This window comes from Macaca nemestrina, chromosome 15, assembly GCF_043159975.1.
Source record: "Macaca nemestrina isolate mMacNem1 chromosome 15, mMacNem.hap1, whole genome shotgun sequence".
In the NCBI taxonomy this organism is placed as follows: domain Eukaryota; kingdom Metazoa; phylum Chordata; class Mammalia; order Primates; family Cercopithecidae; genus Macaca; species Macaca nemestrina.
The window spans coordinates 105,323,041-105,444,936 of NC_092139.1; the positions used below are offsets into that span (position 1 = coordinate 105,323,041).

General features: G+C 53.5%; 4 protein-coding genes and 1 non-coding gene across 26 annotated transcripts in view; 4 read left to right on the top strand and 1 right to left on the bottom strand.

Moving 5' to 3' along the window:
• LOC105464476 (galectin 1) overlaps nt 1–2,144 on the top strand; it is a 3,804-nt gene extending 1,660 nt beyond the window's left edge. Inside the window, exons 3-4 of the mRNA XM_011712424.3 lie at nt 1,227–1,398; nt 1,945–2,144. Coding sequence (XP_011710726.1) covers nt 1,227–1,398; nt 1,945–2,091 — 319 coding nt within the window. The 3' untranslated portion in view covers nt 2,092–2,144. The remainder of the gene's footprint in view (nt 1–1,226; nt 1,399–1,944) is intronic.
• A 7,756-nt stretch (nt 2,145–9,900) lies between these two features.
• LOC105464475 (nucleolar protein 12) lies at nt 9,901–15,814 on the top strand. The gene is made up of 6 exons (XM_011712423.3): nt 9,901–10,062; nt 12,074–12,179; nt 12,478–12,526; nt 13,003–13,145; nt 14,743–14,840; nt 15,225–15,814. Exons 1-6 carry the CDS (start codon nt 9,980–9,982, stop codon nt 15,385–15,387), a joined length of 642 nt encoding a protein of 213 aa, XP_011710725.1. The 5' UTR covers nt 9,901–9,979; the 3' UTR covers nt 15,388–15,814.
• Nucleotides 15,815–22,069: 6,255 nt separating this feature from the next.
• Nucleotides 22,070–98,911, top strand: TRIOB (TRIO and F-actin binding protein). Of its 5 annotated transcripts, XM_071080551.1 has the most exons (23): nt 22,070–22,202; nt 24,641–24,814; nt 36,023–36,162; nt 37,720–37,921; nt 40,267–40,435; nt 47,334–49,965; nt 57,033–57,147; nt 58,142–59,146; nt 63,119–63,196; nt 65,369–65,506; nt 76,365–76,421; nt 79,404–79,511; nt 79,628–79,717; nt 80,081–80,190; nt 82,119–82,644; nt 83,649–83,759; nt 90,780–90,927; nt 93,114–93,216; nt 94,090–94,249; nt 94,324–94,437; nt 96,122–96,208; nt 97,072–97,235; nt 98,211–98,911. In XM_071080551.1, exons 2-22 carry the CDS (start codon nt 24,701–24,703, stop codon nt 97,231–97,233), a joined length of 6,369 nt encoding a protein of 2,122 aa, XP_070936652.1. In that variant the 5' UTR covers nt 22,070–22,202; nt 24,641–24,700; the 3' UTR covers nt 97,234–97,235; nt 98,211–98,911. The 5 variants fall into 5 exon arrangements, with proteins under 5 accessions (XP_070936652.1, XP_070936649.1, XP_070936650.1 ...); XM_071080548.1 differs by lacking the exon at nt 65,369–65,506 and having other exon boundaries at nt 79,443–79,511; XM_071080549.1 differs by lacking the exons at nt 22,070–22,202; nt 65,369–65,506 and having other exon boundaries at nt 24,627–24,814; nt 79,443–79,511.
• On the bottom strand, nt 25,671–71,438 carry LOC105464472 (uncharacterized). Of its 18 annotated transcripts, XM_071080552.1 has the most exons (5): nt 70,200–70,607; nt 69,338–69,423; nt 36,602–36,791; nt 35,789–35,956; nt 25,671–27,206 (listed from the first exon to the last, which is right to left on the bottom strand). In XM_071080552.1, the coding sequence occupies exons 3-5, from the start codon at nt 36,735–36,737 to the stop codon at nt 26,929–26,931; spliced, it is 582 nt and encodes a 193-aa protein (XP_070936653.1). In that variant the 5' UTR covers nt 36,738–36,791; nt 69,338–69,423; nt 70,200–70,607; the 3' UTR covers nt 25,671–26,928. The 18 variants fall into 18 exon arrangements, 1 of the variants encoding a protein (XP_070936653.1); XR_011614144.1 differs by lacking the exons at nt 25,671–27,206; nt 35,789–35,956; nt 36,602–36,791 and adding exons at nt 46,133–47,214; nt 47,308–47,489 and having other exon boundaries at nt 70,200–70,606; XR_011614146.1 differs by lacking the exons at nt 25,671–27,206; nt 35,789–35,956; nt 36,602–36,791 and adding exons at nt 49,960–51,690; nt 51,901–52,003 and having other exon boundaries at nt 70,200–70,609.
• Nucleotides 98,912–110,873: 11,962 nt separating the features above from the next.
• On the top strand, nt 110,874–110,981 carry LOC112423604 (small nucleolar RNA U13). The gene has a single exon (XR_003014092.1). It is a non-coding gene; the product is annotated as a small nucleolar RNA U13 (small nucleolar RNA).
• The last annotated feature ends 10,915 nt before the right edge of the window (nt 110,982–121,896 follow it).

The window sequence follows — 121,896 nt, forward strand, 5'->3', positions numbered from 1 at the left end:
CCCTCCCCCGCTCCCTCCCTGCTGTAGCCTCTTAAACTACAACAGCTGCAGCCTCGTCATCTATAATACCTTGGTTCCCCCGCCCCCACCCCTTTCCGGTCTGGGCGGGGCCTGCATCTGGGGAGGGCGGGGAGAAGAGTGAGGCGGGAGTCACTGCCGCCTTCCCTCTGAGTCCCTCCCTCCTGCGTCAGGTCATTCATTCACTGGCTCAGTCCTGTCCTTCTTCCTTCACTCCTCGTTCACTCAGCCGGCTGCCTTATTTTCTCAGCAGCTATGTGACCTTGGACCAGTCAACCAACCTCACCTAGCCTCATTTTGTTAGAAAAACAAGGGGGGGAGGTGGTTGTGTGGAGGAAGTGAGATGCCGATGGTGTAGTGATGAGGAGGAGGGTGAGGATCGGCTGATATTGTTAGGAGCTGATATTGTTAAGAGCCGTACACTTCTCATGCACTAATTTCATTGCAACCAAACCCTCAGAGGCAGGTATAGCTATTATCACCACTAAACAAATGCATTTATTATTTTATTTTTTGAGACGGAGTCTCACCCTGTCCTCCAGGCTGGAGTGCAATGGCTTGATCTCGGCTCACCACAACCTCCATCTCCTGGGTTCAAACGATTCTCCTGCCTCAGCCTCCCGAGTAGCTGGGACTACAGGTGCCTACCACCACGCCCAGCTAATTTTTGTACTTTTAGTAGAGATGGGGGTTCACCATGTTGGCCAGGCTGGTCTCGAACCCCTGACCTCATGATCTGCCCACCTCGGCCTCCCAAAGTGCTGGGGTTACAGGAGTGAGCCACCGTGCCCAGGAGTATTATTATTTGTTAATTCACCCCATAATTACTAAGCATCTCCTTCTGGTGTGCCCCACTTGTGCTGGGCACCAGGAACACAGAGATGTACAAGACAGGACGTGAAGCTGCCATCTGGAGGAAGTCTCTGACCTTGACCAAAAGGGCTAGGACGCTAGTGACTTCAAGAATCTAGCAAGTCCTCCTGTGCAGCCCCCATTGTACAGATGAGCAAACAGGCAAGGAGGGGCAGGGACTAGCTCACGTTCACACCGTAAGCAGCTGTCAGGGCCAGAGCTAGAATCCAGGTTTCTTGTCTCTGTTAGTGAGTTCTTCAAGCAAAGTGTGTTCATGGAGTACTGAGTGACAGATTAGTCAGTCGGTGGGGCTGGAGCTGGCCGAGGTGGCCTCACACCCACCCATTACCCCCCAGCTTCGTGCTGAACCTGGGCAAAGATAGCAACAACCTGTGCCTGCACTTCAACCCTCGCTTCAACGCCCACGGCGACGCCAACACCATCGTGTGCAACAGCAAGGACGGCGGGGCCTGGGGGACCGAGCAGCGGGAGGCTGCCTTTCCTTTCCAGCCTGGAAGTGTCGCAGAGGTGGGCTGCGGACCGGAACCGGGACCAGGGACAGGGGCTGGGTGGGCTGGGGCGGAGCTGGGTTAGTGACTAGAGATCTTGGCCTTGCCTGCTCTCTTTCCCCTCCTCTTCCCTCCCTTCCTGTGTGATGACCAGTGTCTGCCCCTCTTGGAACCTCAGTGGTTAATTAGAATAAAACAAAAGAAAAAAAAGCCTGGGCTCGGTGGCTAATGCCTATAATCCCAGCACTTTGGAAGGCCTAGGCGGGCGGATCACCTGAGGTCGGGAGTTCGAGATGAGCCTGACCAACATGGAGAAAAATACAAAAATTAGCCAGGCGTGGTGGCGCCACTGCGCTCCAGCCTGGGTGACAGAGGAGACTCCGTCTCAAAAAAAAAAAAAAAAAAAATCTGTCATAGGATTAGAGTAGAAAGAAAGAAAAAATATTATAAATGCACCTCCGTAGGCTCAGCCACAAACTGGGGCTGTGTCAGGGCCACATGAGGAACGGGTTCTGGAAGGGCCCATGGCCTGTGGGCCTGGCTCACTGCTCTCCTGTACCCCCAGGTGTGCATCACCTTTGACCAGGCCGACCTGACCATCAAGCTGCCAGATGGATACGAATTCAAGTTCCCCAACCGCCTCAACCTGGAGGCCATCAACTACATGGCAGCTGACGGTGACTTCAAGATCAAGTGTGTGGCCTTTGACTGAAATCAGTCAGCCCATGGCCCCCAATAAAGGCAGCTGCTTCTGCCCCCTCTGAACCAGCCTCATGTGTGTGTATGTGTTTGTGTGTGCGCACGCATGTGTGTGTGTGTGTGTGTGTGTGAGAGAGAGAGAGAGAGAGAGAGGGGTCCCCCACCTCCAGGCCTGCCCCCTTCCTTCACTTCCATTTGCTTTGTCCACGGGTACCTCCTCAGTTCCAATGATGTCTTCCGCTGGGTCCCCCAGAGCAAGCACAGAGAGTCTGACACACAGTAGGAGGGTCAGTGACCACTGAATAAAAATCAGTCCCTGCCCTGAAACTGCTTTTAGCCTAGTGGGCCCTAGAACACAGCAGATGCTCAAAGGATGTTGTGTAAATGACATCAAGGGGGAAACAGGCAAGGACAGACCACTTCATGTGTGGTGACGGGACAGAAGACAGAGAGGTGGAGGGAAGAATACGAGACCCCTCATTTGCCTTCATGAGGTAGAGATGTGGAGTCAAGACAACATGGGGCTGCCAGCTGTGTGGCCTTGTGCATGTTAACTGACCTCTGTGAGCCTCAGCTTACTCCTTTATAACAAGGGGGATAATGCAAACAGCCTATCAAAGAGTTGTTCCAAAGATCAGTCGCTTCTTGGCCTTCTGGCTGAGATCGAGTGGAGATTAAATGAGGTGTTGCATGAAAGAAGCCAAGTTCAACACCTGCATATGGCAAATACTCAGTGGTTGGTGGTTTCCCATACCTCGTGCACAGCCTTTTTTTTTTTTTTTTAAAAGAGATGGGGGCCGGGCGCGGTGGCTCAAGCCTGTAATCCCAGCACTTTGGGAGGCCGAGACGGGCGGATCACGAGGTCAGGAGATCGAGACCATCCTGGCGAACACGGTGAAACCCCGTCTCTACTAAAAAAAATACAAAAAAATAGCCGGACGAGGTGGCGGGCGCCTGTAGTCCCAGCTACACAGGAGGCTGAGGCAGGAGAATGGCGTAAACCCGGGAGGCGGAGCTTGCAGTGAGCTGAGATCCGGCCACTGCGCTCCAGCCCCGGCGACAGAGCGAGAGTCCGTCTCAAAAAAAAAAAAAAAAAAAAAAAAAAGAGATGGGGTCTTGCTATGTTAACCAGGCTGGAGTGCAGTGGTTGCATACTGCAGCCTCAAAGTCCTGGGGTCAGGCAATCCTGCCTCAGCCTTCTGAATAGCTGGGACCACAGGTGTGCGTCACTGCACCCAGCTCCCTGCACCACTTTTGAAGTGCTATTACTCCAATCTGAAGGTGAAGAAATGGGCTCTGATAGATGAAATGACTCCCAGGTCTGTACCAGGCCCAGCTGAGCCTGCGGAGCTCCCCAGGGATCCTGTCTGTGGGCTTGGGCCATGCACCCCACTTAGCTAGAGTGTATGGGCAACCAAAGGACTAGTCTGGAAGCTGCCGGCTCTCATTCCTGGGCAGATGCCCCCACCCCAACAATGGGAAAGTAGGTGATGACCCTGGCACCCCATTGCCAGCCCCTGTTTCTGTGGTAGGAGGAGCTGGGGTTGGGGGCTCCATCAGCCCCTGCAGAGAACCAAGAGGTAAAAGCCAGCCAATATGAGGCCCAGCCTCCAGACTCCCGCAGCCTCCTCCTCAGGGGACAGAGTAGGGGTGACTCACCCAACCTGAGATGAGGTCTCCATGAACCTGTTCTCCTGGTTTCCAAAGATGATGTCTCCTCTAAGACCAGCCCAGGCTGTTACCTTGGAGGGTAATGCTTAACCCAATCCCATGCACCCACCCATCACAACTGATGGGGCCTGAGTGGACAGCTGGGGTGCCCTGCACACTGAACACTTCCCTGCACCTTTTCCTTCCTGCCTGCTGCTGCAGTCACATCTTCCCAGGGCCCCTACCTCCCTGGGAAACAGCTGCAGGAACTGAGCCAAGGTACAGAAGGTTAGAATCATCACTGGGCTCCCCCATAGCCCCAAGGCACAGTCTCCTGAGGCATGGTGTGTGGGTTGGGGGGTGGGGAGCTTGGCAAATCTCCCTTTCTAGGGCAACTGGCACCAGCTGTGACTAGGTCTCTTATACACCCAGCCTCAGTTTCCTCATCCATAAAATGAGACCCATCTTGGGTGGATGATTCCCATCTCAGTGGGTACCCTGGGACCTAGGTGGGAGCTGGGGACACGCACCTCTCTATGAGAGGTCAAAGAGGATGGAACACACAGGCTGAGAACTCCCATGAGCCACACCCAATCTCCAGGCTCTCCTGGGGCTCCCAGGTGGCCACCCAGAAACAGCTTCGGAAGCCTGGCTGCAGATGGAGCGCCCTCTGCTGGACATTGGAGAACACGTCCCCTAGGCTGCCCTGCCTGGTCCTCAGTTCACCCACACTGATTCTCCCCTACACTGGCTGACACTCACAAGACACTAGGACTGGGGCCACAACTGGGCAGAGGAAAGTCCTGGGACAGGTAAGAGAGGCCACTGGGTGTGGAGGAAGGAAACCCAGCTTGGCGTCAGACAGACCTGTGTTTAAACCCCAGCTCTGTGGCTGTGTGCCCTTGAACCAGTTATTCAACGTCTCTGAACCTCAGTTTCCTCATCTGGCAAACTTTGTTAAGACTGCACTAGTTGGCCAGGCATGCTGGCTCACACCAGCACTTTGGGAGGCTGAGGTGGGTGGATCACAAGGTCAGGAGTTCGAGACCAGCCTGGCTAATATGGCAAAACCCCATCTCTACTAAAAAATACAAAAATTAGCTGGGCGTGGTGGGGGGCGCCTGTAGTCCCAGCTATTCAGGAGGTTGAGGCAGGAGAATCACTTGAACCCGGGAAGTGGAGGTTGCAGTGAGCCGAGATCGTGCCACTGCTCTCAGGCCACAGAGCAAGACTCCGTCTCAAAAAAAGAAAAAAGAAAAAGAAAAAGAAAAAAAAACAGGTGTGGTGGCTCACGCCTGTAATCCCAACACTTTGGGAGGCCGAGGTGGGTGGATGACCTGAGATCAGGAGTTTGAGACCAGCCTGGGCAACATGACAAAACCCCGTCTCTACTAAAAATACAAGAATTAGGCCAGGCACAGTGGCTCACGTCTGTAATCCCAGCACTTTGGGAGGCCGAGGTGTGTGAATCACCTGAGGTCGGGAGTTCGAGACCAGCCTGACCAACATGGAGAAACCCCGTCTCCACCAAAAATACAAAAAATTAGCCGGGCATGGTGGTACATGCCTGTAAATCCTACCTACTTGGGAGGCTGAGGCAGGAGAATTGCTTGAGCCCAGGAGGCAGAGGTTGCGGTGAGCTGATATTGTGCCGTTGCACTCCAGCCTGGGTGACAGAGCGAGACTCCGTCTCAAAAAAAAAAAAAAAGAAAAAGACTGCACTAGTGTTGACTGGGTGCGGTGGCCGACACCTGTAATCCCAGCACTTTGGGAGGCCAAGGCAGGAGGTTCATTTGAGGTCGGGCGTTCGAGACCAGCCTGGCCAACAAGTGAAACCCTGTGTTTACTAAAAATACAAAAATTAGCCGGGCATGGTGGTGCATGCCTGTGGTCCCAGCTACCGGGGAGGCTGAGGCAGGAAAATCACTTGATCCTGGGAAGAGGAGGTTGCAGTGAACCGAGATCACGCCACTGCATTCCAGCCTGGGCGACAGAGCGAGACTCTCTAAAAAAAAAAAAAGAAAAAAGATTAGCTGAGGTGATGTATAGAAATGCATGGTGCCTGGCATGCAATACGAGTTTGGTGAGTGTCGGCTGTCTTCACCCCTTTTAAAGTTCTGTGTGTCCCGAGGGCCTAGGAAACTGGGTCCAGATAAGTTAAGTCAACCTCTGCCCTTAGGCCACCTGCTCCCCACCCTCAGAACCTGTTCTTGCCTGTGTGACCTCGGACAAGTGACTGCACCTCTCTGAGCCTCAGTTTCCTCCTCAGTAAAATGTGGATTGTACCTCAAAAGAGATCATCATAAGCCAGGCACAGTGGTGGGCACCTGTGGTTCTAGCTACTCATGAAGCTGAATAGGGAGGATCACTTGATCCCAGGAGTTTGAGACCAGCTTGGGCAACATAGTGAGACCCTCATCTCTATAAGTAAATAAATAATAAAATAAACAATCTAAAGAGAGTAAAGAGCTAAATAAATGTCAGCTGCTCTTGTTACTCTTTTTCCTCATTAAGTTTATCATCACTTCTTGTTTTTGTTTTTCATTTTGAGACGGAATTTTGCTCTTTTGACCAGGCTGTTGTGAAGTGGCAGGATCTCGGCTCACTGCAACCCCTGTCTCCTGGGTTCAAGTGATTCTCCTGCCTCAGCCTCTCGAGTCGCTGGGATTATAGGCATGCACCACCACGTACGGCTAATTGTCATATTTTTAGTAGAGATGGGGTTTCATCATGTTGGTCAGGCTGGTCTCGAACTCCGAACCTCAACTGATCCGCCCGCCTTGGCCTCCCAAAATGCTAAGATTACAGGCAGGAGCCACTACACCTGGCCTGTTTTTTGTTTTTTGTTTTTTCCAGAGATGGGGTCTCACTGCATTGTCCAGGCTGGAATGCAATGGCATGATCACAGCTCAATGCAGCCTCAAACTTCTGGGCTTGAGTGATCCTCCTACCTTAGCCTCCCAAGTCACTGGACTATAGGAGTGTGTCACTAGGCCTGGCTAATTTTTAATTTTTTGTAGAGACAGGGTTTTACTATGTTGCCCTACTGTCTGTCGCTAGGCTGGAGTGCAGTGGCACAATCTCAGCTCACTGCAACCTCCACCTCCTGGGTTCAAGTGATTCTCCTGCCTCAGCCTCCCAAGTAGCTGGGACTACAGGCGCGTGCCACCACGCCCAGCTAATTTTTGTATTTTTGGTAGACATGGGGTTTTACCATGTTGGCCAGGATGGTCTCCATCTCTTCACCTCGTGATCTGCCTGCCTCAGCCTCCCAAAGTGCCAGGATTACAGGTGTGAGCCACCACGCCCAGCCTGAGCCTTCACTTTTCATCTCCAACCACTGTGGGTGGGAGTGGAGCCCTGGTAAACCAAGCAGGTCGAAGCCTGGGACTGGGAGGAGACAGAGCAGCTGCAGAAGGTGACTCTCTGGGCACCTTCAGCCAGGGTTATGCCTCTACCCAGGAGGGTGCCAAGGGTAGCCTTAAGGCACTGCCACTAAGGGGCAGAAGCAGCTGGTCAGAGGTGCAGTCCAGCACCCTAAGGGAGCCCCCTGCGGTGCTCTGGGCCACAGGAACTGAAAGGCCAGGCCTGCAGTTTAAGGGTAACTTCCTCGCAGGATCCCACATAGATTTCCCCCAAGCAGAGGAGCTGTATGGAATGAATTCAGCATTCTAGAGTGCTGTACTTATTGCCTGCCTCCTTCCAAAACTCAGTCAGGATACAAAGATTAGCTGGCCGTGATGGCAGGTGCCAGTAATCCTAGCTACTCAGAAGGCTGAGGCAGGAGAGTCGCTTGAACCTGGGGGGTGGAGATTGCAGTGAGCCGAAGTCACGACACTGCACTCCAGCCTGGGTGACAAGAGCGAAACTCTGTCTCAAAAAAAAAAAAAAAAAAAAGGCCGGGCGCGGTGGCTCAAGCCTGTAATCCCAGCACTTTGGGAGGCCGAGATGGGCGGATCACAAGGTCAGGAGATCGAGACCATCCTGGCTAACACGGTGAAACCCCGTCTCTACTAAAAATACAAAAAAACTAGCCGGGCGAGGTGGCGGGCGCCTGTAGTCCCAGCTACTCGGGAGGCTGAGGCAGGAGAATGGCGTAAACCCGGGAAGCGGAGCTTGCAGTGAGCTGAGATCCAGCCACTGCACTCCAGCCTGGGCGACAGAGCGAGACTCCGTCTCAAAAAAAAAAAAAAAAAAAAAAAAAAAAAAAAAAAAAAAAGGCCGGGCGTGGTGGCTCAAGCCTGTAATCCCAGCACTTTGGGAGGCCGAGACGGGCGGATCACGAGGTCAGGAGATCGAGACCATCCTGGCTAACATGGTGAAACCCCGTCTCTACTAAGAAATACAAAAAAAAAAAACTAGCCGGGCGAGGTGGCGGGCGCCTGTAGTCCCAGCTACCTGGGAGGCTGAGGCCGGAGAATGGCGTGAACCCGGGAGGCGGAGCTTGCAGTGAGCTGAGATCCGGCCACTGCACTCCAGCCTGGGCTACAGAGTGAGACTCCGTCTCAAAAAAAAAAAAAAAAAAAAAGTGAAAAAAGTGGATGAAGGATTCTGGCACACAATCCAAGTGATTAAAAATCCCCTTCAGGTGTTGTTTCACTACAATCTTTCACACCCATGCCCTCCATTATCAGTTGAGGATGTTATTACACACTCATTCCACCTTTGGGCAAAGTGAGGCACAAAGAGGGAAGATGGCTTGTGCAGAAAACACGTGTATGCATGCCTTATGTTATACAAACTTGACATAACTCACTTCCTCATAATCACAGCTGTCAAAGTTTGGTCCACGGATTAGCAGCATTAGCATCACCTGAGAACTTGCTAGAACTGGAAATCCACTCAGAAACTTCTACTGGATCAGAAACTCCTGAGTGAGGCCCAGCGATCCAGGTTTTAGCAAGCCCTCTAGGGGATTCTGATGTATGCCAAAGCTTGAGAACCACTGTCTACAACAACCCTATGAAGCTACTATCCCTCATTTTACAAATACGGTGAGGCACTGTGAAGGCCATTGGTCTTAGACCACACAGCTGTAGGTGGGGTGCCAGTATACAAATCCAGGCAGTTTGGCTCCCTCTTGGAGACTACCAACGAGTTGACATCAGAATCTAAAGTAGGGGCCGGCACCGTGGCTCACACGTTACACCCGGGAGGATGAGTACGCACTTTGGGAGACTGAGATGGGAGGATTACTTGCGGTCAGGAGTTCAAGCAGCCTGGTCAACATGGTGAAAACTTATCTTTACTAAAAATGCAAAAATTAGCAGGGTATGGTGGCGCACGCCTGTAATCCCAGTTACTCAGGAGGCTGAGGCGGAGAATTGCTTGAACCTGGGAGGCAGGGGTTGCAATGAACCAACATCGCGCCACTGCACTCCAGCCTGGATGACAGAGCAAGACTTCACCTCAAAAGTAATAATAATAAATTAAAGAAAAAAAAATCCAAAGTAGGGTTAGTGTCATGCGCGTCAGTGTGAAGAGACCACCAAACAGGCTTTGTGTGAGCAACATGGCTGCTTATTTCACCTGGGTGCAGGCAGGCTGAGTCCGAAAAGAGAGTCAGCGAAGGGAGATAAGGGCGGGACCGTTTTATAGGATTTGGGTAGGTAAAGGAAAATTACAGTCAAAAGGGGGTTCTTCTCTGGCCGGCAGGAGTGGGGGTCACAAGGTGCTCAGTGGGGGAGCTTTTTGAGCCAGGATGAGCCAGGAAAAGGAACTTCACAAGATAATATCATCGCTTAAGGCTAGAGCCAGCGGTTTTCACTTCTTTTGTGGTGGAATGTCATCAGATAAGGCGAGGCAGGGCATTTGCACTTCTTTTGTGATTCTTCAGTTACTTCAGGCCATCTGGGCGTATATGTGCAAGTCACGGGGGATGCGATGGCTTGGCTTGGGCTCAGAGGCCTGACAGTACAGAAATTTTTGGCCATTCACGAGTAACTCCATATTGAGTGTGTGCCAGGCACAGTCCTAGGCAATCGGGTCCAGGGGACCTCGCTCTCACTGAAGCGACTCTGGGGAGGGGCTGGAACTGGGAGTCATGGAGAGGTCAGAGAGCAGCGCTTCATGCGTGAGAAGAGGGAAGAAAACGAGCTGGGAAGTCCCTTTAAAAGGCGGGGCCTGGCGGACGGAACTGCGGAGGGACGCTGAGGTGTGCGCCTGGAAGGAAGAGTACGCTACACCCGGGAGGATGAGTACGCTACACCCGGAAGTGTCTCCAGGGAGAGGAAGTCGTGCGCCTCACCGGTATGGGCCGCAACAAGAAGAAGAGGAGAGATGGTGACGACCGGCGGCCCAGGCTCGTTCTCAGCTTCGACGAGGAGAAGAGGCGGTGAGTGGCAAAGCCGGACCGGACTCCCCTCGAGCTGTTTTTCGCGGCCAAGGCCAGGTCTGGGGCCGAGCACGCTCCCGCGGAGGGCTCTTCCGGCCCCGCCCCCTGGCGTGGCTAGAGAACCCCTCTCGGCCTCCCAGCTCCCGTTCCCGCTTCTCCCTTCTCGGTCTCCCCACCTCGCCTAGTGTTTTCTGCGCCGCCAGACAGCCGGCAGCTCGGGTCTCAGAGGAGTGGCTTCGACCACCCTAGCCCAGCCCAGTCCATCGGCCCGGCACACAGTAGGCGCCCAGCTGTGGCTGGCGAATGATGAGTCAATGAAATGAGAGTGGCCTAAGTTCATTCATTCGCTCTCCAGACATTTATTGGGCTCCTTTGGTGTGCTAGGTCCCGTATCAGGAAAGTGAACCCTTGAGCCTCAGCGTCCGGCCAGACAAATAAATGGCACATGGTAGCGGGTCAGCGAAAAGCCCAGTGCTGGACTGTGGGACAAAATGGGAAGAGAGCAGCTGGCACTGCGGAGATGAGAAGGGGCTGAGATCAGACCGAGGGAGAGAGGGTGGGAAATGCTGGGCATCGTCAGGAAACTCCTAGCGTGCATCAACAGGCCCTACAGGCGAGTTCAGGGTCAGGTGTCTTGGAGACATGGTGTTGGTCCAGTGCAGGGTTTCTAAAGGTCTGGATGAGGGTGGCCTGAAAGCCCTGTTGAGAGAGTAATGAGGTTTGCCGGTGTGGAAGGGGTTACCCCATGTACTGTGTGTGCCCCCGCACCTGGCCCTGTTCCCTGAACCTGAGATCCCTGGAGAGTATTGAGTGGAAAGGGGCAGTATCTCCTTTATTTTCCTAAATGTATCTTTTCTTTTTCTTTTTTTTTTTTTTTGAGACGGAGTCTCGCTCTGTCGCCCAGGCTGGAGTGCAGTGGCCGGATCTCAGCTCACTGCAAGCTCCGCCTCCCGGGTTTACGCCATTCTCCTGCCTCAGCCTCCCCAGTAGCTGGGACTACAGGCGCCCGCCACCTCGCCCGGCTAGTTTTTTGTATTTTTTAGTAGAGATGGGGTTTCACCGGGTTAGCCAGGATGGTCTCGATCTCCTGACCTTGTGATCCGCCCGTCTCGGCCTCCCAAAGTGCTGGGATTACAGGCTTGAGCCACCGCGCCCGGCCTAAATGTATCTTTTCTTTAAACTTGGGCAAGTAACCTAGACTCTGTGCCTCAGCGTCCCCATCTGTAAAATGGAGATTGCTACCCACTGCACAGGTTGTTGTGAGGGATTTTTGTTTGTTTGTTTTTGTTTTTGTTTTTTTGAGACGGAGTTTCGCTCTGTCGCCCAGCCTGGAGTGCAGTGGCCAGATCTCAGCTCACTGCAAGCTCCGCCTCCCAGGTTCACGCCATTCTCCTGCCTCAGCCTCCTGAGTAGCTGGGACTACAGGCGCCCGCCACCTCGCCCGGCTAGTTTTTTATATTTTTTTTAGTAGAGACGGGGTTTCATCGTGTTAGCCAGGATGGTCTCGATCTCCTGACCTCGTGATCCACCCGTCTCGGCCTCCCAAAGTGTTGGCATTACAGGCTTGAGCCACCGCTCCCGGCTGTTTGTTTTTGAGACAAAGTCTAGCTGTGTCATCTAGGCTGGAGTGTAGTGGCCTGATCTCCACTCACTGCAACCTCTGCCTCCCAGGCTCAAGCAATTCTCCCCACTCAGCCTCCCGAGTAGCTGGGACTACAGGCATGCGCCACCACACCAACTAATTTTTGTGTTTTTAGTAGACATGGGGTTTCACCATGTTTGCCAGGATGGTCTTGAACTCCTGGCCTCAAGTGATCCGCCCACCTCGACCTTCCAAAGTGCTGGGATTACAGGCATGAGCCACCATGCCTGGCCATTGTTGCGAAGGTTAAATGAGCTAATACTTGTACATTTTTGGAATGGTGCCTAGCACGTAGCGAGCGCGGCATTAGCCGTTTTTCTCCTAGAGTGAGCCCTTCTCTCCTTGTCTCTTCCGGCTTCCTTCCTGTAGGGAGTACCTGACAGGCTTCCACAAGCGGAAGGTCGAGCGGAAGAAGGCAGCCATTGAGGAGATTAAGCAGCGGCTAAAAGAGGAGCAGAGGAAGCTTCGGGAGGAGGTGTGCAGGGGGAAGGTGGGAGGGGGTCTTTGATTCTTAGGGCACTTGTAGCCCTGGATTTCCCTAATAGAGGCAGCTGCAGGCATGGGGCGGCGTGTGCGTGGGCAGGACTGGGGAACAGCTTATACAGGTGGAGACTCCGTGGGCCTGGGTCTGGGAACGATGGAAGATGGAGTCTCCTCCTGATCTTGCAGTAGGGATCATGGTCTCACTCACCTTGGGGGTGATTAATAATACCCTGGCCTGAGGTTGGACTAAGAGGCCATACTCACTGTGTTCCCTGCCCACGTGGTTTCAGCGCCACCAGGAATACTTGAAGATGCTGGCAGAGAGAGAAGAGGCGCTGGGTAAGTGACTTGCTTGGCCTGACCTGGAGAACAGCTGACGGGCCTGGTGGGTGGAAGGGATAGAAGCTGACCTCCTTGGCCCTAGGGATCTTGGGGGGTACCCTGGGGCCAGGGGTTGTCCTAAGCACCTCTAAGTGCAAATGGAACAGAGACCAGGAGAAGGAGGCCCAAACCCCATGGTTAACCAAGCATGAGCAGAGAACCCAGTTTTTGAGGATGGAAAGGACTAGGGGCGGAGGGGAGGGACAGCTGTAGCTGTCATAGAGGGTTTGTCTGACATGGGAACCAGCTAGAGCACGAAGGAAACAGGATCATTCACAACATGCATCCGCAGACTAGGCTCTACAGCCAGTGACCTTGTGGATGCGCTCCACATCCACAGAGTAGAGGAGGCATTGCACTCCCGGGAGGGAGGGAGGCTGGAGCCTGGTCTCTCGTTCCCCTGGCTGACGCCAGGTCTGTGTCCACCCCCACAGAGGAGGCAGATGAGCTGGACCGGTTGGTGACAGCAAAGACGGAGTCGGTGCAGTATGACCACCCCAACCACACAGTCACCGTGACCACCATCAGTGACCTGGACCTCTCAGGGGCCCGGCTGCTCGGGCTGACCCCACCTGAGGTAGGTCCCAGTCTCAGCGCTGGGAAGAAGCAGTGTGGGGGCAGACTGGCTTCTCAGGGTTGCTCAGTGCTGGCCCATGTTGTGGGTACCCCACTGCAGGGGCTCCTTCCCTTTGGACCCTTCATTCCCTGCTTCTGGGGTGCTGCAGAGGCCAGCCCCACTGCTGAGCAGCTCAGGAACTTGGGCAGGCTCCTTCACCTTGCCTGCTTCCCTTTCTCCATCAGTGAACTGGGGGTTGCTGATGGTGGCACCTGCCTTGTGGGATTGGTGTGAGGATAAAAGTTGTTAATCTGTGTGAGTCACTTGGCGCAGCGCCCAGCCCTGTTGTAAGCTTCACAAAAGGTAGCTGTTTGTTGTGATCGTTCCCATTGTGCGATTTGCAGCCCTGGCACGTCTGTGTGCACTAAGTGGGTTTTCAACCTGTAGGTGGTGAATCATGAGTAGGTTGCAACCAGCATAAAAAAAAAATAATGTAATTGAAAATATCTGAAAGTATCATGTTAAATATTATTTCATGAGACAGCTGTTTCCATTGCAGTTGTATCTGGGTTTGCCTAAGAATTTATGGACATATATGCACACAGTTATGATATAAAACATATTTCCTTGAATGGGTTATCGTGTCCTTAAGTCCTGGAGCCACTCCCCATCACATCCATACTGATCTTGGGGCTGGGCACGGTGGCTCACGCCTGTAATCCCAGCATTTTGGGAGGCCAAGGTGGGTGTATCACCTGAGGTCAGGAGTTTGAGACCAGCCTGGCCAACATAGTGAAATCCCATCTCTACTAAAAGTATACAAATTAGCCAGGGGGCCAGGTGCAGTGGCTCATGCCTGTAATCTCAGCACTTTGAGAGGCCAATGCAGGCGGATCACCTGAGGTCAGGAGTTCGAGACCAGCCTGACCAACATGGAGAAACCCCGTTTCTCCTAAAAATACAAAATTAGCTGGATGTGGTGGCACATGCCTGTAATCCTAGCTACTCGGGAGGCTGAGGCAGGAGAATAGCTTGAACCCGGGAGGCAGAGGTTGTGGTGAGCCAAGATTGCGCCATTACACTCCAGCCTGGGCAAAAAGAGCGAAACTCCGTCTCAAAAAAAAAATTAGCCAGGCGTGGTGGCGTGCGCCTGTAATCCCAGCTATTTGGGAGGCTGAGGCAGGAGAATCGCTTGAACTTAGGAGGTGGAGGTTGCAGTGAGCCAAGATCGCACCACTGCACTCCAGCCTGGGTGACAGAGCGAGACTCCATCTCAAAAAACAAAACAAAACCAAACCATACTGATCTCACACCAGTCTTTCATTTTACGCTCATTCTTCTGCAAGGTCTGATACAAAGACAAGTCTTGTCCCCATTTTGCTAGGATTTTCATTCCTGAATGTTTAAGTACGTACTGGAAGCTTCTAGGGGCAGGAGAGGGTTTGGAAACAGGCCTTCCCCTGTGTAATCCTTGCTTTAGGACAGATAGACTGTTCTTCCATCCGAGGCCTTCTTTAGTCCCCTTCCAGGCCTATGATGCACTTGCCAGAGCCATGGTGGCTCGGGGTGTCCAGCCCAGGCCCCCCGAGCTACTGCTACCTGTCTTGTGCTTCTTTAGGGAGGGTCTGGAGACGGGTCTGAGGAGGCGGCGTCATCCATGGAGAAGCCAACCAAAGCCTTGCCCAGGAAGTCCAGAGACCCCCTGCTCTCTCAGCGGTGAGTCTTGGCCTGCTGCCTTCCCGGTCCCACCCCTCCTGGCTGGCAGTAGTGACCTGGCTCTTAGGGGTGGTGTGGAGCAGGTGTAGGGCCCGGAGCAGCCCTTTGCTTTGCCTGTCCAGTGATCCTCAGCCTCTCCTCATTGCCCCATCCTGTCCCACCCACCCCTGAGAGTGTCTGACCTCCGATGCCTTTCTGCCTGGGTGAAGGGCCTGTCTCTCTGAGTTGAGTTGCTGGCAAGCACTCTGGAGGTAGAGCAGGCCAACTCTGGCATGAACTTGGTGGTCCTGGCATTTGCAACCTGTCCTGACATCCCCTCCATGAGCCAGGTGGTGAGTCACTCCACAACGCAGTCTTAAACTGAGGCTTTCTGCCCATCCCCAGGATCTCCTCTCTCACAGCCTCACTGCATGCACACAGCCGCAAAAAGGTCAAGAGGAAACATCCCCAACGGACCCAGGACTCCAAGAAGCCCCCAAGGGCCACTCGTACCAGCAAGGCCCAGCGCCGCCGTCTGACAGGCAAAGCACGGCACAGCGGGGAGTGAGACCAAGAACCAAGCAGTGCCCCAGCCTAGGCTTCGAGGACCTGTCCTTTCTCAGCTTGGCTGTCCCTGTAGCCCAGCCTGCACCTAGGTAATGACTGCACAGCTCAAGGTTGGGAAGCCAGGACCTATCTGGCCTGGGGCCAGCTGCCTTTGCCTGGGGTTTGAATTCCAGAAGGAGCAGGCAGCGGAGAGCAGGCCTCCCCCAGGAAGAGCCTTCAGAGCCACGCTGGGGCATCTTCCCAAATGTGCACCCCACCTGGCACTCATCAGATTTCTGGAACTCATCAGAGAGTTGTGTGCTTGTGATTTGTTTGTCCGTGATACCACGCACACGGCAGGTTTCTGGGGTGGTGGAAATGGTCGGGGCCCATGGGTCTGTCTCCAGCAGTTTGCCCTGTGGCTACAATAAAGTCCAGTTCTCCCTGTGTTTTATTTATTTATTTATTTATTTATTTATTTATTTATTTATTGAAACGGAGTGTCGCTCTGTGGCCCAGGCTGGAGTACAGTGGCTTGATCTCAGCTCACTGCAAGATCCACCTACCGGGTTCCACCATTCTCCTGCCTCAGCCTCCTGAGTAGGTGGGACTACAGGTGCCCACCACCACGCCCGGCTAGTTTTTTGTATAGCTCTCCCTGTGTTAAGATACTAACCAGGGTTAAGGATCCGTGTGTCCATTGCTAGAATCCAGAGCCCACCTGCTGCTCTGAAAAGCAGGCTTCTGAGGCCAGTGGGGGAGCAGTGCCCCCCATGCCCTTCACCGAAGAGCCTCTGTGCCTGTGCCTTGTCCTGGGCCCCAGGAGTCTCCTCAGCTGACACTGAAGTGGTAGAAGCAGTCGAGTCCCAGGTCATTCCCCATCACCACACTGGGGCAGCGTCCCCAGACTTCCAGTATCTCCCAGGCGGGGCCTAACATGGAAGGATTAATTAATTCTTTTTAAAGCAATTGCAGCCCGGCTCAGTGGCTCACGCCTGTACTCTCAGCACTTTGCGAGGCCGAGGCGGGCAAATCACTTAAGGTCAGGAGATCGAGACCAGCCTGGCCAACATGGTGAAACCCTGTCTCTACTAAAAATACAAAAATTAGCCGGGTGTGGTGGCACACGTGTGTAATCCCAGCTACTCGGGAGGCTGAGGTTGGAGAATCGCTTGAACCCTGGAGGTGGGGGCTGCAGTGAGCTGAGATCATGCCATTGCACTCCAGCCTGGGCGACAGAGTTTGACCCTGTCTCAAAAAAAATGAAAAAATAAAGCAGTTACATCTTGACTTGCACACAAGTGGCCCCTCTAGAGAAGACCCTGTGGGTGCCAGCTAGAACTCAACAAGGGGCCATGTCTTCACACTCCTTCCGGATGGGTGAGTGGATGGAAACCTTGTCCCTTGTTTGTCCCGGCTTGTCAGTCCTGGGCAGGAGGGAAAGAATTTCAGGTTGTGCCTTGGTTAGAGGAGCTATGTTGGGTCCTAAACACTAGGACCACAAAGGGGAGTGAGCTGTGTTCCCAGGGCTTGCCAACGACCATGGACTATGGAGTCAGGATGACAGGACAGTGTGGTGAGGGGCACCTGCGACAGGACTGCGGGCTCTACGCACCGTGATGCGGGAGCTCCTGGAGCGGGGGGAGCAGTGAGGCAGGGTCTGCAGGGCTGTCCTCTCTCCACAGCCAGCAGCCAGGGCTTGCAGTGGGGCAGGCTAAGTGACTGTGGCTCAGTTATGCTGTACCTGGGAGTGGGCAGGCCCTCTCCCATGTCACCATCAAAACCCACTCATGAAGGCTGGTGGGAGTCTGAGGGCTGCACCGGCTATGGCGAAGGCACCTCAGGGACTGTGCTGAGCACCTTGGCCTGGCCTTCTGGCTCCGCCCACCTGCTCTCCCTGCCACCTTTTCGTTGTCCTCCCTGGGTGGCATGTGCTACTTGGCTGCCTCGTGCCTGGGCAGAGTGGTGCCTATTATGGGCCCTCCAGGTGGCCCTGGTGCTCAGCCTGCTGTGAGCAGGAACAGCCTAGTCCCAGGGGTTCTTGCACACAGCAGGGCTCAGGTTTGAATCCAGGCTCTGCTGCTTGGTCGCTGCATGAGCTTCTTGCGGTGCTGACCTCTCTGGTGTGTTTCCTCATGTGTAAGATGACATAAGGTACCTACCTCTTAGGGCTGCCCTGAGACTAAAATAAGACCACGTGCATGAACCACTTCCCAAAGCGCCTGTTGCTCTCTGGCTGTGTCTACTGCATGTCACCGCTGCTGCTGCTGCTGCTGCTGGGACGTCTGACTCCAGTTCATTCTCCCCTCTCCAGTGACAAGGTCATTTACAACTTACATTTACAATTTATAGTGTTTACCAGTATTAAATTCTTAGCCACTCCTTTCCGTGTGTGTCTTCAGTTCTTCCAGCAGACCAGGAAAGTTGAGTCACAGTGATTTGACCAATTCTAGGATCGGGGTGGTGGATTCAGAGCCCTCTGGAGAACTTGTCTTTTCTCCAGGAGCCCCTCACCGTGCTGTGGCGGCATCTGAGCTCCTGCCTCCTATTGCTCTCCAGAGTTGGGCCTCTGGGAGATTTACGAAGAAGAGTTAGGTTTAGCTGCATATGCTCTAAAACAAAATTGAAAAACAACTGGCTTGTGTAAGAGTTCCCAGGTTAACAAAGATGGGAGGTTCCCAGCCTGGAGCTGCGAAGGTTGGAGGTTGGGATGCTGGGTTTCTAACTCTATGCTGTGTGCCATTTTCAACATATGGCCCTTGCCTCACAGCACAAGGTGGCTGCTTGAGCTGCGGCCAACATGTCTGCATTTCAGCCAGCAGGAAGAAAAGGGGATGAAAAAGAACATGCCCCTCCTTTTGAAAACATCTAGGGCCAGGTGCGGTGGTTCACGCCTGTAATCCCAGCACTTTGGGAGGCTGAGGCCAGTGGATCACCTGAGGTTGGGGGTTCGAGACCAGCCTGACCAACATGGAGAAACCCCTGTCTCTACTAAAAAAACCACATTAGCTGGGCGTGGTGGCGCATACCTGTGATTCCAGCTACTCGGGAGGCTGAGGCAGGAGAATTGCTTGAACCTGGGAGGTGGAGGTTGCAGTGAGCCGAGAATCGTGCCATTGCACCCTAGCCTTGGCAACAAGAGTGAAACTCCATCTCAAAAAAAAAAAATTGGCACTTGGCGTGTCCTGTTGACCAGGCAGGAGGCAAAGGCATGAGGCAGAGGCAAGGGACCTCCTAGCTGCAAGACAGGCTGGGAACTCTTCTATTTATTTATTTTTCGAGATGGAGTTTTGCTCATCGTCTAGGCTGGAGTGCAATGATGCGATCTTGGCTCACTGCAACCTCTGCTTCCTGGATTCAAGCAACTCTCCTGCCTCAGCCTCCCAAGTAGCTGGGACTATAGGCACCCGCCACCACGCCTGACCAATTTTTGTGTTTTTAGTAGAGACGGGTATTTGCCATGTTGGCCAGGCTGGTCTCGAACTCTTGACCTCAGGTAATCCACCTGCTGTGGCCTCTCAAAGTGCTGGGATTACAGGCATGAGCCACCCCTTCCAGCCAGGAACTCTTCTATTCTGGGAAACCAAGTGCCCAGATGATAATTGGGGATTGTGTTAGAAAGGGGAGAATGGGGCAGGGCGTGGTGGTTTATACCTGTAATCCCAGCACTTTGGGAGGCCGAGGCGGGTGGATCACAAGGTCAAGAGATCGAGGCCATCCTGGCCAACATGGTGAAACCCTGTCTCCATTAAAAACACAAAAATTAGCCGGGCATGGTGGCACGCGCCTGTAATCTCAGCTATTCGGGAGGCTGAGGCAAGAGAATTGCTTGAACCCAGGAGGTGGAGGTTGCAGTGAGCCGAGATCATGCCACTGCACTCTAGCCTGGCGACAGAGCGGGACTCTGTCTCAAAAAAAAAAAAAAAAAAAAAAAAAAAAAAAAAATATATGTATATATATATATATATATATATATATATATATATATATATTACCCAGGTGTGGTGGCGGGTGCCTGTAATCCCAGCTACTTGGGAGGCTGAGACAAGAGAATCGCTTGAACCCGAGGGGCGGAGGTTGCAGTGGGCCAAGATCACGCCACTGCACTCCAGCTTGGGTGACAAGAGCAAGACTCCATCTCAAAAATAAAAGGAGAGAATGGGTGTTGGGGTACAATCAGCAGATTATTTCACAGAAGCCAAATATATAAAGGGCTGTCATGAGGGGATCCATCTGTGTGGGGCTTAAGTCACAGCAGACATTTATCCATCCTCGGTTTCCACACTGAGGTCAGGCCGTGTGCTGGTAAACGATGAGCTGTGGCCATAGTTACCTGAAGCTGGGCTCAGCCTGCTAAAAGAAAACTTCTTTTGGTAGGATCTGTTTCGGGGTGGCCTGAGCTCTCCCCAGGGGGGTGAGGTGAGGTGAGGAACTGTGGGGGCAGGTGTTCCAGGATCATATAACCCTCAGCTTCCATCCTTTCCAAGGTCCCAGTGGCGTTGACGACCTTGACATCCCCAGGTTTGAGCCATTGACCTTCCTTTGGCTTGCAGGTGGCTCTGGTGAAGAGCTTCGGTTCCTCCTGAGCTCGGACAGCTCACTGCCTGCTCCCTTGTGAGCACTGCTGGAAATGCCTGCCTTGTTCTGAGCTAGCATCGGCCTCCACCACACACCTTCAGAGGTTTGCAGGCTGTTCTCAGCCTTTCTCGCTCTCCTCACCTTTGAGCCACCTCCTAGGAGAAGCCTTCTCTGCTTCCTCCTTTCTCCACCTGGCCTCCCATGATAGTAGGTGTTTCCTTCTTGTAAACACTGAACACAGTGGATCCTGGTTTGTCCCTCGAACCAGATCACGAGCTTTCTGAGTGAGAAGTTGTATCTTAGTCATTTCTGTTTCTGCTCTGGGCACAAGCCTTTGTCAATGTAGGTTCTCAGCCAATTCTGTCTGAATCCAATCCCCAGGTGATCCCCAACAACTCTCTTTTTTTTTTTTTTTTTTTTTGAGACGGAGTCTCGCTCTGCCGCCCAGGCTGGAGTGCAGTGGCCGGATCTCAGCTCACTGCAAGCTCCGCCTCCCGGGTTCACGCCATTCTCCTGCCTCAGCCTCCTGAGTAGCTGGGACTACAGGCGCCGCCACCTCGCCCGGCTAGTTTTTTGTATTTTTTAAAGTAGAGACGGGGTTTCACCGTGTCAGCCAGGATGGTCTCGATCTCCTGACCTCGTGATCCGCCCGTCTTGGCCTCCCAAAGTGCTGGGATTACAGGCTTGAGCCACCGCGCCCGGCCAATCCCCAACAACTCTCGAAATAAAATAAGATTTCCATGACCCTAGTGCCAAGCTCACCTGCCTGCAAGTGTCTGAATCTAGTCTACCTTCCCCATCTCATCACTGCATCCATCTCTCCTGGACTCCTGCTGCAACCTTCCTCCCTGTCCAGTGAATTTCACCCTCTTCCTCCCCTCCCAGTCACCGCAGTTGCCAAATATCAACCAAAAGGAAAAAAGATGGGAAACAACCTTTTTTTTTTTTTTTAAAGGCAGAGTCTCACTCTGTTGCCCAGGCTGGAGTGCAATAGTGTGATCTCGGCTCACTGCAACCTCCGCCTCCCGGGTTCAAGCGATGCTCCTGCCTCAGCCTTCTGAGTAGCTGAGACTACAGGCGCACACCACCACGCCCGGCTATTTTTTTTTTTTTTTTTTTTCTTTTTTAGACAGAGTTTTGCTCTGCCGCCCAGGCTGGAGTGCAATAGCGCTATCTCGGCTCACTGCAACCTCCGCCCCCGCGGTAAGAAAACTGTCATGACGGAGAGGTTAAGACTCTAGTCCAAGGTCTGTGGCTAAAGCCAGCCCAGCGGACTGTCGCCAGAATGAACCAACGGGAAAGAGGTCAGAAGGAGCCAGATCCGCCAGTGACAGCCCTCTCTAGGGCTCCCTGGGGACCCCCAGTGGGCGAGTGCTGCAGGCTGCCCAGGCTAAACGTGCAGCGAGTCCCGCTCTCAGAGGTATCCGTGCCCCGCCCGCCTCCGCCCCGCCCCTTGTTCTGGCTTGTCCAGTCCCACAGAGTCCCACAGTCTTCATGTAAATGAGGCACCCAGAGAGAGCCTATGCGAGCGTGTCAGGGGCGTGGCCTGCCTTCCACTTCCCGAGCATCGCTCTGATTCATTGTTAAAATAAAGAGGCCATGACCCTGGCACTCCCACCCCGGCAGCCCCTGTGCGTGGAAATCCAGCCAAGGTTAGCACTGGGCCGCAGAAAAGAGGAGCTGGTAGGGGGAGGCCTACGGGAGGGGTAGGGGTCGAGGGATCCGGGGAAGAACTGGCTGAATGCCTGGATGGAGAGGGTCTCGGGTCCATTCTCTGGGTGGGGCATGTGTAACTGCTTAAGGTTTTGATTATTATATCCACATCTCAAGTGCATTTTAGAGAAGGATTCTGCCTATTGGGTGTGGGTAGGGGAGGAAACGGGAGCAGAGAGGGGCACGTGGAGTAGAGCCACCTACCCACCCCCAGGAAAATTCAGCGGCGTTCTCCTGCTAGGCGACGCTCCTTTATGTGGCCAGACCAGGAGAGAAACGCCCAGGACGGGCGGGGCCGATGCGCCCCTCTTCCACCACCAGGAGCCGGGAGGACGACCGCCCGGGGAGGATCAGAGACCCTGGGGCCACGGAAGGGCCAGTGGGTGGTCCTCTCCCCACCGTGCCCTGCTGTTGCCCCCACCCCATTCCCTTCTCCAGGTCTGATGATGGAGGAGCCTTGGCCCTGGCTGTCCCAGGGGAGGAGGTGAAATTCCTCAGCTCTCCACCAAGATCGGCAACAAAAGCCTGATCCCTGGAACACACCAGGTGAGGATGAATGAATGTGGGCAGGTGACCTGGGGGCACCAAAAGTTGCTTGTGTTTTGGGATGTTGGGTTCCTCCCACCCCCCACCGTCCCCTTGGGGCTCTGTGTGGGTGGGGAGGGCATCTTTAAGTGACTCTCCTGACCCAGCTTCATTCTAGGGCATGAATGTTGGCGGCCCAAGAGGCACCCAGAAAGGAGAACCCTTGTACAAGTTAAGACACCAGGGTTTCAGAAGGGTGTGATGCTTCACACCTGTAATCCCAGCACTTTGAGGGGCTGAAGGAGGAGGATTACTTGAGGTCAGGAGTTCAGGAGTTCAAAACCAGCCTGGGTAACACAGCAAGAGCCTTTTTGTTTGTTTGTTTGTTTGTTTTTTGAGACACACTGTTGCCCAGGCTGGAGGGCAGCAGGGCGATCTTAGCTCCACCGCAACCTCTACCTCCCGGATTCAAGCAATTCTCTTGCCCCAGCTTCTCGAGTAGCTGGGATTACAGGCGTGCGCCACCACGCCCAGCTAATTTTTGTAGTTTTAGTAGAGACAGGGTTTCACTATGTTGGCCAGGCTGGTCTTGAATTCCTGGCCTCAAGTGATCGACCTGCCTCAGCCTCCCAAAGTGCTGGGATTATAAGCGTCAGCCACCGCACCTGGCCAAGAGCCCATTTTTACAAAAGAAAAAGTTAAAAAATTAGCTGGGCATGGTGGCGTGCACCTGTATTCCCAGTTACTGGGGAGACTGAAGCTAGAGAATCATTTGAGCCCAGGAGTTTGAGGCTGCAGTGAGCTGTGATCGAGCCACTGCACTCCAGCCTGGGTGACAGAGCAAGACCCTGCCCCCACCACCTCCTCAAAAAAGAAACTAGGGGCCAGGTGCAGTGGCTCACACCTGTAATCCCAGCATTTTGGAAGGCTGAAGGGGGTGGATCACCTGAGGTCAGGAGTTCGCCTGGCCAACATGGCAAAACCCCGTCGCTACTAAAAATACAAAAATTAGCCAGGCATGATGGCACATGCCTGTGATCCCAGAAACTACTTGGGAGGCTGAGGAAGGAGAATTGCTTGAACCCAGGAGATGGAGGTTGCAGTGAGCCGAGTGAGCTGAGATCACACCACGGCACTCCAGCCTAGGCGACAGAGAGAAACTTTGTCTTAAAAAAACAAAACAAAACAAAAAAACACATTAGGGTTTCTTTTTGGCTAAGCTCTGCCACAAACTTGCTGTGTGACTTCAGGCTGTTCATGTTTGTCAAAGACGTCATCCTCAACTCTGAAAATATCTGGTCAGCCTTTTGCCTCCCTCGCTGTGCTTCCCAAGGGAGCTGTGCGAGTTGGCAGTATGATCCAGTGCTCCTCACTTCCACCTCCAAGAGAGCAGGGACACACACAGCCCTGGATTTGAATCAGCCACTGTGACCTTGAGTGAGCAAAGGAACCTCTCTGAGCCTTAGTTGCCTGATCTAAAATGGGCATTAATTTGATCTACAATGCAGAGTAGCTATAATACAAGGACACTCAAACTTTGGGGCGCACTAGAATCACCGGGGAAATCACTTTTTTTTTTCTTTTTTAAAGACAGAGTCTCGCTCTTGTCACCCAGGCTGGAGTGCGGTGATACGATCTCAGCTCACTGCAACCTCCACCTCCTGGGTTCAAGCGATTCTCCTGCCTCAGCCTTCTGAGTAATTGGGACTACAGGCGCGCACCACCATGCCCAGCTAATTTTTGTATTTTTTGTAGAGACGGGGTTTCGCCAGTTGCCCAGGCTGGTCTTGAACTCTTGGGCTCAAATGATCCGTCCGCACTGGGCACAGCTGGAATGTGCATTTTTTTGTTTTTTGTTTTGAGATGGAGTCTCACTCTGTCGCCCAGGCTGGAGTGCAATGGCGCGATCTTGGCTCACTGCAACCTCCGCCTTCCGGGTTCAAGCCATCTTCCTGCCTCAGGCTCCCAAGTAGCTGGGATTACAGGCACGCCCCATCACACCCGGCTGATTTTTGTATTTTTAGTAGAGACGGGGTTTCACCATATTGGCTAGGCTGGTCTCGAACTCCTGACCTCAAGTGATCGGCCCGCCTCGGCCTCCCAAAGTGCTGGGATTACAGGCATCAGCCACTGTGCCCGGCCTGGTATCTGCATTTTTATGAACAGCTCAGGAGGGTGTAATGCAGAGTCCTTGGCATGCACTTTCAGCAACACTGCAGTAAGGACTAGAAATCGCACATCAAATGCTGGCAGAGTGCTTGGGTGCTTAGTAGGTGCTTAGTGAGTGTTTGTTGAGTGAATAAATGAACAGGAATGGATGGAGAATAGGAACATCCAAAGGAATGGATGAGTAACCTTATTTCCTTGGTCCTTGTCTGGAAACTGGGGCAACTGGGGCTGAGGTTCAGGTGAGTGGCCAGCCAGTCATCTGGTCTTTGCCTCTCCCTCATTTTCGCCAGGCCTCACCTAGAGGTTCAGCCATTGGATTATAGGAACTGCCCTGCCCTGACTCACCCAATATGGAGGAGGTGCCTGGGGATGCCCCCTGTGAACACTTTGAGGCCAACATGCTTACCCAGAACCGCCGTCAAAACTGCTTCCACCCTGAGGAGGCCCACAGAGCAAGATACCAGGTGAGCCAGTTCTCCACGTGGTTGAGGTGGTTTGGGATGGGGGCATGGGTGAAGGACTGGGCCTGTAGTGTCCGCTAACTCACAGTTGAACCCAGATGCTGACCTTCCTCCTGGCCAGAGCCTCGGTTTTCCCACATTGCAATGAAGTGGTTGAACCATGTGAATGTTTCACAATCTTCAGTCACTTTCCTCCTGCTTATATGATACGATTGTTACCATAGCCTCATCTAATCTATTACTTACTTTGTTAGTCTTTAAATCAACATCTTTTTCCCCTCCTATTGTAAAAAAACTTCACATCATCAACACAAGTAGAAAACTATAATTATTTCCTGTGTATATAAAGTTAAGGAGAAAGGTAGAGCCTGGGCACAGAGGCTCACACCTGTAATCCCAGCAGTTTGGGAGGCCAAGCAGGTGGATCACCTGAGGTCGGGAGTTTGAAACCAGCCTGGCCAACATGGTGAAACTCCATCTCTACTAAAAATACAAAAATTAGCTGGGCACGGTGGTGCATGCCTGTAATCCCAGCTACTCGGGAGGCTGAGGCAGGAGAATCACCTAAACCCGGGAGGCGGAGGTTGTGGTGAGCTGAGAACATGCCACTGCACTCCAGCCTGTCTCAAAAAAACCAAAACACAGAAGAAAGGTAGAAAAAGAAAAAAACAAAACAGAAATGTCATTAAACCCTAACTCGAGAGTATTTTCTTTTTCTTTCTTTCTTTTTTCTTTTTTTTTTGTAAGACAGAGTCTTGCTCTGTTGCCAGGGCTGGAGTACAGTGGCGTGATCTCAGCTCACCACAACCTCCACCTCCTGGGTTCAAGCGATCCTCCCACCTCAGCCTCCCAAGTAGCTGGGATTACAGGTGCCTGCCACCATGCCCAGCTAATTTTTGTATTTTCAGTAGAGACAGGGTTTCGCCATGTTGGCCAGGCTGGTGTTAAACTCCTGACCTCAGGTGATCCACCTGCCTCGGCCTCCCAGAGTGCTGGGATTACAGGCATGAGCCACTACACCTGGCCTCGAGAGTGTTTTCTTTTCTTTTTTTTTTTTTTACGAAGATTGAATCTGCTTTATTTATATACACAATGGGGCAGCCTAATGCACATCATAACATTAACTTTTCCAAACAAGTTTGCTAAGAAACTGCTCCTATATTTAGTGTTAAAAATAAAACAATCTTCCCATTTAGAAAAATCAAGACATCAGTCAATTAGTAAAGCCTATTCTTCCTCCCAGCAATTTGTACTTTCTTTTTTTTTTTTTTTTTTTTTTTGAGACGGAGTCTCGCTTTGCGCCCAGGCTGGAGTGCAGTGGCCGGATCTCAGCTCACTGCAAGCTCCGCCTCCCGGGTTTACGCCATTCTCCGGCCTCAGCCTCCCGAGTAGCTGGGACTACAGGCGCCCGCCACCTCGCCCGGCTAGTTTTTTGTATTTTAGTAGAGATGGGGTTTCACCGTGTTAGCCAGGATGGTCTCGATCTCCTGACCTCATGATCCGCCCGTCTCGGCCTCCCAAAGTGCTGGGATTACAGGCTTGAGCCACCGCGCCCGGCCAATTTGTACTTTCTTGTATTCATTTAGGAATTGTGAATTCATGAGAAAAGAACACTTTTTTTTTTTTTTTTGAGACAGAGTCTCGCTCTGTCACCCAGGCTGGAGTGCAGTGGCCGGATCTCAGCTCACTGCAAGCTCCGCCTCCCGGTTTACGCCATTCTCCTGCTTCAGCCTCCTGAGTAGCTGGGACTACAGGCGCCCGCCACCTCGCCTGGCTAGTTTTTTTGTGTGTTTTTTAGTAGAGACGGGGTTTCACCTTGTTAGCCAGGATGGTCTCGATCTCCTGACCTCGTGATCCGCCCGTCTCGGCCTCCCAAAGTGCTGGGATTACAGGCTTGAGCCACCGCGCCCGGCCAAAACTCTATTCCTTCACCCAGTTTCCTCACTCAAGTAGAAACTCATGAATTTCTGTGATTTTCGCTATAGGACCAGGCCACAGGAAAGGGCTAAAATATCTCTAATTAGAGGTAGGGAAAAGTGTTTTCTTGAGACTTGAAGGCAGTCATTCGTCACTTTGTGCTCGAAGGCATTCCTCAGTGAACTTCTCTCCTAGAGCCTTCAGAGTAAAGCACAGGATCTGGGCTCCCGGAAGGGGTTACTTCCAGCTGGAACACCCACCAGCAGGGCATCCTTGCAGGCATTCTGCATACAGTATTGTTGAAGCTCTGCAGCTGCCTGAGGGACCTTGATCCTCTCCATGCCAGCCTCCAACTTGAGCTGCTCCACCAGGCGCTGCAGGGCGCTCGCGCTAGCGCTGGAGGACATGGCGGCGGCACTGGGCTCTGAGGGCTCAGAGTGTTTTCTGTGGAAGGCTCTGAGCTTGAGTCCTGCTGTCTCTTTGTCAAAAAGGGAGATTAGCAGATGTTAGAGAGATGTTAAGAATACACCAGCATCATCTGGAGATTTTCTTTCTCTCTCTCTCTTTTTTTTTTTTTCCTTTTGGAGATAGGGTCTTGCTCTGTAGCCCAGGCTGGAGTGCAGTGGTCCAACCATGGCTTACTGTAGACTCAACCTCCCAGGCTCAAATGATCTTCCCACCTCAGCCTCCTGAGTAGCTGGGACTACAGGCACATGCCACCACGCCCGGCTAATTTTCTTGTAGAGACGGGATCTCACTATGTTGCCAGGGCTAGTCTCAAGTTCCTGGGCTCAAGCGATCCCCCCACCTCAACCTCCGTAACTTCAGGGATAACAGGTATGAGACACCGCACCTGGTCTGGAGATCTGGAGATTTTCTTCTTCAATTTATTAACGGAGTGAAGAAGAGTCCTTTTCTTTTTTTTTTTTTTTTATTTGAGACGTAGTCTCTCTCTGTCGCCAGGCTGGAGTTCAGTGGCTCAGTCTCGGCTCATGGCAACCTCCATCTCCCAGGTTCAAGTGACTCTCCTGCCTCAGCCTCCTGAGTACCTGGGATTACAGGAGTGCACCACCACGCCTGGATAATTTTTGTATTTTTAGTAGAGTCAGGGTTTCACCATGTTGGTTAGGCTGGTCTCGAACTCCTGACCTTCTGATCTGCCCGCCTCGGCCTCCCAAAGCGCTGGGATTACAGGCATGAGCCACTGCGCCCAGCCGAGATTTTCTTCTTCAAGTTATTGAAGGAGTGAAGAAGAGTCCTTTTCTCACCTTGTGATTGATGTAATCTGCTGCCAAGCCCCCATGCATGTAAACACAGAGGACCTGATACACACGATGAGAAACCTCAGACCCATGAACCTCCGAGGGTCCTTCCAACCTTGACCCCCATGGCTTCGTCATTCCCACTGGGGTCTGAAGCTCCTCTTTTTTTTTTTTTTTTTTTTTTTTTTTTTTTTTGAGACAGAGTCTCGCTCTGTTGCCCAGGCTGGAGTGCAGTGGCACCATCTCGACTCACAGCAAGCTCCGCCTCCCAGGTTCACACCATTCTTTTGCCTCAGCCTCCCGAGTAGCTGGGAGACTACAAGCGCCTGCCACCTCGCCCGGCTAATTTTTTGTATATTTAGTAGAGATGGGGCTTCACCGTGTTAACCAGGATGGTCTCAATCTTCCTGACCTCGTTATTTGCCCACCTCGGCCTCCCAAAGTGCTGGGATTACAGGTGTAAGCCACCACGCCCAGCCTGAAGCTCCCCTTGAGCCTGGCAGCCAGTTTCATGCAGGGGTTAGTTTCCTAGAGGTGCCATTGGGAAGGGGTTACTGCTGTTGGGCTTGGGAGCCAGGCAGGCCCGAGCTCCAATCCTAGGTTTGCCGTGACCTGCTGTGTCCCCTGGGGTTAACTTCTCTGGCTTCACTGTCCTCATGGCTGAAGTTGGGGCAATAGGCTTCTCATTCAGGACATCTGGCACTGCTTAGCCCAAGCCCCATGTGGCTAATTCAGTTCATGTTAGTTTCCTGTCTTCCCCCTTCCTGACCAGAAAAGTAAACCTTGGAGGACTCTTTTCTACTAGTATTTTTTTTTTTTTTTTTTTTTGAGACGGAGTCTCGCTCTGTCACCCAGGCTGGAGTGCAGTGGCCGGATCTCAGCTCACTGCAAGCTCCGCCTCCCGGGTTCACGCCATTCTCCTGCCTCAGCCTCCCGAGTAGCTGGGACTACAGGCTCCTGCCACCTCGCCCGGCTAAGTTTTTGTATTTTTAGTAGAGACGGGGTTTCACTGTGTTAGCCAGGATGGTCTCGATCTCCTGACCTCGTGATCCGCCCGTCTCGGCCTCCCAAAGTGCTGGGATTACAGGCTTGAGCCACCGCGCCCGGCCTTTTTTTTTTTTTTTTTTTGAGACAGAGTCTCCCTCTGTTACCCAGGCCGGACTGCAGTGGCGCAGTCTCGACTCACTGCAACCTCTGCCTCCCAGGTTCAAGCAATTCTTGTGCCTCAGCCTCCCAAGTAGCTGGTAGCTGGGATTACAGGCGCCCGCCACCATGTCTGTCTAATTTTTGTATTTTTAGTAGAGGCGGGGTTTCGCCATGTTGGCCAGGCTGTTCTCGAACTCCTGACCTCAGGTGATCCACCCACCTCAGCCTCCCAAAGTGCTGGGATTACAGGAGTGAGCTACCGCGCCTGGCTTCTATCGGTCTTGATACCTCCAATAATAGCTTTCCTGTGCTCGCCTGCAAGTTCAGGTTCAGGGAACAGATGCCTGGGAGTCCATCTTTCATGCAAATGACCTTCTCCCAGTGGTTGGGAAGATGGCAAGCATGGAACAGGAGAGCTCTGGATTCAGGCTGGTCTGAGTTCTAGTCTCAATCCCACCATTTCCCACCTGAGACTGTGGGTCAGCTCATGAATTCATATATACTGAATAGGTGCTTAAAATGTGCCAGGAATTATGCTAGATGTTGGGGAAATCATGATAAATCAGAAAGGCACAGTCGGGCGCAGTGGCTCACTCCTGTAATCACAGCACTTTGGGAGGCCAAGGCGGACGGATCACTTGGAGTTCGAGACCAGCCTGGCAACATGGCAAAACCCCATCTCTACAAAAAATTTAAAAAATTAGCTGGGCGTTGTGGCATGCAGCTATAGTCTCAGTTACTTGGGAGGCTGAAGTGGGAGGATCACCTGAGACTGGGAGGTGGAGGCTGCAGTGAGTCGTGATCGCATTACTGTATTTCAGCCTAGGTGACAGAGTTAGACTATGTCTCAGAACAGAATAGAAAAGAAAAGAAATCAGGGAGGGGGAGGGGGAGAGGGAAGGGGAGACGGAGAGGGAGGAGGAGATGAGGAGAGGGGGACATATCCCTGGCTTGACTTCATAGGGCTTGTAGTCTAGCAAGAGAAATGGACAGTAAGAAAGTAATCATGCACATGATTATTTAATCTTGGTTGTGATAAATGTATAAAGGAATAGTAAGTGGCATGAAGGTAAAGGATAGGGCATTGGGGAAACTGTCTCCAAAAAAATGACATTTCAGCTGCTTGGTAAAGGCTGTGCAGGCATTAGCATTAGTCAGTGAAATTGCAGGAAGAGGAGAGGAAGGGAGTAGAATGTGCAAAGGCCAGCCTGGCACGGCAGTTCACACCTGTAATGCCAGCACTTTGGGAGGCTGAGGCAGGAAGATCACTTGAACTCAGGAGTTTGAGACCAGCCTGCGCAGCACAGTGAGACCCCATTTCTACCAAAAAAAAAATTAGCCAGGCAGGATGGTGCACACCTATAGTCCCAGCTAGTCAGAAGGCTGATGTGGGAAGATCACTGGAGCCCAGGAGTTCAAAGTTGCAGTGAGCTGTGAGTGTGCCAATGCACTCCAGCCTGGGCAACAGAGTGAGACCTTGTCTCAAAAACAAAACAAACAAAGAGGCCGGGTGCAGTGGTTCATGCCTGTAATCTCAGCACTTTGGGAGACTGAGATGGGTGGGCACCTGAGGTCAGGAGTTCAAGACCACCCTAGCCAACATGGTGAAACCCCATCTCTATTAAAAATACACAAATTAGCCAGGTGTGGTGGCAGGTGCCTGTATTCCCAGGTACTCGGGAGGCTGAGGCAGGAGAATCTCTTGAACCCAGGAGGCGGAGGTTGCAGTGAGCCAAGATTATACTACTGTACTCCAGCCTGGGCAACAGAGCGAGAATCCTCTCAAAACAAAACAAACAAACAAAGAATATGCAAAGGCCCTGAGGCAGAAAGGAGGCTGCACATTGGGCTGGAGAGGACAGCAAGAGGGGGCACAGAGGAGCTATAGAACAAGGATGGAGAATGGGGGGGGGCCTGGTCTCACTGGCCTTGTGCGGCTTTGTGGACATGTTGAGGACTTAGGATTCTGAGTTTTGTTTTGTTTTGTTTTTGTTTTTTTTTGAGATGGAGTCTCACTCTGTCGCCCAGGCTCCAGTGCAGAGGCATGATCTCGGCTCACTGCAACCTCCGTCTCCCAGGTTCAAGCGATTCTCCTGCCTCTGCCTCCCAAGTAGCTAAGACTACAGGCATGCGCCACCAAGCCCAGTTAATTTTTGTATTTTTAGTAGAGATGGGGCTTCACCATGCTACTCAGGCTGGTCTTGAAATCCTGGCCTCAAGCAATCCACCCTCCTTGGCTTCCCAAAGTGCTGAGATTACAGGTGTGAGCCACCAATAAGGGAGTGACATGTTCTGATTTTCTTTTCTCTTTCTTTTTTTTTTTTTTTGAGATGGTGTCTTGCTCCGTCGCCCAGGCTGGAGCGCAGTGGCGCGATCTCGGCTCACTGCAAGCTCCGCCTCCCGGGTTTACGCCATTCTCCTGCCTCAGCCTCCCGAGTAGCTGGGACTACAGGCGCCCGCTACCACACCACGCCCAGCTAATTTTTTGTATTTTTAGTAGAGACAGGGTTTCACCATGTAAGCCAGGACGGTCTCAATCTCCTGACCTCGTGATCTGCCCACCTCAGCCTCCCAAAGTGCTGGGATTACAGGTGTGAGCCACTGCGCTTGGCCCTGATTTGCTTTTTTCAGTCACTCTGATTGCTGGGCAGAGAGAATGGAGTGTGCAGGGTAGTGAGAGTGAATCAGATGACCCGCCAGGAAAAGGTGCACGTACTCATCAGTGCCAGAGATGATCAGGGCTTTGAGATGGAGGCAAATTGACACATTTTCGAACTAATTGAACAGGCACATCTACAGGATTTGGGGGTGAGGGAGGGGAGAAACCCATGGCTGACTCCTGTTATTTCTCCAGGCAGGGTACTTGGGTTGGGAGGTCTGTTTGGAGTTGTCTGGGGCATGGTGTGGGGTGCCGGCAGGACACAGTGGAGATGAGGGGGAGGTTAGTGAATTGGGGGAGCTGGAGCTCAGGGCCAGACCACCACAGGAGATGGAGGCCTGCGAGTCTTCAGGATCTGTCACTGACCAAAGTCTTGCTCATGGATGAGGCTATCGTCTGCAGAGGAAAGTGTGGAATGAGATGAGAATAGGCCTGGGTGGAGGCCAGGGAATCAGCAAAGACAGCCAAGAAGGCCAGAGGCTTGGAGGCAAACCCCACAATGTGCCCCTCCTCTCCAGTAGCCAAGACCAGAGATGGTTTCAAGGTAAGAGAGGGGACTGGGCACAGTGGCTCCTGCCTGTGATCACAGCACTTTAGGGGGCTGAGGCTGAAGGAAGTGCTTGAAACCAGGAGTTCAAGATCAGCCTAGGTAACAAAGTGAGATCCCATCTCTATAAAACAAAAAATTAACGGATGTAGTGGTACACGCCTGCAGTCCCAGCTACTTGGAAGGCTGAGGCAGGAGGATCATTTAAGCCCAGGAGATCGAGGCTGCAGTGCACTGTGATCATGCCATTGCCAGAGCGAGACTCTATCTGGAAAAAAAAAAAAAAAGAGATCAGAGAGGGGCACAACATCAAATCCTCCACTTTCTTGAGCCTCCAGTTGCTCTGATGATGATCTGAGGCTGTGAAACTTTCCTTTGGCAAATGCATGAGGGGTGACTGTTGTGTCTCTGAGCCAGGCCCTGGGACCCAACTCTGGGCAGGAAACAGCTCCCTGTGTACCAGATGTGATAGTAAAAAACTGACACTGGGTTGGGCATGGTGGCTCACGCCTGTAACCCCAGCATTTTGGGAGGCCGAGGCGGGTGGATCGTTTGAGACTAGCCTAACTAGCATGGTGAAATCCTGACTGTACTAAAAATACAAAAATTAGCAGGGCATGGTGGCGGGTACCTGTAATCCCAGCTACTCGGGAGGCTGAGGCAGGAGAATGGCGTGAACCCAGGAGGCAGAGCTTGCAGTGAGCCGAGATCGCGCCACTGTACTCCAGCCTGGGCGACAGAGCAAGATTCCGTCTCACCAAAAAAAAAAAAAAAAAAAAAAATTGAGGCCAGGCACGGTGGCTGACACCTGTAATCCCAGCACTTTGAGAGGCTGAGGCAGGCGGATCAACTTGAGCGCAGGAGTTCGAGACCAGCCTGGGCAACACGGTGAAACCCCATCTCTACTAAAAATATAAAAATTGGCCGAGCACAGTGGCTCACACCTGCAATCCCAGCACTTTGGGAGGCCGAGGTGGGCAGATCACAAGGTCAGGAAGATTGAGACCATCCTGGCTAACAGTGAAACCCCATCTCTACTACAAATACAAAAAATTAGCTGGGCATGGTGGCGGGCACCTGTAGTCCCAGCTGCTCAGGAGGCTGAGGCAGAATGGCGTGAACCCGGGAGGCAGAGCTTGCAGTGAGCCGAGAAGGTGTCCCTGCACTCCAGCCTGGGAGACAGAGCGAGACTCTGTCTCAAAAAAAAAAAAAAAAAAACTATCTATATATCTATATATATAACCCAGGCATGGTGGTGTGCACCTATAGTCCCAGCTACTCAGAAGGCGGAGGCATGAGAATCACTTGAACCCAGGAGGTGGAGGTTACAGTGAGCTGAGATCATGCCACTGCACTCCAGCCTGGGCAACAGAGTAAGACTCTGTCTAAAAAAAAAAAAAAAAAATTGGCTGGGCACAGTGGCTCACACCTATAATCCAAGCACTTTGGGCGTCCAAGGTGGAGGATTCATTGAGCCCAGGAGTTTGTGACCAGCCTGGGCAACATGGCAAAACCCTGTCTATTTAATGAAAATTTTTTAGGGGCTGGGCACGGTGGCTCACGCCTGTAATCCCAGCACTTTGGGAGGCTGAGGCAGACAGATCACCTGCCATCAGGGGTTTGAGACCAGCCTGGCCAACATGGCAAACCCCTGTCTCTACTAAAAATAGAAAAATTAGCTGGGCGTGACGTCACTTGTAATCACAGCTACTGGGGAGGCTGAGGCAGGAGAATTGCTTGAACCCAGGAGGTGAAGGTTGCAGTGAATCGAGACTGCGCCATTGCACTCTAACCTGGGCTACAAGAGCGAGACTCTGTCTCAAAAAAAAAAAAAAAAAAATCCCTCTACAAATATTAACTCATTTAATTCTCAGAACACCCCTAGGAGGTGGGTCCTGCTATCCTGCTGGTTTTGTAGATGAGATAACTGAGGCACAGAGAGGATACACGTGGCCCAGGTCTTGGTCGCATCTCAGCCTCCATTTCCTAGAGGAGAAAACAAGGCTCCAAAAGGGGAAGTCATCGGCCTGAGGTCACGAGCCGGGAAGTGGAGGAGCCAGGATGGGGCCCGAGGTCTATCTGAGGCCAGAGCCAGTGCTGACCCGCCAGACAGGAAATCAGAGCTGGGGACTGACTGTGGGGCTCACTCAAGTGGGTGGTGGGGTGGTGACGGGAGCTGGGATGAAAGCCAGGATGAGGTGTCACATCAGGCTGAGGCTCCTGCTGGGCCTGGCGGGGCAGAGACCCCTGGATGATGCCTGGCGAGCGTCTCCTGATTTCTGCTGTGCTGTCCCCTGGGTGGCCAAGGCGCCAGGCCCGGCTGTGGATCTGACACCTCCTGCTGCCGAGCTCTGATCAGAATCTGGCTGCAGGGCAGGGGGCGAAACTGAATCCTGCCAAGCTCCCCTGGCCTGGATGTCACGGCAGATACCCCAACCCCACTTCTTGGCACCGCCTGACCCCCAGCGGTGGCCTTCTTGGAACCTGGAGAGCCTGTGCCCACCCCATGTTGCCGACCAGGCTGCTGCCTTGGCCCTGGGCTCTGGGCTCCAGGGTCCCCAGGGATCCCATGCCCAGGCTCCTGCCCCTCCCGGCTCTCAGGTGAGCTGCTGGGATCGGGTTCCTGTGGTTTCAAGTCCTGCATTGTTCTTGGCTGGGCCCCGGCTTATGAAACAGTAATGAGGGGCCCCTGCTCCCGAAGCCGGCCCCTCTAAGGTTTCCACTGCCTCGGCTGCTGCTGCCACCACAGCCCGGAGTCAGGGCCTGGGAGGGCGGCAGCGTGGGGGCCTGAGCCGGAGCCCCCCGGGGATGAGGGTGCTGACAGCCGACAGCCGCCACCACCGCCAGAGCCCGCAGCCCAGGTAATCCGAGAGGAGGCGGGGCGCAGGGTGCCATGGCCGCTGTCTCCCACCACCAGGGGAGGGACCTACTGCTCTCCAGAGGTGGGGAGGAATTGGGGGGGGCCTTGGAGGTGAGCAACCGTTCTCCCCTGGTGAGCCCAGCACCAGACCAGCCTTCACAGGTGTGGCCTTGCCAAGGGTGGAGGGAGAGAGGAGCGGGCAGCTGGCTCCAGGCCTTGACCCTCCAGCCCTGGAGCCCCTGCCTCTCCTTTAGTGGGGCAAATCTCTTCTGTCCTCCAAGACCTTGTTTTCCCATCTCCTCTACCATCAAACTGCCTCTTCCTCCCTCAGACCTCTTCCTTCTCTCAGCCAGCCTAATCCTTCCTCCTCACCCTTGTCTTTTGGCCGCAAAAGACCCTGGTGGATCCTTCTTTCCACCTCGTTCTGGGGCGCACAACATACATGCATATATACATAAACTTGCACTGATGCAAACGTACGAATCCGTGTACCCGCGGGACCTGCGCAGGCATGCATGCGCAAGAGCTCACTCCACCTATGTGCACACACGTGCCCCCAATACCAGGTCTTTATCCACACACATACCTGCTCCAAGGCCCGTATGTGTACAACACGTGTGCATGCACACACCGGGTACCTCAGCCAGCCCTCGGCTTGAGTCCCAAGGGGCGCTTCCAGCCTGATGGGCAGCTCCTTGAGAAGTGCGAGATCCCCGGAGGAGATGCCTGGAGACTCCCACACCGCTGGGAGGGGCTGTGCAGGGGGAGGGGAGACCCCACGTGGGCACTGAGTTGTCTCCTCTCTCCAACCCTGGCCCAGGAGCTCAGGAGCCCTTCAGGTGCTGAGGTGCCCTACTGCGACCTGCCTCGATGCCCACCTGCCCCTGAGGACCCACTCAGCGCCTCAACCTCCGGCTGCCGGTCTGTGGTGGACCCGGGCCTCTGGCCAGGGTCCAGGAGGTGGGTAAGAGTCCCAGGGCCCGGGGAAAGGCTTCATGGGGTGGAATGCCCTTGCCCTTCCCATTTGCACTCCTTCCCCAAGGCAACACCTGTCTGTAATGGCTGCTGGCATGGGTCACGTGGTCAGTCCTCCAAATCTAGGCACAGGTAGGCGGTGGGCATGCTCCTTGGGCAGACAGGAAAAGCTCAGAGCACACCACCCTGCTTGCACTTGGGTGGCTGAGCCTCCCCTCCCCAACCCTGGCTGTCTCTCCCGGGGCCCCTGCCCCCCCATAACCTCCTAAGACCGAGCTCAGCTTTGCCCCAGGGCATGTGCTGCTGTGCACCCACCTTGCAGTGGGTATGGCCACAGCCTACTCACATTTCCTGGTTCCCTTTGCACAGCTTTAAAAGATTAAACAGTCCCTGCACCCAGGGGCACCTGCTGTCACCCACCTACCTGGGTGTGCACTGCTCCGGGCTCTGGCATTCCTTCCACCCTTAGGCCTGAGTGGCAGTTCCCCCTTTAAGGTCATGATACCTTGGGAGGCCATGGCCTGAGAGTCTAGAAACCTGGGTTCCAGCTTCAGATCCATCCCTGATGGGTCTTGAGCAAGTTACTCTATCTTCCTGTGTCTCAGTTTCCCTGTCTGTAAAATAAGAGGAACTGAATCAAATCAGCATTGTGCTAGGATCACTCATGTGCTCCTCACAGGTAGACATATTTAAAAAAACAGAAGGCCGGGCGCGGTGGCTCACGCCTGTAATCCCAGCACTTTGGGAGGCCGAGACGGGTGGATCACGAGGTCAGGAGATCGAGACCATCCTGGCTAACATGGTGAAACCCTGTCTCTACGAAAAAATACAAAAAATTGGCCGGGCGCGGTGGCTCACGCCTGTAATCCCAGCACTTTGGGAGGCCAAGGCGGGCGGATCACAAGGTCAGGAAATCGAGACCACGGTGAAACCCCGTCTCTACTAAAAATACAAAAAAATTAGCCGGGCGCGGTTGTGGGCGCCTGTAGTCCCAGCTACTCGGGAGGCTGAGGCAGGAGAATGGCGTGAACCCGGGAGGCGGAGCTTGCAGTGAGCCGAGATCGCGCCACTGCACTCCAGCCTGGGCGACAGAGCGAGACTCCGTCTCAAAAAAAAAAAAAAAAAAAAAAAAAAAGAAAAAATACAAAAAATTAGCTGGGTGAGGTGGCGGGCGCCTGTAGTCCCAGCTACTCGGGAGGCTGAGGCAGGAGAATGGCATGAACCCGGGAGGCGGAGCTTGCAGTGAGTCAAGATCGAGCCACTGCACTCCAGCCTGGGCGACAGAGCAAGACTCCGTCTCAACAACAACAACAACACAATTAAAAATAAAAAAATAAAGAGATGCTGTTTTAGCTCAACGAGGCAACCCATATAAAAAGCCTGACACAGAGGCAGCCCTCAGCATTGGCTCCCTCTCCCACACCAGCGTGTGGGCCCCAGGCTCCCCGTGTGAGTGAGTGTGAATGCCTGGGTGGGGTGGGGAGTACCCCTAACTCCCCATTACTTTTTGGGAAAAAGTCATGGGTCGGTCTCCTCTCCCAGGGGCCCATCCCCCTCAGCAGGGCTCCCAGAAGAGGGTCCCACAGCCGCCCCCAGGAGCGGGAGCCATGATCTTGAGGCAGTGCCCTATCTGGAGGGCCTGACCACTTCCCTGCGTGGCAGCTGCAACGAGGACCCCGGCTCTGACCCCGGCTCCGGCGCTGACTCCGCCACCCCTGATGATACCAGCAACTCGTCCTCTGTGGTGAGCCAGGAGCGGGAGATGGGGGGACAAGAGTGGCTCACACCTCCATCTGCAGCCCTGGGTCCCGCCTGAATCTCCAGGCCAGGGCTAAGACTCATACCAGAGAATTCGGCGAGGTCCTCTGGACCATTAGCTGGCACCTCGGGCCACCCCGGTGAACCCCCAGAGGGTGGGGGTTTCTACACAGGCTGGCCCAGGGCGGCTGGGGTCTGGCTGTGAAAAGACGGGAAAGGAGTTTCAGCTGACAGGAGCTCCGGGTGAATCACCAGCGGGCTTGGGCTGCCAGGTCCCAGAGGGCTGGGATGTTGGGTGTGGTGTCTAGAGCGAGAGTGGCACAGAACCCCAGGGCCCTGCCCTCACCACACGGTGCTGAGCCCCATGGCCAGCCCTGGCATAGATTTCCAAGGGACAGAGGGAAGGGAGCAGGCTGCGGGGGTCATTTAGCCACGAAAAGAGAAGACCCAGCAGTCTTTCCTCTAGCATTGGCACTTTGAGGGGCTGCCACGGAGCCGGAGAGACAGGCTTGTCCCAGGAGACCCCTTCAAAAGGAAAATGATGGGGGGTGGTGATAAGACTCAGAATAAAACAACCCAGCCTCGCACGCTTCATGACCAGCTCCACGCTAAGCGCTTGGTGGGTGTGGGCTCGAGGGAGACTCACCACACCCTTGGAGGCGGAGACTTCAGTCGTCCCATATGGGGCTGAGGCTCAGAGGGGGAGCAATTTAGTGGAGGCCACACATCTGGGAAGCAGTGGGGCTAGGATTTGAACCCACTTCTCTCTGGCCCCTGGGGGTATCTCACACCAGTCCCAGATGCGGAACTGGGGGAGTCTGGGCAAAGTTCTTGGCTTCAATGGACGTGCATGCCTCCCAGGTTCATTGAAGATAAGCGACTTAGCACTTAGCACCTGCTAGAGCCCAGCACAGTGCCAGGCAAACAGCAAGTGCTTTTTATTTAATTGACTGATTGAAGACCAGGTGCGGTGGCTCACACCTATAATCCCAGCACTTTGGGAGGCCAAGGTGGGCGATCACCTGAGGTCAGGAGTTCAAGACCAGCCTGGCCAACATGGTGAAACTCCATCTCTACCAAAAATACAAAAATTAACAGGGTGTGGTGGTGGGCACCTGTAATCCCAGCTACTTGGGAGACTGAGACAGGAGAAACACTTGAACCCGGGAGGCGGAGGTTGTGGTGAGCTTAGATTGTGCCATTGCACTCCAGCCTGGGCAACAAGAGCAAAACTCCATCTCAAAAAGAAAAAAAAAAAAAGTTGATTGTTGAGACAGGGTCTTGCTCTGTTGCCCAGGCTGGAGTGCAATGACTTGAACATGGTTCACTATGGCCTTGACTTCCTGGGCTCAAGTGATCCCCTGACCTCAGCCTCCTGAGTAGCTGGGACTACAGGCATGCACCATCATGCCTAGCTAATTTTTTTTTTTTAAATTTTGTAGAGACAGGGTCTCACTACGTTGCCCAGGCTGGAAGTGCTTTTTACTGAGTCCATGGAGCAGAGTCTACACCACAGAAAGTGTGGTACCACTCACTGTCACCTCTCCGGGGCAGAATGCAGAACCTGATGGTTTAGGAAGTACTTTTTATTTTTTATTTAATTTTATTTATTTATTTTTGAGATGGAGTCTTGCTCTGTCACTTGGGCAGGAGTGCAGTGGCATGATCTCAGCTCACTGCAACCTCCGTCTCCCAGGTTCAAGCGATTCGCCTGCCTCAGCCTCTGGAGTATCTGGGATTACAGGCGCCCACCACCATGCCTGGCTAGTTTTTGTATTTTTAGTAGAGACACAGTTTCACATGTTGGCCAGGCTGGTTTCGAACTCCTGACCTCAGGTGATCCACCTGCCTCGGCCTCCCAAAGTGTTGGGATTACAGGTGTGAGCCACTGCGCCCGGCAGGGAAGTGCTTTTTTTTTTTTTTTTTTTTGACATAGAGTCTCGTTCTGTCGCCCAGGCTGGAGTGCAGTGGCGCGATCTCCACTCACTGCAAGCTCTGCCTCCCGGGTTCACACCATTCTCCTGCCTCAGCCTCCCGAGTAGCTGGGACTACAGGCACCCGCCACCATGCCTGGCTAATTTTTTGTATTTTTAAGTAGAGACGGGGTTTCACCGTGTTAGCCAGGATGGTCTCAATCTCCTGACCTTGTGATCCGCCCGCCTCAGCCTCCCAAAGTGCTGGGATTACAGGCGTGAGCCACCGCACCCGACCAGGGAAGTGCTTTTTAATGTCAATTCTCTTCCCTTCCTTCTACCCCTCTCATTTGGGGAGTATATGTCCTGCAGCCTTTCTTCTCCCACAAACATACTTTCTCCTCCCCTTCTCTGGCAGGATTGGGACACTGTTGAGAGGCAGGAGGAGGCCCCCAACTGGGACAAGCTCACAGTGATGATCCCTAGGAGACCTCAGGAGGGGCCGAAAGCTGACAGCTCCCAAAAGGCTCCGTCTCTCCTCACCAGGTCCCCTGTGGGAGGAGACACTGCAGGCCAGAAAAAGGAGGGTGAGTCCTTCTGCCAGGTTGGTTCCCATGGTGATGGCCTGGGGCCCCCCCAGATAGCCATCTCACTGGCCATTTGGGACCTTGGGTATGGCTTACTTTGGTGGCCTGAGTGTTAATAATAGTAACAGTTCCCATGTCATGGTGGAGCAGCCACAATGAACCATGCTACCTACTGTATTATTATTATTATTTTTGGGGGGGGACGGAGTCTCACTCTGTTGCCCAGGCTAGAGTGCAGTGGCGCGATCTCAGCTCACTGAAACCTTCGCCTCCCCAGTTCAAGCGATTCTCCCGCCCCAGCCTCCCAAGTAATTGAGGTTGCAGGCTCCCGCCACCATGCCCAGCTAATTTTTGTATTTTTAGTAGAGATGGGATTTCACCATGTTGGCCCAACTGGTCTCAAAACTCCTGACCTTCAGTGGTCTGTCCATCTCAGCCTCCTAATGTGCTGGGATTACAGGCGTGAGCCACTGCGCCTGGCCTATTATTATTATTTTTATTTTTTTGAGATAGAGTCTCACGCTGTTGCCCAGGCTGGAATGCAGTAGTGCCATCTCAGCTCACTGCAACCTCCGCCTCCTGGGTTCAAGTGATTCTCCTGCCTCAGCCTCCCTAGTAGCTGGGATTACAGGCTTGCAACACCACGCCTGGCTAATTTTTGTATTTTTAGTACAGACGGGGTTTCACCATGTTGGCCAGGCTTGTCTCAAATTCCTGGCTGGGGATTACAGGAGTGAGCCACTGTGCCTGGCCTTAGTCAAGGAGTTTGGACTTTCTTCTCTAAGCAGTAGGGAGCCACTGAAGGTTTTTTTGAGGAGGAAAGTCATGTAATTGAACCTGTGCCTTAGGAAGTTCCCTAGGTCAAAGGTGCAAAGGAGGAGTTGGAGCAGGGAGGGGCTGAAGGATGAGAAACCAGTTAAGAGACTGTTGCAGCTACCATAGCAATAACTGGTTCGGGCACGAATCACCGGCGGATGCGAAATACCTAGGGTGGTAAGTTGTCAGGAAACAGGGGTTTCACCATGGTCTCAAAGCATCAGTCCTCAGATTCTGCATCGATTACTGAGCGAAAAGATGCCGTTAGGTTGGGGAGAGCAGGAAGATACCACCTTCACCAAGCAGCTGTTCAGCATCCCCAGAGTGGAACAAACTAACATCAGATGCCCCTGATGTGATGCATGGGGTCGGGGGAGGGGATGCTGGGGTGCGCACAGAATCCTTCCCTTCTAAATTGTCCTTCTGCAAATGCATTGCCTACACCTAACCCCGGTGAAACATCACACAAACCCGAATTGAAAGACATTCTGCGGCCGGGCGCGGTGGCTCAAGCCTGTAATCCCAGCACTTTGGGAGGCGGAGACGGGCGGATCACGAGGTCAGGAGATCGAGACCATCCTGGCTAACCCGGTGAAACCCCGTCTCTACTAAAAAATACAAAAAAACTAGCCGGGCAAGGTGGCGGGCGCCTGTAGTCTCAGCTACTCGGGAGGCTGAGGCAGGAGAATGGCGTAAACCCGGGAGGCGGAGCTTGCAGTGAGCCAAGATCTGGCCACTGCACTCCAGCTTGGGCAACAGAGCGAGACTCCGTCTCAAAAAAAAAAAAAAAAAAAAAGAAAGATATTCTGCAAAATGACTGGACTCCTCATAGGACAAAAAGGGGCTTGGGGACTGTTCTTGATTAAAAGAGACTAACGGGACGAGGACGTGGAATGCCATGTGTGAGCCCATTGGGATCTGGGACAGGAGGAGACAGAGCTGTGACAGGCATTACTGGGACAACTGGGGCATTTTTTTTTTTTTTTTTTGAGATGGAGTCTTGCTCTGTCTCCCAGGCTGGAGTGCAATGGCATGATCTCAGCTCATTGGAACCTCCGCCTCCTGGGTTCAAGCGATTCTACTGCCTCAGCCTCCTGAGTAGCTGGGATTACAGGTGCCTGCCACCACGCCCAGCTAACTTTTTGTATTTTTAGTAGACACAGGGTTTCACCATATTGAGCCTGATGGGATCTGGGACACGGCTGTAGTCCCAGTTACTCGGGATGCTGAGGCAGGAGAATCGCTTGAATTTGGGAGGCGGAGGTTTCAGTGAGCCGAGATCACCCCACTGCACTCCGGCCTGGGCAACAGAATAAGACTCCATCTCAAATTAATTAATTAATTAAAGGTCATGGTTGCAGGGTGAGGAGGGGACAGAGAAGGAGAGAGGTTTAGGAAGGAGACTTGATGGTACTCAGGACAGGAGGATACACGGTCACAGCTCCTGGCCTGGGTGTCTGCATGGATGGTGTGCCCTTTGCTGAGAGCAGATGGCTGGGGAGCCGGTGTGCCCAGCGCTGGCTGTGCTGTGTGGGATTTGCAAGCCCCAAGGAAGAGGTTTTGAGGCTTCAGATGCTCAGGGAAGCAGGGGATGGAGATGTGGCATCTTCAACTGAGGGGCAATTCTCACTCAGGCGCTCAGTGGACGTTTACTTACAGCCCATAAGTCAATCACGGCTGAATAGATGTGGCAGCAATGAGAACAGCAGCAGCATTACAGCAGTGACCTGCTTTTCTGATGTTCCAGGCCTTGTGCTAAATCAATGTCTTGCACAGAATCACTCTGGGCTCCCCGACCCCTCACTCCTGGCCTGCCTCCTTCCTCACTGGCCACTCCACCTCTCTCTCCTTTGCTGAGGCCGCCTCCTCTGCTTCACTTTTAAATATCGGATGCCCCAGATCCCAGTCCTGGTCCCCTTCTGTCCTCTCCCTGCACACTTAGCTGCTTGGCTTTCAGTACTGTCTGGGAAAAACCATGACTCTGAAGTCTACATCTCTGGCCTTGATTTCTCCCTTGAACCTACCATTTTATACAGCCCAGCCCTCCACTGCGTTGATCACACCTCAGGCCCCACACTGCGCTCATTATTTCGCTCATTTCTTTCTTTCTTTCTTTCTTTCTTTTTTTTTTCTTTTTGAGACAGAGTTTCACTCTCGTTGCCCAGGCTGGAGTGCAGTGGCGCAATCTCAGCTCACTGCAACCTCCACCTCCCGGGTTCAAGCCATTCTCTGCCTCAGGCTCCCAAGTAGCTGGGATTACAGGCATGAGCCACCACGCCCAGCTAGTTTTGTATTTTTATTAGAGACGGGGTTTCTCCATGTTGGTCAGGCTGGTCTCCAACTCCCGACCTCAGGTGATCCGCCTGCCTCGGCTTCCCAAAGTGCTGGGATTACAGGTGTGAGCGACCGTACCTGGCCGACTGCTCCAATACTATTAACTAAGCTACAGACTTGATGGGATTCACCAGTTTTTCTACTAATATCCTTTTTCTGTTCCTGGATCCATTCCAGGATCCCACATTGCCTTTAGTCCCCCTCCTCATTTCCTCTGTCTCCTCCAGTCTGTGACAGCTTTCCCATCTCTCCCAGTTTTCCCCTGAAGGCTGTGAGCACAGCGATCTGCTCACCTTTGACTTTAGAAAAAGTCTGCCTGGATGAACGATGACATTGGCCCCAGAGTGCACAGGCCTGGGGGCTACTGCAACCATCCAGGAGAGAAATAGTGGTGGCTTGGAGTAGGAAGTGGGTGTAGATGAGAGAAAATTTGGAATGTATTTATTTTATTTTTATTTTTCGTAGAGATGGGGGCTCACTATGTTGCCCAGGCTGGTCTCCAACTCCTGGGCTCAAGCAATCCTCCTGCCTCAGCCTCCCAAAATGTTGGAATTACAGGTGTGAGCCACTACCAGGCATGAAATGTATTTTAGAATAGCCATGGGACATCAGCCACCAGCAAATTTTTTGTTTTTTTGTTTTCTGGGACAGAGTCTTGCTCTGTCACCCAGGCTGGAGTACAGTGGCCAGATCTCAGCTCACTGCAACTACCACCTCCAGGTTCAAGCAATTCTCCAGCCTCAGCCTCCCAAGTAGCTGGGATTACAGGCATGCACCACTGCATCCGGCTAATTTTTTTTTTTTTTTTTTTTTGAGATGGAGTCTTGCTCGGTCGCCCAGGCTGGAGTGCAGTGGTGCGATCTCGGCTCACTGCAAGTTTTGCCCCCTGGGTTCACACCATTCTCCTGCCTCAGCCTCCCGAGTAGCTGGGACTACAGGCCCCCACCACCACGCCTGGCTAATTTTTTTTTTTTTTTGTAATTTTAGTAGAGATGGGGTTTCACCATGTTAGCCAGACTGCTATCGATCTCCTGACCTCGTGATCCGCCCGCCTCGGCCTCCTAAAGTTCTGGGATTACAGGCATGAGCCACCGCGCCCGGCCGCATCCAGCTAATTTTTGTATTTTTAGTAGAGACTGGTTTCACCATGTTGGCCAGGCTAGTCTCGAACTCCTGACCTCAGATGATCCACCCACCTTGGCCTCCCAAAGTGTTGGTATTACAGGTGTGAGCCACTGTGCCTAGAGACCATGCAAATTTTGAATTCTCTGCTAGGTGCTGGGAACTCAGACTTCACCAACAACAGCCCAGGGAGGCTGGACGGGGCAGTGGTTGCAAAGGGAGAGCAGAGGGGATCTTAAGAAGGCATGAGGACGCAGTGGCTCAAGCCTGTAATCCCAGCACTTTGGGAGGCCGAGATGGGCGGATCACGAGGTCAGGAGATCGAGACCATCCTGGCTAACACAGTGAAACCCCATCTCTACTAAAAAAAATACAAAAAACTAGCCGGGCGACGTGGCGGGCGCCTGTAGTCCCAGTTACTCGGGAGGCTGAGGCAGGAGAATGGCGGGAACCCGGGAGGCGGAGCTTGCAGTGAGCTGAGATCCGGCCACTGCACTCCAGCCTGGGCGACAAAGCCAGACTCCGTCTCAAAAAAAAAAAAAAAAAAAAAAGAAGGCATGAGGAGAGGGGATCTGCGTGAAGGCAATTGTGGCTACTTTTTTGTTTCATTTGTTGTTTTAAGACAATATCTTGCTCTGTTGCCCACCCTAGAGGGCAGTGGCACAATCTTGGCTCACTGCAACCTCTGCCTCCTGGACTCAGGCAATCCTCTGGCCTCAGCCTCCTAGGTGGCTGTGACTACAGGCACGTACCACTGGGCCCTGCTAAGTTTTAAAAAACTCGTAGTAGAGACAGGGTCTCACCATGTTGCATAGGCTGGTCTAGAACTCCTGAGCTCAAGTGATCCTCCCACCTTGGCCTCCCAAAGTGCTGGGATTACAGGTGTGAGCCACCACACCCACAGCTGTGGCTCCTTTAAGATGAGGCCACAGGCCGGGCGCGGTGGCTCAAGCCTGTAATCCCAGCACTTTGGGAGGCCGAGACGGGCGGATCACTAGGTCAGGAGATCGAGACCATCCTGGCAAACACGGTGAAACCCCGTCTCTACTAAAAAATACAAAAAACTAGCCGGGCGAGGCGGTGGGTGCCTGTAGTCCCAGCTACTCGGGAGGCTGAGGCAGGAGAATGGCGTAAACCCGGGGGGCGGAGCTTGCAGTGAGCTGAGATCCGGCCACTGCACTCCAGCCCGGGCGACAGAGCCAGACTCCGTCTCAAAAAAAAAAAAAAAAAGATGAGGCCACAATACCCTTTACTCTTCATCTAAAGCAGTAGCCAAGGGACATGTACATAGCTGGTGCTCAACACCTGCTCGGTGACTGAGGGATTGAGCGGGATGGAGGGTGACACACCAAGGTCATGGCCACTCAGTCATGAGGCTAGGAGTTGCGAAGAGGTCACTATTGAGGACGGTTATGTTAATCCTTCAGGCCAGTGCTTCTGAAACTCTAAGTTGTACAAATCACCAGACAGTTTTGTTAAATGCAGATTCAGAAGCAGTGCATCTGGGCTGGGACCTGAGATTCTGCATTTCTGGCAAACTCCCAGCTATCAGTTTATAAAAGTTTGTCCATCCCTGCACCTTTCCCATCCTCATGGCAGCCCTGGGAGAAGCCTCAGGGTAGGAACATTTGAATACAAAAAAACGGGGCTTTCTAGAGCTGTCACACATGAAACAGACTCATTAGAACCTATCTCTACTAAAAATACAAAAATGAGCTGGGCATGGTGGCACATGCCTGTAATCCCAGCTACTTGGGAGGCTGAGGCAGGAGAATCATTTGAACCCAGGAGGCATAGCTTACAGTGAGCCAAGTCTGTCACTCTAGTCTGGGTGACAGAATGAGACTCTGTCTCAAAAAAAAAAAAAAAAAAAAAAAAAAAAAAGCCCAGGCAAGGTGGCTCACACCTGTAATCCCAGCACTTTGGGAGGCCATGACGAGCGGATCACCTGAGGTCAGGAGTGTGAGACCAGTCTGGCCAACATGGTGAAACCCCGTCTCTACTAAAAACACAAAAATTAGCCAGGCATGGTGGCACATGCCTGTAATCCCAGCTACTCCAGAGGCTGAGGCAGGAGAATGGCTTGAACCCAGAAGGTGGAGGTTGCAATGAGCCAAGATGGTGCCACTGTACTCCAGCCTGGGCGACAGAGCGAGGCTGTCTCAAAAACAAAACAGAAAAACCAGAAATGGGGGGAATTCCTCAGATTCTGATTGAAGGAAGTAAAACTGGGAAGGGCAGACTATCAGGTGGCTGCTGCTGGGCCCACCTCTCCCTCCCTGGGTTACACAGGCTATTGCCAACACTTCTGTCCACGAGTCTGCCTCTTCTCTGTTTTGTCCATGGATCCCCAGACCCTGTGGCCTCTTCCAGTTGTTGAGTCCATCTCTTGACTGAGTCAAGGTCTCAATTTCAAATTCTTGACCTCGGCTTGAGAGAAGCATCCAAGCCCTTGTCTCATCAGTCTTGGTCAGAGAGGTGGAGTCACTTGGTACGGACAGTGAGACCTGTAAGAGGAGGGTGTGGGGTCTGCCCTAATCACTGGTCCAAAGAGACAAAGAAAGGTAGAATATGAGAGGTGCCTGGACCCCTCCCCTTACCTTGAGCCCCTCTGTTTTCTCTCCAGACACGGGCGGTGGGAGCCGGAGCGCAGGACAGCACTGGGCAAAGCTCCGGGGAGAAAGTGGGTTCTTCTCCCTAGAGCGGCACCGGTCAACACTGACCCAGGCTGCCTCCATGACACCACACAGCGGACCTCGAAGCACCACGCCTCGGGCTTCCCCTGCCCAAAAGGACACTGCTCAGGCTGCGTCTACACGTGAAACCCCCCGAGCCTCCTCTCCCCACCGAATCACCCAAAGGGACACCTCCAGGGCCTCATCCACCCAACAGGACACCTCCAGGGCCTCATTGACACAGCGGAACACCCCCAGAGCTTCCTCTCCCTCACGAAGTACCCAACAGGATAACCCCAAAACCTCGTCCAACCAACAAAATAATCCTCAATATCCCTCTCCCCAAAGAGCCACCCAACAAGATAACCCTAGAACGTCTTCTACCCAGCAGGACAACCTCCAAACTTCTTTTCCTACTTGTACTCCCCAGTGGGACAACCCCAGGACACCCTGTGCCCGACGGGGTGATCCCAGAGCCTCCTCTCCCAACAGAGCCACCCAACGAGACAACCCCAGAACATCCTGCACCCAGCGGGACGATCCCAGAGCCTCCTCTCCCAATAGAGCCACAAGAGACAACCCCAGAACATCCTGCGCCCAACGGGACAATCCCAGAGCCTCCTCTCCCGACAGAACCACCCAGCGAGACAACCCCAGAACATCCTGCGCCCAACGGGACAATCCCAGAGCCTCCTCTCCCGACAGAACCACCCAACGAGACAACCCCAGAACATCCTGCGCCCAACGGGACAATCCCAGAGCCTCCTCTCCCAATAGAGCCACAAGAGACAACCCCAGAACATCCTGCGCCCAGCGGGACAATCCCAGAGCCTCCTCTCCCGACAGAACCACCCAGCGAGACAACCCCAGAACATCCTGTGCCCAACGGGACAATCCCAGAGCCTTCTCTCCCAATAGAGCCACAAGAGACAACCCCAGAATATCCTGTGTCCAGCGGGACAATCCCAGAACCTCCTCTCCCAATAGAACCACCCAACGAGACAACCCCAGAACATCCTGTGCCCAGCGGGACAATCCCAGAGCCTCCTCTCCCAACAGAGCTTCCCAACAGGACAACCCCAGAACTTCTATTCAACAGAACATCCCCAGATCATCTTCTACCCAACAAGACAACCCTAAAACCTCTTGTACCAAACGGGCTAACCTCAGACCCACTCGTACACAGCGGGACCGCACACAGTCCTTTTCCTTTCAACGAGACAACCCTGGAACCTCCTCATCTCAATGCTGCACCCAAAAGGAGAATCTGAGACCATCATCTCCCCACCGCTCCACTCAATGGAACAATCCCAGGAATTCGTCTCCACATCGTACTAACAAAGACATCCCCTGGGCCTCCTTTCCCCTCCGGCCAACTCAGAGTGATGGTCCCCGAACCTCTTCCCCATCTCGCTCCAAGCAAAATGAGGTTCCCTGGGCATCCATCGCCCTCCGGCCAACCCAAGGTGACAGGCCTCAGACATCCTCTCCCAGCAGGCCAGCCCAGCATGACCCACCCCAGTCCTCCTTTGGCCCCACCCAGTACAACTTGCCATCCCGGGTCACCTCTTCCTCCCCTAACCCAGGCCACCAGAGCACCTCCCGGACTTCCTCACCTGTGTACCCTGCTGCCTGTGGGGTTCCCTTGACCTATCCTGAGCCCTCCCAGCCTCCATGTGCTGTGTGCATTGGGCACCGGGATGCCCCTCGAGCCTCTTCGCCCCCTCGCTATTTGCAGCATGACCCCTTCCCCTTCTTCCCAGAGCCCCACGCCCCAGAGAGTGAACTGCCCCACCACGAGCCTCCCTATATACCACCTGCTGTGTGCATTGGACACCGAGATGCCCCCCAGGCGTCCTCGCCCCCCCGCCACACCCAATTTGACCCCTTCCCCTTCCTCCCAGACACATCAGACGCCGAACATCGGTGTCAGTCCCCCCAACACGAGCCCCTTCAGCTCCCCACACCTGTATGTATTGGGTACCGAGACGCACCCCGGGCCTCCTCCCCACCACGCCAGGCCCCAGAGCCTTCCCTCTTGTTCCAGGACCTCCCCAGGGCCAGCACAGAGAGCCTTGTCCCTTCCATGGACTCTCTGCACGAGGGCCCCCAAATCCCCACCCCTGTGTGCATTGGGCACCGGGATGCACCCTCCTTCTCATCCCCACCACGCCAGGCTCCTGAGCCATCCCTCTTCTTCCAGGACCCCCCTGGAACTAGTATGGAGAGCCTGGCCCCCTCCACTGACTCTCTGCATGGCTCCCTAGTGCTGATCCCCCAAGTGTGCATCGGGCACCGGGATGCACCCCGAGCCTCCTCCCCACCCCGCCACCCACCCAGTGATCTAGCGTTCCTGGCACCCTCACCTTCGCCGGGCAGCTCCAGGGGTTCCCGGGGCTCAGCACCTCCCGGGGAGACCAGGCACAACTTGGAGCGGGAGGAGTACACTGTGCTGGCTGACCTGCCCCCACCCAGGAGGCTGGCCCAGAGACAGCCAGGGACCCAAGTGCAGCACAGCAGTGGGGGCCGCACCCGCAGCCCTGGCCGCACGGAGGTGGAGCGCCTCTTCGGGCAAGAGCGCAGGTGAGCCCAGGGGTGGGGTCAGCCAAGTGGGCTGGGGAGGAGGCTCAGCAGCAGGACAGGTGTAAGTTTCTCAGGGTTAGGGTGCCAGGAGAGTGTTCAAATCCCCCTGGCTTGCCATTTACTGGCTGTGTGACCTTGGGCAAATCACTCCATTTCTCTGTTTCTGCATATTAGGAGTTTTCTGCTTGTGTGTGTGTGTGTGGTTAAGTGATGTCATGCATAGCCCAGTGGTTAACAGCAAAGACTGCAGTCATGAGGGCTGAGTCCAAATCCTGGGTCAAAGTCACATTTCAACTCATGTGACCTGATATAGTGAGTTAACCTACCTGAGCCTCAATTTCCTCATCTGTAATGGAGGGGAACATGAGCCCATTCATTCAAATGAGGGTGAACTCTTTTTCTTTTTTCTTTTTTTTTTTTTTTGAGGCGGAGTTTTGCTCTTGTTGCCCAGGCTGGAGTGCAATGGTGCAATCTTGGCTCACTGCAACCTCCACCTCCCGGGTTCAAGCGAATCTCCTGCCTCAGCCTCCCGAGTAGCTGGGATTACAGGGGCCCGCTACCACACCTGGCTAATTTTTAAAATATTTTTAGTAGAGATGGGGTTTTGCCATATTGGCCAGGCTGGTCTCAAACTCCTGACCTCAAGTGATCCGCCTGCCTCGGCCTCACAAAGTGCTGGGATTACAGGAGTGACCCACCGCACCTGGCCATAATGAGAGTGAACTCTCAAACCCTTTGATTCAGACTCACGGGTTTTTTTTTCTTCCGTGCATGAGGGAGAGGAAGAAAGTGCCCATTCTTTTTTTCCTGCCTTGGCAAAGAAAATTCATGGGTCCCTATGCATTTCAGAAAACTGTTATGTCAATTTAAAAATGTATGGCCAGGGCCAGGCATGGTGGCTCACGCCTGTAATCCCAGCACTTTGGGAGGCCAAGGCGGGCGGATCATGAGGTCAGGAGATTGAGACCGTCCTGGCTAACACGGTGAAACCTTGTCTCTACTAAAAATACAAAAAACACGCTGCAGTCCCAGTGACTCAGGCGGCTGAGGCAGGAGAATGGCTTGAACCCGGGAGGTGGAGCTTGCAGGGAGCCAAGGTCACATCACTGCACTCCAGTCTGGGCGACAGAGCGAGACTCCGTCTAAAAAAAAAAAAAGTATGGCCAGAGTCACCCTATTTTAAGAAAGAAAGCTCACAGAATTACAGATTTTTAGCAGTCAAACATCCTGAAACAACTAAAGTCCAGGTGTCTTTTGAGTCTCCTTGGTCAGCAGCACTGGTCCCCGCGGAAGGGGAGCATTTCCTCCTGATCCGGCTGAGATTTCTCACCCTAGAAGTTCCAGCCCTCGAGTTTTCAAGGATCAGAGCTAGAATTCCATTAGTTAGGGTCAAGAGAACAACAGCAACAAAAAGCAGTCTGGAAGTCTCAAAACTTTCCGTGTATCTAATTCAGTGAATTTTTAGTATATTTACCAAGTTGTCCAACCACTGCCACAATCTAACTTTTAGAACATTTTCATCACCCTAAAGGGTATGGAATCTTTTGTATCTAAAATTCCTCTTTGCTGCTCCTTGGGCAAGTTTTCTCCTGGATTTGAATCTGCACGAGAAACCTGATCAATCTTGGCTGGGTGCGGTGGCTCCCTCCTGTAATCCCAGCACCGGAGCTTGCAGTGAGCTGAGATCATGCCACTGCACTCCAACCTGGGCAACACAGTGAGACTCTGTCTCAAAAAAAAAAAAAAAAAAAAAAAAATTAGCTGAATGTAGTGGCACACGCCTGTAGTCCCATCTACTCAGGAAGCTGAGACAGCAGTATCGCTTGAATTTGGGAGGTGGAGTTTGCAGTGAGCTGAGATTGTGCCATTGCACTCCAGCCTGGCAACAAGAGTGAAACTCCATCTCAAAAAAAAAAAAAGAAAGAAAAGAGAAACCTTATCTCTTGTTCTTCAAATTTCCTTTTCCAGTAAGCTTGATCATGTAATATCCAGATGACAACCATGTGGTCTCCAGTATTAGTATAATTCTTTCTTTGGCCTTAAAAACAAAAACAAAAACCCAGAGCAGTTTTAGGTTCACAGCAAAATTGAACAGAAAGCGGAGAGTTCCACGCACAGCTTCTCCCACTACCAGTATCCTGTACTAGACACGTATGCTTGTTTCCAGCTCCTGGCCTCAAGGGATCCTCCTTTCTTGGCCTCTCAAAGGGCTGGTGAGCCACTGCACTGGGCAGTAGGGGATACATTTGTTATAATCCATGAACCTACACTGACAAATCACCCAAAGTTCACTGTTCACTCAAGTCTGTACAGCCTACAGACTTGAATGAATGTATAATGACAAGTATCCACCATCGTAACATCATGGAGTAGTTTCACCCTAAAAGTCTTCACTGTCTTTGACTTTTTTTTTTTTCTTTGGAGATGGATTCTTACTCTGTCACCCAGGCTGGAGTGCAGTGGCACAATCTTGGCTCATTGCAACCTCTGCCTCCCAGGTTCAAGCAATTCTCCTGCCTCAGCCTCCCGAGTAGCTGGGACTACAGGTACCCGCCACCATGCCCGGCTAATTTATTTGTATTTTTAGTAGCGACAGGGTTTCTTTCACCCTGTTGCCCAGGCTGGTCTTGAACTCCTGAGCTCAGGCAATCCGCCCACCTCGGCCTCCCAAAGTGCTGGGATTACAGGTGTGAGCCACCGCTCATGGCCTGACCTTTTGTTTTTGAGACGGGGTCTTGCTCTGTCACCCCGCAGGAGTGCAGTGGCATGATCATGGCTCACTGCGGCCTCAAACTGCCAGGCTCAAGGGATTCTCTCACCTCAGCCTCCCCAGTAGCTGGGACTACAGGTGTGCGCCACTGTGCCCAGCTAATTTTTCTATTTTTTGTAGAGATGGAGTCTCACTTTATTGGCCAGGTTGGTCTCAAACTCCTGGCCTTGAGCAATGCTCCCACCTTGGCCTCCCAAAGTGTCTTTGACCTTTTTATGATTACTATTTCTGGTCTAATGTCAATTTTCCTAACTTTGTTTTAACTATTAACTCAGTAGGGACATTAAGGTCTTTAAGCCAAAGTTAATTAATTTTCTTTCCTTTTTTCCAGGATAATTTTAGAGAGATAAGGTGTTTATATTACTAATATAAATGAGAAATATGTTTACACTTTTATTAACCATTTGTTTTTACATGATCACTCCTGTACATTTAATTCTACTCTCTTTGAAATAGATTATTTACCTTTTAGGGAAGTTTTTATAATTTTACTGAGTAATTAAATTTTTTCCTCTTATCTGGCACCTTTTCCAAGTAGAAAACCATTCATCCTCTGAAGATGGAAATTTTTAAAACTATGTAGTGTGTGTGTAAGGGACAGACTGGAGTTTATGGGTGGGTGGCTGTAAGACTGAGCTTTTATTTTCTCTCATTTCCTCATCGATATGTATTTATTGAGCATCTACTCTGTCCAAGCATTGTCCCAAGTCTGGAAATTTTTTCTTAAAAGATTATCACATCAAAGCATTGGGAGTTTTGGCTTGATCTTATTTTTTTTTTCCTTAGATGCCTTTGGAATCTCTTAAAGTCATGTAAGCATTCTGTGGTCATTTGAATTTAAAACACAGACTTCATTGGATTTACTAGACTTGATGGCTTTGCGCCTTTAATTCTCTCTGGAGGTCGAAGAGCCCATCTAAGCTTCCAAAGGAAACATGTTTCCTTTGTCATGCTTGGTGTGGTCACATCAACTCTCGGGAACAGGTGGCCCCGGGGACACGCTGTTGCTTCAGCATCAGACAAACCGGGTCTCTGTTGGGGTCTCAGAATCTTCTTGAGTCCCTCGCTCTTTTCTCTCAATTCCACATGGGGGAAAAAAGGAAGGCGGGTTCTCAGGAGGAATGCTCATCAAGCAAGCTGGAGTTCGTATGGAAAATGCATCCATCCAGAAGAGAACACACAAGTGCCTTGCTTCCCTTCACCAGGTGTTTCCACTATTGTCCTCCCCCTCCTCCCCATTAGGGAGGAACGGCCCACGGGGTCATGTTTGGGCTCTTGCTTCATCGAGGCTCCTATACCCCAGTTCAGGGGAAAATTCAGTCTAAGGCCTTCAGCTCTCACAGAGTAAGGAAACGCACTCACCTCAAATTAGATTACAAATTGGCTGGGTGCAGTAGCTCACACCCGTAATGCCAACACTTTGGGAGGTCGAGGCAAGCGGATCACCTGAGGTCAGGAGTTTGAAATGAGACCAGCCTGGCTAACATGGTGAAACCCCGTCTCTACTAAAAATACAAAAATTAGCCGGGCATGGTGGTAGACACCTGTAATTCCAGCTGCTCGGGAGGCTGAGGCAGGAGAATCGCTTGAAACCGGAAGGCAGAGGTTGCAGTGAGCTGAGATTGCACCATGGCACTCCGGCCTGGGCCACAGAGCGAGACTCCATCTCAAAAAAAAAAAAAAAGATTACAAACAGCCTGCTCAGGGAGCCCTCAAGCTCAGAAACACTTCTTCCAGGGAACTTTGGCTCCTGTCTGAACCAGCTGCCAATAACTGCTAACAACTCAAATTACTGTGCTTTATGGCTCTGATTCTAATGACATTGGCAAAAGACATGAAACAACAAAAAACTTGAACCCCATACTTTTTTCTTTTTGAGACAGGATCTTGCTCTTTCGCCCAGTCTGGAAAGCAGTGGCGTGATCATGGCTCACTGCAGCCTCAACCTCCCAGGCTGAAGCGATCCTCCCACTTCAGCCTCCCAAGTAGCTGGGACTATAGCCACGTATCACCATGCCTGGCTCATTTAAAAAATTTTTTTTCCTAGAACAAGGTCTCATTCTGTTGCCAGGGCTTTCTTAAACTCCTTGGCTCAAGTGATCCTCTGACCTCAGCCTCCCCAAGTGCTGGAATTACAGGTATAAAGACATTGTGCCTGGCCTCCCAACCCCATACTTTTTTTTTTTTTGAGACAGGGTCTCACTATGCGGCTCAGGCTGGAGTGCAGTGGTGCGATCTCGGCTCACTGCTCCTGGGGTCAAGCAATCCTCCTGCCTCAGACTCCTGAGTAGCTGGGATTACAGGCACGTGCCACCATGCCCGGCTAAGTTTTGTATTTTTAGTAGAGACTGGGTTTCACTATATTGACCAGGCTGGTCTCGAACTCCTGACCTCAAGTGATCCACCCACCTCAGTCTCCCAAAGTGCTGGGATTAGAGGCATGAGCCACTGTGCCTGGGCTAATTTTTGTATTTTCAGAAACTGGGTTTCACTATGTTGTCCAGCCTGGTCTCAGCCTCCCAAAGTTCTGGGATTACAGGCATGACCCACTGCGCTCTGTCCAATCCCATACTTTTGAAGGTGGTGTTCCAGCATGGTTCCTCAGGCACAGGCCCACCGCAGAGAGCAGGTCCTACGGAGGCCTGAGCAGAGGTTCCTCTTACTTCCCTTTTTGCTGCCTTACTCTGGGCCCACCACAGGGTGGCCTTTTTCAGGCTTCTCTTCCTGGTTCAGTTCATCCACCAAAGACACAGCTCCATTTGCTAACTGAGACCCAACCAAAATAAACAGTCACTGAGCACTTGGGTCTTTTGTTGTGACCCCTTAGGTAGAGGAAGAGAGAGATAAGCCTAGGTTGTTTGGTGTTTCTACTTGTCGATAGAGATACCACGTTAAACATTAACAGCCATGCCTCCCAGTTAGTAAGCAAGACAACTAATTGGAACTAGACTTTTTACTAACAAGTTAGAGATGATCTTCATCGGATGCGGCAACAACGCCTGAAGTCCAGTGTCTTAGAAATGACATTTGCCCAGGGCCAGGCGTGGTGGCTCATGCCTGTAATCCCAGCTACTTGGGAGGTTAAGACAGAGAATCCCTTGAGACCGGGAGACGGAAGTTGCAGTGAGCTGAGACTGCGCCACTGCACTCTAGCAGCTTGGATGACAGAGGGAGACTCCATCTCAAAAAAAAAAAAAAAAAAATGACATTTGCTTGGACAGTTCATGTTGGCCTCTCTGGAGTAGTCGGAAAGGATGTTTCTTTCTTCTGATCTTGCTCAGAGCTCTTGCCAACAGCTAGGATGGCCTGGCGTTTTCAAGGCTAAGTGCTGGGATTCTGTTGGTTAACGGTGATGGGAGGGAAAAAGGAAAAGAAATCCAACTTTTTTTGTTTTTTTTGAGATGGAGTCTTGCTCTGTCACCCAGGCTGGAGTGCAGTGGCACGATCTTGGCTCACTGCAAGCTCTGCCTCCCGAGTTCACACCATTCTCCTGCTGAATTCAGCCTCCCGAGTAGCTGGGACTACAAGTGCCCGCCACCATGCCTGGCTAATGTTTTTGTATTTTTAGTAGAGATGGGGTTTCACTGTGTTAGCCAGGATGGTCTCGATCTCCTGACCTTGTGATCCGCCTGCCTCGGCCTCCAAAGTGCTGGGATTACAGGCTTGAGCCACCGCGCCCAGCCTCAAGAAATCCAAAATTTACAATATGGACAGGAAAAGGGCAGAAAGAATGGAACACGGGGGCACACAGCAGTCTGGCTCTGTCGTCCCACCTCGTGGGCTGTGTGAGATGGAACAAGATCATGATACAAGCGCTTGGCCCCTGGAATGTAAGAAGCGCTCAATAAATGCTTTGCCATTATGATTATGTGTGCCGGGTGCCTGGTACACAGTAGGTGCTCAATAAATCTTAATTCCTGCAAAGACCAGTCTAACCTGTGTCTGGGGGTGGCTAGTGGGCTGCTGGTGGGGTGGTGGTTAGTCACAGGTAGTACTGGATGAGACAGAAGATAGCCATGGTCAGGGCCAGATCCCCCTCCCCACCCAAACACCTCTACTCCCCATTTTTCTTGTCATTTTCTCAAGAGCCTCATGAGGCAGAATAGAGCAGTGTTAACTACCCCCATTTTTCAGAAGGGGAAACTGAGGCCCTGAGAGTCACCCTTACTTAGGGCCCTTCAACCAGTTTGCAGTGGGTCCCTGGCTCTCCCACATCTTCTGTTGGAGGTGGGAGCAGAGGGACTGGGGTGCTGGGAGTGGGACAGTCCCTCAGAGGAGTGGCTGCATTTGCTCATAGGAAGTCCGAGGCAGCGGGGGCCTTCCAGGCCCAGGACGAGGGACGGTCACAGCGGCCCAGCCAAGGCCAGAGCCAACTTCTCCGAAGACAGTCCAGCCCTGCCCCCAGCAGGCAGGTGAGCACTGCCAGCTGTCTGGGGCCCCACACCCCAAGGGGCGGCCACTGCCTCTTCCCTCCTGCTAGAAGCCAGGCAGGGAGCTTGGACAGGAAGGTCCTCTATGAAAGGGTCGGAGTCCAATCATGGGTCTCCAGCTCTCCCCTCTCCCCAAGGGCCAGAAGCTCTTGGCAAATTGCACAAGACCTCATATTAGTCCTTGGAAGACAGCCCCTGTCCCATGCTATCCCCTTCCTTTACTAAGTACTGCTTTTTTTTTTTTTTGAGATGGAGTCTTGCTCTGTCTCCCAGGCTGGAGTGCAGTGGGGCAATATTGGATCACTGCAACCTCCACCTCCCGGGTTCAAGAGATTCTTCTACCTCAGCCTCCCGAGTAGCTGGGATTACAGGGGCGTGCCACCACACCCAGCTAATTTTTGTACTTTTAGTAGAGACAGGGTTTCACCATGTTGGCCAGCCTGGTCACTCTTGACCTCAGGTGATCCGCCCACCTCGGCCTCCCAAGGTGCTGGGATTACAGGCGTGAGCCACCGCACCTGGCCAGTACTGCTGCCAATACTGCTGTCTTGAGCAGATTTCAGGGAAAGCCTTGATGCATGAATCTGGCTCTAAGGGCCCTCTCTTTCAGGGTGATTTGTATCTCTAACAAAACTCAGGGGGCCAGGCCCACTGCAGTGGAATGGGGTATTGGTGGTGGAGGTTCTGGCACCTGATAGCCCAAGTTGGAATCAGTATCTTTGAGAGGGGTGAGAAGCCAAGAATGGGAGCAGGTCTTTGCAGATCTTTTTCTGGAACCGAGGAAAGCGGGTGAAAGGGAAGAGCTGACCCCCGACAGGGGAGGAGGGCAGGGACCCTGTGTGCTTTTTGGCCTGCTTTCATCCAGGCTGCTGTGTGAGCACAGCCTTGCCTCTCTGGGGGCCTGACTAAGAAAGGCAGAGCCGACAGCCAGGTCCCCAGAGAGAGAGCCTCACCCACCTCCCTACCTCATCCCCAGGTGACCAAGTGCCCTGCCAAACAGGCAGAACTGATCTGGCGGAGCCAAGCAGAGCCCCCTCATTCTCGGAGTCCTGAGAAGAGACCTGAGGGAGATCGGCGGCTCCAGGGGTCCCCGCCACCTCCCAGGACATCAGCCAGGACCCCTGAGAGGGAGCTGCAGTCACAGAGACCTCTGGAGAGTGGCCAAGCAGGCCCAAGACAGCCTCTGGGGGCGTGGCAGAGTCAGGAGGAACCGCCAGGGTCCAAGGGCCCTCACAGACACCTGGAGAGGAGCTGGAGCAGCCAGGAGGGAGGCCTGGGGGCAGCCAAAGCCTTGGAGGGAGCATGGGGGGGCCCTCCTGGGGAGTACAGGGAGAGCTGGGGACAGCCAGAGGCCTGGGAGGAGGCGGCCACCCATGAGCCCCCCAGAGAACTAGGGAAGAGAAGCCCACTCACAAGCCCCCCTGAGAACTGGGGAGGCCCCACAGAGTCCTCACAATCCAGGCGCCCTGGGACACCCACTACTGTGGGCTGGGGGGCAGAGGGAGCGTGTCCATACTCGCATGGCCCTGAGAGGCGACCCGAGCTTGACTGGAGGGACCTGCTTGGTCTTCTCCGGGCACCAGGAGAGGGGGCCTGGGCCCGTCTCCCCAGGCTGGACTGGGAGGGCCTCTTGGAGCTCCTGCAGGCCAGGCTGCCCCGCAAGGACCCAGCTGGACATAGGGATGACCTGGCCAGGGCTTCAGGGCCAGAGATGGGTCCCCCAGGCACAAAGGATGTCCCCGAGCAGGAGTCACACAGTCAGCCAGAAGGCTGGGCCGAGGCCACCCCAGTCAACGGACACAGCCCCGCACCGTGGCCCCAGAGCCTGGCCCAGCCGCCCAGCCCTGCCTGCACCTCCACCCAGTGGCCAAAGACCAAAGTGACAAGAGGACCAGCGACCGTAACTCTGGCAGGCCTAGAGCAGACGGGCCCCCTGGGGAGCAGGAGCACTGCAGAGGGCCCCAGTTTGCCAGAGCTGCAGGTAAGGAGGTTCCCCCCTCCCAAGGGTAGCCAGAAAGTCAGCCCCCCACAGCCAAGTCTCCTTGGAAAAGCCTCCCCTTTGAGTAGCCTCAGCTCCTGCATCCCCCTCCAGGCTCAGACCTCAGCCTCCCTGCTGACCACAACCCATCCCGACCACCAAACTGGCCCAATACTGATGATGAGCAACACCGTTTTAAGTGTTTATGGGCCAAGCCCTGATCTGAATGTTTGACGTGTACTTTTACCATTTAGTCTCCTTAGCAACCAAGTGAGAAATACACTATTTATTTACAGATAAGGAAACTGACGCGCAGGGTGAAGCCACTTGCTGGTGGGGCATGGGCGAAACCCAGATCCGCTCAGTGCAGACCACACTGAGGCCTCAAGCAAGATGCTCTGGCCAGGGCCTGCTCCCCTCCTGGCTCCACCATACCTGGTTTATGTTGTGTCTGGTGGCACACACCTGACCCCACCTGGGACTATAGCCAGTGTGGTCATGCCCCTTCCCCTGGTGATACCCAGGTTCCTGAGTCCAGGACAGCCTCGCTTACCCTCTCTGGCCCCTACAGCTCTTCTCAGACACAGAGAAGGGGGTGCATCAATGCTCACTGGGTTCAGCTAGCTGCCAAAACAGGCTGCTTAAATGAGGCTCGTGTGCAAAGTGGGCCCAGCGCCGGGCACACAGTAGGTGCTCACCCTTCCCCTGCTTCAGTGGTACTTTGGTGCTGCCTTGAAGCCCAGAACATTCTTTATCTGAAGATGGTGGGCAGGGAGGGTCCTGGAGGCCAGAGTCCTGCACCCTGGCAATAGCTCATTCGGAGGACGGCACGTGGTTTTGAACACTAGCCTCTCTCCCTCTGTAAGATGGTCCAATCACTTCTCTGACGGGCAGCACTGGGGTGCCGTGGGGGTTCCTGCTTGTTTCTCTAAAGCCTCCTCATCTCGCTGCAAAGTCCGCTGCCACCTCCCCCAGGATGAGCAGGGCTTCCAGGCATCAGGGTGCACCCCGTGCTGGGCCCCAGGACCTTGCCATATGTGCCCTAGGTGGATAGAAGGCAGTTGCCACTTGACAGATGAAGAAACTGAGGCTCAGACTCCTTAGGCATTTGCTGGGGGTCACACATGCATAGGTTGTGAGAAATGAGATCAAAGCATCCACTCCAAAGTTTGTGCTTTTATTTCTTTGTTTTTTTTTTTTTTTTTTGAGACGGAGTCTCGCTCTGTCGCCCAGGCTGGAGTGCAGTGGCCGGATCTCAGCTCACTGCAAGCTCCGCCTCCTGGGTTTACGCCATTCTCCTGCCTCAGCCTCCTGAGTAGCTGGGACTACAGGCGCCCGCCACCTCGCCTGGCTAGTTTTTTTTGTACTTTTTAGTAGAGATGGGGTTTCACCGTGTTAGCCAGGATGGTCTCGGCCTCCCAAAGTGCTGGGATTACAGGCTTGAGCCCTATTATTTTTTTTGAGACGGAGTTTCACTCTTGTTGCCCAGGCTGGAGTGCAATCGCGCAATCTCGGCTCACTGCAACCTCCACCCCCTGGGTTCAAGCTATTCTCCTGCCTCAGCCTCCTGAATAGTTGGGATTACAGGCATGTGCCACCATGCCCGGCTAATTTTGTGTTTTTAGTAGAGATGGGGTTTCTCCATGTTGGTCAGGCTGGCTTTGAACTCCCGACTTCAGGTAATCTCCCCACCTTGGCCTCCCAAAGTGCTGGGATTACAGGTGTGAGCCACCACACCCGGCCTAAATTTGTACTTTTAGCCACCAGGTCACAAAGCTCCTGAGCCCATGGGAGGACTGGAGAATCCTCTCCCCTGTATTTCCGTGGCTTTGATGAGTTGATCAACTCAATGCACGAACATCAGAGAAATAGGGATAAGTCAGCTCGTCCTGCCCTCAGGTTGCTGTCAGGCTTGTTGGGAAGGCACACAGACCACAGGCAGCTTGAGGAGGACACGGTGCTGTGTCCCGGGGCCTGCTGGTGCTGTAGGCCGGCCAGGTCAAGAAGGAAGTGGGGACCCAGTTAGAAAGATTCTTCAGTTTCATGGTGAAGCTCAGGGTTCTCAGGAGGCTGGGAGATGGTGGCTGGGAAGGGATGGGAGCACTATGTGCTGAAAGGCATTTCACAGATGACAAAACGAGGAACCACCAGGTCCTGCCAGGGCTCCAGCTGCTCCTCTCTATGAAAATCCTTGGCTTGGCACGGCCAGGCGCGGTGGCTCACGCCTGTAATCCCAGCACTTTGGGAGGCCAAGGTGGGCGGATCATGAGGTCAGGAGATCGACACCAGCCTGGCTAACACGGTGAAACTCCATCTCCACTAAAAATACAAAAAATTAGCCAGGTATGGTGGCGGGTGCCTGTAATCCCAGCTACTAGGGAAGATGAGATAGGAAAATGGTGTGAACCCAGGAGGTGGAGGTTGCAGTGAGCCGAGATCTCTCGCCACCGCACTCCAGCTTGGGTGACAGAGCCAGACTCCATCTCAAAAAAAAAAAAAAAAAAAAAGAAAGAAAGAAAAAGAAAATCCTTGGCAAGGCACTCAAGGCTGGTTTCCCTTCCTTCCACTCCGGATTTGACTCATTGGTGCTGAGCTGGCTGCAGGGCCTGTGAAGATATATCCCTGCCTTTGCACGTGCTCTTCCTTTCCCTCTTCAGCCACCAAACGCCTGTTCATTGTTCAAGTCTTAGGTCAGACGCCCTGCCCTGAGACGCCTTCCCTGAACAGTCACTCCTAGCGATGGTTCCCTTCTAGGCTTGGCAGTTTTGCTTCCATATGTCCATGCAACATCCATCTAATGGGGCTGTAATTTCCCCAAAAGCTCCACAGAAGCAGGATCTCTGCCTGCTTTATCTCTGTAACTCTGGCTGTGGCCCAGGGCCTGACATAAAGGAGGGGGCAGCTCAGTGGATGCATGCAAGATGGAGGACAGAGGGGTTAGTGGGTGGATAACGGATGAATGGAGGGTGAATGTGGGAATGGGTGATGGATCAATGATGCATGTTGAATGAATGATAAATAGACGCCTGTTGGATGTATGTGTTTCCATCTACAGAGTCTTTTCAGAGTATTTCACATTAGGTTAGAGATTTCACATATAAATACATATCTCCAGCCGGGTGCGGTGGCTCAAGCCTGTAATCCCAGCACTTTGCGAGGCTGAGACGGGCGGGTCACGAGGTCAGGAGATCGAAACCATCCTGGCTAACACGGTGAAACCCCGTCTCTACTAAAAAAGAAATACAAAAAAACTAGCCAGGCGAGGTGGCGGGCGCATGTAGTCCCAGCTACTCAGGAGGCTGAGGCAGAATGGCGTAAACCCAGGAGGCGGAGCTTGCAGTGAGCTGAGATCTGGCCACTGCACTCCAGCCTGGGCAACAGAGCGAGACTCCATCTCAAAAAAAAAAAACCAAAAAACAAAAAACATATCTCCAGTGTTTCTTGAAATATCAAAAGATGTGGAAACTCTGGGCCCGTCTTCCCAAGGCAACAGCTGTCTGGATGGGTTATGATGGATAGATGAATATATGGTGGTGGTGGATATATGATGGATGTTGCTTAGGTAATGGATGGATGAATGCTAGGTGGAATATGGATGGATGTGGCATGGATGGATGAATGTCACATGATAGATGGTGGACAGATGATGGAGATATGGATAGATGGATGATGGAGATATGGATAGATGGATGATGGATGGAGAGAGGGATATATAGGTATTGGGTAAATGGATACATGATGGATCAATGGAGAGTAGATACATGAATGGGTGATAGACAATGGATGCTGGATACATGATAAGGGTGAGTCATGTGGGATAGACACTGGATGGTTAGATGGATACATGGATCTACTGATGCTGGATGTTAGATGGGTGTTGCATGGACAGATGATAGAATGGATGGATGAGGTGGACAGATGCATGCACTCTGGAGAATAAGTTAGGCTAAGCTGTGTTCTTTTTTTAATCTCCAGTTCCAACCAGAGGAGCCTGAGGAGTCAGAACCAAGCAGAGGCCAAGACCCCTTGACTGACCAGAAGCAGGCAGACTCGGTAGTTGGGTCATGGGCACGGGTACACATGGTGGGGAAGGGAAGGGGAAGCAGGTTGGAGATGGGCTTCATTCCTCAGAAGAGCCCTGGAATCATCCAGGCCAAAGTTGGCTTTCCCATGGGGCCATCTGTGTGCATGGTGGGGCCTTGAGGAAGGAGCTCTGCAGGAGCCACCTTCTGGCTTGGGGACCTGGGTAGGTGGGCGGTCCTGGGGTCAGAACCCTAGGCCGTGCTTCTCATTTGCTGGGCCTGAAAAGGTCAATGTCTTTCCCTGGGCAAATGACGGTTTGGCCCCAGTGGTCTCTGAGGGAAGAGATCCTTCCGGTTTGAGACGGCCAAGCCAGGTCGAAAGAGCAGGGCTTCTAGGAGCATGAGTCAGAGAGCTGAGGATGTGCCCACAGTCAGCTGGGCCTGGAGGGTCTCCAGGGTCCTGGAGGCGGGAGAGATATATGCGGGGGTGGGACCCACAGATGCTGCTCTGCGGCCTGGCTGCAGCTGGTGAACACAGCTCTGCCTGCCCCTCCCCATGACCTGCCAAACAGACTGTTCTCGTCACCCTCAGCCTCCAGAGAGGTGAGATCAGAGTTGAGGGCCATGGGGCAGCAGGAGGTGGGGGAGGAGGAGACAGACTGTTTGGGGCTGTGTTTTCTGGTCCTGCTCTTCCCCCTGCTGCCTCCTGAAGAGCCAGGTGTGGCAGGGAGTATCCGTCGGGCAGCCTGGAGCCCCCAAATTGGGCCCTGCCGTGAGTCAAAGCTGGGGGAATTTTGCCCAAACCCTCACTGTGCAGATGAGGAAATGGAGGCAGGGGAGTCGTCCCAGGCTACACAGTCAGTGGCTAGCTGTACTGGGACTAGAACCCAGCCCAGGAACCACCCAGCGCTCTCTCTGCACCTCCACCTGCCCCCCACCCAGGCTGCTCCCGTCCCTGCCCTGATTTCTTGCGTGGCTTTGAACGGCAGTGCTGTAATTTTGAGGGGTCCAGTATTCCCATCTGTGGAATGGGAGGGGACAGGGGATGCTGGTCGCTAAAGGTGCTGCCAGCCCTCCCAGGGGCTCTGACAACTTTGCTCTTCCTCTTTCTGGGCTATTTCTTCATACTTCCTGGAGCCAGAGTAGTGAACGGGGAGCAATGCAGGGGTGCCCCTCTAGTCTCCATGAAACGGGCCTGGCACATCAACGTGGAAAATATCTCAACCTACCCCCACCCCTAGGCAGCCTTGACTGGTCAGAACTGATAACCACCTCATTCATGCATCATTCACACGCACTCAGTGAGCACCTTCTGTATACCCGGGTGTGGGTCACAGGTGAGTTGGAGCACCATCAAGGAGTTCAGTCAAGTGAGACAGTTGCATGCCTGTGGTCAGGGCTGTGATGGGAGATGTGGTAGCAGAGTCGGGGGCACCCCTACCCCCAAAGCCCTCTTGGACCTGTGCTTTGATGCTTCAAGTTCCGCTTCCAGACAGTGTGCAGATTCCAGAGCAAGGACACCTGGGCTCTCTCCTACCTTCCCAGTAACCTGCTATGTGTGACTTTGACAAGTGCCTCTGCTTCACTGGGGCCTTGGTTTCCCCAATGAGGACGACTCCAAAGAGGGAGCATTTAGGGGCTCTGCTGGGCGTGTCTGTAGAAGTCCACAACTCATCCCTTTTGCTTAAGCTGGGGTCACAAACCTAACGCCCTGAAGGCCAGGCAGGTAACAACAGTGAGAAGTGGGGGGACGAGGGCACTCGTGTGACTCCTCAGTTCCAGATAGCTGTTGCCATGGGGAAGACGGGCCCAGAGTTTCCACATCTTTCGATATTTCAAGAAACACTGGAGATATGTATTTATATGTGAGATCTCTAACCTAATGTGAAATACTCTGAAAAGACTCTGTGGGTGGAAACACACCTGTGGTCTGTACCCCTCCAGCTGGCGCCCGTGGTTTGACTTTAGGGCAATGACGCGCACACCTTCAAGGGTGCTGAGCCCTGGGAGCTGCTCAGTCAAACACGACGTAGTGAGAACAAGTTAACCGGCTCTTGTCTCGGCAGTTCTGGGAGGAAAGAAAGATGGGAACCCTGGGACTCCGTGGAGGGGGGCACCACAAAATGGGCAGGGGAGGCTGTAGCCAGGGGGGCCTCCATCCCACCAAAGGGACCTGGGGCCAACACTGGACCCTGTTTGACAGGCAGACAAGAGGCCAGCAGAGGGCAAGGCTGGGAGCCCGCTCAAGGGCCGACTGGTGACCTCATGGCGGATGCCCGGGGACCGGCCCACGCTGTTCAATCCGTTCCTGCTGTCTCTGGGGGTCCTCAGGTGGCAAAGGGTAGGCTGGCTCCAGTGGGGGCTGGAGGGGTGAGGGTGGACAGACATGGGGAGGGGAGGGAGGAGGGGGTTGTTAAGCAAAGGAGAGAGAGTGGTGGCTGAGGAGGAGGCAGCTGGGGCCCTCGCATGACAGGAGAGGTGGGAGCAGAGCTCTTAAACTCACCCTGGTCTCAGCAAGCGAGTGGATTTTCCACTTCCGGGGCAGGCTTGGGGGCTGCTTTCAGCTTTTGGAGTGAGGGGTGATGGAATAATCTACACAGCTGAAAGCTTCCAGTCAGCAACCTCCTCTCGCCAGCCCTGGGCCAAGGGGGAGCCAGGTATGGGGGAAGGGAGAGCGGGCTTACAAGTGGCTCTGGGATTGCAAAGTGTGTCTCAGACCTGGGCCTGAGCCAGTTTCACAAACATCTGGCGTTACGTAACCCATCCCCTGCCCAGAGAGGTCTGGAAACACTCAAGCCTCTGGCTAGGTTTTCCATAAGGGCAGGGAGCTGAGACCCGCTCCCTCCCACCCCCTTCACAGCAGGACAGAAGGGGCCTGGCCATCTCCAGCAGCCACAGGCTGGCTCATGGGGTCTCTTCTCTTGGTGAGAGGCTGACGCTCTTACTCACCGCTGTTGGCGCTGTGTCCAGCACTAGGCTGGGCACTACAGAGACAGTGTGCCCATTTTACAGATGAAGGGACTGAGGCCCAGGGAGGTGAGCTGATTTGCCTGAGGTCGCACAGCTTGGGGTATAAAGGAGCTGATTTTCCTCATTCTCAGATGAGAGAAGGGTTGCAGCCAAATTCACTGAGCCTCGGTTGCCACATCTGTCTATTAGGAAAAAGTCTGTGGAGACTTAAGGCTGCAGAGAGGGCTCAGGGAGATCAGGATGCACGGAGGTTGCCGGGCTGCTGTTAAAACACGAACTTTCCCATCCATTTCAGAATTTCCTTTTTTTTTTTTAAAAAAAATTAAGAGGGAGTCTAGCTTGATCGCCCAGGCTGGAGTGCAGTGGCGCCATCTCAACTCACTGCAACCTCTGCCTCCCAGGTTCAAGTGATTCTCCTGCCTCAGCCTCCAGAGCAGCTGGAATTATAGGTGCGCGCCACTGCACCCGGCTAATTTTTTGTATTTTTAGTACAGACGGGGTTTCACCATGTCGGCCAGGCCGGTCTTGAACTCCCGACCTCACGTAATCCGCCCACCTCAACCTCCCAAAGTGCTAGGATTATTGATGTGAGCCACCACGCCAGGTCTTTTTTTTTTTTTAATTAAGATGGAGTCTGGTTCTATCTCCCAGACTGGAGTGCAGTGGCACCATCTCGGCTCACTGCAACCTCCGCCTCCCAGGTTCAAGCGATTCTCCCATCTCAGCCTCCTGAGTATGTGGTATTACAGGTGTGTGCCACCACACCTGGCTAATTTTTGTATTTTTAGTAGAGACAGGGTTTCACCACGTTAGCCAGGCTAGTTTCTAACTCCTGACTTCAAGTGATCCGCCCACCCTGGCCTCCCAAAGTGCTGGGATTACAGGCATGAGTCACCCCACCGAGCCCAGAATTTCCTTTCGCTGCTCTTTGGGTGAGCAGGCAAGCACGGTTATCTGAGTAGTGTGTTGCCTCTAAGCCATGGGCAGGAATTACCTTGTCAAACTAACTAAAGGTCACCAACACACAGCACGTCTGGCAGGAGGGGGCAGGTAAGTCTTTGGTAGAGCGAAGGAGGAGCGAAGGGGGGAAAGCAGTCTGGGGTAACGATGCTGGTGATATTAACCAGCACTTATTGTGCGCCTACTACATGCCCAGCTCTGTGTTCACTGCGTGGCTCACCTAATTGCGTTTCATCCGCACTCCCAGGCGCAGTTAGACTCGTACTGTCCATTTTACAGACGACGAAGTGACGCTCAGAGAGGGAGGGTCACTTGCTCCAGGTCACACAGGGAGCAAGGGGCAGAACAGAACTGAGATTCAAATCCTGCTCTGGCTGACCTCAGAGCCCAGTGCTTCTAACATGCCCCCTAAACCACTGCCTTCACATCCTGATCTCTCTGAGCCCTCCTGCGGCTCTGGGAGTCCCCATAGATTTTCGCCATTAGAAAGATGCGGCAACTGAGGCTTGGTGAGTTTGGCTACAGTGGTTCTCTCATGTGGGAGTGAGGGAAATGAGGAGCAAGGGATGGAACTGCCAGTGGGGCCTCCCAGTTACACAGAGCAGATTTACACTTCTCTTGGGCTGAAGCAGTGAAATTAGCCCAAGGCCAAGAGCCAGAAAGCCTGGCGTCGATTCTGGCTTGGCCCCTAACTTGTGTGCCCTGCTCTGAGCCTTACCTCATTATTCTCAGTAGAGTAACAGTTTGAGACTGGATAAACTCAAAGTTCGGTAGCTCTGGTCTTTGCCAGTTTAATAACTCACTCCTGGGTCCCTGAGGCTGTGCCGTCTCTGACCTGCCAGGATGAGTTGTGGTTCCTTCATCAGTGTATTCATTCATTCTACCCGTGCTTATGGAGGATGTACTGTGGGCCTAGGCCCTACGCTGGCTTCCAAGATGTAGACAAAAAACATTCCAGCCCTGGCCACTGGAGCACAATTAGGTGAGGACACTGACATGTAACTGATGAGAACAGTGTGGTCATCACTTTAGTGGGGAAATGTACGGATGTAGGGAGCACTGGGCCAGCAGTTCCTAAGTCTGCTGGGGACACTTTGGCTTCCTTTGGCCTGAGACTTGAAGGAAGAAATTTTCCAGGCCAACAAGCATTGGGAGGGGGAAGGAGGGAGGGGGAAGGGGAGAAATAAAGAGAGAGAGAATCAGTGTGTGTGTGTTGGGGTATAGAAGACAGGAAGAGAAGTGTTCCAGGCACAGCAGAGAACATTTGCAGTCAGGGGGTAGAAGGACCTGTCTTATTCTGGGAATAAGGGAGGGGGAAGGGGAGAAATAAAGAGAGAGAGAGAGAGAGAGAGAGAGAGAGAGAGAGAGTGTGTGTGTGTGTGTGTTGGGGTATAGAAGACAGGAAGAGAAGTCCAGGCACAGCAGAGAACATTTGCAGTCAGGGGGCAGAAGGACCTGTCTTATTCTGGGAATTCCTAAATTCCTAGTAGTCTAGTGTTGTGTATCTTTTTTTTTTTCTGAGATGGAGTCTCGCTCTGTCGCCTAGGCTGGAGAGCAGTGGCGTGATCTCCCCTCACTGCAACCTCCGCCTCCCAGGTTCCAGCGATTCTCCTGCCTCAGCCTCCAGAGTAGCTGGGATCACAGCCACATGCCACCACGCCCGGCTAATTTTTTGCATTTTTACTAGAGATGGGGTTTCACCATGTTGGCCAGGCTAGTCGAACTCCTAACCTCAGGTGATCCACCCTCCTCGGCCTCCCAAAGTGCTGAGACTACAGGCATAAGCCACAGTGCCTGGCCTCCAGTGTTGTGTATCGCTTTGGTTATTTATTGTATTTTGCAAAATTGACCAAAGTATGTGTCTCTCCAGCCTGTCAAATGTGAATCTGGAAGGCCAGGATGACAGGCAGGAGTCAGGTTGTGATGGTTCCTGTCTGCCTAGAACAGGAATGTAGCACTGATCTGTCAGCATTGGTGATGTGTGGAAGAACTTTGAGCAGAGAAGTGGTCTGGTCACTGTGTTGAGGGTATTGGGGGGAGTCACAGCGGCCAGAAAAGCCTGGAGGAGGCTTGTGCTGTTAGGTGCTCAGGGCACTGGGCCAGGACCCTGGTGGTAGGTGAGGTCTCCTGCATGTTCATTCATTCTCCCAAGGACTGACTGCCTGAGTGAGGTGCAAGGGTAGGGGAGGAAAACTCAGCCCGGGGTGCTAGAAGGCCAGTTTCTAGAGTTAGATGGACTTACCCTTGGCCTCATTCCTCATGGTGGAGAGACTCCTGGCAGCAAATGCTGGGAAAGAACTTCAGCTCCCTGGGCCTCCATTTCTTTATCTGCAAAATGGGAATAGTAATTATAAAAGCAATAACTTTTTTTTTTTTTTGAGCTGGAGTCTCACTCTGTCTCCCAAGGTGGAGTGCAGTGGCACAATCTCTGCCCACTGCAACCTCCGCCTCCTGGGTTCAAGCAATTCTCCTGCCTCAGCCTCTCACATAGCTGCATTACAGGCACCTGACACCACGTCCGGCTAATTTTTGTATTTTTAGTAGAGATGGGGTTTCACCATGTTGGCCAGGCTGCTCTTGAACTCCTGATCTCAAGTGATCCACTCACCTTAGCCTCCCAAAGTGTTGGGATTACAGGTGTGAACCACCCCGCCCGGCAAGAGCAATAATTTTTGAACCCCAAATCGAGATGGCAGAATAACTGAAATGGCAATTATTCCAAGCTTCCCTGCCTAAGGATAGCTAATGAGGGATAAAGAGGTTGTCCTAGGTGCCTTACTTGAATTAACACTTAATCCTTCCAGCAACCTCATGAGGTAACAGCATTACCCCATTTTACAGAGAGTGAAATTGGGCACCGAGAGGTACCTGCTTAAGATAACACTAGGTTGTAATCCCCGTGCCACACGAGCTTCCTAGTGCATTGAGCAACCAATTCCACCACGGTCCCTCCCCACCTGCAGGAAAAGAGCATCTAACAAACGGCCCAGGGTTCTGGGAACCTGAGCGACGGGTGCTCGCCCACACCTGAAAAACCCAAAACCAAAAAAGGCCCATTTGTGAGGAGTGGGTATTGGGAAAGACCCTGCCATCCAAGAACTCACTTTGTGTCCAGCTTACTCGCTAGGAATTCCGCCTCTTCCTGTGCGACCTCGGGCAAATCGGCTCACCCCTCTGAGCCTCCGTTTTCTCATTAGCAAAACGAGACCTCCCTCCCAAGTCTGTGGTGAGGACGAAAATCGACTCTTGGCGAGTGGGACCCGCTGAGTAGTTAGTACAGGGTGCTTTGCCCCGAGCCCCGCCAAATCTAGGCGCCGAGCTCTAGCGGACCCATCGCTCCGAGGCCGGGGCGGGAAGCGCAGCCTGGGCGAGGCGTGCCACGCCCGGCCGCCCGCATCCTCCGCCCCCACGCCATGGCCGGACGGAGTCACCTGCACGCTGGGCCCTTCCTTCCTCCCAGCGCGCCCGCGGCCCGGGCCCGCCCGCCCTCCGGCCGCCACCGCCCTCCCCTCCCTGCGGCCCCATCCGCCCGCCCCGCGGTCCCGCCGCCCTAGCGCGCCCGTCCCGTCGCGGCAGGTCCCGCCCCCGGCCCGGCCCGCGCTCCCATTGGCCCGCCGCGGCCCCCGCCGCTGTTTGTCTCGGCTTCTCCGCCACCCATTGGACCGCTCGGGTCCTCCCAGGAAGTTTGAAAAAAAAAAAAAAAAGTTTTATGGGCGGATGGAAGGGGCCGGGACCGCGCCGGGGAAGGGAAGGGCCGGAGGCGCGGCGGCGGGCGGCCGAGAGGGGCGGCGGCGGCGGCGGGGTCCCCGCGCCGCGGAGCCCGGCCCGAGAGCCGCGTACACCTTCCTGCCTCCTGCTCCCGCCGCCCTGGGGCGCCGCCATGACGGTGAGTGCCCCCGTCAGCCGCCCGCGCCCCAGGCCGGGAGGAGGGCGACGACCCCAGGTAGAGCCCAGCCTCTCCCCTCCGGGGCAGCCCCCTCCTCATTTCCCGGAGGCTAGAGGAGGGCTGGGCCGGAAGATGGGGCCACCTCTGATGCGCCGGTCGGCCAGACCGGCCTCACCCTTCCCGTAGGCTCCTCCTCGCCTTCCCTCGCCCACTCAACCCCAGAAGCCCAGGCGACCCCGAGGGGACGGAACGACCCGTCCTGGGCGCCCCCCCTCACAGTTGCGGCACCAGTAAAGGGTGGATTCGGGGCGACCCTTTCCCACCTCTCCTCCAGCCCCCTAGGCAAAGACCCGATACCCCAAGGCGGCCAGGGGCCCCAGGGAGGAGCGGAGGTGGGCCTGAGCTCGGGAGGGGCGCTCCTGGGCGCGGATGGGTCGCGCTGACCCGGGCCTTGGCAGGCCGGCCCCCCGTGTGGCCGGTGGCCCGAGCTCGCGTGGGCTAGAAGGGTCCGGACCGCCCCACCCACAGCCCGGGAGCCAGTCCCGGGACCTCTGAAGCGGCGGGGTACCACGTCCTCCCGGGCTTGCACTTTGCAGCAGTCCTGGGCCTTGGGACAAGCCTGCTAGTCTGGGTAGGGGGCACGATGGCAGGGGTTTGCCTTTGTCATGGGGGTGAGCTGTACTCAAGCCCCATCAATTACCTGTGCCATAGTTAGCATATTGAGTCTCACAGCTGGGTTCACTGGACTCCCCACTTCACAGCCGGATAAACTGAGGCTTGGGGAGGGGCGCTGGTGAGTTGCCCGAGGTCACCCCAAGTATAAGGGAAGGAGTAGCTCCTTTCCCGGTCCTTCTGGCCCACTGACCGTGCTGTTCGGGAAGGGAGGGGTGGGGCTGCTTTTGGTTTCTGGCTAATGCTTCAGGGAGCCTCTGACAGCCCAGTGGCCTTCCTGGGGGAGGATGAGCAGGGTGTGTGTGCGCACAGGCGCCAGTAGTCGTCTTTCAGGGGAGTGGAGACCCTTTGGAGGAGTGGGCTGGGCTGCTGGGGGCGTGGCACGCCTAGCCCCTGCCCTGTGAGTGTGATAGCCAGACCGCCTTGCCTGGACTTCCTCGCCCTCCTCCTGGACATCCTGCCACCTCCCTGCTGGCCCTTCCTGTCGTCAGCAGCCTCCCCTTCCCTGTCAGGAGCAGAAGGGATGTGGGGGGAGGAGCTGAGTGAGTGTCCTGGGGCCAGGAGGAGAGTGGTTGCTGTGCCCAAGTGCCCACTACCTGCCTGCCTGGCCCTTAGCCGTGTGCTTTCACGTTACCAGATCTGAGCCTTGAAGGTTGGTAGTAACATCTTCATCAAACAGATGAGGAAACCAAGGTGTGGTGAGGTGAAGTGTCATGCCCCAGGTAGCTTAGTGAGTCCCAGGCTGAGCCAGAATTTGTGTCCAGGTCCGTTCCAGCTTTCTTTCACAGTTGCCTGTCCTGGGGGCAGCACGTTCTGAGCAAGGGTAGGCTGTCAGAAGCAGTGTGTGGGGTGCTTGGAGGACGTCCCTGCTGGTGGCAGGAGCCTTCCCGAGGGAGGTGTCCTCCTGTGATTATAAGGTTTCGTCAGGTGGAGATGGACTAGCGAGGAGACAGCAGTGTGGACAGAAGCGGGTGGTTGTGTTTGAGAAGTAGCAAGAGCTTAGGATCTCCCTGGGCAGTCTCTGTCTCAGGTGGAAGACAGGGTGGGAGGAGGGCCTCACTGCTAGGGCTTGGTCAGGGGCAATAGGGAGCCATGAAAGGTTTTAGAGCAGAGAGGAGGCTATGATCACCATTAATAGTGTTCAATGAGTTCATCCTGGCTGCCATGCAGACCTCAGCCTGCTCTCAGCTGGTGCTCCTCCTGTATCCGCCTCACACCCTCCTCCCCTGGCCCCAGTGCCCTAAGTCAGGGATTCATACAGGGCAAGTGGCACAGGTGTGTGACTGTGTGAGGCTCCAGGGCTTCAGGGAGTCGGGATCCTCTTCCACCCCTTTTGCCTTTGCCTGGGTGCAGCTTTACTCCTGGAGCAGCCTTCCCCCTCGCCTGCTGGGCATCAAATTAGATTTGGTCCCTTGTTTACTGTCTGTTTCCTGCAGTCCACCAGGGCAGGGGCCACAGCTCTTGGTCACAGCTAATTTCCTGGCCTAGAACAGTGCCTGATGCTTTAAAAAAAAAAAAAAAAATTCTGCAGACACACCCTGAGCCCCATCTGTGCTGAGTCCTGGCAGGTAAACAGTGTGTGGCCCTGACTGAGTTGCATCTAGTCTAGCCTGTGAAGGATAAGTAAAGGGCCTCAAAATAGTCACGGATGCAACAGAGGCCTCTGAGAGGGGCCGTGGGAGAGCAGACTGGGGCCACTGGTGGTACAGTGAGTGGCATGGACTGTGAAGGGACCTCAGAGGTGGCCATTAAACTGAGTCTTAAGGTCTGAGTAGGGGCTTGCCTGGTCATCAGAGGAGGAGGAAGTCTAGTATTTCAGGCCAAGGACACGGCACGTGTGAGGGCCCGCAGTCCTGGTGTGTTGTGATCGGCAAGGACTATGCAGTGGTATAAACACAGGCCCCTCAGCAAGGGGAGGCTAGGCTGGAAGAGTGTGATGAGGCTTCCCTGCCGTCCTGAGGCAGCTGGACTTTGTTTTAAAGCCACTTGGAGACCAGGTGTGGTGGCTCATGTGTGCCTGTAATCCCAGCATTTTGGAAGGCCGAGGAGGGGCGATGGATCACTTGAGGTCAGGAGTTCAAGAGCAGCCTGGCCAGCATGGTGAAAACCCGTCTCTACTAAAAATACAGAAATTCGCTGGGCATGGTGGCGGGCGCTTGTAATCTCAGGTATTTGGGAGGCTGAGGCAGGAGAAATGCTTGAATCCAGGAGGTGGAGGTTTCAGTAAGCCGAGATGGTGCCATTGCATTCCAGTCTGGGCAGCAGAGACTCTGTCTCAAAATAAATAAATAAAGCCACCTGGAGCCGTCCCTGGAACTGTTAAGCAAGCCTGGGATACCAAGCCTTTTTGAGTGAGTCTCACCAGCCCGAGGGTGCATAGAGGGGCTGTGTCCCTGGCTAGGTAGGAGGTGGGGCCGTGAGAACCTGTCAGTGCTTCCAAAAGGCAGAAGGAGAAACTGAGCTTCTAGCAGGTGGAGAAGAGGTAGCTGGGACTGAAGAGCCCTGTACGAAGGGGCATCGTGTGAGATTTAGATGATCGGACCTTTTGAACCTGGGGACAGGTTTCCCTGCCAGTTTAAAAACACATTGGTTGGCGGGGCACAATGGCTCACACCTGTAATCCCAGCATTTTTGGAGGCCGAGGTGGGCGGATCACTTGAGCCCAGGAGTTTGAGACCAACCTGGGAAACATAGGGAGACCCCATCTCTACAAAACAAAACAAAACAAAAACAAAAACAAATAAATACAATTAGCTGAGTGTGGTGGAGTGCCTATGTCGTCCCAGCTACTTGGAAGCTGAGGTGGAAGGATCGCTTGAGTCGGGGAGGTTGAGTCAGCAGTGAGCTGTGATCACACCGCCACACTCCAGTCTGGGCAGCAGAGCAGGGCCCTGTCTCAACAAAACTCAAATTGGTGACCTTCTATCCCCAAGGTCACTGTGTCATGGCGTGCCTGACATGGTATGTGGTGTGTCTGTACTGGGCTCTGGAGGATCACCAGGCTTCTCCTTGTACAGACACGTTCAGTCCTGTCGGAAGCTGCGGGAGGGGAGGACTGCCTCATCATTTGCCACATCAGGCAGCCAGGACTCAGAGAGGGGGATGTGACTTAGGAAGGTCACAGCGACTCCACTTCCCAGGCAGCCCTAGAGGTTTCAGCCTGACAGCCTGTCATTCCTGCCCTGATCTCCCAGCCCTAGCCCAGGGACTTTCGCCTGGGGCTGCCCAGTGGTGCCAGCTCTGTGGGCCCAGGAAGCCTAGCTCCTCCGGGCTAGGTGGGGGTTGGGGAGATGGCCTAAAAAGCACAGAAATTTAGACCAGGGGGTAGATATTTCCTCAGCAAGTTTTTCCTGAGCCTTGCTGTGGTCAAGCCCCCTGCAAGGCCCTGGGGCCACAGGAGGTCTGAGACTGAGGGGAAGTGGAGCCAGGTGTGGTCACCAATCTTCGTTCTTAGCTTAGGATCGCCCTGGGCAGCCTCTGTCTCAGGTGGAAGATGGGGTGGGCAGAATACAGAGCAGCAGGACAAATGCAGCCCCAGGGGTTCTCGGCTCTGAGCAGAGCCTCTGTCTCTCCCTTACACAGGTATGCAGAGTGGAGCTGGGATGCCAACCTACTGGGTCCGCCGACTGTAGCTGTGGGGGGTTCTGGATCCTCAGCTGCCCCAAGCCCCCCTTGGTCCACTTCCTGTACCTGAGAAGGGGCTCCATGGGAGGAGGGTGGGTCAGGAGAGGTGGCCAGGCAAGGTGGCTCTGGTTTCCAGCTGCCACTGTCACCACCCACCCCACTGAGCCATGCCACCCTCTCTCTGCACGCAACCAGACACCTTGGCCTGGTGAGGCCTCGATGTAGGGGCTGATAGGTAGGCTCAGAGCCATGGCAACAGGTGGCCACCTCCTCCCTGCCGGTGTCAGGAGCGGAGACTGCAGAGGGACCAGGACTTAGATGAGAGAGGTCTCCCCAGCAGGAAGGCAGGGTCTGGTGGTTGGCATCCACTAGATGAGCATGGTCAGAAAAATGCCGGGATGAGCAACTTCTTTATCTAGGCCTGGGTTGGGGTGCCTGCCACAGGTCCCCATGGGACATGCTGCAGCTGGCAGCCCCCAGACCCCGGGGCTGTGCCCCTCTGGGCAACACCCGGAAGGTAGGCTTGCCAGGACTGACCTTTCCCAAAGAGATCTAGGTGGGGACCAGAGGGTTTCTGACCCCAGCCTGCGACTGGCTTCACCTCCCATAGTCTCCTGGAGCCAAGGAAAGGGCAGGACTGGCGGGCCCATGGAAGGGTCTGTGGGGCATCTGGTCCTCGTCAGAGGGAGGAACTGGACAGTTCGCACAGTGCTGCTGGTCTGGACTGCCCTCTGAGCTCTCAGGGGGTCTCTATACAGGCAGAGTCCTCCCAGCCTCTCTCTCCCACTCTTGGGTGAAGGGTCAGCTGGAGAGAGGCCCCTGGGACATCTGGGTGTGTGTGCCAGCCACCCAGCCCAACTTCTCGGCTCTCCGAGTGCCACTATCAGGAAAGGGGCCAGGGCTGCCTCAGTGGCTGGGAGGCCTGCTTGGACTTGGGGGTTACCTAGGCCCTTAGCCCTCTTGGCTGGCTTCCCAGGAGCTTGGTCCCACAGGACTTGGGGATAGGGTGGGTGCAGCACACCCCCCTCAGCAGTCCCTGTTGGCTTCCTGCTGGGCCCGACTCACCTCCCTCCTCATCTCCCCACAGCCCGATCTGCTCAACTTCAAGAAGGGATGGATGTCGATCTTGGATGAGCCTGGAGAGGTAGGAGGACCGAGGCGGGAGGGGAGGAGACTGGCTTGTGCCGCTGCTGGTCCCCTGAGCAGCCCAGGAGTGGGGGTGGGGCTGGGAGGGGCAGAGGCTGCCCATCAGGCTTCTGCCTCCTGGAGCAGTCTGCAGTGTGTAAAAGGGATCACAGCAAGGGGCCGTCTAGCCCCTCACACCCAGTGTCCCATCCCTTGATTTCATCAAGGGTCTCTTGGCCCTCCCACCTCCGTAGGAGCCTGGCTGGGAGTCGAGGGTCTTGAGTGGAAGGTCTCATAGAAGCCGTCTGGCCCGAGACACAGATTCACAAAGCCTGGCCTGAGGAGGTGGGGCTCGGCGCAAGTGCTGGGGTTTCACCCACCTGGAACCACACTGGTTGAGTCAAAGCCTCCTCTAGGCCTCAGTGGCCACATCTGTGACATGGGTATAATGAATAATGGCGATTCTTTCCTGAATGGATAACAAGGTCACAGAGATCAAGCACGTACAGGTGCCACACAGCTCCTGGCACTTACTGTGGGCTCAGCTAAAGACCCTTCCCTTCCTCTGGCATATGTGTCCTTGGAACCAGCAGGGACAGTGGCCGTTTCCCCAGCTCTGTTCTTTTGGCTGCCAGGCTGGCTCCCTGCCCACATTGCCTGGGCGGGAGCGTCTCCCCACCCCTGCCCTGCATGTGCCTGCCGCTCCGGTCTGCGTGCAGCCTGCATACCGGAGAGGGCTCCGAGCCAGAGGGGATTTCATTGTGTTTCCGGCCCACATGTTTTATTCCCTCCAGCCCACAGCCTTCCCTACCCGCTGCCTGCCCGCCGTCCCTGGCGGCTGCTCTCTAGGCTCACACAAAGCCCGGCACCCCGCCAGTGACCCCTTCCTGGCCTCCCCACCCAGGGTCCCCGGAGGGCAGAGGGATTACAGGCCCCACCCAGAGCTGGCCATTACTCATCCTCTATCACAGGGTTCTGGAATGTCTGAACTGGAAGGGCCCTGGGAGTTCAGCCAGCCCAACCCCTTGGTGCACGGACAGGAGACGGGCCCACGAGGGTGTTGGTCTCTTCCAGGCCTAGGAGCACCTGGGACAGACCCAGGCTCAGAACTCAGCGCACCTGAGGTCCATGGAGCTCCACCCAGCTTCCATCTCAGACAGTCATAGGCTAGGCCTGGAAGAGCTAAAGAAACCACTTGGCATAGAACCCCTGTCCTACTTTACAGAGAGGCAATTGAGGTCTGCAGCAGCAACTCCGTTTACTTAGTGAGAGCAAAATGCTTCTAAGAGGCCTGGCCTCCCAGAACAAACCCAACAACCTGATGTCCATCCCTATGCCAACGGCATGACAGCCATACACACAAGAGAGGGTTAGGCACTGCTCACCTCACCAGAAGGTGTAGGGACTTCTTTTTTTTTTTTTTTTTTTTTTTTTTGAGGCAGAGTTTCACTCTTGTTGCCCAGGCTGGAGTACAATGGCGCAATCTCGTCTCACTGCGACCTCCACCTCCCAGGTTCAAGCGATTATCCTGCCTCAGCCTCCCGAGTAGCTGGGATTACAGGCGTGTGCCACCACGCCCATCTAATTTTTTTTGTATTTTTAGTAGAGACAGGGTTTCTCCATGTTGGTCAGGCTGGTCTCAAATTCCCGACCTCAGATGATCCACCCTCCTCAGCCTCCCAAAGTGCTGGGATTGTAGGCGCGAGCCACCATGCCCGGCTGTGGGGACTTCTTAGTAGCCCTACTTTACAGTTCAGAAGACTGAAGCTCAGAAAAGTGGAGACGCTTGCCTAAAGGCACACAGCGAAAAAGGGAACTCTTGGGTACAAAACTCTTTTTCTCAGGGAGGCAATGTGGAAAGAAGCAGAAGGTATCATCCTTGCATGCCCCTTGAAAACTTACCATCTTCTTGAGGAGAGAAACTAAGTACTTGAAACAACCAACAGCACAGACAGGGCTTGGTGATGTGAGGGAACTCCGGGAGGGCTGGGGACCGGGTGACATGCACTGACCTGGCAGTGGGCGGGCCGCAACTGGCATTCCAGTGGAGTGACCAGAAGCCTAGAGGTGGGCTGGGCTTGGCATAATATCGGGCTGTTCTGGCGCCCCCACCCCTTTCCTACGTGTCCTGCCAATCTAACCCCAGCTGGAGCAGAGACAGGCACTGCCGGAAGGCACCCAATCACAAATCCTAAACATACAGGTTAGTGCATTCTCACCCGCTGCGGATGTGGGTAGCCAGCCTACAGATCAAGAAGCAGACCATGCGGCCGGGCGCGGTGGCTCACGCCTGTAATCCCAACACTTTGGGAGGCCAAGGCAGGTGCATCACCTGAGGCCAGGAGTTCGAGACCAGCCTGGCTGACATGGTGAAACCCCATCTCTACTAAAAATACAAAAAGCCGGGCATGACGGCAGGCGCCTGTAATCCTAGCTACTCGGGAGGCTGAGACAGGAGAATCACTTGAACCCAGGAGGTGGAGGTTGTAGTGAGTGGAGTTTGCACCATTGCACTCCAGCCTGGGCAACAAGAGCAAAACTCCTCTGTCTCAAAAAAAAAAAAAAAAAAAAAAAAAAAGCAGATCGTGCCTGGCACTCACTCCTACCCTGGGGCCCCGTCCAGTCCTACTTCCCGGGGGACCTTTGTCCCTGACCATGGTGGTGATCTGGGGGAATATGGAAAAAGACGTGACATCCTGGCCCCACTGAGTCCCTGACTTGCTTACACAGATCATCACCCCTCCCTGTCTGCACTGGGTCCAGGGTGCCTGAGGAGCCTTGGCGATCTTAAAAGGGGCTCCAGGAAGGACCGGGGGGTGTGGTTACGGAGGGGAAGCCAACCCATTTCACAGATGCTAAGAGAGGACATGGAGGGGCCAGGTCTCAAATCGGCATTTTCTGCCTCCCCACCCTTCGTGTGTGCAGAGTAGTGAGTTTGGCAGCCACGCAGGACACCTGTACAATCTCACACACTGGCTCTTTCATTCCATCCTCCTTCCAGCCTCCCTCCCCTTCGCTCACCACCACCTCTACTTCACAGTGGAAGAAACATTGGTTTGTGCTGACAGATTCAAGTCTCAAATATTACAGAGACTCCACTGCTGAGGAGGTGAGGCCATGGGTGTACTGATGAACCCCGAGAAGGGCCTGGGGTGGCCTGGCTGGGATCACTGGGGTGGGTCACACCAGGGCCCACACGGACCATAGTGGACCCTCATGCTCCAGGCAGACGAGCTGGATGGTGAGATCGACCTGCGTTCTTGCACGGATGTCACCGAGTACGCGGTGCAGCGCAACTATGGCTTCCAGATCCACGTGAGGCTGCGTGCAGCTTGGGGCTGGTGGTGGGCAACGTGGCTGGAGGCCCCTGAGGGAGGTTTTGGTATTGAACGTGGCTCACCATGGAGACTGGATCCCTGTCACTCATTTACCCAGAGGCTCTGTCCTCAGAGCCAAACAGAGCTGTGATGCCAACACTTAGCGTATCTAGGGGACACGCTGGAGCCGGCAGGGCTCTTCCCAGGCCAGTGGAAGGGAGGTTTTGTACCCCCTGCCCACCCCCGACTCAAGACCTTAGATGCCCCTGTGGAAGGAAGGGCCGCCCTCCCCGGGGTCCGTCGTGGGGAGGGAGTCATGCGGCTGGCCATGTGGCAACCTACCTGTGCGGTGGCCTTACAGACCAAGGATGCTGTCTATACCTTGTCGGCCATGACCTCAGGCATCCGGCGGAACTGGATCGAGGCTCTGAGAAAGACCGTGCGTCCAACTTCAGCCCCAGATGTCACCAAGTACGTACTAAGCTGGACTGGGGCCTTGGGGGAGGCACTTTCCGTTGCGTCCCTGAGTGGGTTTCTAGGCACTCACCTGAGGACTGCACATTCTGGGCCCTCGTTTCTCTGTCAACAACATGGGAAGAGAGCAGTGAGCATTCTCAGTATCATCCAGAAGTATGCTGAGGGTTTGAGGTTTGATCTGCCTCCTCAAATGTGATGGGGCCTCTTCTGTTTGGTGGAGATGCCTGTGAGTCAAAAGCCGCTGCCAGGTGGCTGTTCTGTCTCTGTGCCGTGGGGGCCATGTCTAAGCCTGTGTTGGGAAGGGGTGGTTAGGTAGTTCGGCCTTGGAGCCCACGCCTCCTGGGATGAGGAGCTCACTCCCTCTGGAGGCTGCCACAGGCACTGGGGCAGGAGGGCTGAGTTACCCAGTGGCAGAGTCCCCCACTGTATATACCCCAGATGCCCATGGGGTGCTGGGACTTGGAGCTGCTGGGCAGTGGGAACAGAGTATGGTATTAAAGGGGGCTGGGCTGGGTGTGGTGGCTCACACCTGTAATCCCAGCGCTTTGGGAGGCTGAGACGGAGGGATCACTTGAACTCAGGAGTTCAAGACCAGCCTGGGCAATATAGTGAGACCTCGTCGCTACAAAAAATTTAAAAATTAGCCAGCCGTGGTGGGAGGATCATCTGAACCTGGAGGCCGAGTCCCCCAGCCTGGCCACACGGTGGCTATTCAGCCTTAGGCCAGAGGCTTTCCCGTCTAGGTTTCAGAGTCCCCATCTGTCATGTTAGTGTGTCATGTCTGCACATGTGCGAGGATGTGCCCAGAGCACTTTGTGTACTCTGAAGTGCAGTGAGTTGGACTGTTACTTAGCGTATAGGCCCAGCTGCTTTAAGAAAGAAACCCCGGGCACAGTCGCTTAATTGAGACAGATGTTTATGTGTCCCTTCAGAACAGCCCCGAGGTATGCAGTCCTGGCCTGGTGGGGCTCGCTCTGCCCTTTCAGGGGAGCCACGTGCCGCACCCACTTGGCAGCCTATAGTCACGTGGCTACAGGTAGCTCTGGGAACACTGCAAGTGTAGTTTTTGGCAGGGTGACCACGTACCCGGCTATGACTGTGGATAAAGACAACTGCCATAGTTGTTCAGAGTCGCCACAACTTGTGTTCTCTGCACCCCAAGGTCCCTGCCTTCACCCCATCAGCAGTGACTGTGGGCATCCCCCTTGCCACTGTGAGCCTTGGGAACCCGGGACATCGTGTCCTACACCAACTCCTTGATCACCATTTGCAAAAAGCCCTCTGCCTGCTTTCCACATTCGCCCACCCCGTCCTCACATCCATCCTGTGAGAGGCGCTGCTGTCCCACATTACAGATGAGGTCACTGCAGCTCAAAGAGGGCAAAGAGACCAGCGTGGTATGGCTCACGTGAGCCTGTAATCCCAGAGCTTTGGGAGGCTGAGGTGGGAGGATCACGTGAGCCCAGGAGTTCGAGATCAACCTGGGCAGTATACTGAGACCCCATCTCTATCAAAAATTTAAAAAATTAGCTGGGCATGGTGGTGCCTTTCTATAGTCCCAGCTACTTCAGAGGCCAGGGCAGGAGGATCACTTGAGCTAAGGAGTTTAAGGCTGCAGTGAACTATGATCACACCACTCTACTTCAGCCTGGGCAGCAGCGTGAGACCCTGTTCCTTGAGAAACAGAAACAAGAGGGGTCGAGGGAAGCCAGGCATCCTGGTGGGTCCCTGGGCTGTGGAGTGGTGGAGCTGGGAAGTTCCCGGGCTCTGTTAACCAGGAAGCTTAGGTCAGGCTGCTTCCTTCCCTGGGGTCTGTCTCCAGCCCCTGGCACAGGGCCAGACACACAGGTGTCGCTCCGAAAGTGCTCATTGCGGGACTCAGGAGTGAGGACCCAGCTGACGTGGCTCTGCTGGTGCCCTAGGCTCTCGGACTGTAATAAGGAGAACACGCTGCACAACTACGGCACCCAGAAGGGCCCCCTGAAGGCAGGGGAGCAGCGGGCGGGCGTTGAGGTCGTCAGCCGGGGTGGCCCTCGGAAGGCAGATGGGCAGCGGCAGGCCTTGGACTACGTGGAGCTCTCCCCGCTGACCCAGGCCCCCCCGCAGCGGGCCCGCACCCCGGCCCGCACTCCTGACCGCCTGGCCAAGCAGGAGGAGCTGGAGCGGGACCTGGCCCAGCGCTCCGAGGAGCGACGCAAGTGGTTTGAGGCCACAGACAGCAGGACCCCAGAGGTGCCCGCTGGTGAGGGGCTGCGCCGGGGCCTGGGTGCCCCCCTGACTGAGGACCAGCAAAACCGGCTCAGTGAGGAGATCGAGAAGAAGTGGCAGGAGCTGGAGAAGCTGCCCCTGCGGGAGAATAAGCGGGTGCCCCTCACTGCCCTGCTCAACCAAAGCCGCGGAGAGCGCCGAGGGCCCCCAAGTGACAGCCACGAGGCACTGGAGAAGGAGGTAGGCACCACGCTGGTTCTCTAGGAGGCCCCTTGCCCCCACATCCCTCCAGTCCCTGCATTCACACCCTGGTATTTGTCCCTTGCACTCCTACAGTGATGGGGAGTTCACCCCTAATCTGTGAGTGTGTACCCCACACTCCTGCGAACTAGAATCTTCTTCCTTAGACCTTAGTAGTTTGGTTTTTTTTTTTCCCTGTTCTGCCCTTAGCTGCCATAGAGAAGGGAAGTGGGAAGAGAAGGGAGAGACCTGCCAGGCACTGTGGCTCACACCTGTAATCCTAACACTTTGGGAGGCCAAGGTGGGAGGGTCACTTGAAGCCAAGAGTTTGAGACCAGTCTGTGCAATATGGCGAATCCTCATGTCTACAAAAAAATACAAAAGTTAGCTGGGCGTGCTGGTGCATACCTGTAGTCCCAGCTACTTGGGAGGCTGAGGTGGGAGGATGGCTGGAGCCCGGGAGGCAGAGGGTACACTGAGCCGAGATCAAGCCACGGCACTCCAGCATGGGCAATAGAGCCAGACTTTGTCTGAAAAAAAAAAAAAAAAAAAAAAGAAGGGAGAGACCGTTTATTGTGTGTCTGCTGCACATGACCTCCCTGCCTGCACTGACTCATGGAATCCTCATAGTGGCCTCTACCGCTAGGGTAGACCTCAGCGGTTTTACTGACGGGAAAACTGAGGCTCCAAGATGTTTCCTCTGTCACCTACATGATGTGTAAACATCTGTGACCATAGTTTCCTGTTCCTCACCCTGTCTAGCCTTCTCTGGGCCAAGGCTCTCCCAGGTCATTGACCTGGCCATCCAGGAAACAGCCCAGCATGTGCCCTGGCCACATCTCACTCCAGGGCTGCTTGCTCTTCTCAAACCCTGAGCCATTCCTACGCCTTCCAGGGATGCTGGGCTTGTATCCGTGTGGAGCTGGAAGCCTGTGGCTCCTCACTGCCTTCCACCAGCCCTGCCCCAGCTTCCAGGCCCCACTGACCACCCTTCTCCCTCATAGGTTCAGGCTCTTCGGGCCCAGCTGGAGGCGTGGCGTCTCCAAGGGGAGGCTCCTCAGAGTGCGCCGAGATCCCAGGAGGACGGCCACATCCCCCCGGGCTACATCTCACAGGTAAGGCCAGGGGCTGTTTTTCAGGGGGAGGGGGCAGATTTCTGGTTGCCGTGTTATCAGGAAACAGCTGAGATTTTGGGAGCCCTTCCTGTGTGTGCTGGAACCCAGGTGTGGGGCATTTGACATGCGTCATCTCATTTCCTCTCCCCACAGCTGGTGGGCGTGATCACTGTGCCCATTTTACAGACAAGGCCACTGAGCTCTGAGAGGTTATGTGACTTGCCTGAGGTCACCCTGCCTGCAGGTGTCAAAGGTGGGATTTGAGCGAGGGTCCGGCTGACTGCAGAGCCTGTGTGTGAGTCCCCGTGTGACACTCTGCACTTGGACCCTTGCCCCGGGGAAGTTGGGGGCCAGTGGCCCCGAGAGTCACTCCCTGAACACAGGGAAATCTTACCGAGGCCCAGCAGGCCAGGCCCCACTCAAGGAGGTCTGCAGGACAGGAGAGCCTCCAGTGGCCCTCACAGAACGCACTGTCTGCCTAGGACAGTGGTTCTCAATGGGGTCCATTTTGTCTTTTGTCCCCCTTGGGGACATGAGGCTGTGTCTGGGAACACTTTTGGTTGTCACAACTAGGGCAAACTAACTCTCTAGAAAAAACGTGTGTGTGTACACATGTATGAGTTTATTATACATTTTACCAATAAAAACAATGCTTAGTACACAATTTACAAATAAAAAATATATAATTTTATTGTGAATTTCATATAGCAAATGGCTTTTTCTCAGAATGCTTTCAGTGATTTTTCCATACTCTTGTATCCACAACCAATTAACAAACGGCGGTTCTTTTAACATGTGTACTGCCTGACGCTTTTGTTTATGGTAACGAGTAAGATGAGAAGACATTTGTCGAAACGTTACTGCTGCATGTTGTGAGTGACCTCTTTGCTAAATCGGACGGTAGATTTTTACTGAGAATATTTGAGAATTTTCTATTGAGAATATTTTTGCAATTTTGTGTTCTACTTACAATGTAATGGTTATAGATATGACACACTTTTAAGTTTAATCTGCATTATTAACATTTTCTTGTCACTTGATTAAGTCTAGACAGTCAACTAAACAATAAATCAAGCCCTGATGTGTAATGTTTACCAATTCTGCAGTGTAAATACTCCCACTGTGGCCAATGCTGCATTTCCAGCACAAAGTCCCTGGACACAGAGTTGGGAAGAGATGTCACACTATCCAATAGGATTTCCACCATGCAGATACAGTCGATGTGATTGACCCCAAGAGCATGCATAATAAAACACAGTGAAATAATTAGGAAGTAATAAATTTGAGCATTTATTACCTTGTCTTTAATGTAGTTAATTTAATTATAAGTATATAAATTTAATTTTTGGTGACTGTGCTTAACAACTACATCACATAATTCCTAAAAATTTGACAATCAGCTGTCTGTAGTTATCACACCTATCACACCATTATCTAAAGTAGAAAAGAAGGGGCCAGGCACAGTGGCTCATGCCTGTAATCCCAGCACTTTGGGGAGGCCGAAGTGGGCGGATCACGAGGTCAGGAGAACGAGACCAACCTGGCCAACATGGTGAAACCCTGTCTCTAATAAAATACAAAAAATTAGCCGGGTGTGGTGGTGCGCACCTCTAGTCCCAGCTACTTGGGAAGCTGAGGCAGGGGAATCATTGGAACCCAGGAGGCCCAGGTTGCAGTGAGCCAAGATCGTGCCATGGCACTCCAGCCTGGCAACAGAAAAGAAGACTGAGATCCAGGCCCTAGGCAGGAGGAGCCTTCTAGAAGTTTCCAAGGGGAGGTCACGTCGTGAGGGGGCTCTCAGGAAGGCATTGGCTGGGGCATGAGAAGGAAGGCTGGTTGGTGTCTGTTGTGGAGGCCTTCAGTGCTGAGCTAAGAGTTAGAAGCTCTGGCCTGGCACGGTGACTAACACCTGTATCTCAGCACTTTGGGAGGTGAGATAGGTGGATCACTCGAGGTCAAGTGTTCGAGACCAGCTTGGCCAGCATGGTGAAGCCCTGTCTCTACTAAAAAAAAAGTACAGGCCGGGCGCGGTGGCTCAAGCCTGTAATCCCAGCACTTTGGGAGGCCGAGATGGGCGGATCACAAGGTCAGGAGATCGAGACCATCCTGGCCAACCCGGTGAAACCCCGTCTCTACTAAAAAATACAAAAAACTAGTCGGGCGAGGTGGCGGGTGCCTGTAGTCCCAGCTACTCGGGAGGCTGAGGCAGGAGAATGGTGTGAACCCGGGAGGCGGAGCTTGCAGTGAGCTGAGATACGGCCACTGCACTCCAGTTTGGGCGACAAAGCAAGACTCCGTCTCAAAAAAAAAAAAAAAAAAAAAGTACAAAAGTTATCAGGGCACAGTGGTGGGCACCTGTAATCCCCGCTCTCCAGTGGCAGATTCTCCTGCTGAGGCAGGAGAATCCCTTGAACCTGGGAGGCAGAGGTTGCAGTGAGCTGAGATCCTGCCACTGCACTCCAGCCTGGGCGACAGTGAGACTCTATCTAAAAACAACAACAAAAAGAACAAATCAAACAAAAAGAAGCTCATTCCACAGACTTTCGGAGGTTTGGGGTCAGACAGTGACATCAGGAAAGTGATGTCAGAGTGGAGGGGGCTTGGGAGAGGGCCAGGTGTAAGGTGTTAGGAAATGGCTGAAGGAGGGTGAATGTCAAGGGTATGGAGGAAGGAGAATTTCGGACTGGATGACCGGTGCTACAGAAGGCAGAGGGGCCTTTGGGGGCCCTGAGGCTGGGGCTGCTGCTGCAGGGAAGCCCGGAGACCGTCCTGGGGCCAAGTAGTGGATGGAGGTTCCACTGATGAGTAGGCAGGGGAGTTGGGGTGGGACACAGAGGGCGCGCCCGGGGGCTTAACTTGTCCCGCGGAGGGGCAGGGAGGAGCCAGTGTTGTGCCCTGTAGCCCCCCACCCTGAGGCAGACAGGGGAGTTGGGGGCCCAACACCACAGCTGAAGCAGGTGGGAGGACCTCCGAGGCCCCCAGCCAGGGGGCTTCTGCCTGCGCTCTGCTCTAAGAAGCTCCAGGGGCTGCTTTCTGGGTGGGAGGGGCTGGGACCTATTCATATCCACCTATAGTCAGAGCGGCTTCATCTTCCTCCATTTTATTTTATTTATTTTAATTGTTTTAGAGATGAGGTCTCTCAATGGCACGCAGGCTACAGTGCAGTGGCACAGAGGCTCACTGCAGCCTTGAACTCTAGGGCTCAAGCAATCTTCCCACCTCAGCCCACAGGCTACACTACCGTGCCTGGCTAATTTAAAAAATTTTTTTGTAGACACAAGGACTCACTATGTTGCCCGGGCTGGTCTTGAACTCCTGGGCTCAAGTGCTTCTCCCATTTTGGCCTCCTGAAGTGCTGGGGGTACAGATGTGACCACTGCACTGGCCCGTCTTTGTCCATTTTACTCATAGAGCCAGCTTCAGATTTCCTTTGGATCAAGGCTCTGCCACTACTATGAAGTTTAAAAGGCACTGCTTTGGCTTCTCAGCTTACAGGTGGCAAAACTGAGGCCCACAGAAGGGTGTGACCTTTGAGCTATAGGCAAACCTGTGTCTGGGGTCCAGGCGTTCTGGTTCCCTGGTGCCCCATTGGGCACATCAAAGTCTGTCAGTGTTTCGTCCCGTTAGGGTGGGGTGGGCAGGGGGAGCAGGTGGGAGGGGAGAAGGGAATAACTGGGAAACAGAACTGAAGACCAGGCAGGTGGAGGAGTGACCCCAGATGTGGAGGGCGGCAGAGAAGAGGTGCTGAGTCATCTGTGTCACCCTCAGGCATGGGAGGAGGCGGCTGGAAACTGGTGGACCTGGAGGAGTGACAGCTGGGAGGGATTCCCCAGCTGGTATCTCAGGCTGAGTGGGTGCCCTGCCTTCAGGGGTTGGGGGCTTGCTGCCGCAGGACAGCTGTTGAGTGGTCTGGGGCTTCACCCACTGGATGTCTGGTAAAGAGAACCCTTCCCCACTATTGCAGTGGGGGACGTGAGGCATTTCTTTATCTTCTTTGATGTCCATGTCAGAGGTGGCAGCCAGGATCAGGACACCTTGGGCCACTCAGGAAGGTAGGTGAGAGAGCAGCCCCTGGCCGCCTAGGAGCCCCTCTTTGTCAGCTGAGTCCCACCTCCTGATGTCAGCCCCTGCACCCCTGAGCTGCTGGGTCTGCCTGGTCTGGCCCTTTGCAGAGGAGCAGTGCCCACCCCCACATTGCTGGGCTCCCCAGTGGTGGGTGCTGGCATACCGACTCCCTCTGTGCGCAGGGTTCCCGTGCCCAGGGAGCCTCGGGGGCTGGTCCTGCAAGGCCTCCTTTACAGACGCCAAGACTGAAACTCAGAGGGGGCAAGGAGTTGGTTCAGGTTTACTCCAAGGCGCAGCCAGGATGAAGACCCCCCTCTGAGCTTGAAAGCCGTGTTCTGTTGTCCTTAGCCAGAAGACATATAGAGGGCAGGAACGGAAGCCAGGGGACAGCCACCCCTGTCCCCACATAAAGCTCTTGGCCCTCGCTCTTCTATCAAATCATCCCCTGCAGCTGGGCGCGGTGGCTCAAGCCTGTAATCCCAGCACTTTGGGAGGCCGAGACGGGCAGATCACGAGGTCAGGTGATCGAGACCATCCTGGCTAACACGGTGAAACCCTGTCTCTACTAAAAAACACAAAAAACTAGCTGGGCGAGGTGGCGGGCGCCTGTAGTCCCAGCTACTCAGGAGGCTGAGGCAGGAGAATGGCGTAAATCCGGGAGGCAGAGCTTGCACTGAGCTGAGATCCGGCCCCTGCATTCCAGCCTGGGCGACAGAGCGAGACTCGTCTCAAATAAATAAATAAATAAATAAATAAATAAATATCCCCTGCAGCATAGGTGTGGCTGCCGGTGAGGTGGGGAGGTGGCCTGTGCGTGGGGGAGACACAGTCCCTCATCTGGCCCTCTGTGCCTCAGTTTCTTCCCTGGCTCTTCTTCCCCTTCCCTTTTTAATGACCTTAAACATTTTTTTAATTATCAAAAAAAAAGGTTTACATTTTCAAAAATAATTTAAACAAACTGAAAGGGTGGAAATCAACACCCCCACACTCCTTCCGCTGCCAGCTGCCACCCCGGGGTCCCGTTGGTGGCTGCTGCTGCCTGCCTATCAGTTTCTGGTGGCAGCTGTAACCTGTCACCACAGCTGCCTAAATAATGCACACGTATTACCTCACACTTCTGTAGGCAAGAAATCTAATGCGGGTCTTGCTGTGCTGCAGCCGAGGCAGGCATGGGCAGCCAAGGCAGGCACCCGTTGTATCCTTTGCCTTCTGTGGCTTCTGGTGGCCACCCGCATCCCTTGGCTCTCAGCCCCTTCATCTTCAAAGCCTGCAGAGGGGACGTCGAGTCCTTCTCCCGCCACATCACTCTGACCATCCCTTCCTGGTCACACCTCCCTTGAACTCTTCGCTTCTGCCCCCTTCGTCCACTTTTAAGGACCCTTGTGATTACACTGGGCTTGAGAGATAATCCGGGATAATCTCCCGATTTAAAGGTCAGCTGATTAGCAACCTTAATTCCCTCTGCAGCCTGAATTCCTCTTTGCCATGTAACATGATGTAGTTACAGATCCTAGGAGTAGAATGTGGAAGACTTTGGGGGGCTATCATTCTACCCCCCACAATATCCTCCCTACCTTTTCTGTGTTTTCGCGTCCATTCACTGGGACGGACAGGTCTGCACCTTTGTTCCCGTGAGTGGGATCATACCATGTGTAGTGTCAGAAGTCAACTTTCACCACCTCATTTTGGGATCTTTTTCCACAGCATCCACACAAAAACTCTGTCTAGCGGCTGCCTGTGGCCCATTGTCAAGCTCGATCCCATCATTTATTCAAGAGTTCCCCTGATAGGGACTTAGGTTGTTTCTAGTTTTCCTCTGTTACCAACCTTGCCGTAGGGAATACCCTTGTTCCAGAAGTCTCTGTACACATACAACTTTCTGTGGGATCATTCCTAGGAGTGGACCTGCTAGGTCAACCAGTGGGGTCGCAGAATGTGATGATGCCACGGGACCACCCCTGCCCCCCTGTGACACCGTCATAGCAGACACTCCCAGCAGTGGGTATTATTAATCTTTGAGATACTTGCCCATCTTATCTACTAAGCCTTATTTTGTATTACATCATCAGTTTCAGCTCATTTACTGAGCACCTGCCACATGTTAGGCCCTGGCCTAGACCCTAGGGACCCAGGCAGATGTTCTCAGTCTTCAGGGAACTTATAGTTTCAGGGAACTTATGGTTTGGCAGAAGTAGAACCTTCTGAGGCAGAGGAGAGGCTTCCCAGAGACAGAGCTAGGAGAGACATTTAAACTGGGCTTCAGGTCAGTAAATTATCCAGGGAGGTAAAGTTGCCCAAAAAAACATTCCAGGCTGGGCGCAGTGGCTCACACCTGTAATCCCAGCACTTTGGGAGGCCAAGGTCGGCAGATCACAAGGTCAGGAGTCCAAGACCATCCTAGCTAACACAGTGAAACCCCATCTCTACTAAAAATATAAAAATTAGCCGCACGTGGTGGTGGGCACCTGTAGTCCCAGCTACTTGGGAGGCTGAGGCAGGAGAATCGCTTGAACCTAGGAGGCGAAGGTTGCAGTGAGCTGAGATCACTCCACTGCACTCCTGCCTGGGTGACAGAGCAAGACTCTGTCTCAAAAAAAAAAAAAAAAAATTCCAGGCAGTGGGAATAGCATGAGCTAAAGCTCAGAGGTGTGAACGTGCTGCAACCATAACTATAAGATTGCTTGGCAGAGAAGGACCAGGGATGAGACCGTAAAGGTCAGCCATGGAAACAGAGACTTGACTCTAAGACGGGGAGGTCCTGGAGGGCTTAAGGTGAGGTTTGTGAATGAGGAGCCGTGGGGTGGGGGTGGGAGCAGGAGCAGGTGCAGACTGGAGGTGCTGGGACCCAGGAAGAGGTGGTGTACCTGCCCCTGAACCTTCTCCTCTGAAGGCTGGGGAAGGGCTGCTGTCCAGAGGAATGGGGCAGCCGGTGATACCCTGGCCTCCGGCCCACAGGAGGCATGTGAGCGCAGCCTGGCAGAGATGGAGTCCTCACACCAGCAGGTGATGGAGGAGCTGCAGCGGCACCATGAGCGGGAGCTGCAGCGGCTGCAGCAGGAGAAGGAGTGGCTCCTGGCCGAGGAGACGGCAGCCACGGCCTCAGGTATGGACCCTGGGTGGGGCACAGTGGGCTGGGCCCTGAGCCTCTGTGCTGAGGCTCCTCCTAGCCAAACTGGGGAGGACTTTATCAAATAAGATGTAGGGATCTCAGTGCCACATTTGGGGTAAAGGGTCAGCAGGGGTTGGAAGCCCCAAGAACTGGCCTGTAGCCCTACTTGAAAAGGGAAACTGAGGCAGTAAAAGACACCCTCCCCACCCCCAACACCACCACTACCATGGGTGGTGAGTCCTCCTGCTCAGGGGCCTGTAGCCACCATAGAGTGCCTAAAGCCACACGCTACCTACATGCAGCGGGGAGAGGCTGATCAGCTGCATCCCCTGTCCTCACAGGAGTGCCTGCTCCCTGGGCACATGGGCTAGACCCTGGGGAGAACAGGGGAAAGTGTGAGCGTTGTCCATGCCAGCTGTGTACCAGGCACTGGGCCCCCACATGTTTCCCAAGGGAGCATCCTTCATCCTGGACAATTCCCTCCCCTCCTGCCACCACACACCTGCTGTGTGCCTGGCACATTCCTAGGCATCACTAGGGGTTTGTAGAACAATAGAAATGCTGGCAATGTCACATGATCTGAAGCTCACAACCTGCCAGTGCTGTGCCAAGTGCTCATGCACTTGAACCCAGCCCTGGGGCCAGTGTGCTCTGCATTTTAGGAAGACCGTCTTTGCAGCCACATGTGTTAGAGACCCCTTTCTCCTCAGCAGTCTGGACTTCGCCCTGTAATCTGGCACTAAGGTTTCTGCTGTGAAATAGATAAAAATCACACTTAAGTGTAGTAATAAAGACCATAAATAGCCTCATGTCCATTCAGGGTGGGGATTGTCACCAAAAGAGTTACCAGAGGCCGGGTGCAGTGGTTCATGCCTGTAATCCCAGCACTTTGGGAGGCCAAGGCAGGCGGATCACCTGAGGTCAGGAGTTCGAGACTAGCCTGGCCAACATGGTGAAACCCCACCTCTAATAAAAATACAAAAATTAGCCGGGCATGATGGTGGGCTGCTGTAATCCCAGCTACTCAGGAGGCTAAGGCAGGAGAATTTGTTAAACCCAGGAGACAGAGGCTGCAGTGAGCTGAGATTGCACCACTGTACTCCAGCCTGGGTGGCAGAGTGAGACTCCATTTAAAAAAAAAAAAAAAAAAAGCCTGGGTACTGTGGCTCACGCCTGTAATCCCAGCACTTTGAGAGGCTGAGATGGGTGGATCATAAGGTCAGGAGTTCAAGACCAGCCTGTCCAAGATGGTGAAACCCTGTCTCTACTAAGAATACAAAACTTAGCCATGCACAGTGGCAGGCGCCTGTAATCCCAGCTACTCAGGAGGCTGAGGCAGGAGAGTCGCTTGAAAGTGGGCAGCAGAGGTTGCAGTGAACCAAGATTACACCACTGCACTCCAGCCTAGGTGACAGAGTGAGACTCCATCTCAAAAAAAAAAAAAAAAAAAAAAGTAGAAACTTTCAATGTTCAGAGGTTTGGGATTTTAGAATTGTGGGTAAAACTATGGGTGGCACTTATTTAATCCTCACAACAGCCCTGAGTGAGAAAAAAAAAGCCTCGGTCTCAGTCCTTAGGAGCTCACAGTCTGAGAATAAAGCCAGCAGGAGCTAATGTTGGGGCATTTACTCTGAGCCATGCTTTGTTCTAAATGCTTCACACACCTTCCAGTAACCCCATGAAGGAAAGGCACTGTTGTTATCTGTCCCTATTTTCCAGATAAGGGACCGGAGGCACGAGGGGTTAAGTCACCTGTGCAAAGTCACATCGATTTATGCTGACTGTGGAGCCTGAGCTCTTGACCACTAGGCTGGGCAAAGCAGATAGGCCTTGTTTGAGAGCCCTCAGAGTCTGCAGGGAGGGTGTACTAGGTGGGGTCCTACCCGGAAATCACTAGAACAGGAGGTACCAATGGTCAGACACTGAGCTGTCTCCCCAGCAGGGCCCATCCAACAGGATTATCTTTCCTTAATAGATGGGCTCAGAGAGGTTGAGCAGCTTACCCCAAGCCACTCATTCTATGACACAGCCTGGGCTGCTCTGGACTCCTGGTTCGGTGCTCTTTGCGTAGCACTCCTTGGTCCTGTCTCCACCAGTACATGTGGTGTCTCAGAGCTGGTGGCACTTGGTGCTGCTGACCCCCCTCTAGTCTCTCTTGTGCCTCTCTGCCCTGCTTCCAGCCATTGAAGCCATGAAGAAGGCCTACCAGGAAGAGCTGAGCCGAGAGCTGAGCAAAACACGGAGTCTCCAGCAGGGCCCAGATGGCCTCCGGAAGCAGCACCAGTAAGATGATGCCAGGGCCCAACTGCCCACCCTGATGGTTATGGGTTGAGGAACTTTGCTGAGGCCCCTTGGCAGAGGACACATCAGTTTGCCCCTAGCTGAGATTCCTGCTCCAGTCTCATGGATGCAAGAAACAGAAGTAGAATGTCCTCAGGCGGACCCCATGCCAGTCCTCACAGACAGTTCTTCAGGTGCCTTCTTGTCTTCGCTGGTCCCGGCCTCCACCCACCTCTTCACCCCTTAGTCTCCCCTAGAGCTCGGCTGCAGTGTCACTGTTGACCAGTAGGCCTCTCCCTGCCCCAGAGCACAGTTTTGGAATGTTGAGGCTTCAGGGACTTTAAAGATGGGCTCCTCCGGCCGGGCACGGTGGCTCACGCCTCAATCCCAGCACTTTGGGAGACTGAGGCAGGCGGATCACCTGACGTCAGGAGTTTGAGACTAGCCTGGCCAACATGGTGAAACCCCATCTCTACGAAAAATACAAAAGTTAGCTGAGTGTGGTGGCGGGTGCCTGTAATTCCAGCTACTTGGGAGACTGAGGCAGGAGAATCACTTGAACCCAGGAGGTGGAGGTTGCAGTGAGCCAAGATTGTGCCACTGCACTCCAGCCTGGGCAACAAGAGTGAGAGCAAGACCCCATTTAAAAAAGAAAGAAAAAGGAAAAAAGATGGGCTCCTCCAAGCCACCCTCACTTAGGGGAAATACCTGTAGCCCAGAGAGGCTATCACTGGTTCACAGCCCCACAGCAGGCTAAACGCAAACCTAAAGAGGGAACCCCAGAGTCCTGGCATGCTTTGAGTCTGCCCTGACTGGACTCCAGGCTTGGCAGGGGCAAGATAACCTGTCCTCTCCTTTGCTCCTCCTCTGGGGCAGGTCAGATGTGGAGGCACTGAAGCGGGAGCTGCAGGTGCTATCGGAGCAGTACTCGCAGAAGTGCCTGGAGATAGGGGCGCTCACGCGGCAGGCCGAGGAGCGTGAGCACACACTGCGCCGCTGCCAGCAGGAGGGCCAGGAGCTGCTGCGCCACAACCAGGTGGGCCTGGCCCCAAGTTGAGGGGACACAGGCGGGTCCCAGCACCCCTCCCCTGACCACCGTGCCTCTCCCAGGAGCTGCATGGCCGCCTGTCAGAGGAGATAGACCAGCTGCGTGGCTTCATTGCCTCACAGGGCATGGGCAACGGCTGCAGGCGCAGCAATGAGCGGAGTTCCTGCGAGCTGGAGGTGAGTGCCCTCACTAGCACCAGGCAGCCCAGTGGTTCTCGGGGCAGGGCTATGGTGCACCCCCACCACAGGCTGCATGTCACCTATGGCAGGAAAGCCAAGTCTCTGAGTGGCTTGGCCAGCCTGACTAGGCCAGAACACCTACTACGCATCCAGTAGCCAGAATTCTTCCCTCCCACCTGCGTTGTGTCACCTACCTGCCGTGTACCATAGGAAATCACTCCACTTCTCTGAGTCCCAGTAGCTCATCTGTAAAATGGCACCAGCACCCCAGCACCTTCCTTACTGGGAAATATTGGGGTAAGAAAATATGTGTGTGTGTGTGTGTGTGTGTGTGTGTGTGTGTGTGTGTGCGCGCGCGCGTGCGTGCCAGGATCACTGTAGTCTTTTCTTTTCTTTCCTTTTCTTTCTTTCTTTTTTTTTTTTTTTTGAGACAGAGTCCCGCTCTGTCACCCAGGCTGGAGTGCAGTGACACGATCTTGGCTCACTGCAACCTCTGCCTCCCCAGTTCAAGTGATTCTCCTGCCTCAGCCTCCCAAGTAGGTAGGATTACAGGCCTGCACCACCACACCTGGCTAATTTTTTATATTTTTGGTAGAGACAGGGTTTCACTATGTTGGCCAGGCTGGTCTCAAACTCCAGACCTCAAATGATCCGCTGGCCTTGGCCTCCCAAAGTGCTGGGATTACAGTGTGAGCCACCATACCCAGCCTCAGTATTTCTTTCTTTTCTTTTTCAGACAGAGTTTTGCTGTTGTTGCCCAGGCTGGAGTGCAGTGGCGCCATCTCGGCTCACTGCGGCCTCTGCCTCCTGGGTTCAAGCCATTCTCCTGCCTCAGCTTCCCAAGTAGCTGGGATTACAGGCATGTGCCACCATGCCTGGCTAATTTTGTATTTTTAGTAGAGACAGGGTTTCTCCATGTTGATCAGGCTGGTCTTGAACTTCCAACCTCAGGTGATCTGCCCACCTCGGCCTCCCAAAGTGTTGCGATTACAGGCATGAGCCACTGTGCCCAGCCGATATTTTATTTCTTTAACAAACACTTAGGTGAGGCTTACTGTGTACCTAGAACTTCTGGAAGCCCTTTTTGTCTGTTAACTCATCTAATCTTCCTGACAGCTCCATACATTAGCTACTGTTACTGTCCCCATTTACAGATTAGGAAACTGAGACACAGGAAGGTCAAGTACCTTACCAAAGCTTGCATAGCTGGACTGGGATTTGAACCAGGCAGTCTGGCTCCATTCTGAGCTTTTAAGCCTCCCCAGACCTGGCTGAATTTGTTTCCTCCTTGGTCAGGTCAGCAGCACCTGGCCCTCAGGGTTGGGGAGGGGTTAATGAGGTGCCTTGTGGAGTAGCTCAGCCTGCTCAGGTTTATGTAGGGCTTCTTTTCATCCATCTTACCCCTGAGGTGAAAGCCTGGTGCTGCATGAGGGCTGCAGCAGAGATGACCATGAGATATCCATTCACACAGGCTGGACAGGGGTGAGAGTAAGGGAAGGCAAAGCAGGGGAATCAAAGAGGGCTTCCTGGAGGAGTCTGCCTCCAGGGTTTAGAGGGTTTTGGTGCAGATAGGGGCTGCATTCTAGGGGCCTGAGGCAGAGAAAACCCGGGCTGCAGGGCACTGTGGGCCAGGGTAACTCTGGCTTCTGGCCCTGGATCAACCCAGCACCTATATCCCCAGGTGCTGCTTCGTGTAAAAGAGAATGAACTCCAGTACCTGAAGAAGGAAGTGCAGTGCCTCCGAGACGAACTCCAGATGATGCAGAAGGTAGGACCCGCTGCTGGGCGTGGGGGCCGTGGGGGCCTCTGGAGCCACCTGGATGCCATCCCGTGAGCACCTGCTCTGTGCCAAGCCCTCCACTTGCTTCATCCTTCCTCAGGCTCTCCTGTGCTTCTCCCATGTAGATGTTGTCATCCCCATTCACTGACAGGGAAACTAAGGCTAAGAAAGGGGAAGTGACTTCCCCAAGGCCGTACTTGCTTCTGTTTATTTAGTGTTATTTAATTTATTGATTATTATTGAGCACCTCCTATGTCCCGGGCACTGTGCTAGGTGCTCTGAAGACAGATGTGAACAAAATAGCCCCAAATCTCTGCTGTGGGGAGCTTGCACTCCAGTGAGAATAACCGCGTTGCTAGGAGTTGGGTGGGTCGGGGTTCAGCCCAAGTCTGAGTCTGCAGCCCGCCTGGCCCACTGTTGGCTGCTATGTCACTGCCTGGTGCATTCTGTCAGTTTGGGGCAGGAAGTGGACGTGTTGGTGGCTCTGTAAGCGCACGTGAGCCAGACCATGTTTACCACACTTGAAGAACAGGTGGCGTGAACTCACGGGAAGGACCCAAGCACCCAGCCAGGCGGACCTGGTTCTCATCCTAGCCACTCACTGCCCTGCGGTCTTGGGCAAAATCTCCTTCCCCCAAACAGGATGAGGATGACAATGACACCTGTGTCCCTAGGTGGTACCAGGGAGGTGGGAGAGGGAAGCCCAGGACCCAGGGCCATCTCGGGGAGCCACCTGGAGGGATGAAGCGAGGGGCTGTGGGGAGGTCTGGCTGCTGGTACTGCCCATGTGCCAGGTGGGCAGGACTGGAGGGAGAGGCTTCATGCCCTCATACCTGCCTCCTGCCCCCCAGGACAAGCGCTTCACCTCGGGAAAGTACCAGGATGTCTACGTGGAGCTGAGCCACATCAAGACGCGGTCCGAGCGGGAGATCGAGCAGCTGAAGGAGCACCTGCGCCTTGCCATGGCCGCCCTCCAGGAGAAGGAGTCAATGCGCAACAGCCTGGCTGAGTAGAGGTGGGTGCCAAGGTGTGCGCCCTGCACGGTGGGCAGGGGCTGAGGCTCTCCCACAACCAGGACTCCTGGACCACCCCAGCCAGGCCACTTTCTTCTTCTGGCCTCCAATTCCCATTTTGTAAAAGGGACAATGAACCCAGCAACACGGGATTGTTGCAGAGATCCCATCAGTCCCGGGCCACAGGCTGCTTCATCAGCTTAAGCCTGTTCCTTCAGAGCTGGGCGGCACAGTGCAAAGCCATGGCCTGCTCAGTGCACCCCCCTTCTTGGGGCTGGAGGCAAATGCAGTGTTCACATCCCTGACCCCCACAAGGAGTCTCCACTGAGCTTCACACACAGACATCGCACACCAAGGCCAGGCCTCTGTCCCATTTAGTCTTACACTCGTTGTTGACTTAGCAGGGCTCAAAGTGGTTGGTTGATTGGTTGTTTTGAGACAAGGTCTTACTCTTACCTGGGCTGGAGTGCGGTGATGCAATCACGGCTCACTGCAGCCTCAACCTCCTAGGCTCAAGGGATCCTCCCACCTCAGCCTTCTGAGTAGCTGGGACCACAGGCCCACACCACCATGCCCAGATAATTTTTGTACTTTTTGCATAGGCGAGGTTTCGCCATTATTTCCCAGGCTGGTCTCGAACTCCTGGGCTCAAGCTGTCTACCTGCCTCAGCCTCCCAAAATTCTGAGATTACAGGCATGAGCCGCTGCACCTGGCCAAAGTGTTCTTATTTTTGCTTTTCCAATGCCACATCTACCTGGAGCATCCTCTTTCTGCTAAATCCTCGTGGACTTCCAAAGGCACGCAAGAGAGGCCACCCTATGGCCGAGCTACTCGCGAAGGAGCTAGGAAGAGCGGATCTGACTACCTTCAGGGCTGAGAGGTGGTGGAAGGACCCACTCAGCACCCTTGCTTGGCCTTGGGATAGCCTCGCAGCCCCTCAGCCCAGGCCTCAGCCCTGTCGCACCTTGTCTTTCAGGTCCCGCTCAGCTGCAGACCCTCCAGGCTGGAGGACCAGCCGCCCTCTTTCCCTCGTGGATGGAAGTCAAAAGCCAAGCTTTCTCCCCACCCTCTGTGGGCCACACGTGCACTTGCACCCACCACACACACCCACACACAGACACAGACACACACACACGTGCACACATGTACACACGGACACACACACACACACACTCTGCGTATCTGAGCGCGCCCCTCGCACTGGGTCTTACCTTGCACCTTCTTCAGGATTTTATATGTGAAGAGATTTTTATATAGATTTTTTTCCTTTTTTTCCAAAACACTTTATACTTTAAAAAAAAAAAAAAAAATTCCTGGTGGTCGTGTGCCTCCAGCCCTGGTCCCCGCTCTGTCTCCAGCCACCCTCTGCTTGGGCTTCTGGGCTGGTGGCCCTGGTCCGGGGGTCTGGCGGAGGCCCAGGCAGCAGCCATGGCAGGGTATCTCTGCAGGGGAGAGGCGGGAGCCTGCCACCTTCCTCCTACCCTACCTCCTACTAACACTTCCTGCCCCATTTGGACCTGTACCATGGGGCTCAGGACAGAGGGAGCCAGCAGCTGGCTTCCATGGCCCCACAGCCTCCTCTGAGGCTATGCTGGGTGCGGAACCGCCGGAGCCACCCAAAAGGTGATTCTCTCCTGCCCCCTGAACCTCTTAACTTAATAAAATGTTCCAGCAAGTTCTGGTGTCCTAGATGGCTGATAGAACAGAAATGGAGATTGGGGTTTCTTGAAGTGGCTTCCCTACTCACACCCTACCCACACCCCACCCTTCCTAAAGCAGTGGCCTCTGGGCTTCTGAGGGTGGGGCTGAAAATCCAAGGTCCCCCTTAGTAAGGACTGCGACGCCCCCAGTGTGGCTTACAGGCCAGTGGCAGCGGAAGCAAGTGAGAAATAGCAAATCCAGCCCCACCCCGACCTACTGAACCAGCGTCTGCATTTTAACAGGTGCCCCAGTGATTCACGGGACCTTCAAAGTCTGGGGAGCACTGGAGTAGGGCCCAGGGCCCAGGCCTGAGAGAGAGACGTGGAGCTAAGACTGGCCCTGACCATGACCTTGGGCAAGTCACACCCCTCACTAAGCCTCAGTTTGCTTCTCCATCAAATGGGTGTTTTTCTTTCAGTCCCAGTCCTCTCCTGAGGCTTTTCCCAGAGGTCATACCCAACCCTGGGCAGGGGTGAGGGCAGGGTTGTGGCTGCCCCAGGCCCAGGTCCAGCGGGCTGGGAGTCCTCACCATGGCCAGCTGTGCTGATTGTGGTCTCATGGGGCTGGGAAGAGGTCGCATTTCTGAGCCACAGAAACAAGCCACATCCGGTAGGGGTCCTGGAAGGCTGTGAACGCAGAAGAGACCCTGAGCCAGCCTGCAGGTGGAAGAGTACCTTTGGAGGCAGCTTTGAAAGATGACTCTTCGAGATGGAAGAATCAGGAAGGGCCTTCCACGCGGAGGCACCAGCAGGAGCAAACGTCCCTGTGTGTTCAGGGAAAGACCCACAGGAGAGTGACCGCGGGCAGTGAGGGGAGATTGTTTCCCATTCCCTTGCCAGGGATTGCTTGAGGAATGGACATGGGATGCAGTTCCAGCCAGTGAAATGCGAGGGGAAGTCTTGGGAGCAGGGTGGAGGAGGTCATCTAGGAAGGGCGTCCTTGGTGTTAGAAAGAGGCACAAGATGGCCGGGCACAGTGGCTCATGCCTGTAATCCCAGCACTTTGGGAGGCCGAGGTGGGCGGATCACGAGGTCAGGAGATTGAGACCATCCTGGCTAACACAGTGAAACCCTGTCTCTACTAAAAAATACAAAAAACTAGCCGGGTGAGGTGGCGGGCTCCTGTAGTCCCAGCTACTCGGGAGGCTGAGGCAGGAGAATGGCGTAAACCTGGGAGGTGGAGCTTGCAGTGAGCTGAGATCCGGCCACTGCACTCCAGCCTGGGCAAAAGAGCGAGACTCTGTCTCAAAAAAAAAAAAAACAAAAAACAAAAAAATTAGTCGGGCGTGGTGGCAGGCGCCTGTAATCCCAGTTACTTGGGAGTCTGAGACAGGAGAATGGCGTGACCCCTGTAGGCAGAGGTTGCAGTGAGCCGAGATAGTGGCACTGCACTCCAGCCTGGGCAACAGAGCTAGACTCCATCTCAAAAAAAAAAAAAGGCAGAAGAGGCCAGGCGTGGTGGCTCATGCCTGTTACCCCAAAACTTTGGGAGGCCAAGGCAGGGAAATCAGCTGAGGTCAGGAGTTCGAGACCAGCCCGGCCAACATGGTGAAACCCCGTCTCTACTAAAAATACAAAAAATTAGCCAGACATGGTGCCAAGCGCCTGTAATCCCAGCTACTCAGGAGGCTGAGGCAGGAGAATCACTTGAACCCAGGAGGTAGAGGTTGCAGTGAGCCAAGATCACGCCACTGCATTCTAGCTGTGTGACGAGCAAAACTCCAACAAAAAAAAAAAGGAGGGGGCACAAGGAGGGGACACTTCTCTCCTTGCCTTGTCACCATCTTCCCTCATCAATAGCTAAAAATGGCAGAGCAGAAAGAAGAGAGAGCCAGGACCCCATGCCATCAAATCCCCCAGCCTTGGCACTGCCCTGCCTCAGCACTGCTTGTCTTTGGAGATCAGGAACATTCCTAGCTACTGGGAGATGGGATGCCTGCTGCTGGCAGCTCTGCCGTCCATCCTCACCATCCCACCGTCCTCCCAGGACAGCTCTCCATCCCATCCTCTGCCTCCCTTCTAGCCTCAACCTAACTCGGAGCTCCCCCGTCTCACACCTGGGTTGCGGGAACATCCCCTTTACCAACCCCCCTCCCATCCCTCCTCAGGGCTTCCTAGGGGAGCTACAAAAACCAGGCCAGTCTCTGAAAGGTGCTCCACATCTCATGAAAAACCATGAGATCCCACTGCCCCACTATTAGAATAGCTCAGAGGAGAAGGTCTGCCGGTACCAAGTGCTGGTGGGGATACAGAGAACGGCAGCTCCCAGGTGCTGTTGGTGCGAGTGTGCTTTGTGCAACCACGGTGGGAAACTGACAGCTTCTCATCAAGTTAAATACGCATCTACCCTATGGCCTAGCATTTCCACTCCTGCTTACACATCCAGGAGAAATGAGTGCTTACATGCACAAAAGAATGAGTACCGTAATACTCGTATCAGCAAATAAACAATACAGCTGTCCATCAGTAGTAGAATGAATAAATTGTGGTATATTCATACTTTGGAATACTATACAGCTATTAAAAAAAAAAACCTGCTACACACAAAAATGTTGGTGAATCTTTCAGACATAATGTTGACCAAAAATAACCACAGAAGAATGTAAGGCTGTACGATTTTGTTTAGGTGAGGTTCAAGAACAGACAGAACGTTATGGTGATAGTGGTCAGAGCAGCAGGTACCTCTGAGCTGAGGGCATTGACCAGCAGTGGGCAGAAGGGAACATTCTGATTCCAGAAATGTTCTATATCATGGTCTGGGTTGTGGTCATGTGGGTACACACAGATGTAAAAATTCACCATGCCGGCTGGGCATAATCCCAGCACTTTGGGAGGCCAAAGCAGGTGAATCATCTGAACTCAGGAGGTTGAGACCAGCCTGGCCAACGTGGCGAAACCCCGTCTCCACTGAAAATACAAATAATTAGCCAGGCTTGCTGGCGCATGCCCGTAGTCCCAGCTGCTCGGGAGGCTGAGGCAGGAGAATCGCTTGAACCCAGGAGGCGGAGGTTGTAGTGAGCTGAGATCTCGCCACTGCACTCCAGCCTGGACGACACAGCAAGACTCTGTCTAAAAATAAATAAATAAATAAATTCGCCATGCCTTGCACTTACGATTTGTTCATTTTTAGTATGTGTGAATCACGTCTCAGTGGCACGGGGGGAGGGAAGAAGCCTGCTTTACAAAAGAATAAACCAGGGTTCCAGCAGGCGCCCAGATGAGCCACCTGGGAAATGACCCTGTCACCCCAGCCACAGGGAATTTGACCAAAACCACATGGTTTGGCTGCAAGTTCTGGTCAACTGCTTCAGGCAGCCAGGCGTGTGCTCTGGAAAGAAAACAAACCGGGTTCCGATGAACCTGCCAGGTCAAACCCTACCTGCTGCCTCCGGCTGGCTAGGTGAGCGTTACTGAGCCACGTCTGTCTCTCTGGGCTTTACTTCCTCATCTGATAAATGGGAACAATAACGTCTACCTCAGAGGACTGTGTAGGTGTTAAATTACCAACTTTCAGTTACCTATTGCTGTGTAGCCAATGACCACATATGTAATGGCCTAGAATACCACTTTTTAAATAGTCATTCATGGTCCTGTGGGTTGACCTGGCTCAACCTGGCACTTCTCTTCGTGTCTTTTTTTGAGACATAGTCCCGCTCTGTTGCCCAGGCTGGAGTGCAATGATGCAATCTCAGCTTACTACAACGTCCACCTCCTGGGTTCAAGTGATTTTCCTGCCTCAGCCTCCCAAGTAGCTGGGATTACAGGCGCCCGCCAAAATGCCCAGCTAATTTTTTTTTTTCTTTTTTTTTTTGACACAGAGTCTCACTCTGTCGCCCAGGCCGGAGTGCAATGGCCAGATCTCAGCTCACTGCAAGCTCCGCCTCCCGGGTTCAAGCGATTCTCCTGCCTCAGCCTCCCGAGTAGCCGGGACTACAGGTGCCTGCCACCGTGCCCGGCTAGTTTTTTGTATTTTTTAGTAGAGACGGGGTTTCACCATGTTAGCCAGGATGGTCTCGATCTCCTGACCTCGTGATCTGCCCGTCTCGGCCTCCCAAAGTGCAGGGATTACAGGCTTGAACCACCACGCCCGGCCAAATTATTTGTATTGTTAGTAGAAATAGGGTTTCACGGCCGGGCGCGGTGGCTCAAGCCTGTAATCCCAGCACTTTGGGAGGCCGAGGCGGGCGGATCACAAGGTCAGGAGATCGAGACCACAGTGAAACCCCGTCTCTACTAAAAATACAAAAAATTAGCCGGGCGTGGTGGCGGGCGCCTGTAGTCCCAGCTACTCAGGAGGCTGAGGCAGGAGAATGGCGGGAACCCGGGAGGCGGAGCTTGCAGTGAGCCGAGATCGCGCCTCTGCACTCCAGCCTGGGCAACAGCGTGAGACTCCGTCTCAAAAAAAAAAAAAAAAAAAGAAATAGGGTTTCACCATGTTGACCAGGCTGGTCTCAAACTCCTGACCTCAAGTAATCTGCCCACCTCGGCCTCCCAAAGTGCTGGGATTACAGGTGTGAGCCACCGTGCCCAGCATGGACATCTCTTTCTCCACATGGCCACTTCATGGGGCTAGCTTGGGCTCCTTACAGCATGGTGGTCTTGGGACAACCTATAGCCTGACTTCCTACATGGTGGTTGACTTCCCCCTAGAAAAGGAGTTCTGGCCAGGTGCAGTGGCTCACGACTGTAAATCCAGCACTTCAGGAGCCTGAGGCAGGAGGATCACTTGAGGCCAAGAGTTAGTTCAAGACTAGCCTGGGCAGCACAGCAAAACCTCATATCTATAAGGAATAATAAAAAAAAAAAAAAGCCAAGCAGCCCGGGCGCAGTGGCTCACACCTGTAATCCCAGCACTTTGGGAGGCCGAGGTGGGAGGATCGCCTGAAGTCAGGAGTTCGAGACCAGCCTGACCAACATGGAGAAACCCCATCTCTACTAAAAATACAAAATTAGCCGGGCGTGGTGATGCATGCCTGTAATCCCAGCTACTCAGGAGGCTGAGGCAGGAGAATCGCTTGAACCTGGGAGGTGGAAGTTGCAGTGAGCTGAGATTGCACCACTGCACTCCAGCCTGGGTGACAGAGTGAGACTCCTCAAAAAAAAAAAAAAAAAAAAAAAAAAAAGCCAGGCATGGTGGTGCACGTGCCTGGAGTCCCAGCTACTTGGGAGGCTGAGGCAGGATGATTGCTTGAGCCCACGAGTTGGAGGTTGCAGTGAACTGTGATCGCTGCCACCTCACTCCAGCCTGGGCAACAGAGTGAGACCCGTCTCTAAAAAAATAAAAACAATAAAAAGTAAAGGGAGCCTCAAGAGCCCCAAGTGGAACCTACAAGCTTCTTATGAGTTAGACTTGGAGGTCCTGCAGCACCCCTTCCATCACTTTAGTCAAAAATGCGTCACAGAGCCAGCCCCGCTCCAATGGGAGGGGCGGCAGCAGCCCTGAGGGCCAGAGGGTAGTTCACTGGCAGCCATCTTTCTCCTCTGTTCCAGCGTCAGCTACGCCCCAGCTCCTCTTTAGTCCCCTTTGTGGAATTCTCATTTTCTTCCCAGCCCTCTGATGTGCTTTCCCGGAGTCTATCCTCAGCAATCGTCTGTCCTCCCGTGAAGACTTATGTATTTCTTTACTTACTTAGAGACAGAGTCTCACTCTGTCGCCCAGGCTGGAATGCAATGGCGCAATCTCAGCTCACTGCAACATCCTCCTCCCGGGTTCAAGGGATTCTCCTGTCTCAGCCTCCTGGGTAGCTGGATCTATAGGTGCCCGTCACCACACCTGGCTAATTTTTGTATTTTCAGTAGAGACAGGGTTTTACCATGTTAGCCAGGCTGGTCTCGAACTCCTGACCTCAAGTGATCCCCCAGCCTCGGCCTCCCAACGTGCTGGTATTACCAGTGTGAGCCACCGTGCCCAGCCTCTTGTGAAAACGTGATCTCTCATCTTTGGCTTTTGGTACTGTCTGTGCTAACCATCCACATCTGTCTCTGTCTCCGGCCCAGACCTTTTCCATGAACTCCTAAGACCTGGTCAGCCTCAGTCTCAAGGCTGCCATCAAGGCCCTGCCCTCCCTGCAACCCGTTCCTGTTCAGTGTGTTCTGCCTCATGAGTCAGCCTCTGGAGCAGGCTCCTGGGGATGCAGCATGGAATCAAGCATTCTCCCTTCAGGAGGGAGGTGAAATTGGAATCAGGTGATTAATTACAAGACGCCACAGTCAGCACAGAGGGTGTAGCAGACCCAGCCTGGGAGGTCAGGGGAGGCTTCTTGGAAGAGAAGACGCTGGAACTGAGCAGGATTGAGCTAGGCTGAGAAGGGGAGAGAGTGCCAGGTCCAGTGAGCGTCAGAAGCTCAGCAGAGTTCAAAGGCTCTGAAATGGCTGCAGCTTGGTGTGCGTAGAGGGATCCGAGATGAGGCTGCGGGGACAGGCTGGAGCTGGAATCTGATTTTGCAAGGACAGTGGGGGTCACGTGTCCAAGCCCTAGCTTTGTGCTTAACTCAGTGGGAAGCTATTGGGGGGTTTTAGGTGAGCAGTGCCCTGGCTCAGGACGGCGATCTTGGCCATCCTCAGCACGTGGGGGCTATGGAAGGCCCTGAGTTGACCTAGGGTTTGGTGCAATGGGAGAGAAGAGGATGGAACCCCGAGGAAGGACAGAAGCCCGTAAAGTAACTGAGAGGTTCCCAGTGGCCCGAGAGAGCGAATGTTTCAGACGATGGAGCGGGAAGGGCTCAGGCTCTGGTGTCAGATGGCCCTCTGTCCGTCCCCCTGCTCCCAGCTCTGCAACCCGGGGCAAGTTACATGACCTCTCTGTGCCTCCGTTTCCTCATCTGTAAAGCGGGAATAGTAGTACCTCCTTCCCAGAAGTATTATGAAAATGAGAAATGAGCTCATGCGTGTGAAGTGCTGAGAGGGTGCCTGGGACTGAGGTAAGTGCAAGGCACATGTGAGCTGTTAAGACTATTGTGATGTGCTGCTGTTCTGCTGTTGTAAGGAGTAGATGAAAAGGTGCATGTCGCCGGGTGCGGTGCTTCACACCTGTAATCCCAGCACTTTGGGAGGCTGAGGCAGGTGGATCACCTGAGGCCAGGAGTTTAAGACCAGCCTGGCCAACATGGTGAAACCCGGTCTCTACTAAAAACGCAAAACTTAGCCAGGCATGGTGGCGCATGCCTGTGATCCCAGCAACTTGGGAGGCTGAGGCAGGAGAATCCCTTGAACCCAGGAGGCGGAGGTTGCAGTGAGCCGAGATTGCGCCACTGCACTCCAGCCTGGGTGACACAGTGAAACTGTCTCAAAAAAAAAAAAAAGGTGCATGTCAAAAATGTGGCACAGGGCCGGAATAAGGGAGCTGCTTTATTTTTATTTTATTTATTTATTTATTTTTGAGACGGAGTCTCACTCTGTCGCAAGGCTGGAGTGCAGTGGTGCAATCTCGGCTCACTGCAACCTCTGCCACCCGGGTTCAAGCAATTCTCTTTCCTCAGCCTCCCGAGTAGCTGGGATTACAAGCATGCACCACTATGCCTGGCTAATTCTTGTATTTTTAGTAGAGATGGAGTTTCATCATGTTGGCCAGGATGGTCTCGATCTCCTGACCTCGTGATCCGCCTGCCTTGAACTTCCAAAGTGCTGGGATTACAGGCATGCACCACCACACCTGGCTAATTTTTGTATTTTTAGTAGAGTTGGAGTTTCACCATGTTGGCCAGGATGGTCTCGATCTCCTGACCTCGTAATCCGCCTGCCTTGGACTCCCAAAGTGCTGGGATGACAGGTGTGAGCCACGGTGCCCGGTCTGGAGCTGCTTTAGTATTCGTTGGATGTTGCTGCCCCCACAGTCCTCAGGAGATCTGGCTCCACTTGGCCAAGCCCCAGTTCCATGGCCTGTGAGAATCGTGACCCCTCCCTCCTAGGTTGGTAGGTGCCCACACGTCACTTTTCAGGGCTTCCTTTCTCTTGGGGTTGGGGAGGATGTGCTGCCAGGCACAAAGCCAGGCCCTCTGGTGGTTCCACAGTAGATCCACTGGCAGAATTGTGCTATGAAAGAGCTCTCAACATCTTGCCCCAGCACCACCCAGGACCCCAGCAGGTCAGGGGCAGCGGGCAGTCCAGGAGGGTTTGACGTGGCCACTGGGTCCTGCCCGACTTCCCCTACCCCCACCAAGCCCTGGCCGGTCCCCCTTCCCTCTCTTGGCTGCTGCTGCTCCTGGGCCCCATGCCCCTGCCCTGCTTGCCTCGTCCCTGGTTCCCAGACGGGTTTTCCCTCCTGTCCAATCCGCACACCTGCAGCAGGGGCTTTCTAAAACTGGGAGCGGCCATGTTGCTCCCCTCTGTGAATCTCTGCCCTGACTCCCTGTTCCCTGAGGATGGAGTTCTGGCACACAAGCCCCTCTGTCTGCCGTGGTCTCCTTTCTCTACCCCTTTGGGTCCCCTAGGCTCCAGGCTTCCCCTGCATGACGGAGCAGTAGCGCACTCTTCCATCCTCACTGCTGTCCCCCCGCATGCACTTTCCACTCCCACCCCCTCCCCTGGCAGACCCCCTAAGACTCAGGACTCAGATCAGTCATCATTTGCCACCTCCAGGAAGCCCTCCCAGATCCCCTAGATGAGGCTGGAAGCCTGCTCTGGATCCCCCAGTACTTGGAACTTGACATGTTTTTTCCTTGTGGTTCCCCCAGACTGTGAGTCCCCTGAGGCCAGGGACCAGCTGTGAATCACTTCTGTGTCCCCAGTGCCCAGTACAGAGCACTGGTGTCTGTCTCCGAGGGATGTTTGTTGATTGACTGACTGACTGACTGGAAGTGAATGACCACTGAGTCAGGCACCCTCGAGGCAGGAAACAGCCACAGCCTCAGCTCTACACCAAATGGCAAGGGACTGGATGTCCCCATAAACCCACTGGGAAGCCCTGCAGCCATCCTGAAAGGCTGGAGGCTAATGGCAGTTCCCGGTCCACGAAAGGGTCAGGATTTAACTGTGAGTCACCCCTGTCATCCCAGCGTCCCACAGTACTTTACAAGGGGACTTGACTTTGATGGAGCTTCCGCCACGAGCACACATTATGGAAGGCAAACCTTTTAATGCCCACAACAACCCCTTGAAGTACTTCTTGCTCTCCCCTTGTTATAGGAGGAAACTGAGGCTCAGAGAAGGACATGACTTACCCAAGGGCAATAATTTAGTGACTCACATCCCAGCAGGTCTGACTCTAGAGCCCAAATCCCCTCCCTACCCAGGCTGCCTCCCTAACAGTCATGATACCTTTTTTTTTGCTGAGCACTTACTGTGGGCTGGACCCTGGAACAAGCATTTCACTCACAAGCTCCTTTAATTCCCAGAACAGCCTGATGAGGGAGGTGGTACAGTTGTCCCCGGTAGGGGGCCGGGACTCAGCAGCACAATGAGGTGACGTCCAGGTCAGTTGGTCTCACAGCCCAGGTGGCCCCCTGAGCTGACCCAGGTCTTCTCATTGGAGACTGCCTGGGGACCGGGTGCCTTGGGTCCCCCTGCTTGGGGGTAGGGTAGGCATGGGGGGAGGTCTGGGTGTACCTTGGTGAGGCTGACTTGAATGAGCCCCATGTGGAGGCCACGTGAGGAGGCCTCAATATGGAGCCACCCCCACACTGCTGCCTCAGTTTCCCTAGTAAAGCAGGGCAACAGTTTATTCTTAAATGGCCCAGAAAGGCTAGATCCCCCTGCAAAGGGCAGGAGGGGTTTCGGGGTGCCTGTGTGCTTGGCTGGCCCTTGCCCTGTCACCACCCCACAGCTCCAGCTTCATTGCCTGCGTCCCGGGGGCTGCCAACCACACTTTCTTTCCAGAGCCCCTGAGCTCTTGCACAGGCTGCTCCTTGCCCGGAACTCCCAGGCCAGCCCCTCCCTAGCTCTGGCCATCCTGGCCCCAGTCGGTCTCCCGCTCTGTTAGCTCCTTGCGGCTTCTCAAGGCCAGGACTCAACCAGGCCGGAGGAAGGGGAGGAGCCTGCGTCTTCAAGTTGGTCACCTGGCTTGGCCATCCACTGGCCCTGGGACTCCGACTGTGGCATCTCCAGAGCCATATCCCAGCTGCTCCCGTGTGGTTGTGTCCTCTCTCAGGGCGGGGCAGCTGACTGCACTGGCCAAGTGTGTGTGAAAGGTGACAGATGGTGGACCTGCCCTCTGGACTCAGCAGCGTGACATGGATACACTGATGCGGGGGGTTGGGAGGCGCTACAGAGAGAACTTCACAGGGACCTGGCTGGCCCTGACCCTCTGGACTCCAGCAGATTCTCACGATCTCCTGAGGAAGACAGGTTTATAGGTGTCCCTGGCTCCACGCCCAGGGTGTCCCCACAACCCAACTCCAATCTCACGCAGTCTCTCCCCTCTTCACTCATTCAGTTGCTGAAAGTCTGTGTCATCCACTAGCTGTGACTTCAACTGTGGCATCTCCAGAACCACATTCCAGCTGCCCCCATGTGGCTGTGTCCTCACTCAAGAGCAGAGCAGCTGGCTGCACTGGCCAAGTGGGTCTGAAAGTCGACAGGAACATTCATTCCAGCATTAGAAGAAGGAAGTGGGCCAGGCGCCGTGGCTCATACCTATAATCCCAGCACTTTGGGAGGCCGAGACAAGGGAATCACCTGATGTCAGGAGTTTGAGACGAGTCTGGCCAGCATGGTGAAACCCCATCTCTACTAAAAATACAGAAATTAGCCAGGCGTGGTGGCAAGTAGCGCCTGTAATCCCAGCTACTCGGGAGGCTGAGGCACAAAAATCACTTGAACCTGGAAAGCGGAGGTTGCAGTGAGCCTAGGTCATGCCATTGAACTCCAGCCTGGGTGACGAGAGCAAAACTCTATATCAAAAAAAAAAGAAAGAAAGAAAGAAAATGTGTCCTGTACAGATTTGCATCTGTGTTTATTCATGCTTAAACCTCTCCAGAAGGATTTGCACACATATGTTTGTGCTCACACACATCCAGGGTGAGGGAACCCAGTGTGAAGGGGCCCTGGACACACAAGACCCTGGGAACAGTGGTTCCCTCCTTGGGGAGGGAGCCAGAAGGCCAGGGGACAGGGGTGGTAGAACACATCTCAGTGTTAAATGCTATCATATGTTCTGCACTATTTCTCACGTGCATGTGATATCTATTCCAAAATAAAGTTTTAAAAAATAATAGTCCTGAATGGGGCATGGTATGGGAGTGGCAGGGCTGGCACCAAACTCAGGGCTCACTGTCCGGCTCTGCCATGCACCTGCTTCAATCAATGATCCTCCCTGGAAATTCACTTCCTCACCTGAGATGAGATGAAGAAATGAGATTAAGTGAGGCCCTGAGCGTGGCCAGGCCCACTGAGTCCTAGTAGCAGCTGTTATTCCTGTTAATATCCTGGTCAAGCCTGTTCCAGGCACCTGAGTGACACAGACATGAAGGGACACACCCTGTCCCTGCGCTCACCCTGCAAGGGCAAGGGGAGAGACAGCAACGCCAGGGAGAGCTGATGCAACTGACTCAGCCAGAGGAGCCAGGGAAGGCTGCACAGCACAGGTGACGCCTGCACTGAATCTTCAAAGATAAATAGGCATAATCAGGGGACCAAAAGAGAGAGGGTGCTCCAGGGTGGGGAAGCAGAGCCTGCCAAGACTCTGTAAAAAAATGCTGGGCACACCCACGTCCACACCACGTAAACAGAGCAGTAGATGCTCTCATGAACACCTGCGCTCACAGCTGCTCCTTCTATACACTGCTGCTTACATACACAGCCCATGCGCATGCCTGTCTGGGCCCCCCACGTGCACAGCAGACAGCCTGCCGGCTACCTGTGTGACCCACTTATGTCTCTCAACCTCTCTGGGCCTCAGTTCACTCACCTCTTACGTGGAGAAAATGACAGGGACATGGTGAGGGTTATATGAGACAGTACCTGTGGAGTACCAAGGGCAATGTTCAGTCAGTGTTTGCTGTATGATCCTTTTGTAGTTCATAAGCGTGATGACTGGGCTTTCATGCTCATGCATGAGATGGGCCTCCCTTCAGTCTTGTTACAGGCCGGCTCTGTGGCTCATGCCTGTAATCCCCGCACTTTGGGAGTCCAAGGTGGGAGGACTGCTTGAGGCCAGGAGTTCAAGACCGGCCTGGGGAACATAGTGAAATCTCATCTGTAGAAGAGGTTTTTTGTTTGTTTTTAATTCGCTGGGCACGGTGGTGCAGCTGTGGTCTCAGCTACTGGAAAGGCTGAGGTGAGGCCAGTTGCGGTGGCTTACACCTATAATCCCAGCACTTTGGGAGGCTGAGGCGGGCGGATCAGGAGGTCAGGAGATCAAGACCATCCTGGCTAACACAGTGAAACCCTGTCTCTACTAAAATAGAAAAAAATTAGCTGGGTGTGGTGGTGGCGCCTGTAGCTACTCGGGACACTGAGGCAGGAGAATGGCGTGAACCTGGGAGGCGGAGCTTGCAGCGAGCCAAGATCGGGCCACTGCACTCCAGCCTGGGTGAGAGCGAGACTCTGTCTAAAAAAAAAAAGGAGTCCGCTCAAAAATAAATAAATAAATAAATAAATAAATAAAGTGTAGCTGGGCATGGTGGCTCAGGCTGTAATCCCAGCACTTTGGGAGGGCAAGGCAGGTGGATCACCTGAGGTCAGGAGTTCGAGACCAGCCTGGCTAACATGGTGAAACCCCGTCTCTACCAAAAATACGAAAGAATGTAGCCAGGCTTGGTGGCAGGTGCCTGTAATCCCAGCTACTCAGAAGACTGAGGCAGGAGAATCACTTGAATCCAGGAGACAGAGGTTGCAGTGAACCGAGATTGAGCCATCGCACTCCAGCCTGGGCAACAGAGTGAGACTCCATCTCAAAAACAAACAAAAAGATATAAGAAATCCACTTAAAAAAAAAAAATTGTAACTGGGCTCCGTGGCCCACACCTGTAATCCCAGCACTTTGGGAGACTGAGGCCAGTGGATCACGTGGGGTCAGGAGTTCAAGACCAGCCTGAACAACATGGGGAAACCTTGTCTCTATTGAAAATACAAAAATTAGCTGAGCGTGGTGGTGCATGCCTGTAATCCCAGCTACTCAGGAGACTGAGGCAGAATGGCTACATTATGGCTCAGCCTAGGGCCCTTCCCTTCAGATCTTTTCTGGGTAATTTAAATAGACACCTTTCTTGTTTGTTTAAGCTACTGGTATTGTCACTCACAGCCAATCACATCCTAATTCACTTACTGATGACCACTTTTGGCCAGAACTTGGGCTGAGTTTTGGGAACAAAGGCAAATCAGACACGAGCCCCATCTGCCCATCCATGTGAAACAGAGCCCACAGGGGAGACCAAAGACCGAACAGATAATCTCAAGATGCATCTATTTTCTTTATTTCTTTTTTTGTTTTGGTTTTTGAGAGACAGGGTCTTGCTTTATTGTCCAGGCTAGAGTGCAGCGGTGTGAACATGTCTCACCGCAGCCTCGATCTCCCAAGCTCAACCGATCCTCCCACCTCAGTCTTTCTTTTTTTTCTTTTTTCTCTTTTTCTTTTCTTTTTTTTTTTTTTTTTTTTTGAGACAGAGTCTTGCTCTGTCGCCCAGGCTACAATGCAGTGATGCGACCTCCTCCACCTGCCGGGTTCAAGCGATTTTCCTGCCTCAGTCTCCTGAGTAACTGGGATTACTGGCATGCGCCACCATACCCAGCAAATTTTTGTATTTTTAGTAGAGATGGGATTTTACCATGTTGGCCAGGCTGATCTCAAACTCTTGACCTCAAATGAGCTGCCCACCTCGGCTTACCAAAGTGCTGGGATTACAGGTGTGAGCCACCATGCGTGGCCTCACCTCAGTCTTTTTTGTTGCTGTTGCTGTTGAGATGGAGTCTCGCACTGTTCCCTGGGCTGGAGTGCAGTGGTGCGATCTTGGCTCACTGCAACCTCCGCCTCCTGGGTTCAAGTGATTCTCCTGCCTCAGCTTCCCGAGTAGCTGGGATTACAGGTGACCACCACCACGCACAGCTGATTTTTTGTATTTTTAGTAGAGGTGGGGTTTCACCATGTTGGCCAGGCTGGTCTTGAACTCCTGACCTTGTGATTTGCCACCCTGAGGTCGGGAGTTTGAGACCAGCCTGATGACATGGAGAAACCTGTCTGTACTAAAAATACAAAATTAGCCGGGTGTAGTGACTCGTGCCTGTAATCCCAGCTACTCGGGTGGCTGAAGCAGGCACATGTCCCAAAGTCAAGAAAACAGGTAATGTTGACGTTGGGTGTCACTGCTTTTTGAAAAAGCAAACAATCTTCCCCCACACCCTCTGTGTACCCCAGGGCTTTCCTGGGCACTCAGTCGGTGGGCCTCCACTGAGACGCAGGAGCAGGGCCTCGGGTGTGGGATGGGGACCTCGGGGACTCTCCTGGGAGACTCTCACCTGCTGGGGCTTCCATGACCTCCCTGGCTGTGGTTGCCCGTGGCTGGAGGACACAAACCAAGAGTATTAGGAAGATGGGAGGGCAGGTCCAGAGAGGGAACAGGCCCAGAACAGTGTAAGATCATAGGCACAGCAGGGGGTGGGACTCCAGCTGCTTGTCACAACTCCGGCGTGAGTGCCAGGCTCTGGCACCCGCATCTGGGTTTGGTCTCATACTGGACCTGATGTGGGAAAGGGGGTCAAGCAGAAGAGATTGGCTAAAGGATCTGAGTGGGGTGAGAAGTAGTGAGACGGGTGGCAGAACTCAACTCCAGACCAGACTGAAGACCAGCTGAAACACGGAAGAGGCACAAAGCACCTCTCCATAAGACACACCCACCAGCACCATGACAGTTTACCATTGCCATGGCACCGCCCGGAAGTGACTGTGCCTTTCTAGGGCAATAACTTGGAAATCACCCTTTTTCTAGAAATTTCAGAGTAACCTGCCCCCTTAAATTACATGTAACTAAAAGTAGGCATAGACTGAGCATGGTGGCTCATGCCTATAATCCCAGCACTTTGGGAGGCTGAGGTGGGCGGATGGCTTGAGGTCAAGAGTTCGAAACCAGCCTCACCAACATGATGTAGGGTCGTTTCTACTAAAAATAGCCTGGCGTGATGACACGTGGCTGTAGTCACAGCTACTTGGGAGGCTGAGGCAGAAGAATCACTAGAACCTGGGAGGTGGAGGTTGCAGTGAGCTGAGATGGTACCACTGGGCAACAGAGTGAGACTTCATGAGTAGGGCAGGTGGTGTGTGGCATGAGCCCACCAGGGGGAAGGCCTGCAAAAGGTCTCAGCCTGGAAGTGCTGGGGGAATAGAGCTCTAAGGCCAGGGGAGTGCAAGAGCAGATTTGAGTGGTTTCCAGGAGCAGAGTGGGGGCAGCCTCACCAAACTGCCACAGCCCTGCCTCCCCTGCTCAGGCGTGCACCTGAGAAAGGGCCTTGCCACAACTCACTTGGCCTTGAACACTTTTCCTCCAACTTACCCTGAAAATGTTCAGGCCTACAGATGAGCTGCAAGAATGGCACCATAAATATCCCATATATTCTTCGCTCAGGTCCACCAATTGTTAACATTCTGCCGCCGTTACTTTCTCTCATATGCTCTCTGTTGACAGTGATGCCTGCATATGTTCTGATCTAGAAATCTACATCGATGTCTAAACCCGTACGTTTTGCTGAATGATTTGAGTTTCAGACACCAGGACCCTCACTCTTGATTCTTTGGTGGACATCTGTCGAGTAAAAGGACATTGGTCTGCATGCCCATAATCCAGTGCACACACTCTGGAAATGGAACCTAGGATACAGCACCATCTACTATGCGATCCATATTCAAAGTTCCTCAGTGGTTCCTGTGAGGTCGTTGGAGACCCTTGCTCTTTTTTTTTTTTTTTTTTTTTTAGACAGAGTGTTGTTCTGTTGCCCAGGGTGGAGTGCAGTAGTGGCAAGATCTCTCGGCTCACTGCAACCTCCACCTCCCGGGTTCAAGCGATTCTCCTGCCTCAGCCTCCCAAGTAGCTGGGATTACAGGCGTCTGCCACCACACCTGGCTAATTTTTGTAGTTTTGGTAAAGACGGGGTTTCACCATGTTGGCCAGGATAGTCTCGCTCTCTTGACCTCGTGATCCACCCGCCTCGGCCTCCCAAAGTGCTGGGATTACAGGCATGAACCACCGTGCCTGGAATATTTTGAATTTTCATCACATGTATGTTTCTAATATTATGAAGGTTCTTTCTTTATTACAAAAGTAATACACGCTTATCAGGCCAGGCATGGTGACTCACGCCTATAATCCCAGCACTCTGGGAGGCCTGAGCAGGTGGATCACTTGAGTTCCGGAGTTCAAGAGAAACCCCAAACTCTGAGAAACTCTGTCTCTACTAAAATTACAAAAATTAGCCAGGTGTGGTGGTGGGCACCTGTAATCCCAACTACTTGAGAGGCTGAGACAGGAGGATTGCTTGAACATGGGAACTTAAGGTTGCAGTGGGCTGAGATCGCGCAATTGGCAACATGGTGAAACTCCTGTCTCTACTAAAAATACAAAAAATTAGCCAGGCGTGGTGGCGCATGCCTGTAAGTCCTAACTATTCGGCAGGCTAAGGTGTGAGAATCTCCTGAGCCTGGGAGGTAGAGGCTGCAGTGAGCCAAGACACTGCACTCCAGACTGGGCAACTAGAGTGAGAGAGACCCTGTCTTCAAAAAAAAAAAAAAAGTAATACACGTGGCCGAGCGCGGTGGCTCACGCCTGTAACCCCAACACTTTGGGAGGCCACGGCTGGCAGATCACTTGAGGTCAGGAGTTCAAGAGCAGCCTGGCCAACATGGTGAAAACCTGTCTCTACTAAAAATACAAAAACTGGCAGGGCGTGGTGGCAGGGGCCTGTAATCCCAGCTACTTGGGAGGCTGAGGCTGGAGAATCACTTGAACTGGGAGGCAGAGATCACAGTGAGCCGAGATCGTGCCACTGCACTCCAGCCTGGGCGACAAAGCGAGATGCAGTCTCAAAAAAAAAAAACAAAAAACCACGCTTCTTGTTTATAAACTAAAACAGTATAGACCTGTATAAACTAAAAAATAACAGCGCACTGTCACCCAAATCCATTTCTCAGAGAAAACATTACTATTAACATGGAGTGTTCACACATGTACATGTACTCATGGGCCACTTAACCAGCTTGGAGAACAACCCTAGCCACAGTGCTGCGGCTGCTTTTTTAACCAATCTCTCCTGCATCCTCATGTATTTATTGTTAAGAAGCCCAGCATCTCCCTCTTGAGGTCTCTTCCAGAATAGTCTGAGAATCCCAGGGGCTCACTCTGTCCAAAGGAGGCCAATCCTATTCTGCAAAGCCTAGTGGTGCACTGCGTGGGCTCCAGGGTTACAGTCCTCTCAGTTCATTCCACGAGCTCAGCTCCCTGAAAGGAAAATGATGCCAAGCCAGGCGCAATGGCTCACACCTATAATCTTAGCACTTTGGGAGGCTGAGGGAGGTGGATCGCTTGAGGTCAGAAGTTCGAGACCAGCCTGGCCAATATGGTGAAACCCAATCTCTACTAAAAATACAAAACTTAGGCCAGGTGCAGTGGCTCACACCTGTAATCCCAGCACTTTGGGAGGCCGAGGTGAGCAGATCACCTGAGGTTGGGAGTTTGAAACCAGCCTGACCAACGTGGTGAAACCCCGCCTCTCCTAAAAATACAAAATTAGCCAGGCGTAGTGGTGCATGCCTGTAATCCCAGCTACTCAGGAGGCTGAGGCAGGAGAATTGCTTGAACCTGGGGGGCAGAGGTTGCAGTGAGCCGAGATCACGCTATTGCACTCCAGCCTGGGCAACAAGCGCTTAACTCCATCTCAAAAAAAAAAAAAAAAAAAAAAAAAAATTAGCCGAGCATGGCGGCACGTGCCTGTAATCATGGCTACTTGGAGGCTGAGGCAAGAGAATCACTTGAACCTGGGAGGAGGAGGTTGCAGTGAGCCGAGATCGAGATTACGCCACTGCACTCCAGCCTGGATGACAGACCCAGACTCTACCTCAAAAAAAAAAAAAAAGAGGCCGGGCGCGGTGGCTCAAGCCTGTAATCCCAGCACTTTGGGAGGCCGAGACGGGCGGATCACGAGGTCAGGAAATCGAGACCATCCTGGCTAACCCGGTGAAACCCCGTCTCTACTAAAAAATACAAAAAACTAGCCGGGCGAGGTGGCGGGCGCCTGTAGTCCCAGCTACTTGGGAGGCTGAGGCAGGAGAATGGCGTAAACCCGGGAGGCGGAGCTTGCAGTGAGCTGAGATCCGGCCACTGCACTCCAGCCCGGGCGACAGAGCGAGACTCCATCTCAAAAAAAAAAAAAAAAAGAAAAAAGAAAAGAAAATAAAGAAAAAGAAAATGACACCAGAGTGGGCAGGTTCAGCAGGACTTTCAGCCTAAACCACACATGGCACCTGTGTCCCTCACCAATGCCTGGCCTCTGGCACTGAGCTTGGGTCACTTGTCCACATCCACTTCCCATGGAGTGAGTTATTTCCTTTGAGGCATGAGTGTCCTCTCTGCCAGCTGGACAGGACTGTCCTGGTAGGTAAGATGGCAACTAATCCTACCAGGAGAGAGGAACTGGGGCCCAATCTCATTCCTCCTGGTGGTCCCCAGGCTGGCCACAAATTTCCCCACTTCTTCCCAGGTTAAGAGAAAGGCAGTTTTGGCCGGGCGCGGTGGCTCAAGCCTGTAATCCCAGCACTTTGGGAGGCCGAGACGGGCGGATCACGAGGTCAGGAGATCGAGACCATCCTGGCTAACACGGTGAAACCCCGTCTCTACTAAAAAATACAAAAAACTAGCCGGGCGAAGTGGCGGGCGCCTGTAGTCCCAGCTACTCGGGAGGCTGAGGCAGGAGAATGGCGTGAACCCGAGAGGAGGAGCTTGCAGTGAGCTGAGATCCGGCCACTGCACTCCAGCCTGGGGGACAGAGCAAGACTCCGTCTCAAAAAAAAAAAAAAAAAAAGAGAGAAAGGCAGTTTTGAGAGTTGATTAAGAGCATGGACTTGCCTATAATCCCAGAACTTTGGGAGGCCAAGGTGGGAGGACCACTTGAGGCCAGGAGTTCGAGACCAGCCTACGCAATATAGTGAGGCCCTATCTCTACAGAAATTTAAAAAATTAGCTGACCATGGTGATGCGCACCTGTGGCCCCAGCTACTCGGGAGGCTGAGGCAGGAGGATCACTTGAGCCCAGGAGTTCAAGGTTGCAGTGAGCCATGATTTGTGTTTCAGCCTTGGCGACAGAGTGACACCCTGTGTCAAAAACAAATAAACAACAACAACAACAACAACCAAAATCCAGGCGCAGTGGTTCACACTTGTAATCCCAGAACTTTGGGAGGTAGAGGCTGGTGGATCACCTGAGGTCAGGAGTTCAAGACCAGCCTGGCCAATATGGTGAAACCCCATCTCTACTAAAAATAGAAAAATTAGCCAGGCGTGGTGGTGGACACCTGTAATCCCAGCTACTTGGGAGGCTGAGACAGGAGGATCACTTGAACATGGGAAGTGGAGGTTGCAGTGGGCTGAGACCATGCCATTGCACTCCAGCCTGGGCAATGAGAGCAAAACTCCATCTCCAAAAAAAAAAAAAAAAAAAAGAGCATGGAATTAGACTGCTTCAGGTAAGTTCCTTCCCCACCTGTCAAATGAAGTAATAACAACAGCAAAAGACCAAATGTGGTAACACCTATGGATAGATCACTTAGCACCGTGTGGGCAGATAGTAACTGCTCGATAAATGGGAACTACTAATATATATCTGTATGTAGTTCTCTAATATCCCTATTTTATAAAAATGAGGTCCCCTCATATTTTTCTTAGCTTCCTTTTGTCAATTAATATATCATAGACATTTTCCAGGTCTGCACATGCAGCCTCCTCTCCTATGTGAGAGCCTCATGGCCTTCCAAAGGACGCTGTCCATGCAGGAGGCTAAACTATGTCTGTGGGGTCAAAACCCTCAGTCTGTGCCATGGTGATATCTTCTGTTGCTTTAAAACTTGGAAATGGCTCATACCTGTAATCCCAACACTTTGGGAGGCCAAGGTAGGAGGATTGCTTGAGCCCAAGAGTTTGAGACAAAGCTGGGCGACATGGTGAAACACTGTCTCTACAAAAAATACCAAAATGAGTATTTTTGGCGTGGTGGCATGTGCCTGTAGTCCCAGCTATTTGGGAGGCTGAGGTAAGAGGATCGATTGAGCCCTGGAGCTCAAAGCTGCAATAGCCATAATTGCACTCTGGCCTGGGCCACAGAGAAGACCGTGTCTTAAGAAACACAAACGGCCGGGCGCGGTGGCTCAAGCCTGTAATCCCAGCACTTTGGGAGGCCGAGACGGGCGGATCACGAGGTCAGGAGATCGAGACCATCCTGGCGAACACGGTGAAACCCCGTCTCTACTAAAAAAAAAATACAAAAAACTAGCCGGGCGAGGTGGTGGGCGCCTGTGGTCCCAGCTATTCGGGAGGCTGAGGCAGGAGAATGGCGTAAACCCGGGAGGCGGAGCTTGCAGTGAGCTGAGATCGCGCCACTGCACTCCAGCCCGGGCGACAGAGCAAGACTCCGTCTCAAAAAAAAAAAAAAAAAAAGAAAAAAAAAGAAACACAAAAACAGACTTGGAAATTAGTTAAGGTTTAGTTCAGTTAGATCAGTTAAAGTTTAACTGTTAAACTGTCACCTGCATTTTTATTTCTTTGTCTGGAAATGTGTGTTTGTCTTTCTGTTCATTTGACTTCTAACCCACATGGGATGGGTTTTCCTAACTTGGGAGAAACAGGTGAGAGGTCAGCCTCCACAGGGTGAGGCTGTTAAGTGGAGGGGGGACCAGGACAGCTAGTGGCCAGGGCAGGACAGAAGAAGGCCAGCCATCTTTGTTTTTTGTTTTGTTTTGTTTTGTTATGAGGCAGAGTCTTGCTGTGTCTCACCCAGGCTGGAGTGCAGTAACGCGATCACAGCTCACTGCAGCCTCCATCTCCCTGGCTCAAGTGATTCTCCCATCTCAGCTTCCCGAGTAGCTGGGACGACAGGCCTGTGCCATCACGCCTGGCTAATTTTTTTTTTTTTTTTTTTTTTTGAGACGGAGTCTCTCTCTGTCGCCCCGGCTAGAGTGCAGTGGCCGGATCTCAGCTCACTGCAAGCTCCGCCTCCTGGGTTTACGCCATTCTCCTGCCTCAACTTCCCGAGTAGCTGAGACCACAGGCGCCCGCCACCACGCCCGGCTAGTTTTTTGTATTTTTTAGTAGAGACGGGGTTTCACCGTATTAGCCAGGATGGTCTCGATCTCCTGACCTCGTGATCCACCCGTCTCGGCCTCCCAAAGTGCTGGGATTACAGGCTTGAGCCATCGCGCCTGGCCAATTTTGTATTTTTTTAGTAGAGACGGGGTTTCACCATGTTGGCTGGGCTGGTCTCGAACTCCTGAACTCAGGTGTTCCATCTGCCTTGGTCTCCCAAAGTGCTGGGATTACAGATATGAGCCACTGTGTCCGCCTGTTTTTTTGTTTTTTTTTTTTTGTTGTTGTTGTTTTTATTTATTTATTTATTTATTTAGACAGAATCTCACTCTGTTGCCCAGGCTGGAGTGCAGTGGTGCAACCTCAGTGCACTGCAACCTCTGCCCCCAGGGTTCAAGCGATTCTCCTGCCTCAGTTTCCAGAGTAGCTGGGATTACAGGCGCCCACTACCACATCCAGCTTATTTTTGTATTTTTGGTAGGGATATTGACCTACCTATATTGACCAGGCTGGTCTCGAACTCCTGACCTCAAGTGACCTGTCTGCCTCAGCCTCCCAAAGTGCTGAGATTACAGGCGTGAGCCACCGTGCCAGGCCGTGGCCCGCCATCTTTGTTTCTGCTCCAGATGGCTGGGAGTCGTTCCATCTCCTCCCTCACCCCCTACAGCCAACCTTTTAGCAAGGACTCGTCCTCAATATTTCTGACATCTGCCTCTTCCTTCCACCCCCAAGGCCACCACTTTAATTCAGAACTTGGATCATTGAGATGGCCCCTAATGGTTTCACTGCCTTCTTCTTCCCTTCCCTAGTCCATTGTCCATATGGAAGCCCGGGGCAGGTGCAGTTTGGAAAGCAGATGGCACTACCTGGTAATGCTGAAGTTGTGTATACTTCTAGCTCCTTCCCCTTTGCACCAGGGCACTTGCAGTAGGAAAGTCACAGCGACATTGTCTGCAAAGCAAGAAACTGGAAATGGCCAGGCACAGCAGCTCATGCCTATAATTGCAGCACTCTGGGAGGCCAAGGCAGGTGGATCACTTGAGCCTAGGAGTTTGAGACCAGCCTGGGCAACATAGTGAGACCCCATCTCTATAAAAAAAGAAGAAAGTGGAAAAAACTCAAATCTCCATCAACCATAGTGGATTCTTTTCCTGTTGCCGCTGTAACCAGTTACCCTTAGTGGCTAAAACACACACGTTTATTATCTTACAGAGCTGGAGGTCAGAAGTCCAAAATGGGTTTTACTGTACTAAAATCAACACGTCAGCAGGTATGCATTCCTTCTGCAGGCTCTAAGGGAGAATCTGGTTTTTGCCTTTTTTTCTGGCTTTCAGAAGCTGCCTGCTTTCCTGAGCTCATGGGTCCTTCCATCCTATCGTCAACAGTAGTGGGCAGGTCTTTCTGAGGACATTATCTCTGATTCTGACTCTTCTGCCTCCCTCTCTCCCATTTAAGGATCCTTGGCCGGGCGCGGTGGCTCGTGCCTGTAATCCCAGCACTTTGGGAGGCTGAGGCAGGCGGATCATCTGAGGTCAGGAGTTTGAGACCAGCCTGACCAACGTGGAGAAACCCCATCTCTTCTAAAAACACAAAATTAGTCAGGCGTGATGGCGCATGCCTGTAATCCCAGCTACTCGGGAGGCTGAGGCAGGAGAATAGCTTGAACCCAGGAGGTGGAGGTTGCAGTGAGCTGAGATTGTGCCACTGCACTTCAGCCTGGGCAACAAGAGCGAAACTCCGTTTCAGAAAAAAA

Coding starts and splice junctions, on each gene's coding strand:
- TRIOB (XM_071080551.1), top strand. CDS start 24,701: ATGGAGGAGGTGCCTGGGGATGCCCCCTGTGAACACTTTGAGGCCAAC. Junction 49,966..57,032: donor CTCTTCGGGCAAGAGCGCAG/GTGAGCCCAGGG, acceptor ATTTGCTCATAG/GAAGTCCGAGGCAGCGGGGG. Junction 94,438..96,121: donor GGAGTTCCTGCGAGCTGGAG/GTGAGTGCCCTC, acceptor CTATATCCCCAG/GTGCTGCTTCGTGTAAAAGA.
- LOC105464472 (XM_071080552.1), bottom strand. CDS start 36,737: ATGGATCTGAAGCTGGAACCCAGGTTTCTAGACTCTCAGGCCATGGCC. Junction 35,957..36,601: donor CCGGAGCAGTGCACACCCAG/GTAGGTGGGTGA, acceptor CCCCCTGCACAG/CCCCTCCCAGCGGTGTGGGA. Junction 27,207..35,788: donor ACATACGGGCCTTGGAGCAG/GTATGTGTGTGG, acceptor TTTTTGACAAAG/AGACAGCAGGACTCAAGCTC.
- LOC105464475 (XM_011712423.3), top strand. CDS start 9,980: ATGGGCCGCAACAAGAAGAAGAGGAGAGATGGTGACGACCGGCGGCCC. Junction 12,527..13,002: donor AGAGAGAGAAGAGGCGCTGG/GTAAGTGACTTG, acceptor CCACCCCCACAG/AGGAGGCAGATGAGCTGGAC. Junction 14,841..15,224: donor GACCCCCTGCTCTCTCAGCG/GTGAGTCTTGGC, acceptor GCCCATCCCCAG/GATCTCCTCTCTCACAGCCT.